The 142,541-nt window shown below is 36.0% G+C and overlaps 14 protein-coding genes and 2 long non-coding RNA genes across 24 annotated transcripts in view; 11 read left to right on the top strand and 5 right to left on the bottom strand.

Annotated features, from left to right (window-relative positions):
- LOC131001896 (U-box domain-containing protein 9-like) overlaps positions 1-177 on the top strand; it is a 2,638-nt gene extending 2,461 nt beyond the window's left edge. The window contains exon 2 of the mRNA XM_057928530.1: positions 1-177. This exon is cut by the window's left edge and continues 1,009 nt beyond it. Coding sequence (XP_057784513.1) covers positions 1-92 — 92 coding nt within the window. The 3' untranslated portion in view covers positions 93-177.
- Positions 178-369: 192 nt separating this feature from the next.
- On the top strand, positions 370-6,969 carry LOC130998201 (wall-associated receptor kinase-like 9). The gene is made up of 5 exons (XM_057923631.1): positions 370-394; positions 3,810-4,364; positions 5,664-5,693; positions 5,853-6,682; positions 6,754-6,969. The coding sequence occupies exons 1-5, from the start codon at positions 370-372 to the stop codon at positions 6,952-6,954; spliced, it is 1,641 nt and encodes a 546-aa protein (XP_057779614.1). The 3' UTR covers positions 6,955-6,969.
- A 5,521-nt stretch (positions 6,970-12,490) lies between these two features.
- On the top strand, positions 12,491-15,860 carry LOC131001895 (probable serine/threonine-protein kinase PBL25). The gene is made up of 5 exons (XM_057928529.1): positions 12,491-12,946; positions 13,446-13,639; positions 13,736-13,919; positions 14,024-14,412; positions 14,525-15,860. The coding sequence occupies exons 1-5, from the start codon at positions 12,838-12,840 to the stop codon at positions 15,332-15,334; spliced, it is 1,686 nt and encodes a 561-aa protein (XP_057784512.1). The 5' UTR covers positions 12,491-12,837; the 3' UTR covers positions 15,335-15,860.
- A 6,480-nt stretch (positions 15,861-22,340) lies between these two features.
- On the top strand, positions 22,341-23,957 carry LOC131001894 (uncharacterized). Its single transcript, XR_009094055.1, has 3 exons — positions 22,341-22,753; positions 23,571-23,642; positions 23,757-23,957. It is a non-coding gene; the product is annotated as an uncharacterized LOC131001894 (long non-coding RNA).
- A 4,483-nt stretch (positions 23,958-28,440) lies between these two features.
- Positions 28,441-29,089, bottom strand: LOC131001893 (uncharacterized). Its single transcript, XM_057928527.1, has one exon. It carries the CDS (start codon positions 29,000-29,002, stop codon positions 28,589-28,591), a length of 414 nt encoding a protein of 137 aa, XP_057784510.1. The 5' UTR covers positions 29,003-29,089; the 3' UTR covers positions 28,441-28,588.
- Positions 29,090-30,383: 1,294 nt separating this feature from the next.
- On the top strand, positions 30,384-33,568 carry LOC131001892 (uncharacterized). The gene is made up of 3 exons (XM_057928526.1): positions 30,384-30,719; positions 32,024-32,153; positions 32,227-33,568. The coding sequence occupies exons 1-3, from the start codon at positions 30,606-30,608 to the stop codon at positions 32,244-32,246; spliced, it is 264 nt and encodes an 87-aa protein (XP_057784509.1). The 5' UTR covers positions 30,384-30,605; the 3' UTR covers positions 32,247-33,568.
- LOC131001891 (probable UDP-arabinopyranose mutase 5) lies at positions 32,358-33,568 on the top strand. Its single transcript, XM_057928525.1, has one exon. It carries the CDS (start codon positions 32,358-32,360, stop codon positions 33,402-33,404), a length of 1,047 nt encoding a protein of 348 aa, XP_057784508.1. The 3' UTR covers positions 33,405-33,568.
- Positions 33,569-34,035: 467 nt separating this feature from the next.
- LOC131001889 (sterol 3-beta-glucosyltransferase UGT80A2-like) lies at positions 34,036-41,091 on the bottom strand. Of its 2 annotated transcripts, XM_057928523.1 has the most exons (15): positions 40,657-40,982; positions 39,291-39,463; positions 38,917-39,165; positions 38,163-38,274; positions 37,207-37,377; positions 36,752-36,815; positions 36,409-36,466; positions 36,159-36,336; positions 35,697-35,827; positions 35,271-35,373; positions 35,066-35,142; positions 34,927-34,947; positions 34,832-34,879; positions 34,604-34,753; positions 34,036-34,377 (listed from the first exon to the last, which is right to left on the bottom strand). In XM_057928523.1, the coding sequence occupies exons 1-15, from the start codon at positions 40,796-40,798 to the stop codon at positions 34,201-34,203; spliced, it is 1,854 nt and encodes a 617-aa protein (XP_057784506.1). In that variant the 5' UTR covers positions 40,799-40,982; the 3' UTR covers positions 34,036-34,200. The 2 variants fall into 2 exon arrangements, with proteins under 2 accessions (XP_057784506.1, XP_057784507.1); XM_057928524.1 differs by lacking the exon at positions 34,927-34,947 and having other exon boundaries at positions 40,657-41,091.
- Positions 41,092-43,628: 2,537 nt separating this feature from the next.
- On the top strand, positions 43,629-45,993 carry LOC130998200 (uncharacterized). Its single transcript, XM_057923630.1, has 4 exons — positions 43,629-43,658; positions 43,769-44,113; positions 44,222-45,558; positions 45,657-45,993. The coding sequence occupies exons 1-4, from the start codon at positions 43,629-43,631 to the stop codon at positions 45,991-45,993; spliced, it is 2,049 nt and encodes a 682-aa protein (XP_057779613.1).
- A 139-nt stretch (positions 45,994-46,132) lies between these two features.
- Positions 46,133-47,262, bottom strand: LOC130998199 (uncharacterized). Its single transcript, XM_057923629.1, has 4 exons — positions 47,129-47,262; positions 46,950-47,057; positions 46,671-46,874; positions 46,133-46,588 (listed from the first exon to the last, which is right to left on the bottom strand). Exons 1-4 carry the CDS (start codon positions 47,243-47,245, stop codon positions 46,133-46,135), a joined length of 885 nt encoding a protein of 294 aa, XP_057779612.1. The 5' UTR covers positions 47,246-47,262.
- A 9-nt stretch (positions 47,263-47,271) lies between these two features.
- LOC130998198 (uncharacterized) lies at positions 47,272-52,572 on the bottom strand. The gene is made up of 3 exons (XM_057923628.1): positions 52,255-52,572; positions 48,438-49,274; positions 47,272-48,356 (listed from the first exon to the last, which is right to left on the bottom strand). Exons 1-3 carry the CDS (start codon positions 52,570-52,572, stop codon positions 47,619-47,621), a joined length of 1,893 nt encoding a protein of 630 aa, XP_057779611.1. The 3' UTR covers positions 47,272-47,618.
- A 17,516-nt stretch (positions 52,573-70,088) lies between these two features.
- On the top strand, positions 70,089-70,948 carry LOC131001888 (uncharacterized). Its single transcript, XR_009094054.1, has 2 exons — positions 70,089-70,283; positions 70,410-70,948. It is a non-coding gene; the product is annotated as an uncharacterized LOC131001888 (long non-coding RNA).
- Positions 70,949-73,049: 2,101 nt separating this feature from the next.
- LOC131001887 (brefeldin A-inhibited guanine nucleotide-exchange protein 5-like) lies at positions 73,050-91,639 on the top strand. Of its 6 annotated transcripts, none has more exons than XR_009094052.1 (35): positions 73,050-73,195; positions 73,343-73,491; positions 74,810-74,885; positions 75,583-75,835; positions 76,147-76,268; positions 76,350-76,408; positions 77,208-77,265; positions 77,364-77,448; positions 77,566-77,757; positions 77,896-77,954; positions 78,129-78,198; positions 78,283-78,351; positions 79,389-79,511; positions 79,613-79,666; positions 79,792-79,874; positions 80,064-80,160; positions 80,238-80,336; positions 80,490-80,690; positions 80,815-80,925; positions 81,004-81,188; positions 81,960-82,583; positions 83,038-83,455; positions 84,064-84,303; positions 84,376-84,499; positions 84,602-84,750; positions 85,493-85,849; positions 87,325-87,491; positions 87,700-87,950; positions 88,049-88,224; positions 88,894-89,013; positions 89,399-89,535; positions 89,631-89,892; positions 90,235-90,330; positions 90,435-90,554; positions 91,351-91,639. XR_009094052.1 is itself a non-coding variant. In XM_057928522.1 (34 exons), the coding sequence occupies exons 2-34, from the start codon at positions 73,380-73,382 to the stop codon at positions 90,501-90,503; spliced, it is 5,298 nt and encodes a 1,765-aa protein (XP_057784505.1). In that variant the 5' UTR covers positions 73,050-73,195; positions 73,343-73,379; the 3' UTR covers positions 90,504-90,958. The 6 variants fall into 6 exon arrangements, 1 of the variants encoding a protein (XP_057784505.1); XR_009094053.1 differs by lacking the exon at positions 91,351-91,639 and adding an exon at positions 90,636-90,958 and having other exon boundaries at positions 89,405-89,535; XR_009094050.1 differs by lacking the exon at positions 91,351-91,639 and adding an exon at positions 90,819-90,958.
- A 5,685-nt stretch (positions 91,640-97,324) lies between these two features.
- On the top strand, positions 97,325-100,001 carry LOC130998197 (uncharacterized). The gene is made up of 3 exons (XM_057923627.1): positions 97,325-97,342; positions 98,418-99,254; positions 99,336-100,001. Exons 1-3 carry the CDS (start codon positions 97,325-97,327, stop codon positions 99,999-100,001), a joined length of 1,521 nt encoding a protein of 506 aa, XP_057779610.1.
- A 1,996-nt stretch (positions 100,002-101,997) lies between these two features.
- LOC131001886 (protein ASYMMETRIC LEAVES 2) lies at positions 101,998-105,165 on the top strand. 3 transcript variants are annotated; one of them, XM_057928521.1, is made up of 2 exons: positions 101,998-102,854; positions 104,306-105,165. In XM_057928521.1, the coding sequence occupies exon 2, from the start codon at positions 104,322-104,324 to the stop codon at positions 104,940-104,942; it is 621 nt and encodes a 206-aa protein (XP_057784504.1). In that variant the 5' UTR covers positions 101,998-102,854; positions 104,306-104,321; the 3' UTR covers positions 104,943-105,165. The 3 variants fall into 3 exon arrangements, with proteins under 3 accessions (XP_057784504.1, XP_057784502.1, XP_057784503.1); XM_057928519.1 differs by having other exon boundaries at positions 102,022-102,854; positions 104,303-105,165; XM_057928520.1 differs by lacking the exon at positions 101,998-102,854 and adding an exon at positions 102,909-103,544 and having other exon boundaries at positions 104,303-105,165.
- A 5,520-nt stretch (positions 105,166-110,685) lies between these two features.
- On the bottom strand, positions 110,686-111,686 carry LOC130998196 (uncharacterized). Its single transcript, XM_057923626.1, has 3 exons — positions 111,516-111,686; positions 111,343-111,450; positions 110,686-111,264 (listed from the first exon to the last, which is right to left on the bottom strand). The coding sequence occupies exons 1-3, from the start codon at positions 111,684-111,686 to the stop codon at positions 110,824-110,826; spliced, it is 720 nt and encodes a 239-aa protein (XP_057779609.1). The 3' UTR covers positions 110,686-110,823.
- Between the last annotated feature and the right edge of the window lie 30,855 nt (positions 111,687-142,541).

The raw sequence follows: 142,541 nt of genomic DNA, 5'->3' as shown, positions 1-142,541 counted from the left end.
CAAGAGCTAAGAGGAAGGCAACCGCCCTTTTGCAGAGGCTCAATAGGCTTACAAATTCCACACATGATTTCTGGGTTGGGCTTTCAAAATAAAGAGACATGGGCTTTGTATAGTAGGATTTGCTTAATTTGTGTGATGTTTCCATATACGAAGAAGATAAATTGTTGATTTTTGCAATTCAATTCCTTATATTATAACACGACATGAAAAATTATGATAAGATAATCAAATAAATTGTAAAATGATAACAATAACACATTATTTTCTGAACAATCTGATCATCCAATATGTTTAATTATATTCATAAATTAATTTTAATATTATCGAATTATTTTCTGAACAAACTAGTTATATCTTGATGACTAAAAAATGGGTCCTACAAATGGTGGCGATGGTTAGTGGAATTATTTAAAAATTTGAGAGTCCTCGTGACAATGTGTGTAAATATATGAGAATTGTGAATGTGACTTCTTTCATTTAATTATTTTGTGTGTTTAGGATAGCGCAGATTCATTAATTAGCTTAAGTTAACTGATAACTTTAGTTAAATAATAAATTATTCAATAATTTGAATTTCTCTAACATTATTATTGTACCTGTAGGTTGTAATTTATTTTAACCAATCGAATTTTGTAGTATAATAAACCTTATGAGCATCTCAAGGGATATCATCAACTCGATGCATCGAGACATGATTTTATATAATAGTATAACATCACTTCTCAATATTAAATTATCATTGCCCAAGATACCTTCACGGTCAGAATTATCAATAATCATCATCATGATAAATCAAAACAGTACATAATAAAATATTATGTGCATAATATTATTAATTATTACAAATTAAAAAATAATATTTTTTCGAGCATCAATCATTTAGAAATAAAATACAAGTGGATGGACTTTTAGACCCATAGAAGCGCTCGTAGAATCCAAATAGTGTTTTAAGCTTACGATTCACTAAATGAGTTCAAACATTTTTTTTATCGAATCCATACCACCATGTTAGTTGATATTTCTAGGTGAAACTTCTATCATTAATTAATCTTTCATTATTTATATATTTATTGTGTAATGTTTGAATTTTTGTTTAGATAAATAACCAATTAAAGTAACAAATTATATTTGATTATTAGATATTTTATAAATTTAAATGAGTTAGTGTAATTTACGGGTAATATTGTAAATTAGTTTGAAACATGAAGAGTAGTAAAATAATTTTTGGACAGATTCACATAGATAAGCATAATTAGCGAGTATTACTATATGAGCTTGCACTACAACAAAAATGCTAAAAAGACACCGGTTTTATGTGTCGTTTCAAAAATCGGCGTCGTAGCTAAAATTGGTGTCGTAGATTATAAAATAATGCTAAAAGACATCGGTTTTATGTTACCAGTATCTTTGTTGTGGTGTCATAGTGGTATTACGACACCGCTTCTAATTCAAGTCTATTAAACCAATTCAAGTCTATTAAACCAGTTTTTCAAGCCTATTATACCGGTTTAAAACCGGTGTTATAGATAAATTTTTTTTAAATGCTAATAGACACCGATATTTAAGAAATTAAATAATGAAATACATTATTTGAATGAACTAAATCCTAATTAATAATCATAAAATTAAATTAAAGTATATAAAAATATTATTGGAAAGAAAATACAAAAAATTCAAAATAAATCACAAAATGGAACACCGAACACCATAGACTGAATTTAAATTCCATTTTCCCTTAATAATACCGTCAACAAGCACAAGCGTTTTGTGTTAGTACGTACCCCAGTCCCACCGCCTTTCATTGATTTCTAGGTTATTACACCGGTTAAAAATCGGTGTCTATTAGCATTTTTCTTGTAGTATTGGGACAAGAGCGTATAATAAATTACTTTTTAATTGGATTTGAGACAAGTAAAAATATATTACTAATTCTTAATATGTGAAATTTTGTGATTTATTTTATATTTCTATCTATCTAAAATCTTCAGTCTTATTTCAAACTTTTAGTAGTTTTCACCGATTGGAGAACCTATTTAAAAGGATACGTATAATAGTCTCTCCGTCTCACTAAGTGTGTTTCCATACTTTTGGGTACGATTATTAAGAAGAAGAGTGATTAAATGATAAAAGTGATATAAAGTTGTGAGCCCACAACTTTTTTGTGATAGAAAGTGATTTTTTTTTAGAAATGAACCATTATTAATGAGGCACATGAAAAAGGAAAATATTTTTTAATATTATCTCAATTTCAATTTTTTTTTTTTCATCTTTGCCAATTTTAGAACTACTATAAAAGAAATTAGATACATGTATATTTTAATTTTTTATGTTGGTTAAGTAATTTTTATTGTATATTTTCTCAAACTATATAAATAGTTTTGGCCCATGCAATTAATATCCAAGTGAAATCTTGGTTGATTTTTCAATCTTATATACGGTGATCATATCTAGGGATGGCAATGGGCCGGATCTGGACCGGGTCTGGCCAATACCAGATCCAGATCCGTTTTCATATACTAGATCCAGATCCAGATCCGTGGATCTGAAAATTTTGGATCCAGATCCAATCCGTCAGATCCGCGGGTCCACGGGTCCAGATCCATGGATCTACTATTTTTAAATTAAATTAAAAAAAAAATCACAAAATCAACAACATCTAATTTCCATCATGAAAAATATAACATAAAATACTTTTATCTAATTACTTTTAGTTTTTATTCTTTTGAATATAATTTATTTATTATTTTTAATTTAGTTAACACAAAATATAAAATATATATATATATATATATAATAAAACGGATCCACGGGTCGGATCTGGGCCGGATCCGGATCTAAAATTTCAAGATCCAAATCCAGATCCGTTTTCAAAACTGAGATCCAGATCCGTCGGGTCCAAAAAATTGAGATCCAGATCCGTAAAAACGGATCTGGATCCACGGATCTGGACCGGGTCCAAGATCCACTGCCATCCCTAATCATATCAAAATTTAGAAGATTAATTTAAACTTTAATTTACATATATATTATTTAAAAATGACTGTATTGTATATAGTGAACAACCATGTTGCAAATTAAAAGTATTTTTAAGATGCATCTATAAATTTTATTAAGTAATTTATAATTTCTGTCGATGACCGGTTTTATCGATTCAAAATTTTAGTATCTTGACTCATTTACCGCGCTAAAAGTGACCCTTATGCATGATGATTATCTAAGCATGATTATCATGCACATAGCTCAAATCTTGAGCAAAATCCACAGTGTGTAATTTAATTTGTGTTTTTTTTTTTTTCCAATATATATTAATGGGATAATAACGAGTGTTTCTTGATTAATTCGAAACTTGTACAAAGCCCACATTTCAGTAAAGGGGTGGAGTTTTGAATGTCAAATGTTTCGATGATTTCAAGGAGAAGATTTCTTCAGGTGCGAATTACAAAGCAAGAAATTTAATAATCTCTATATATATATGCGCATGAATTTATAGTTTTCTTGAATTAGAAGGGAAAAGATTTAAACTAAAAATTAAAATACATAATCGTACGTGACACGATCAGAAAGATGAAAGAAAGATGCATAAAATTCAGTTTTCTTGGTTTTACTCTAATTTCTCTCTTTCAAGCTGCAGCTTCTTCTTTCCCATCACCAGGGGATTCAGGTTTTATACTCCATATCCATTCTTTCTTTTACATTTATTTTCAAATATAAATTTGCTTAATTTTTGAAGACCAAAGTGATATTATTTTGTAGAAATTTCCATCTTGTATTGTATGCAGTTTAATGGTGGTGATGATTTATTAAAGCAGATGCATTTGCAGCGTGCAGTTTAAACTTCACTTCATTCCCCTACAAACCTATGGGTGGATGCACCCACATTGACGAGGCGTTGGGCGACTGGAACGGCTACCCTAAGTCGAGTTGTTGTCAACACGCGCTGGCCTTTTTCGCTCACGCACTCGCCCTCCATGCAGCGGGTGGCGCCATCTTCATCCCCCGCTCGCAGTGGAACGACTGCAGCGGGCCTCTCCCGCTGCAGCCGGGCGTCTCAATCCGCACATGCGGGTTTGACGACTTCTACTACGGGAGCAGCAAATGCTCCACTCTACACGTGACACGTATCGATGGACACGTGGTGGAAAGGTGCTCCCTTTTTGGAAATTCCTCGTTTGACGATGCATGTGGGAGTTGTACCTCTGCGATTTCAGATGAAGTTGAGAATTTGTTGGCTGATCTGGAAGCTCAAGGGAGTCATGTTGAAGAAGCTGTGTGTCGTGTTGCTGTTGTTGTGGCACTCATGGCTCGGACGCCTGTGATTGGGAGTGCTGATCTCCACAACTGCTTGCCTGCTTTGACTGCTTCAGGTATACTAATCACTTCCATCTCCTATTTCATTTTTATAGGTTAATCGTAAGTTTTATCCATTTTTAAGGACAAAAACAAAAAAATACCCATACAAACTAATTAAAATATATAAATGACACACATTTTTTTTTGTTAAACATAACATTTGCATACTTAATGAAGTTATAATTTTAAAAAATTAGAAACTAAAAGAAAAGAAAAAAAAAAGGCCCTCACTCTCGATATTTGCCGCCTTCTCTTCTGCCTCGTCGCACTGCGCCTCCACCTCGCTGCCTCGCCTTCGCATCGCTTCAGAGATTTGAGTTAAGTTCAGTGCTCAATGTCCGATTGCTCGACACGTGATGTTTAATACGCGACATTCAAGTGTCGAATAATAATTCAAACTGAACTATTGTTCGATGCTCGATACACTTGACACGAGATGATCGAGTGTCGAGCATAGTTCAAATTTAACTATCGCTCGACATTGATGTTCGTCGTTCGACGCTTCAGTGTCAAGCAACCAAAGCGTCAAAACTGAACTTAACTCAAATCTAAAGAGATGCGGAGGCGAGGTGCAGCACTGGTCTTTGGCCGACAGTAGGGTGGAGGAATTTTTTTAGTATTTTTTTTATAAATTATAATTAAATTTAATGTTAAAGTGGTATAAGGGTAAAATTGTCTTAATCGGTAAAATTTATATATGTTAGAAAATGTGGGTATATTTTATGTTTTATCTTTTAAAAAGTGTATATATATCATTTTGCCCCTTATTTTATTTTATTAATATATGTTATTAATGTAAGAAAAAAAGATCGAATGTATAAATATAAATTGGAATAAATTAACTTAAAAATCTCTAAAATAATAATTTTCTTATGAGAAATAGAGAATTGCGAAATTATGCATTAATATGGCACATGGCCATGTGCCAAATGCTGCAGACCGAAGCAGCGTATTCACCATTTGTCCGAGAGTTATTAGACAACTCTAATCACAGAAGTGATATGAAACGCATATTCACACTAAACTAATATTTTATTAACACAAAAACATCTATGAAATCGGTTTCACAGGACCACCTGATTAATTAATAGGTTAGTTTTGAATAACCAATACATAAAGGAAATACAACTTCGCCGGAAAAAAATGGCGATGTTTGTGATTACAAAAATTAAAAAGACGTACGTACGTATTGAAATTTGAAATTGCGAAAATATTTACATAATCTAGATAAAAATTAGTATGTTATTAATTTGCGGTATTTAACTCTTTTAACGATCTAGCACTCATTTAATTTCCTTTTTCGTCTTGTGCAGAGCCAGCCGAGAACTATATAAAGCTAAATGGTAAGCAAAAAACCCTCATTCAAATCGAGATCAGTTTAAATCTCCTAAAACATTATTGTACACAATTCTTAATTTAGTGATAAATACACTATTCACCAGTGTGGAAAAGTGATTGGGTAATCTCATTCATACTAACTCATGATCAAATAAGTTGATCAGATGGCGTAGCGGGGGCCCTTTTCGCAGTGATTCTGGTGATTCTTGGCCTCGGCGTGGTGATCAAACACGTTGCCAAGAAATCAAACGAGGAGAAGAAGATGATGAAGAAGAAGAACAAAGTAGGGCTGAGCAAAGAACTGGCGACAAAATGCTCAGGCCTCTACCGATTCTCCATAGAAGAGATCGAGAAGGCGATGAGCGCAGAGGGGAAATTACTAGGCCGGGGCAGCGCCGGGCAGGTCTTCATGGGTCAGCTGCCCAGCGGGCAGCTCGTCGCTATCAAGAAGCTGTTTCAGAGCAACACATCAGACTCCTTCGCGACAGAGATCGACGGTTTGTCGAGGGTTCGGCATCCTAATCTCGTGTGTCTGTATGGCTGCTGCGTTGAGGATGGACAACACTACTTGGTCTATGAATACTGTCCCAATGGGAATCTTGCTGAGCATCTCTTGAGTAAAGAGTGCGTGCTAACGTGGGAATTGAGGGTGAGGATTTTGAGGGATTGTGCAGCGGCTCTCAAATATTTGCACTATCACTCGAGTGGATGCATCGTTCACAGAGATATCAAGTTGACCAACATTCTGATAAGCGATGAAATGGTGGCAAAGCTGTCTGATTTCGGGTTAGCGAAAATGCTGGGGATGGAAGAGAGCAAGGTGTTTACAGATGTTCGAGGAACCATAGGTTACATGGACCCAGAATACATAGTAAGTGCGAAGCTGACATGCTCGAGCGACATCTACAGCTTCGGCATCCTCACTCTGCAGCTCTTGTCTGGCCAGAGGGTCTTCCAACTTGACCTCAATGCCAGGGACCAGCTCACCACAAAGGTTCTTTTACTTAATTATATATACGCATTTCTGCATCTCTCATTAATTAACCCCATTTATATGCTTTGCAGGCAAAAGATGTGAGCGCCGGATTAAGGCCATTATGGGAGTTCCAAGATCCTCGAATGGAAGATGTCAACACTTTAGACATGGAATCCATCTTGCAAATTGCAGTCTTGTGTACGGCCACTTCCAGCAGGGGTCGTCCCACCATTGATTTGGTCTTCGATGAAATCGACAGAGCTTGGAGAAACACTCAATATTCAACTTAATTATACTATTATACTGCCCGGCCCTTTGATGGATAACATTTTTATCATGTATTTACTAAAGATAAAATATTGACAAATTAATATTTTCACATCACTACTTAAAGATAAGATTATCCAACATCGAAGAGAAATGAGTGAAAATGAGCAGTCCGAGAAAATATTTCACCTTGCCCGAAGAAAATTTTCTACAATAATAAACATACTAAAATGATGAAACATTGTGAAAATATATACATTCTCTCATTTTCCATCAATATAAACGGATCCTTAAACGTTTAGAGATTAATTCGGGAGCTCGTGCACTTTTATGTCTTTTTTTTCTTTTTCTTTTTTTGAAGAAAGGCACATTAGGGCATCCACTATATATGATATATATAGAAGTCTGAAAACAAACTGGCCATTCCTGATAACAACATAAAAACGGCTAGTGAATTATTTAAAAATAGGGTTAAGATGCAGATATGCCCCTGTAGTATATAGGCTCTTATAGCGTATTGCTCCCCATACTCAATGTGTGTGTAAATTAGCCCCTAAAGTCCGAAAAATCATACATTTAAACCCCTCTGACCAAACGCTGTCAGTCAACGTTAGTGATTTTTTTTAATTTGAATTGTGGGGCCCACCTGCAACTTTTTCTGCATTAGCGGTCGTCTTCCTTTGCAGATTTCAACCAAATTTTTCATGTTAAAGCTCCTCTCACCGACGACGACGACATCTGCAACTCCGTCGTCGTCACCTACAAGACCCACCCTGCTGACACCCTCGCCTCCATCTCCGTCGCTGTCTACGGCTACATCGTCTCCCCGAGATTAGTGATCCCAGTATTGAATCAAGTTTAGATGTAAGAAACATCGTCAATAGCAAAAATTTAAGTGTGGTATACCAGCAAAAAAATGTAGAACGCACCAGTGGGAATTAACATGTGTGTACTCAGACTTCTACAACAAAAGTATTTCGAGAACCTTGCCCAATTTCCGATTCACTTGGATAGTTGTTTTCAATCTGAGTTAAAGCCGCAACGACTGGAAGATCTCTCCCCTTTGATTGGGCAGTCGAGGGGAGCGAAGTCTCAACGGAGTGATTTTCTGATTGTTGATCCCCTAATCCTTTTCCAGCGGGATTTTCCACAGGTTGTCACCGATTTTACAATAATTTTTGTAATTAATTTTCCTTGGTGTATGATGTTAGGTGTTTACAAATGGAAATCCAAGTATGGGATGTATACGGTTGAAAGGTAGATTAGATTTTCGGCAAGAGTTTTTGAGAAAGAGAGAGTGAAGTCTAGAGAAGAAGAAGAAAGGAAGGTGGGCCCTACAATTTGAATTAAGAAAAAAATCACTAACGTTGACGGACGACGTTTGGTCAGAGGGTTTAAGTGTACGATTTTTTGAACTTTAGGGGCTAATTTGCACACACAGTGAGTATGTAGAGCAATACGCTATAGGGGCCAATACTACAGGGACCTATCTACACCTTAACGCTTAAAAATATATACATGATTGTAATTACAAAGTATCAAACAGTTGTGAACAAAAAAAATGCAAAAAGATAAAAGTACACCAAATTACAATCAAATTTTTCAAAAATAAATAAATTATAGCTTGAAAACCACGCAGTGGACATGCATAGCCGCACAACAAGCATCCATTGCACGCGCTCGTGCTGTGCGAGCTCAAACCATGTAGATCCACACGCGCGCGTTCATCAACTATTGTAGGGATCCATCATTGTTGGCTCTATTCAAGAAAACGAAATTGCTTTCTTTTGTTTGCTATCTCAACTTTACTTCCTGAAAATCAATTCCCCACTATAGAGGTAACCTTATTACTAACTTGGAACTTCCCATAATTGGAATTATATAAAACTACCCAAGTTTGTGAAGTTGTATCCCAAAAATATCCACTCTATCGGTTAACTACATAAATATCCATTTGTATTTTAAATGAGTTTTTCTTGGAAGCACACTTTGCTCTTGTACAAAAACTACAGTGATTATGTCAATTTTGATTGAAATCTAAAATAGGATAAAGATTCTTCATCAATAACTAAATGACTAATTGTTAAAGTGTTCCATATTGGTTGGAGATAGTGGCATGAGCCACTTTATATGGTGAGGCAATCCTCTCCCTTATAAGGCATTTTATGGGAGAGATGGACCCAATATCCATTTTTAATATGGTATCAGAGCCAACCCAATCCAATGATGGCCCTCCAAATATCGTTGTCAACAGATGACGTGTGGGATAGTCCACGCTGCGCGTGAGGGGGTGTGTTAAAGTGTCCCACATTGGTTGGAGATAGTGGCATGAGCCACTTTATATGGTGAGGCAACCCTCTCCCTTACAAGGCCTTTTAAGGGAGAAATGGGCCCAATATCCATTTCTAATAATGCATTGAATTTGTAACCCCAATTTCATCATCAGTTGTCAGCACATTAATTACTCTTCCTCTTTTTCCTTGTAATTTCTTCCTTGGGTGTAGAAAAGAATTATTCCTTGGGCGAATTATCCCTTCACCCGCAAAAAACCATTATTCCTTCTATTTTGTTGCTTCACCGCAGAAATTTCCTCCATCTTGGCTCACCTTCAGCGCATCAATGTATCTATCTCTTATCATTCTTACCTGGTAGCCTAACTGATTCCACCATCGGGGCAGCTATGTTGGACGCCGGAGCCAGTAGAGGAATGGGTGACAAAGAACAGCTGACATTTTTCCGATTAATTCTTTTATGCTCTCGTGCTATGGTTTATGTGCTCGGTATAATATTTTATGTGCTCGAAATTTATGGACACTATTGTTATAAGAGCATCTGCATTGGGGTTACATAATAGCCTACATGATAGCTTACTTGGTGAGAGGGGGACCACATTGAGTAAAGATGCCGCATTGGGGTTACATGATAACCTACATGATTTTTTTAGTTTTGATTTGTATGCTTTTCATTTAAATTTAATTGCTCAAATTTAAATGACACATTTTACTAATAATTAAATTTCCATTAAAATAAAAATCCTAAAAGTTACATAAAAAAATAAATAAAACTTAAAAACATAATTAAAATTACATAAAAACTCTAGATCAGTCCACGACGCTTGAGCATTTCTTGGACTATGTACTCGTGTCCCATCCTTTGTGCATCGCTCATATGCGTCATATCCAAGCTGAGGAGCTGCATATCGAGCTCGTTCTCCTTGAGCTCATTCTCCTTCTCCTTGAGCAGGAGATCTTTATCCTTGAGCTCGTTCTTCTTGGCGTACTCGGTGGTGATTTTTTTTCAAATTTTGGTCGGACCGCTCCAATGCCTCTTTGTATTTCGATGGTTGCTCGGAGCTTGCCGCCTTCCCCTTTCCCTTCGCCTTCGCCGCTCTCGCCGCCGCCTTATTTCCAATCGACCGGGAAGACGAGATCTCTTTGCCTGACGTCGAGGTGGTGAAGCCGCCCTCCTCTGTAGTCTTTGTCCTCTTGGAGGAATGCACGTCTCCCTCGAGGTACATCGACTTGAACTTGTGATTGACACGGAGAATTTTCCAGGTGTTCCAATAGTTGAAGGTGGCCTTATTTGGGCTCCAACTTTTGAAGAGGATTTGGGCCTTGTCCCAGAGCATATCGTCAGAATGGCCGGAAGGCCACCGGGTGCGCGTCTCCACCCAAATACTCTCCCAGAGCCGCACATCTCGGGCCACTCGGGCCTAGTGCCCTTGAATTTGGCGGTGCTTGAGGTTGGCGCCGATGAGGGGGTTGACACGATCGACAATCCGTGTCCAGTACACCTCCCCCTTTTGATCGGCCCCACGGATGGTGTCGTTGGTCTCCTCCGTCCAAATTTGGACGATGAAGTCCGTCTCCTCGAGGGTGTAGGTATGACGGATAGTCCTTTCTTCCTCCACCGACGCCGGCGCCTGCTTGTCATGCTTGATCTTGTAGGCGATTTCCTTCCTCCAGCTGCATTTCTTCGATTTGGCGGCACTATGGGCTGCCGGTGGCTCCTCCTCACCGGTTGGAGGATCATCCCCCAAGTTACATCCCTCCATATCGGGATGATAGTCACCGGAGAGATCGGGGCACCAATTTAGATCATAGTAGTTTGGGTTTTGTGGATCCATGGAAATTGTAGAGGGAGGAAAAAGATAGAAAGTTGAAGTTGAAGGAAGAAAGTGAGGAAGAAGAAGAAGGAAAATAATAGATAAAGATGAGAAAAAAGAAAAAAATATATATAAAACGGTCAAAAAAGGACCGAAAATCAAGGCAGTCAAAGCTGCCACATTTTTCGAATTTCGAATTTATTATTATTTTTTTAAATATGGCGCGTGTAAAACATGCGCCGAATTTTGAAGGCCATCAGGCATACACGATGGAACGTGTAGCCCTCTGGTGACTCAATGCTGCAACGCCCTAAACGATCTCACCCTTACTCGAGTAGGGTGGATTATGTAGGTGCGTTACCAATGCTCTAAATGGGGTTAATTGTATATAATATCACGAACTTTGCTCGAAATTCATTTTCCCCACGATCTTTAAAAATTCTATTTTTTATCAAATACTTTCAATTTTCCAACGATTTTTTTTCAGATGACCGGAGTCGACGAGGCGCTGATGTGGCTCGCCGGCACACACCATTTCGATAAATTAAATGATGCGTTTCAATTTAAACATTAAAACCCCCGTTTCAGCAATCAGCGCCACCAATGGGCGAAGCACCGGGGTTAACAATCGGTGCACTGATTTGAAAGATTGAAAACACGAAGCAATCGGCGCCAGCAATCAGTGGAACTAGTTTGGAAGACCTTGACACGAAGACTTCAACACTGGTCTGGAGAGGAACCCTTCGACAGAGGTGGTGGAAAGGAAAGCAATCGTTTTTTTCTAACGCCAAAAGCAATCTTTGATTTCCTTTTGCCCGATAAAAATGAGAAATTAAAAGAAATTAGGGCTTTTTATTATGATTTAATATTATATGTGTAATTTAAAATTCATATATATTCCACGACAGTGTTACGTGTAAAATTAAATCCACGTCACTGCTATGTCATTTTTTCGGTCATTGGAAAAAAAAATCGTGGGGAAATTGAACAAATTTCAAAATATTTGATGAAAAATGGAATTTTTAAAGATCGTGGGAAAATGAATTTCGGGCAAAGTTCGTGATATTATATACAAATAACCCTTATAAATGGAAGTTGAAATGATATTTTGAACGAATCAAAATAGCAAAAGTGAAAATGATATATTGGACGGATGAAATATACTTTTACTATAAAATAATTATAAATTATAATGTAAAATAGATTTTCCGTGACGGGCAACAGCTAGTATGTATATGGAGTATAAATTTTGTGAATTGCAATTGAAAGGGAGAGAGACGGAGAGAGTGTGTGTGTGTCAAAAAGGGAAAGTAGAGAGAGAAGAGAGTACGTTCCACAGAAACGTCCTCAAATTTCTCCGGTGCGAAATGAGCAAATTGTAAGGAAAAGTTTCCACCCAACGAAAATGTTGCTTCCCAATAAACTAGCAATTTCTCTTCTTCTCCAAATGATTTCCTTTCCTCCACCTTCCCACCTTTTCTTGCCATTGTCGCCTTTCTTCGGGGTCCTTCATTCTGCTCTGGTGTGGAGGACCCACACCCCACCCCCACCCTCGCCTCACCCCACCCCACACCGTACCTCTATCTCTCTATTGCTTCTCGTGTGAAAGAAAAATCAAATCTTTTACGCATTTCAACTGTAACCACCATTTGAGTTCAAGATAGAGGCAACAAGTTCGATTGGAGGAGGAAGATTTGGAGGGGAAATTTGACGGTTTCAAGACAGGATTTTGGTGCTCCTTTAATTGGTGCAAAGGAGCAACGATTTGTTTTGAGAGTCAAGTTGTGAGGATCTTGACGACATGAGTTGCTTCCCATGTTTTCAAAACAAGGAAGAAGACAGCGAGGAGGAGAACAATGATATTCTCGTAGCTCAGCCTAAAAATTTCACCCCACCAACTACCCCTCCTGGTATCAATTTCTCTGCATCTATATACATCATTTTTCAATCATTTAAAGGGCATTATGATAATGTTGTACGTTCAATGATAGCTTCGTATACAAGTACTGCTGGCATTCAAATTCTCGACGTTCATTCCACCAATTAGGCCATGCAAAAATGTGACATGCTTTGGTGCGAAAAATGCTTTGGTGCAAAAAATGTAATAGCGAAAAGGTTGAGCAGTTGTGCAATTTGACATGCTTTGGTGCGAAAAATGTAGTGTGTTTATGTGTACTGATTGGCAGATATATTCAATGTTGATGCTGTCACATTTTGGTGATGTTGTTCATGTTGTATGGTGTACCATTGGCGTTCCCTTTATGCAGTTGTGCAAATAATGCATTCGTTTGATTAGGATTCTACACATCATGGATTGCAAAAAACAAGTTTGAGCTATGTTTCCTTGTTTATGGAAGCTTAATACTTGAAGAATTTAGGCATGAAACCGTGTTTTTTCTTCATTTGCAGTAAATAATAGCCATCATCATTATCAAGATCCATTAGAAGATAGCAGAAATGCAGCAGAACTTGAAGATACCTCAGTTAAATCTTTCACCTTCCGCGAAATCGCCACTGCCACCAAGAACTTTCGTCAAGAATGTCTGTTGGGCGAAGGAGGGTTCGGAAAAGTATTCAGGGGGACGCTTCAATCGACCGGACAGGTAAGGCTGCATCTACAACCAGACGATCTTTTCTTTCTCCGCTTGTCGTTGCTCAGGATATGTTTGATGTATTGTTGTCTTTCCATGTGTCGATAGGTTGTTGCTGTTAGGCAACTGGAGAGGAATACCGGAGGCAAGGACTTTGTGTTTGAGATCTCAAATCTGAGTCTCCTTCGCCATCCAAATCTAGTCAAGATGGTCGGATATTGTGGCGAAGGAGAGCAGAGGCACTTGGTGTACGAGTACATGCCATCCGGTTCTTTGAAGAGCTTTCTATTTGGTAAAATTCACTTTGAATTGTTATATATATTCCTGCATTGTATGTTTATTTTGTGTGATAGATTAGATTGAAATGGTGCATTTTGTTGTGCTTGTGTTGTGCAGACCGTCATGATGGGCAAAAACCATTGGACTGGAGTGAGAGAATGAAGATTGCATATGGTATTGCATCGGGGCTTGAGTACCTACACGAGAAGGCAGACCCCACAGTCATATATCGCGATCTGAGATCCTCAAATGTGCTCCTTACCGAGACCAAAAATCCTAAGCTCTCGGATTATGGGCTTGCCAAGATCGTGCAGGGTGGCAACAAGATGCATATGTCTGTGATGACGGGTTTCAATGGATATTGCGCCCCTGAGTTTGAGAAGAACGGCGAGCTGACAGTGAAGTCGGATGTTTATAGCTTTGGCGTAGTGCTGCTAGAGCTCATCACAGGCCGTAAGGCCTTGGACACCTCTCTGCCACCGGACGAGCAAAGCTTAGTTAGCTGGGTAAGTCTGCTATTTCATTTTTCTTCTTCATCTAACTGCTATTCTGTCAAATTTGTTTCTACAACATGAAAATTTAATCACACTGGACCTAACCTTTGCATATGTTGAATAGGCACAACCGCTTTTCAAGGATCCGTCCAAGTTCCCGGATATGGCGGATCCTCTTCTCAGGAAAGGGTTCCCCGTGACGGGCTTGAACCAAGCAGTCGGAATCGCAGCCATGTGCCTGCAGGAGGAGCCGATAGCGCGCCCCTTCATCAGTGACATATCAGCTGCAATTAGCTTCCTGGCAATGGCACCTCCTCAGGCACCCGTTCCTGATCTTGCTCCTGTGTTGTCGAAGGCAGCATCCTCGCGCCAAGGTGGAGGTGGCAATGACGGTCATAAACATGACGATGATACTTCCTCAGATAGTGAAGAAGAAGAAGACGAAGAAGAAAAAGTAAAAAAACAAGACAAGCCTAACAAACAGGAGCAGTACTCTGATTATAGCTCCGAGGATGATGATCAGAGTTCTGATGGTACAGATGCTGAGGAGACGAGCAAGAACATGGAGAAGGCGCGGTGCAAATCAACAAAATCGGTGAAGATGCAAAGCCGCTCAGATTCAAGAAGCAATAACAAGAAATCCATGAAGACATCTGAGTCAAAAGGCAATAACAAGAAATCCATGAAGATGCAGAACCGCTCAGATAACAAGAAACCTTCCAAGGTCGAAACTCCCCCGGATTCAAGGAGTAACCGGAGCAGCTGCAGCTCATCAGACGACGAGCCTCTTCCTCCTCCCATTCAACAGCCTCATGATCACGAAGATGATTACGATCAATTTAGCTCGAGTAGTGATGATGAAAACTGGGATGGCAGAGAGCAACAACGTCCTAGTCGTGGCAGCAGCGTGAGTTCGGACGACGACGGGTACTGATCGAGGGCGACATGCACAAAAAAATGTGGAAAAGCTAAGCAACATTGAAATCTCGGAGGATGCATCTTAGCTTCTTCATAGATTATATTTTTTGAAGGCGAAGACGAATGGAGGAGATGAACATCAAGTAGGTGATGATTTCGAGTTCTCAATTTGATCAAAACACTTATATATTTCACCATCGGAAGATCAAGATCTCTTCAAGCTAAGGATATCCACACACACACACACACACACACTTATGTTATAGGGCATTGAGGTATACTGATGAACAGTCTACATTTTTACTCTTTTTTCCTTTTCTCCTTCACAGATTTTTTTTTGCTAGGTTTTTTCAAGTGAAACATGCAAGTAAATATTTTAAGTACTATTTTGATTCCATTATATAATGTGAATCATAATATGTGAATTACCTTAACAGTAGTATGTTCAGCAGCTTGAAAGCATGCTGAAACTTTTTTTTTTCTTTTTTTTTTCTCTTCATATATAATAGTTTGAAAACGACGTTGGATCGTTTCTTGCAAAATTTATGCTTCGTGTTTCATGTGCATATTTATGATCCACAAAACAAGCGAGGGTTGAAGTTTAATTCGTAATTTTTATTATTCCGTATGCAACAATTTGGCCAGCGTAGTGTAATAGAGGATCTCGATGTGTTCCGGATATAGGGAAACTTTGAATTATATTTTATTTTATTTATTATTTATTTATTTGAGGGTTCATATAAGATTATATATATGTAAGTAAAAATATTAATGTTTAATATTTGCACATTGGTTAGTTCATCTTGATGGTTGATCATGAACTAAATTATTTACCATTACTAAAAATTAATAAAGCATGCTTCCATATAAATCTAACTTCTTTAATTTGGACATTCCTTAATAATCAATCAAGCATTTGGTTCCAAATAAACTTTTGTTTTGACTAATATTCCCTCCATCCGCGATATCGTTTTCATATTGTGGACGGCGTGGGTTTTAAGAAAAATGGTGGATAGTAGTAGATAGTAGTGAATATTGTTATTGTTGTGAGTGAAAGTTTGTGGACCCTACTTCTATAAATGGAAGTGAAAACGATATCGCGGACGGACCGAAATGACAAATGTGGAAATGATATCACGGACGGAAGGAGTATTAATAATAATCGCCACTACTTACTTTTCAAGAGTTTTTATGGGAAATCCAAGAAATGTTACAATGAAAGCAATCGTACAAACCCACCGCATGCACACGTATATATGTATATATACACACACACACATAGGGAAAGACTACCGTGAGAGCACCTCTTAAAATAAGAAATAAGAACTAAAAAAATGTATGAATTTTATGTAGAATACGTATGAATTCGTTGCATAAATATATGAATTGCGAAAAATAAATTTTTGTTATCTTTGGGATTCGAACTCAAGACCATGAATTCATCCAACAAGATGATGAATCAACCGTAGATCTTGATGATCTAAGGGCTGGAAATAATTCTTATTTTATATCTTAAGAAGTGTACTTATTTTAGCCATCCCTATATATATCTTGAAAAAACTTAGTATCAATACTAGTAATTAATTTGAATCATACGTTAAATTAGGAACGAGCAAAATAAAATACAACAGCAATTTTGAATCTCCAAAACTTATATAAACATATTTAAGTTCATGAATGTTCAAACTCAAAAATCACTTCAAAAAGCAAATAAAATAGAATGTTCTACACAGAACTGTATATTTTCTTATATAAAAAAAGAAACTATCATATCCTAGATAGACTTCGATAATTTCATTCTTCATGTATCTGCACATGAAGAGAAACATTTTTCCTTAGAAAAATGCACTTCCTATGAGAATCCAGCATTGCCTGATAATCATAACAAAAAATGGGTCAAATATATATATATATATATATATGACTAGCATTTGCATCCCGTATCATGCACAATAAATTTTTTAATATTTTTTATTTATATAAAACTAATATCAATTCAATTAGTATATGATATATTAAAATAATTTATTTTAACTGATTATATTTTAGCTGAATATTAAAAAGAATAACAAAATAAAAAAGAATTCATGGTAATAAAAATTGATATTATGAAAAACCAAAAATAAAAATAAAAAAAATAAAAAAATAGATTTAATTAAAAAAATATGAGAGAGGAGAAAGATTTTTTTAAAATTTTATTATTTAAATAAATATAATTTTTACATTTTAAATCAAATATTACATCCAAATTAAAGCTCTTGTCGTGATCTTTAATTTGATATGCATATTAATTATTTTATGATTAGTTGAATTTTCCATTTTTAGAAAGAAATAAAATAAAATAAAACAATAAAAAGATAAAAGAAAAAATATAATTTACAAATAAATTAACCTTCAATTTGATTACAAAATTGTCACTCAATTTTGAAATCAATTTGAAATTGATTTCAAATTGAAATCTTGGTTTATATTACTACTAGTATTTTCACCTCGTGCAATGCACAAAAAATATTTTTATGTAATCTTATACTTATATAAATTTGATACCAGCTCAATTATCATATTTATAAATATAATAAATTAATTAATCAAGAAGAACTCACAATAATAAAAATTGATATTACGAAAAGGAAAAAAAGGTTAAAAATGAAAATCAAAATAAAAGTAAAATTTAAAAATTAGATTTTTATTAAAAAAAGATGAGAGAGGAGAGATTTTTTTTTAATTTTAATTTTTAGTTAAATATAACCTTTACATTATAAATCAAATATTTACATAAAATATACTTCATTCGTTCTACTATTATTGTCCCAAAATTTTTAGGCACGTAAATTAAGAAGAAGATGTAATTAGTTAAAAGTTGTTGGACTTAAACCTTTTTTGAAGAGTTACGTCTCAAAAAAAATGGACACACAAATTAAGGAAATGTAAATAAAATAAATGATGAGAGTGATAGTGAGTAGTGGAAAAATTAAATGAAGATAAAGTAAATAAAGAGAGAGATAGAGAATTGATAAAATAATTTGTTTTATTTTTGAGATTGAGATATTATAAATGGCAACCCAAAAAGGAAATTAAGATGTTATAAATAGGACTATGGGAACCTTTTATGGAAATGAGACAATCTAAAATGGTAATTATGACAATAATAGTGGAACGAAAGGAGTATCAAATTAAAGCTCTTACGTTATCTTTAATTCGATATGAATATTAAATATTTCATAATTAGTCAAATTTTACGATTTTAGAAATAAATAAAACAAGAAAATAAGAAGATGGAGAAAAATGAAATAAAAAGGAAAAATAAAATTTACAAATAAACTTTCAATTTTATTATCACTATAAAATTGTTCCTCAATTTTGAAATTGATTCAATTTGAAATCTTTACTTTTCAATATAGTATAATTTTACTGACTCGTAAAAACAATATTTTTGGAAAAATAAAATTACCTTTTCCATAGATTTCGTTAAACATACGCAAATGTGGATCAACAGGATGTCCAAGTGCTTGATACCTTTCATCGTACAATGAATACCTAAAATTTACAATTGTTTACATGAGTTCTTTTTTCTAATATCCGCAGCTGCAGCGGTTACATATATATGTAAATTTCAATATGATAATTATTTTAAATTTTACCTAACGCTTCCGTGATAGCTTGAATTATATTCTTGAGTAAAATTCCAAATATTAGGATTTGGAGTAATATCGTCTTCACAAACCGTTTTTCTCTGCACTTAAATTAATTAGTCAATAAATGAAATTAAATATTTATAGCATAATAATTCAAGCTATACGTGATATAGATGTGAGTACATGATATTATACAAAAGCGCACACACACATAAATACCTACCTTTAACGTTGACCCTTCGTAGATTTTGCCGCTAGACAAATAAGTTGAGTGTCGAATTTCTTGAATTGCCAACGATCTAAAAAATCACGTGAAAATTATATTAGTATTTATCAATTATGCTACCAAATAACATGACTACTTTTTACACTAAATTTATATATGTATACCAAATACATATAAAAACGCTACATATATTATTTATATTTTGCAAAATATCATTTACCTTTTTTTTTTTGATAAAATATCTTTTACCTTATTGGTGCAAGAGTTGTGTGCATCACATTAGGCGCCCAATAGGTTTGTTGTGCACAGGCACCGGGATCTTCGAACGGCTGCGTACTCATAGATAGATCCAATCATCATCATCATCATAATAATAATAATAATAATTGGCATCAGATTAAAAAATTACAAATATTTGAGCTCTTGGAAACGATGGGCCTATTTGTTGTGCTTTTGGGCTCTCTGCACCAGTCAATAATGCAAGATAGGATGTATGCTCTTCTGCTCCTACAATTCTACATAACATAAAAAATATATGAATATTATAATAAAATTGTTCAGGTAGAGTTTTTTTTTTTTGTTTAAAAAAAGAGAGAGAATTAATAATGATTTCTCATTTTACCTATGGTGACTCAACCCCCAATTTATTGGTTAGGGTGCGTTTACTTTGATGGATAAATTTATCATGAGAAAATGATAAATAACAAAAATTTATGCATTTAAATGCCTAATTTCATTTCCCACATTTTATATAAAAGAGGAGTTCACATCTTTCCTTCTTTATTTTTAGCTCAAGGATGGAAAAGAAATGAGATATTTAAAGACATAAATTTTTGTTATCCAGCATTTTCTTATGGTGCGTTTACTTTGATGGATAAATTTATCATTGGAAAATGAGGGATAACAAAAATTTATGTCTTTAAATGCCTCTTTTTTTTTCCAATATTTGACACAAAAGAGAAATTCACCACTTTTCCTTCATTATTTTCACTTCAAAGATGGATAATATTATTACACCAAAAATGGAGGGATAATATTATTCATCCTTGAAGTGAAAATAAGGAAGGAAAAGTAGTGAACTTCTCTTTTGTGTCCAATGTTGGAAAAGAAATGAGACATTTAAAGGCATAAATTTTTGTTATCCCTTATTTTCCAATGATAAATAAAAGACGTCTTACCAATTGAATTACGTTTGTGGTACATAATTTACGAGTAATTACACAAACAAGCGAGGTTTGTGAGCTATTTATGTGCAAAATATTATGCGATTATCGTAGAAATGCTATATTTACTTAGAAAGCAGATTGATTGATTTTGATTTTTGAATTTGTACCTTGGTCGTTTTTCCATTTGGCGCGGCGAGAGAAAATGAGGCATTATTGAACTAAGCTTGCTTTGTTCCAATGAAGATGATGTCGAATTTTGGGGTGATCCTCGCTCCATATATCTCTTCTCAGATTCAAAAATATCGCAAGAATAAATATATATAAATATCAATTATTTGAAGTTTTTTCTCATTTACCCCTAAAATTTAAATCTCAGTTCAAATTTTCTGTTAATTTTCACTTTACCAATATACATTATGTGCAGATTTGTGACGTCATTTAATACAAAGAAAACTGTTGTAATGAACAATATGAAATTACTTTATAATATTAAATGTGATGTGATGATACTTTTACCAAAACAATTTTTCTGTGTGATTTCAAACATCGTGTTCTTAGATTATTTTCTCCAGCTTAAATTAATATTTGTCATCAATTTTACCGTAAGAAAATTATTATCTGTACTATACGAAAATGAATGAAACTATTACAAGTAACAATAGCAGTAATAATTAGTGAAACTGAACATACCTTAATTTGTATCTTCTAATTGCTTCAAAAACTGTAAATGATAACCAAATATGTTTGATGTTATAATCACAAATCATCATAAACAATTTAAAACGAATGAGAAAAAAGTCAAGAATTTAATAGAAAAATGGATTGAAATCGATGTATTATATATATTTGTACCTTTGCAAAAGTGACTATATATGTAGGAGAAATATGAGTATTTGAGTGAAAACTTTTATGAAAGTGGAGTTCTCTTCTTCTATGATTTATATAAACACTGGCGATCGATCAAACATGGTAAATTAAAAATTAAATAATAGTAATTATTATTGTTATCTTTATTGGATTCTGAATTTATGTGATCCGTTCTGTATAATAGGTATTTGTGTTAAAGTATGTTAAATTAAATGTCAAGTTTCAAATTCAAATTACCAAATTACAAAATTGAAAGGTTAGTACTAATGCTGCTTGCCTTGTTTAATATGAAGGCAAACGGTCAACTAAAGATGCTTTATTAAACATGTCAAAAAAAAAATGATGATTGTTTTTTAAGTTATTTGACATATTGAGAAATTATAATTTATTATTATGAATTATTAATATAGGACAAAGCGAATTCAGAAACAAGTCGTTGAGTGGATACATATATTTATAATTGAGTGGACTTAAAAATGTCCAAACTAAAATAGCAAAAATAAAAATTATTCACTGAAATAAAAAGTTTAAAAATTAGCTACACTAATTATTTTATTCTTCACACACACACACACACACACATATATATATATAGGGTGTAGTTCTAGAGAGAACTACATTATTTGTGAGAACATGAGAACCATCAAATCTAATGCATTCACTGTAAAAATTAATGCATTCGCTGTTAAAATTAATGCACTCAAAAAAATAAAAAAAATTGCTCACTTCAGGATTCGAACCGAGAATCTGCATTCATCCAACAAGATGATACATCCACCGTAGATCTTGATAATCGAATGGCTGAAAATGGTTCTCCGTTCTTTTTTTATTTATGGTTCTTTCTTGAACCTCTCCCTATATATATATATATATATAGGGTGGGGTTAATATAGAAACCCCCCTTAAGATGAAAACTAGGAACCTAATCTAAACCATTCATTTAGAAAAAATAGATGGCTAAGATTAAATTACAGATGCACAATTTAATTAATAATTTAAATGTAATTAAAATTGAAAGGGTAAAAATGTAATACTAGAATTAACAATTACTCACCAATTTCTAATTACCAACAATTACTCACGAATTTCTAATTACCAATTCAGTTTCACTTTTTTCACTTTTCATCTAGGGTTTCAGACGCCGCTATGCACCTAGAATACACCAATCCAAACTGTTAGAAGACGGAGCTTTCGGCGGCGGCGAGTTTCTTCTCGTCGGTCTGTAGCACGCGGCGACTGAGAAGAGATTGTTGAAGGCGGCGGCGATCGAAACTATTGGTCGCCGAAACGGTGCAAGTCGAAGGAGTGCCGACCCATCTGTGCAAGGTGCGGCGGCTGAGGAGAGTCCGTTGAAGGCGCGGCGGCCGATCTGTGCAAGGTAACGAAGTTTTCCGGCGGCGGTGATATTCTCGTTGGTCTTTAGCAGGAGGCGGCAAAGACAAATCTGTTGAAGGCGGCGGCGGAGGCTAGCCGATTTGTACAAGGAGGCGACGGCACAGATTTTTGCTGAAGTCGATTTTTCTTCAGGCGATTCAAAATAGGTAATTGCTTAACCATTTCGAAGTTTAGTTTCATAGAGGTTGGATATTGTTCATAGATGTTCGATTTTTGTTCATTTTTGTTAAAATGCATAGAAGGTGGTAATGGAGTAATCATTGTGAATTTTAATTGCATAGATGATAGTTGGTGTTGCATAGATGTTGGATGGTGTTGCAAAGATATCGAATTGCATAGATTCTTGATATTTGTTAATTTTTTAGGATCAATTTTTGCGTGTTCTACTTCTGCATTTGATTGCATAGATTGTGGTAATGTATTGACAATTTCAGACTTCATCTGCATAGATGATTGGTGTTGTTGCATAGATGTGAAATTACATAGATGTTTAGGATTTTAAATATTTAGAGATTAAATATTGATTTGCTTATGCATTTGATTGCAAAGATTGTGGTAATGGAGCAACTATTTAGGATGTCATTTGCATAGACGATATTAATTGTTGTATAGATGTTGGATGGAGCTTAGATGTAAAATTGCATAGATGATATGAGTTGTTACATAGATGTTGGATGGAGTTGCATAGATGTGAAAATAACCAAGAAAGAACACACATTTTATTGTGGTGATATGCATAGATGCGCACATGGATGCAAATATTAATGGTTTATATGCACAGATTCATTAATGCACAATTGCACTTGTATGATTTATTAGTTTTTATTTGCAACTAATCATTGTTTTGTTTAATTGCATATATGATTTAGCGTGTGAAAGGTAAAATATTTATAATTTTAAATATTATCATTTAGATGTTATTTTTTAAAACTAAATATGCATTTAAATTTGGTTACATTACAGATGTGAGTAGCTCAAAACATAAAGAAAATGATGGCCCTAGTAATGAGCGATTTGAAACTGATGATGCCCAAGGTATAATACAAATATAAACTTATTTTTTTTATGTTTTTATTGTATTTGTGCATTTCATTTTTAATGGTTCATGTACAAATATGAACTTTTTTTTTTATTATTGTATTTGTGCAGTTAATGCGGCTACAATTATCGATGAGTGTGTGCAAGCTACTAGGATGAAAAATAAAGGAAAGGAACTCTACAAGACAAACGTTTTATCTTTTATTTCTTTGAACCTTGATCAACATCTTTCAATTTAACATCATCTTTCGAACTTTCATGGGTACACATCATATAACGTAAAATAACAGTACCACTACCATCTTTTGCTTCTTTTTTTTTTTGCATACTTTTACGTATAGTGAATCCGCATGCAGTTGCGTATGCATGGAAAAAATTGACACCATCCTCAAGAGTATCAAATGTTTGACCAATTTTAGGTTTCAATGAATCTACACATTCAAGCACGTAAAAATCTTAAACATCCGTAGTATCCAAATCAAGTTGCACAGATTCTATAAGCAATAACAAATATGATTAAACATAAATAATAATAAAATATGTGCAATAAGAAAATCATGTGCCAAAAAAACTATGATTGCATTAGTTTGCATCTGTGCAATATCGGCAGAAATCTATGCAAATGTGAAAAATAACTGTGCAATTATATGCATTACAATGCAACAAAATTTCAGATACAAATTTAAAACTAAATACAATGACTCATGCAATTTCATATTCAAATGTGCAACACACTAATTTAACTATGCAGCCAACAAATACACAAAAAAGCATTTTAAATCCAACTATGCAGTTAAAATATGCAATTATCCAACACACTAATTTAACTATGCACTTCATTTTAAATCCCAATTACGAAATTAAAATTAATACACATTTACAATTTCAATTCTAACCCTTTATTTCAACTATGCATTTAAAATATCCGTATGAACTAAAATCTTTCATAATGCAACAAATACATTGAACTATGCAGTTTACATATTCATCTGTGCAAAACACATTTTTTGTCATGCAATTAAGCAACTACATAATTTGATTATGCAATTCATATAAATTATGAACAACAATTGAAAGAATAATAATTAACACTGCAAATTAACAACTTCCTAAAAATCAAATCAACATTTAAATCATTTTTAAAAAAAATTTGAAAATAAATCAATGAAATTAATCAACTAAAACTGAGAATAAGACTAAATTAATAAATACCTTGAGTGCTCATCGTGAAAAATTACACTACAACTGTCTTCAATAATAATTGATATTAAGAGTATGAAAGAATAAAGAACACTTGGAGAAAGAATAAGAGAAAATTAATAACATAAAATAAAAGATTAAAAACGAAAAGTAGAAACATTTTAGGCAGATATTAAAAACACACGACTAACTATGCAATCTAGGTTTAATTAAATAATTACTAAAAGACAACTTTAACCTTAGCCTAATTAAAAAGTAAAAAAAGACGGAAATCTAATGCTAGTCAACCCATTTTAGGCGGATATTAATCCAACTTAATCCTAACCATTAGATCTTAAATTTTAAAGGCTAAAATGTGGTTCCTAGTTTTCATGTTAAAAGAGGTTTTTATTAGAACCTCTTCCTATATATATATATATTTAAAATTATCCATTAATTTTTTAGTTGTGAATTCTAATTTGTTAACTCGAATTCACAACCAAGATTATTTTTAGTTGTGAATTCTAATTTTAAAACTCGGATTCTGAATTATTGTTTTAAAACATGAATTCACAACCAAGATAACTAATTGCGAATTCTAGCTTTAAAACTTGAATTCACAACCAATCTACATTTGAATTGTGAATTTTAGTTTTATAACTCAAATTCACAACCAAGACAACTAGTTGTCAATTCGAGCTTTAAAACTCGAATTCGCAACCAACAATAGCGATTTAGTTTATCGAGCTGGTTATGAATTCAAGAACATTAACAAAACAAACTCACACAACAATTTGACAACATACAATAATTACATCTTCAAAAATTAAGGTCTCTCTTTTGTATTCTTTCACCAAAGGAAAAACTTTCATTTGCAATACCAAGAAGCCTGGAGTGATACTCAGTGATGTCTTCATTCTCATCCATTCTAAGCATCTCAAATTGAGTAGTGAGTTGTTGAATGTGCAAGTTCTTGACACGAGTGTTTCATTCGTACGTGTTTTGAGTAATATCTCAAGTCTCCTTAGCACTTCCACACATCCAGAGCAAATTGAAAACCTCCATGCAAATCGTCGTTTAAATGAAATTAAGAGATTTTTTATTAGCTCCTGAGGCGGTGAGTTCTCTAGCAATTCATTTACCTCTAGGTTTGATATTGCCCTCAGTATCTTTAGAAACTAAAGGACTCTAGCCAGAGGTGATAGAGGTCAACCCGTTCTCGTCCTAAGACCTTATGAAGGACATGATGCACATATTTCAATAAGCGAAGTTGTTTCCATCCAAAAGTGGAGGGCGAACAATAGAACCTCATTATTTCTGAGAGGCCATTGGGAGATAAATCTTTTTATAATCCCGGGATCAAACTTGAAAAATAGGCAACCTGCTCTGGTGCCAATTGAAAAAGATCAAACTTATACTGCAGTGTTATGTGAGAAACCAATGACTAAGAACTCGTAGTGATACCACACACACAATCGAATAATGTAGAAATCAACAAGTAAAATAATAAACCACACGCACAAGATTGATTACCCATTTCGGTGATAACACAACTACGTATGGGGGCCACGCCCAGAGGAAACTTTCCACTGCCTAAAGATGAGTTACAAAGGACTTACACAAGAACCGACTCATATGCCCAAGCAACTCTCCAAATCTATACCAACGGTGAAAGCTAGCAATGCTTGAAACAAGCACTTGCTTGGATGCGAGTATCGAAACTCAACAACACCCCAACAAAAAAATAGGGATAAACTCTAAGACGATTCCGGTAACAATACAGATTACAACTCAACTATTGTAAATAGAAGAGAGAACCAACCTATCTTCCACAAGCACAAAGAATGCAAGTGAGACAACTATGAAAATAAGACTCAGAAATCGCAGCGAAAACGTGAGTCTTCAATAACACATATATAGAGTGTACCGGTGGAACCCTAGATATGTTACCATGCATCGCTAGGTGAATATTTCCTTAAGAGAAATATTCTAAACGAACAGGTAATGAAAAAAGGCAAGAAGATCTTACTAAGCTGCTCCACACGCCAGATAATACATGAGGATCTTCACTATGTATCTTTACCAAAAACATCTGCTTCACATAAGGAAAGTTTCTAAATGTTGTAAAAGGAAATTACGAAGCCCTCACACTGTCACTCAAGGCAAAAATAATCTGCTTCGCATAAGAAAGTTTCCAAGCATTGCAAAAGAAAACTACAAAGCACTCGCGCTCTCACTCGGAGTAAACAGAGGCCTTCCCGAGATGTGTCTGACAAATTAGTAAAAATACATATACTTACACTACTAATTTTGATAAGTTTAAAGTTAAGGGCATAAGTGTCTCAATTTTTTTTTACTATTTAAATTAATTGTATATTATATTCAATGAGTTTTATTTTTTAATTAATCACCATGGAGCTAACCACAGTGTGGTTGAACAACAACACACAATTTGTAAACACGTGCAACACATGTCTTAAGGGGACATCTACTTTATATGATTGATAAGATGTATAATAAAATATTTTTATATCAAGATAAGAATTTTTTTAATCTCACACTTTCAATACTATAAAAATCTAACAAAATTGAGTTGGTCTTGGGTGAGGTTGACCTCATACCATGAGACGGGTCGGGGCGCGGGTCGGGTGGGTTTGGGCGCGGGTCTGGTGGGTAAGGGCGTGGAATGGGCGGGCCTGGGGTTGCATTTAGTATATAAAAAGTGTTTCCTTATAAATTCTAAAATCAAGTGTGGTGTAGTTGAGGAAAGTTCTAATTTTCTAACCCATCAAAGTTCAAAACTTACATATAGCATTTTTTATGTTTCATTTTTTTTTTTTTTTGCGTTTTTTTCCCTTTTGTTCTTTTTTTTTTTTTTTGCATATGCGTTTTTTGTGTTTCTTTTTGCATTTTTTTTCTGTTTGTGTTTTGTGTGTGTGTGTGTGTTTTTCCATTTTTTCTATTTTTCTTTTTGCATTAGCGTTTTTTGTGTTTCTTATTGCGTTTTTTTCCCTCTGCTTTTTTTTCCTGTTATTATGTTTATACTGTATTTTTTTTCCCATTTTTGTCATATCAATGATTACTTTTTATTACAATAATAATTACTTTAGTAAAGCATTTTATTTATTTTCTTTTATTTTTTTATTTAATTTTTTCTTTTCAACATTTTCTATATATTTTTTCTTTTTCCATTTATTTAATTTGTTTTAAAAGATTATCTTTATTCATATCAATGATTATTTTTTCTTACAACTATAATTACTTGACCAAGTCATTAAAATTACAAGTTTTCGTAAGTAAAAATAACATTTTTTGTGAAAAAGGTAATAATTTTGAAATATTACATTTCTTCATATGAATAATTACTTTTTCTTAAGACAATAGTTACTTTTAATGAGTATAAAATATACATTTGTTAGCACTTAGCACAAATGTATACTTATGTTAATGTAAATATTTATCTTCATTCAATATAAAGTATAATATTTTCTAAACCCTGAACAATAAATCCTAAACCCTAATAGAAATATTTACTTTTAATAAGTATAAAATATACATTTGTTAACACAAATGTATACTTATGTTTTTTTTTTTTAGTTAAACAGAGTAAGCAATATAATATTGAATAAACTACTTCCATAACTTTATCTCGACATAGTTATAGAAACAACTCGAAATGAGTATCACCAACAACATCCCCTAGCACGATAATTTTTCAATTATATTACACCCTCCACGATCAAACCCTAACAGGAACAGAAATTTTAAGTAGTCTTTTGAAAGAAAGCATCAATTGAACGAGTGGCGAAAGGAACGGGTTTCTTATCTGGCCGCGATTTAGCACGATCCCCCGGTGGATTCTTCTCGGTCGGCTGAGGAGGCATCGGGAGAGAATCGAGCAGAAAATCAGCAGTCGGACGGTGTCGTTTGGTAGCAACTCGAATGTGTTCGACTGTTACAGTTTTTCTCTTCTTCTCGACGGCGGCGTGCGCCGATTTCTCAGCGAGGAATTGAAGGAAGAACTGGGTGGAGGAGGCGACTAGGAACAGGGCTTCGGAGTTGACCTTGTTGATATCCTTGTCGAGTTTCATGATGTTCTTGACTCGGCGAGTCGGGATCTCGAGCTTGTGCAGCTCGTCGATGGAGGCAGGGTTTTCTCCTTCCTCTTGCTCTGCCATTGTAGGGATGCTTTGCCTGCTGTGACGATGATGGGAATTTGTGTTGATGGGGGCGGAATTTGGCGGGAAATAGCAGATTTGGTCGACGAAAAAAAAAAAAAAAAAAAAAAAAAAAATGTATACTTATGTTAATATAAGTATTTACCTTCATTTAATATACTATATTATATTTTTTACACCATAGACCCTGAAAACTAGACCTTAAACCCTAAACCTTGAATAGTTACTTTTTTATTATGGCAATAATTACTTGACCAAATAGTTAAGAATAAAAGTACTAACGAGTAAAAATAACATTATTTTTATTCATATCAATACTTAGTTTTACTTACAAAAATAATTACTTTAGCAAATAACTAAAATTAAAAGTACTTATCAATAAAAATAAACATTATTGTGAAGAAATGTAATATTTCAAAAGCATTACTTTCATTCATAATAATAATTATTTTTTATTACAACAATAAATACTTTGCATTACAACGACAATAACTACAACAAATGTAATAATTTTGAAACACTACATTTGTGCATATCAATAATTACTTTTTATTATGATAATATTTACTTGATAAAAGAAATAAAGTACAAATTCTCATTAATAAATGTAATAATTTAGAAACATTACATGTCATCATATCAATAGTTACTTTTCTTCAAGACAATGATTACTTGAATTATTATTTGATTATTTTTTTTATATATTCTATTTATTTTCTACGTCATTCAAAGTAATTATTATTATAATGAAAAGTAATTATTGACATGAAGAAATGTAATGTTTTTGAACATTACTTTTCATCACATCAATAGTTAATATAAGTATTTACATTTATTCAATATAAGCAAAAAATAAAAATTAAAAAAAAAGGGAAAAAACTCAAAAAAAAATGAAACACAAGAAATGCTACAAAGAAGTTTCGAACTCGGGTGGACTAAAAAGTAGAAAATTTCTCCAACCACTACACCACAACCTATTTTGTCATAATAGGGAAACAGTTTTATATATATTAACATTCGACTTCAGACCCGCCCATCCCACACCCTGACCCGCCAGACCCGCGTCCAGACCCACCCGACCCGTCTCATAGGGTGAGATCAACCTCACCCAAGAATTTGCGAACAAAATTATTTCAAATGATTGAAACAATCAATGACACTGGAAATATCTCAAATTTTTAATTTATTTATGTGCATAAAAAATTAATTTTATTATTTTCGTGTATTAAAACTAATCATGTAAAATAAGCGCATCCAAAGAGATAATTTTCGGATCATGAGATTCACAAATTTTAATAAAAATCAAATTGGATATATCAAATTTTAAATCTTGAAGCATCTCATATAAATTTCCGTGTTTATCGATTAGCATGGTCGGCCGTATTTTAATTTTCTTGAATTTCCTAATAGTTATGTGCCGGTCAAAATCAGCCACTTCCAATAAAATTGCAAAAGGGAAAGTTTGAAGATGACGGTGAGAACATGGCACCATTAATTCTCTCTCAAGCCATAATTTTTTCTATTAGTAAAACACAATTAAATTGGAAGGAGAGAGAGAAATAGAGCGCAAGAGTCGCGGAGAGCACGATCCATCCGTATATGAATGAGAAATCCGCCCACTCTTCTTTCACTCGCAATTGACTCAGCTGTCCTTAATTTCTCTCGAATTTCCGATCTTTCCTTCGTCCCCGAGCACATTCTTCTCGATCTCTTGGAGGTATGTCTGTATAATCTCTACGGATTTTGTACATCTGCGTTGCATTGGCGTGTGAAGAAATTTTTTGAATTGCTGAGAATTTTTATGTGTCCTTTTCGGGTTTTTGAGATGGGATTGTGCTGATCTTACGAATTAGTGTTTGTTTCCGATGTGAGTTTGTGGTGTTGAGTTCTGCTGACCATCTTTATTTTCTGTGTGTGTGAATTTGGGTCTAATTTTTGTGAGCATTGTTTTAAATATTTGTCATCTTTAGTGCAAATAAGATTGTTAGGGAGGAGTGGAAATGAGTCTGGTTTGGTTATGCTGATGAATTTAGCTTAAGTGAACTTTGAGGTAATTGTCATCATCATCATCATCATTGAAAATGTTAAGCATCGGATTGGTTAGCTGAGCTCCGTAGATTTTTTATGCTGCCTAAAAGCATTCCTGAAATTTTAGAAGCGATAATTGCCAAAATGGTTATTTATGATCTAAGGTTTTTTAAGTTGTGTTGAAACACTCACTGAAATAACATGTTGCGTGCGACTAGAAACGAGTGCATCTGCACTGCTGTCCTTTGCTTTGTTATTTATTGAAAATGTGATGAGCTCCTGCTAAGAAATCTGTATACTGTTGACAAACCAGAGTTTAGATTTACATTTCTCGTATCTTTTATTCAGTTTCCACTTAATTCTACTTGTTCTGATACATCCATCAGTCTAGTAGAAGTCAAAATTTAGTGGTGCATAACATGATACGAACTGACCTTAATACTCAAGCTCATCCACAACTGTGTTTGGAAAGTGACCACACAACAGTGCTTTTTCTTTTAATATATCTATTATGTTTTTTTTATCACTTGACTTCTCTAGTTTCTGATGGGTATAGTAAACTTTGATATGTTTGGATGCAGTTGTAATTGTAATACTCGGGAGTTTTTACTTTGAAAGGAGCAGCAGTGCTTTCCAATTTTCTCTACAGTTTCAAACACTTGGCAGAGTCCCTAAACAAAGCTACATGTTGCACCAAACAATTAAATTTTAAAAGAAATTATGTTATGTGACTGGATTCTTTATGATCGCTAACTTCTATGTGTTGAGAAACAACTCAGCGAACCTGAAGTTGGAACTTATGATGACTTCTTTTTTTTTGAGTCCATTATGATGATTTTATTCTTTGTTAAGTTTAGTGTATATAAGTTTTATTCATGAAAATACAGGAAATGTTGCTCTTGTCCTCCATGAGAGAGAGATTGTATTACATTTGATTTCTACCATCTTAGCTAAATTTGAACTTTCTTCCTAAAACTTATTTTTCATTCTTAGAGGATATTATTAGCTGGAAAACTGAATGAGAAGATTTTGAAGTTATTTATTGCAACGGGGAAAGAAGAAGTCCTTTCTTTCATTGAATCACTTAATATCCGACAACCTCTGATTCCTGTTCTTCCAACTAGTAAGTTATTATGTCAATAAACCATGTTACTTGATTTCAACTGGTGCATAAATTATCTCCCAATTCCTGGCAGGATGCTCTGAGAGATTTTGATGCTGTTTGACTTTGTGAGATTGTGAAGCTATAAATGAAAGCTGAAAACTAGCCTTTACCTGAGAAATTGCTCGTGATATTCGATTGTTGCTTTACTAGAATCCTGAAATAATGGCTGAGGTTACCATTAAAAATGATGAGGTGGACATTGTCATTGGTGCTATTCAGTCTGATCTTACATCATTCATGGAAGCATGGAGACCATTCTTTTCCCATTTTCACCTAATAATTGTCAAGGATCCCGACCTAAAAGAGGAACTTGTGATTCCTGGTGGATTCAACCTGCATGTCTATACAAAGTCTGACATAGATAAAGTTGTTGGCTCGTCAACGGGTGGCATTTCTTTTTCTGGCTATGCTTGCCGCTACTTTGGCTATCTTGTATCGCGTAAAAAATATATCATCTCAGTTGATGATGACTGTGTCCCTGCCAAAAACAGCAACGGGGAGTTGGTCGATCCTGTATCCCAGCATATCATCAATCTCTCGACCCCAGCTACTCCTTTTTTCTTCAACACTCTCTATGATCCTTACTGTGAGGGGGCTGATTTTGTCCGGGGCTATCCTTTCAGCTTACGTACTGGAGTAGAATGCGGTCTTTCGTGTGGGCTGTGGCTCAATCTTGCAGATTTTGATGCACCTACGCAGGCCCTGAAGCCATCGTTGAAGAATACTAGGTACGTTGATGCAGTTCTTACAGTACCAGCAAGGTCTATGCTGCCTGTGAGTGGGATCAACATCGCTTTCAACACTGAGTTGGTCGGACCTGCACTGACACCGGCGTTTAGGCTGGCGAAGGAAGGTAATCTGAGGTGGGAAACAGTCGAAGATATATGGACCGGGATGTGTGTGAAGGTTATCTGCGACCACCTGAGGCTTGGCGTGAAGAGTGGGCTCCCATATGTGTGGAGGCAGGAGCGAGGCAACGCCATAGAGAGCTTGAAGAAAGAGTGGGAAGGCGTAAAGCTTATGGAGGATGTTGTCCCATTCTTCCAATCATTGCGGCTATCTGAAACGTCTGTGACAGCAGAGGACTGTGTGGCTGAGATAGCTGCAGCCGTGAAGGAGCGCCTGGGGCCCGTAAATCCTAAATTTGGCAGCGCAGCTGCAACTATGGTGGAGTGGATGAAACTATGGAAGCGCGTACGAGCTCAGTAGATTCTATTTCGGTATCCTTAAAATCTGTGGTTCCACTGCTTAGAGTTCTGTTACTTGCTCTTTAACAAACTCAATATAGAGGTGTTGGGATAATGATGTTACCTTCTTCAACTGTTGTGCTCTTTGTGTGGTTCAAGTTTTTCAAATGGTAGTTTAATTGTTCACATCTCTCTCTCTCTCTCTCGTTGGTGATGACGAGGAATTTTCAGATCGCTACTTAATTGTTGACGATTCTAGTTTCTATAGTAGAATGTGGTGGATGTTGAAACAATTTACGTTCAGCAGCAACATTTTTATGCAGCCTATAAGTTCCTACTTTATTTTAATTTCCAAGAATTGATTTATAAATTTATACTAGTTTAATATGTATTTTCCGTCTTAATTCAATAGGCCACCGATCTTGTAATTTATAATAAACATAAAAGAAAAACAACATTTTGGGAGGGCATATTTGTTTGAGAACAAGAGAGAGAAATATAAATATTATTTTTTAAATAAAAAAAGATAATTATTTGTTAAAAATCAAAATAATCGTTGCATTTGATTGCTAAATTTCATAATTAAATTACAAGCTGCTCCAGATTTAGCATTTGGTTGAGAGCTTGATTATTTTTGTAGTTAATGAAAATAATTTTGAAGAAGCAATAGTTGATTCTCTAAATAACACTTAGAACTACACCATTCAGTAATCCGCATCTACAAAAACAAACACACTGAGTAGTACTATTTTAGAATCAGTAAAGCACTAGCTGATCCCTAGTTAACAAGGAGCAATAGAAGATCTGTTGTCTTGTATTCAGCCACCGGAACAACTGAAGCAACACCTAAAAGAGAGGGAGCGGGAACGACGGGGTTTCTCAGCTTTCGCCTCGAGACTCTCCCGTGGAAAATGCTTATAAAAAGCTTGCACTGCTCCCGTCACACCATCTTCGTGTTCCATCGCTCTTGCAAGTTCTTCAGCTTGTCCTTTTACCTGCAGCCAACCACAGTTTATACTTGTTACATAGGATGAGGGAAACTATCTCGACCTACAAGCTGTTCACTGATCCAAACCAATCATCTTTCAGTCTAAAGGCTGTCACTCTTTACCAACTAGGCTAATCATTTCCATCTTTTAGATAAAAGCAAATTCCTGTCGTCTTCAGACACAAAAGCCTACCATTTATCTAATCAATACGGTGCAAAATTAACAGATATACCTCAGGATCTAGCATGAACCGGATGGCGGAAACCAATTTGTCCAAGTTAAATTGGTCGACGGGGATTGGTTCCGGACCCACACCTCTGGCATGTACCTGCTCTCCCCAAAACGGTTGGTCTCCGAAGAATGGTATAATCGTCGTTGGGCACTATGAGGCAGTAAAGAAGCATATGAGAAAAAACTATTGCAAAAAATTCTTGAGTGATGTGAGAAAGAATGTGATTACTGCAGCTTTAAGACCAGCAGCCGTTGTTCCAGCGCCTCCATGATGAACCTTCAATATGCGCAACAAAAGCCAAATTAGATCGCCTGGTGTCGAGCCTTCAATATGTACCCAATGAGCTGAGCGAGCCACAACATGTACATTATCATTCAAAAAGTTGTTTGATATGGCACAAATCCAAATTTGTAAGATGAGAGTGCTGCAGAAACTTGGCTAAACAAACAAAAAGTTACTTACTACGGCTGCACATCGAGTAAACAACCAATCGTGGGGGCAATTATCCAGAGAGTAGACAAAGTCTTTAGTCTCTGCCACTGAGGGAAAAGAGAAATATTAAAGGAGATTTCTTAGTAAAAAAAAGAAGCAAATATAAATTGAAACATAGCGTATTAGTTTGTTTCTTTACACGGTGAATAGAAATTGGAACATAAAGAAAACATACAATTTCCCAAGCCGCCCCAGCCTTTATTAATGATGCCACGCTGTTCGGTAATTTCAAGAGCTCGAACAATTATCTGAGTCATTTTTTCAGGTTCTTCCACCGGCTGACAGACAGAACAACAGATGGAGTTTTCATATATTCTATAAAGATATTTTTTAAACATGACAATCACAGAACTAAGCAAAAAGATAGGACTTTTAACATTCTTGAAGAATTTTAGTTTCATTATTCTAAACGGCCTCGACCCTCAATTAGCTTAACCATGATCGAACTAAGACCATTACTTTTCTAGAAACCAAGCAATCGAACATTAGACTGATGAGAAAATGACAAAACTGACGTGCAATATTGGCAGTCAACTTTGCTTAGATTGCAAAAGACCAAAACAAAAAAATAAAATAGGAAGAACACCGGGTAGATACTTACAAGACTTCCAAATCCAATGTAGATAGGCTTTTTACCATCATTAAGCCAATTCACTAGTGAGTCTGGAGGTACATAATTTGAAGCGAGGTCCAGGAAACAAAAGCCCACCACATCGATCTTTGGCCCCCAATCTGCAGTCTCAGAAAGATAAGCACTACATAAACAGTATTCTTTATTGCCAAAAGCTAATAAAATATATAATTCAATAAACGATACATAAATAAATAAATAACCAACAGTTTTATAGCGTAGAGGAGAAATAAGGAATCCAAACACCATAAGTGAAGGGACAAAGCACCAAAGACTCGGGGCCAAAAGGAGAAGGAAAACTGTCGAGGGTAAAGCATGAGTTATCATCTTCCACAAGACAGAAAAAAATTCCTCACTAAAATATAAGTATCATAAAAAACAAGGTCGGCACTCTATATATATGCATAAGGAATAGGGAGAGATAGAACTTACCTTTTGGTTTAGGAACAAGGTGGGGACTCCAAATATATGCATAAGGTATGTCTGGAGGAGAACTATGTGAATTGCTTAGATATGTGACGGGCCTTAATTTCAGTTCTTTCTTCCTGAACTCATTTATCATATCACGTATTCCCAGCCAGATTAAACCATCGACAATTTGATACGATAGCTGCAAGAATAAAAGGCAATTAGTTTGTGGGAGTTTGTGTCGGATCAGCAGTAAGATATATGATCTACTCACTTTATACGCAACCGGTTGCTTTACACGAGAAAGAGGATGTGGAAATTCACTTGTGGGTCTGTGCACGAGCATGGGGGGAAATACAGTGGATCACATATCAATAAGATCAATTAAAACTAGAGCAATAAAAAAAGCATTAAGAGAACAAAGTATGATAAAAACACTTTCTACTGAACCAATATGCATCAAGAAACTAACTGAAATTTGTTCCCAGGGTCAATATGATAGAATTGATAGAATGAACGAGCATCGAGAAATTAATTGAGATCTCCTCCCACAGTCAATGCAACATAATTGCTAGAATGAAGGAGACTGAGGATATACAAATGCACAAAACACTTACGTCCATGGCATGGTGAAAATTATGTGCAGCGGTACATCCAATGCCTCGGAAACATGTGTATGTCCTGAGGAAGAAGTTCTGCACTTAATCAGATGAATATGCCTTGCAAAACGTTACATGAAAATCATTGTATCAAAAGCATCATTGACTGGGAAATTACAAAATAAAATAGACAGTAGCCAAGATGACTATAAATGTTGGAAAGGGATTATTAGACTTCTAATTAGTAATTCAAGTTAACAAGCATGACCAGCTTCTTTTGTATCCAAGAAAGAAGAAATAATGTGCGTGTGTTGGCCAAGCGATAAGGGGTTAATGCCTAAAGCCAAAGTTCTTGGGTTCGAGTCCCCTGTGGCCGGCCTTTAAATTTCTTTATTTAATACTATTAATTTATCAAAAAAAGAAAAGAAAGAAGAAATAAAACTAAACTGGATGGGATATGCGCTGTATCATACCATATGCAGGAGGGTTGGCAATTATTGCATCTGCCTCGAATGGAATTCCGGTATCAGGATCAGGAGCCTTACATGCTCGATGCAGGGAGAAAATAATATCTTTTATTTGGCTTCGCTGAATTTGTATTTCAGAAGGTCCCGATGGCAAGAAGCCTTTATTCTTGACCATGTCTGCAGAAAAGAATATAAGTGGACATTACTATTAGTATTAATAGTTGATACGAAAACCATCCACCATAAACAACTTGGAGATGAAAAATCAAGCGCAGAAGCAGGTCTCTTATATCTAACAACAAGAATATCTCTGATTTCATTAACAGAAGCTATTTCTAAATCTTGATTGCCTGATGCAAAGATGACGAGTTCTTGGATAAGTATGTGGTAAAACTAATCTTGTTTGCCTGCATACAATTCTGCAACAATAAATCGGATTTGTCCATTTCTTGTTTGTACATAAAAAATCAAGCTCTTTCCTTCTTTAACTCTTAAGTCATACCAAGTGAATTACTCCCTCCGTCCCATTACAAATGTCCCACTTTCCATAATGGGATGTCCCATTACAAATGTCCCATTCCTTTTTTGACAATATATTCTCTCTCTATACCTATTATTTAAATAATTTCCACCAACCTACTTTATCTACTTTTTATACATTTCTTAATCTCTGTGCCCAAAAGTAATGGGACATTTGTAATGGGACGGAGGGAGTATAAAATACGCAAAGCAGCACCTCATCTGAATTATGAGCTGAATCCAACGGAATTTGGACAGTAAAAATATCTTGAGATCCTGTAATTTTCAAACAAAAGTTCCACCTACATTTAGTATACCATTCTAGAGAAGTCAACTTTGATCAGAAGAAAAGCAGTCCTAACCAACAGCGCCGACAAGTAAAAAAGTGAGACAGAGTGGAAGAAATGAGAGGCAAATGAATATATTTTTAATCAAGAACTCACAAGCAGCAAGGACTTTTGGGTCTCCACCAAGAGGGTAAAATTCCAATCCAGATGTCAACACAAAATCCTTGAAATTTGAGTGAGTTGCAAGTCTAACCCTATGACCATCTGCCTGCCAATAAAATCCAGCATCAATTGTTCAAAGGCAACTTCTACAAGGAAAAAAAATACTGAGTAAAAAATAGATGAAATTAATAAAACACGGGGAACATAGGGGCTGTAGAAGCCCAAACAAGCTCAAATAAGCTGGATATGGTTCATCTCAAATGCAGAAACATCAATACATAATAGAAACAGCAACATATGATAATAATCAAAAAAATCAGCAGAGCAGGAGAGTCAATTTGTGGAGGACGTCACCTATGCTCAGAGAATAATTGGCCAAGAAAATTGTCAGAGATTATATGGATAATACTGTCGGGCTGAAAGAAAAAAAAGAATATAGGCGGACAAAGTTCTTAGGAAAATTCCAAATACCACAAGTAAAGAAAAGGCAAGCGAAAGATAAGCGTTTCAAAGATAGTGACAGAATCAAGAATTCAAACAAGAAAAATAAAATTGTCTACATGGAAAGGAGACTCAAAGTAGTAAAGTTACAGAAAATAATTATTCAAAAGTAAAGGGAAGAATGAATATGTTGTTCCTGATTCTGGAAGAAAGAGTAATTGCATTCGAAAATAAACTAGAAGCTTGAAGAATGGTCAAAGTAAGAGCTTGCATGAAGGCATCCATATTAAGAGAATTTTTCCAGCACCTGTAAACGTTTTCCAATGGCAACAAATGGTTGCACATCACCCCTTGTTCCAACAATTAGCATTACAATTTGAAGCGGAGGCAGCGATATCGCATCTTCAGTGTCTCCAGGTTCTTTATCTCCATCTCCACGATGTGTTTCTCCAGTACCCAATTCAAGAGGTTGATTGCTAACACTTATATCTCCAGGAATGTCGAGTTTTACAGTTCCATCATTTTGAACGGTGGCTAATCGATTCAACATTTTGAGCTGTCAAAAGTCCAGGACCAATATGTGATAGTTATCTTACTTTTGTGCAATAAAATATTTCTAAATTTGCTCACAGAAATAAAAGAAGGTATAGACATCACAAAAAATCTCATATTGCAATCAACCTTCTTTTTCGAGGGCACGTTTATATCGAAAAACTGTTTCGCCAGGACTATAGAGTGGTTCTGTTTATTTTCCCCAATCCCATTAAGATGACTGGATGTAGGATCCGAATGCTGTTTTGCTGACTTCTCCATGCATCCAGATTTCTGTCTGCAAAGATTCCTGTCAACCGATCCTAAGCAATGCAGATCAGACATAACAGGAAATGGATGCACAAATACTCTTTCAAACACAATGCACGAAAAAACGACTAGGAAAACAAAAAAGGATATTTTGCAGTGATTTATAACTCAAAAAATAGAGGGATGCAATAAAAATTCAGAATATACAGAGTAATATTATAATTTATACGCCGTAATATAAAGTGTCAGCTCCAATCCTTAAGTCTGTCCATCGTTGAGAACAGCCATTACCTCAATATCTTGAGACAGCGTGGTCCTTTAATTATACTCTCATCACACTTATCGTTCAAGGCCTAAAACCGGCCTACGGTGATGGCAACGCAGTTACCTACCTTCATATTTCTGGTATTGCAATTACTAATAATAGGATAGACGAAGTACAATAGCCTGCACGGGCCATATGGATTCTTTAAAAAGAGAAAACCTTTTTAGAAGTTTTTCATGATGTTAGTCCCCATCTAATTTAATGACATTTATAACTTGCAGATGAGACCTATATCACTAGCAGCCAATAGGTTTACAAAATCACCAAATGTACAAATTCATGAAACTTTTCTGAGTCATAGAAAAAGGTCAATAATTCGACATAGTCCAAGTTTTACAAGTCACCAGAAAGCTAAGTGACAACGAGCATAGGGCACTAATACCTTCTTCTTTTAGCCTACCCGCAGTTGCTACTCATGAGTGTGTAAGTTGAGTTATTGAACCTGAAAGTACTGAACATCTAGCCCACGCATTCGGTTTGGTCCAGGTTTTTGTTAGTAAGTGTGTTTTAGTCAGTTTCAGCAGAGCTATTTCCCATTATAAAATGCCGCCTTATTCCCTGTAATTGTATACGAAAATACTGTAATAGTGAAAAGTCTTTGGCTTGGCAGCGCATCCAGACGATGTCAGGTTTCACCTATAACCAACTAAACGATTCGGTTTCAACTTTCAACGTCTTAATTAGTGAGGCTATACCTCTAAACGCTTTATCACCCCAAAAACTCAAAGCCTAGTCTCAATTCCTAAACAACAACTACTTAATATCAAACGATTAATTGAATTTTGTTTTATCATCCAAAAATTCAAGAAATCTCAACAGGCATTGTACCCTAAGCTTCGGCAACTTGTACATCCCAAAACACAAACAATCCCTAAACAAAATTTCAACTAAAATATTCTTCCCTGAAACAATGAGTATTACCTGAATAACTCAACCTGCGATGATCCCGCGAAACCCCATTGCTGCCCTCACTCTTCTTCAATCCATCAGCACCATTGCTGTCCCTCTCATCTCCATTTTCTCTCTCTATCTCCACCTCAAAATCGACAGGAACCTCCGCCATTACGACGGTCGGTGCCCAAAAACTCAATTTTTTGTGAAAAAGCAACACGGACGTCACTTCTTCTTTTCTCCCTTCATTCACTCGAAAAAGATGACGCCCTGGTTTTTTTCATGCATGCAATGCAAATGTGAGTAAAGTGGAAAAGGTGGGGTGGGGTGGGGCGGGTGCAGAAACTTGCTAATTCCTTGGCCCCTTGAAAACTTGTTCGATAATGCAAAAAAAAAAATGGTGTTGAAGAAAGCTTGATTCTGATTCGTGTGTTGTTTCAGGAAGGTGGTTTGATTCTGGTTGTTTGGATATGGAGAAAAGCGTCGTGGGTATATTTGTCGAGACACGTTACCGAGAAAGTCGGTGCCTTTGGATTTAGGCCACCTGCTGCTGCTATGCCGCCCTTACTGTTCCCACTATCATCAAACTAGTACATTGGGATTAATGTCTAAAACCGAAGGTCTTGGGTTCGAGCCCTTGTGGCGCGGCCTTTAAATTTCTTTATTTAATCATGTTAATTTATCAAAAATAAATAAATTAAATGATATATCAAATAAATAAAAAATAAATATTAAATATAGTTAGAATATAAGTAAATGTAAATTATTTTTTCTTAAAAATAAAATAATCTACATCAATTACTCAGTAAAGATCATTAATTTTATTTTATAATTTTGAAAAGTATCATTTTTAATTTCCCATCTATTTGATGGAAAATTTTATTTTCTTCCTTAAAATTATAGAATAAACACATCATTCAAATTAAAAGAAACGAATAAACAATAAAAAAAGAGTTTTCACATCACAATATATAGTTTTAAAACATAAGCTAATCATGCATAAAATTAATTTTTTCTAAGTTAGCTCATTACCTATGTCATCTTATTAGAAAAGCTTCAATTGATAAGTAGGAAAATAAATTATATTATTAGAATTTATTAGAATACTAATAAAAGAGCTGAATAATTATTTGATACCAAATCAAAGATCTTGCATTCATCTTTAATTTAAGATATATAGAATATTTTTTATAAATAAAATTTGATTTTTTAAAAAAATCATCAAAATATGAAAAAAGAGAGAGAAAGAGAATAGAAAATTGAAGAATGCGTATGATAAAATAGAGGAGAGAGGAGAGAGGAGAGAGAAAATATATGGGATATGAGATTTGTTGAGTTTTATTTTGAGGCGAAATTTAAAGTGCCCTTTCTCTTATGAATAATTTGAAAAATGTCCACCCTTATCATGCAAAGCACTACATGCCCTAAATAAGTGAAGAACCGAAAATGCCCTTTGAATGTGATGGATGTGCATTGTTTTCCGCAAAAGTTCTTACACATCTATGACAAAAGTTGTTAAAGTGTAAGAAAAACATCAATTCATCAATTTAAACATTGAAATCGGTCAAATATGTGTTGGAACATGTGAAATACTGACAGAGAAAATAATATTTATTTATTTTTGAATTAAAATCGAAGGTTTTACAAGTAAATCGTAGGCTAATTAATCAATGGAAAATAAATACTAAAAATTAACACAATCGATATTAGCACTCAAAACACACATTGGAAAAAAAAAAAAAACAAGCGTCCGACCGGGAAAAACAAGTGTCCGACCGGACACAAGGTTTCACCGGGCGGACACATATATGTTCCGGTCGGATAGATGTTTTTTTGGTTCCTATGTGTGTTTTGAGTGCTAATATGGATTGTGTTAATTTTTTGTATTTATATTCCATCGATTAATTAGCCTTCAATTAAGGGACATAATTTTTTTTTTTTAAATTGATGATAAACGACAAATATGATGTGAAATAGCTTTGTCAGTAAAGTATTCATGTCAAACACTCTAATTTCATTGAAATTCACGTGAAATGAAGGAATCTTTGTTTATATATGAGTGAATTCTCTCATTCTCTCATCCTCTCATCCGAACACTCAAAGTGAAAAAACACTCAAACTCATTAGAAATTCTAATATTTTCCAAGTGGTGAAGCTATTATTTGTGAATTCTCTCATCCGAACGTTTAAAGGTATGTCATTTTACGTTTGAAATGTAATTTAAGTTGGTTATTGTTTATTTTCAATGTTTTGTTTGATCCTATATGCTTATGTGAATTATTAGCATATTATAGCATACTATGATTTAAAGCCACGTTTGAAGGAAATACATGTGAATTAGAGCAAATTCTATCATGTTTTAAAGTATTAATTAGTAATTATTAGTTGCATTTTAGTTCTATACATATATATTGCTACATAACTCATGTTATTATGCTCGAAAATTATGTATCCGCCCGGACAAGTGTCCTTGAAAATGTGTCCGGCCGTGTGTAATTATATATCATGTAATACACGGCCGGACACATTTCCTCGGCTACTTCCCCGGGCGGATAGATGTTTTTCGAGTGTATTAACATGTTATATGTTGTATTTTAACATTGTATTCCATTTACATCATATATTTATTTATTTATTATTTTTTCTGTAGATGAATGAATATGGGAGATACTTTGTGGTTAATTATGGAGGTGCCTTCAATGGTTATGAGTACATCGGCGGCTCTTCTAAGAATTTGCATATTTTCGGAGACACAATGGCCAGTACGGTGTACATGATAAATTACCTGATGATGGAGAATTCATTGAGCACTAATTACAGCTTGTATTATTTGACGAAGAGATTAAATGGCAGGGTATACAGTAAAAATATTCTTGCCGATGACAATGATTTGCTTCAGTTGCTGGCGTCCCAGCCACATTTTCCTGAGATTTATGTTGTCGAAGACGATTACAGTGGAGGAGTGTATGTTCCTTCGTTCGATCTCCCTCAATCTTCCGGGTATGGAGGTGAATCCAGTGCACAATTCGAAGGTGGGGACGGATTGGAAGCAATCCAAAGATATGCTTATTTAGACCTATCAGCCGGAGATTCACCGGCGCAACAAAGTGTTGAACCGTCGGTCACTTGGGGTAATGATCAGTCAACGGGTTGGACTTCATGGGATGAGCCAAATCCGTACCAGTACGATCGCCCAACAACTGATCGTTGTTGGGGTCCAGCTGATGATCAATATACGTATGAGCCTCAGTTTGTGGAGGATGCTGGTAATGTAGATGAAGATTATGTTCCATCGTCTGAAGCCGAGACTGATACAAGCGCCTCTGAAGACTTGTCGGAGCCAGAGAACGTGAGAAGGGCGGGGATTGAATATGCAGATTGGCAGAATTTGCAGATCGACGAGGATGATGACGAACAGGTTCCTGGAGCAGATGAACTAACTAATTGGTTAGTTCCGGTTATCCCGTTGGACGCCGCAGCGGCACTTGTGGATATTGAAGATTATCAGCTATTGCCTCGGGAGTTGTCAAAGAATATGTATTTCAATAGCAAAGATGATCTGATCGTTGCAATCGGTCTGTGGAACATGAAGCAGGGCAAGGAGTTTTCTGTCAGCAAATCAGACAGCAGACGAGTCTACTTCAAATGCAAGCATTCAGATATGTGCCCCTTCAAGCTCCATGCATCGTCACAAGATGGAGTCATTTGGGGAGTGTATAAGTTCACCAATGAGCACTCATGCGACGGTGAGCTAGGGCGCGTAGCGCGAATAAAGGCCCCCGCAAAAGTCGTCGCAGCATATTTAGCACAGAAGATACACGACGATTGCGAGATCTTGAAGCCGAAGGCCATCCAGCTGGAGCTGCGACGTGAGTTTGGCGTACAGATCAAGTACGATGTTGCATTGCGAGCCCGTAATCGAGCCACTGAGATGGTTTATGGTCGACATGATCAGTCATTCGAGATGCTGCCCAAGTACTTATACATGTTGAGACAATCCAATCCCGGTTCGAGGGTGGAGTGGGAAGTTGACGATGATGGCCGATTCAAACACTTATTTGTTGCTCTTGCAGCTTCGGCTACCCCTTTCATGTTCAGCTTACGGCCAGTGATTGTCGTCGATGGCACACACTTGAAGGGCAAGAATAGGGGTATTTTGTTTGTTGCAGTGACGAAGGACGGCAACGAGAGTTTGTTCCCACTCGCGTATGGTGTTGGCCCGAAAGAAAACGATGAATCGTGGAGTTATTTCATGTCACGCATTCGACGTGTTTATGGCCAAGCCGATCCACTTTTGATTGTCTCTGATCAGCATATCTCCATTGCCAATGCTATCAGGAATGAGTTACCAAATGCAACCCACGACCTATGCTACTACCATTTGCAAAATAACCTGAAGCATTACGGTAAGGCAGTGGTCGAGGTGTATCGACAAGCTGCATTTGCGTACGAGAAGTCCGACTTCAATAGGGCTATGAACGCCCTGAAGGTTATGAAGAGAGCCGCGTACGATAAACTAATGGGGATTGGGCCGGAGAAGTGGGCTCGTTCGATGTGTCCTATGCCTGTGCGACGCTACAGTTTTATGACATCAAATGCTGCTGAAGCTTTTAATTCCAGATTGTTGTGGGCAAGAAGACTTCATATATGCTCGATGTTAGAGGCAATCAGAATTGTTATTGAGAAATGGTTCAGCGAGCGACTAAGGGCTGCACAACAAATCGAGCAAGGCTTGACTGTTGAGGCTGGTAAAAGGGTAGCTATTGAAGTCCAAAAAAGTCGTCGATACACTGCACAAAGGTTGAGTGGCATGAAGTATAAGGTGCAAACTGCTGACAGAAGCTTCAAGGTGGATCTAGAGAAGAAAAAATGCGAATGTCGAGTATTTCAGCTAGACCAACTGCCCTGTTCTCATTCAATCGCTGCAATAAGGTACGATCATGAAATGATTACTGTCGGGTTCATTGAAATGTAAATATGTTCTAATGTTCGTTATATTGATTACTATCGGAGTTTGTTTGTTTTTATAGTGAAGCCGGTGATACGATCGCAGAGTATGTAGACTCGTACTACACGAATGACTTTCTTATCGATACTTACTCTCGCGAAGTTAATAATCTCCCGCCGAGACGCCAGTGGTTGGTTCCCGAGCACATCGCTGAGCAGGTTGTATTACCTCTGATTGTAAAAGGTCAAGCGGGGCGCCCAAAAGAAGGTAGACATCGAGGTGGTGGTGAAGGCACCAGCACACAAGCCGATGAGTCTTCTAGTATCAGGCGTCGTAAACCAAAGAAGTGCAACATCTGCCATGAAGAAGGACACAGCAAGAGAACGTGCGCTGGCAGGGCGACTGAGCCCAGGGAGTAGTGGGATGTATTTGTGTGCTGTAACAGTTAATGATATTGATTGAATTATCTTATTATTCGATAAGGTGGAATGATTTACAGGAAATAATGCTCGTTGAATAACCAAATAGAAGCACACATTAATGTAACAATATACAAAACTATGCAAAACCAAGTCTAGTGATACGGGCTTTCCTAGTTTCACACAGCGAAAATATAGATCTAGCAATCTTGGCCCTGTATGCCGCCACGTTGTGGTTACCCCACTCAATGGATGGAGAGCCAGATATCAGTCGTTCTGCATACATGCAGACGAAAGGCCCGCAGCTGACAGACTCCTGCTGGTGAAACTGAACCTCCGCTGGAGCAAACACCGCCGTCATAAGTGGGTACTTCTCCTTTGCCACTGTCGAATCAATGGATGTGTCGTCTAGCCACCTCGCCAACTGAAGGACAATTGGCAACAATCTCAGTAAAGGCAGTAGTTCACCAACTCGACCATCCTGCTGTCGAGGTGATAGCTTGTGGAATACTGGGTCATAGACCTCGCAAACCAATTCTCCTAACCGGATCCGACATAGGACAAAATGGTGGCCAATTATGACTGGCATGAGAACCTATGACAAACCACAATAAATTGATAAGAAACAACATATAAAGCACAAATGACTAATGACAAATAATTGTTTAACTGATTACCTGTGTGGCATCCATCCATCCTATATGACCAGGAGGAAGTTCATGGCCCTTAACGGCTTTTCCACGTATTTGGCAGAGCCAGTCTATCCGGGGCTGCCAACCATCAGCTACTGCTCCATGCGTCAATATATGATACTCCTCTGGAGTAAACTCACTTCTTGCCCACTTCTCCAATAGAGCGTCCCACTCGCCCTGGAGGTATATCTACAGATCAATAGAAGTAATTAATAATTTATATTCACACCAATGAAAACATACAAATAATGAAAGTTTACTTACAAACCAATCCGTGTCTAATATGATTGTGTTATTCATATCTACGTCATCCAGTAAATCTGCTGAAGCTCGAAGTCTATTTCTCAAGCTTAAGAAATACAAGTCAATATCCTGCAACAAAGTTAAAATCAATAAGTTAGTAGAAAGTAATTTAACAATGTTAAAATCAATAGATTATTTACCCCAGTTGTGAATTCCTGGCTGACATTATCCACCCGCGCGAAGTCGTCGTACTCCCGCAAACCACCACTTGCCTTGACATAAATCTCACGACCCCTACCCTCTCGACACCTAGCCATCCACTTCTCATAATGGTCACTGCTGATAGTTAGACGGACGCCTCACCCTCTGACTGCGACGCGGGGGCTCTGCTGGCGGCTGCTCTGCTGGCGGCTGCTCTGCCGGCGGCTGCTCTAGGTGCTGCAGCAGCAGTACCTGTGGCTGCTCTGCCTGTGGCTCAGGCTCCTCCGTCTGAGCCTGTCCTGCCGAACTGGACTGTCCCCACTCATGTGGTGCAATAGAAGTGAGCGGTTCAGCAAAGAATATCGGGGTCTCTGTTCTATACTGCGGCTTCAGGAATGGGGAAGACCAATGAGGGTAGACCTGGGTCGACCAGTCAAAAGTCTGCTCCGCCGGTGTGTAGTCGCCCTGAACAGACTGATTCATGGCCCGTCACTGCTCGTTGTAATCCTGGGTCTCTGGATGGCGTGGTTCCTCACCGCGGGGGTCGTCGTCGCAGGAACGTGAAACGCTTGGCCCTGAAGCGTCGGGCCCTGAAGCACTGGGTGGAGGAGACCGTCGCTGTGGAGGAGACCGTGGCTGGTAATCATCAGGGGACCGTCGCTGGTCATCATCATCAGGGGAGTCGGGCACTCGGAAATGTTTGCTCTTCTTGCACCTATCCTTTTTACCCTTGCTCTTCAGTTTCTCCACGAATTTGCCGAAGGCCTTCTTAATCTCCTGACGGATCGTCTTCTTCACCCACTTACGATCCAGCTCACCCTCGCTGGGACTGGATACAGTCCGAGATCCGCTCGACGATGAAGAAGTTTGCGGCGCTGGGCGCTTGCCCGGATCTACTGAATGACGAGCCGGCTCGTGGGGTCGAGCATCCCTCACAGGGCGCTTGCCCGGATCTACTGAATGACGAGCCGGCTCGTGCTGTCGAGCATCCCTCACAGGGCCCCGGACACTGTGACTGCGAGTCGTACGAGGCTGTCTAGGTACATCCTCCTCGTCCCCGCGCTCCTCCACAACACGGGCTCCGGTGCCCTGTGGAAATTGGACACCCCGAGCTAATGGGTTGTCGGGGGGCCTGAAGCTCACCGAGAGTTCGCCCGGTGTCAGCGCTGATATGAAGTAGTGACTCGACAGATCGTCAGCATCGGGCTCCAGGGGCATGACACCACCCTAGAAAGCAACAAAGATAATATATTAGAACATAAGTAAAACCAGTAACGGTGTGGAGGATAATCTTAAATAACTGATTACCTGTCCCTCGAATAGATCGCGCAGACCGTGAAGCTTCGGCTTACCCCTGAAAGTCCATCTCAAACACCGAGGGTGCGCTGTCGGATCACCGCTAGATGCTGCGACCATGTGTCCGAAGCCCGGGACGCGCTCCAATGCCCAGACATATAAAGCCCACGAAGGACCGTAGAAGTGATATTTCTCGCCAGTTCCTACATCTGTCGTATAATGGCATAACATCTTATACGAATACGCGCCCCAGGGGAATCTATCAAACGCAGCCAGATCATCCACCAAAACCCAAAGCCACGGCTGTACCCGCGCATCCAACCCAAGAACAAGGGTGTGAGCCACACACACGAGGACAGCACGAAGGTACAGGCTCCCATCCTCATCATCCACTCGACGATCCAAATCGCACACGCGTTTGATGAGCGACTGTATGGTCATGCTTCGCGTACCGCAGAATCGTCGGTATGCCTCCACGCGACTGCAGTCGTGCTGTAATGTCGCATCGAACCTCGATCCCCCGAAATTGAGCCCAGTCACTAATGCGTAGTCCGCAGGGGAAAATCTGACTCGTGCTCCGCACAGAAAGAAGCACATCTCATTTTCTTCTGACACAATCTGCCTCGATACAATCTGGTGTAATGCTTTATTGCTCTTCGCGCCGGGCCTCCAATCAGTGAAATGCCCAAAACATGATGCTCTAAATCTTCCCAATAAATCTGAATTGCACTGTTCGCCGACCACATTTAAAGTTTCAACCAGCTCCGGAAAATGTGAATCCCTATAGTAGGTGCTGATAGCAACCTCCGTCTGGTCTATAGTGTCGCGACGAAGATATGGGACATTAAACTGCAATTTAATACTAAATTCAGTAAAATTCAGTAATATTAAACTGCAATTAAATTCCGCAAAATATTAAAATTCAATAATTCAGTAAAATACTAAAATTCGAGAAAAATAGTCAAATTCAGTAAAATATTAAAATAGTAATTCAGTAAATTCAGTAATATTAAACTGCAATTAAATTCAGTAAAATTCAGCAATTTAATATTAAATTCAGTAAAATTCGAGTAATTCAGCAATTTAATATTAAATTCAGTAAAAATTCAGTAAAATATTAAACTGCAATTAATACCAAGCAATTTAATTAAATTCAGTAAAATATTAAAAAACTGCAATTTAATTAATACCAAGAAATAACAGTTTCATTAATTAATAATTCAACAATTATAATTAAATTAAATTCAGTAAAATAGTAATAATTAACGTAAACATACAGATAGACTGAAAAAAGTATTTTATACCTAAATAACAACTATCCGGCCGGCGAAGTGTCCGGTAAAATGAATCCGGCCGGGTACATTTCAGATTGAAACTGTCCCGGCCGGACTCATTATTCCGGGCATAGTGCCGGCCGGGTAGTTGTTCTATCGGCATAAAATACTTTAATTTATTAAATCGCACAAAGCCCACATACACAATGCAATTATAATTACTTAAACAAATATTTCAGATTGAAACAAATTCAGTAATACCCAGCAAAACTCGCAATAATAATTACTTAACCAAATATAATTAAATTAAATTCAGTAAATTACTAACTGATTAATATAAACATACAAATAATTAAAATGGAATATTTTATGCTAAAAAACGATCGGTCCGGCCGGTGAAGTTCCCGGAAAAATCAATCCGGCCGTATATTTCATTTAAATAATGAATTCGGTCGGACCGATTTATCCGGCCACTTCACCGGCCGGACCGATCGGTTTTTAGCATAAATTATTCTATTCTATTCAATTTCATGAAAATTAAAAATAAAAACCTGTGAAGAAGATGCCATTGATGAGTACGACGTGCTTCAATATTTTGAACTCTCTCGGTGGGTAAAAAAAAGTGAAGAAGCCGATATGTGTGGTGAGTAAAAAACCCTAGTGAAGGAAGGTAAATATAGTGGTGTTAAAAGCTTCGAAAAAAATGTGATTGAAGCCGATTGTATCGGCTTTATGTCTATCAAAAGAGAATCAAATTTTTTAGAAAGATATTTTTGACCTTTATGTATCGGTTGTTGCAAAATTCACTTGGTAACATGCATGATTTTTTTGGGTAACACGCATGCATTTAATTGGGACGGATTTTGAGTATATATATATATATATATATATATATATATATATATATATATATATATATATATATAGGGAGAGGTTCAAATAAGAACCACTAAATAAAATTAGAACGGAGAACCATTTTAAGCCATTCGATCATCAAGATCTACGGTGGATGCATCATCTTGGTGGATGAATGCAGATCCTGGGTTCGAATCCTGAAGGGAGCAAAATTTTTATTATTTTCGGATGCATTAAATTTAATAGCGAATGCATTAATTTATATAGCAGATGCATTGATTTTAATGGTTCTTATGTTCTCACGATAAGTGTGGTTCTCATTATAACCACACCCTATATATATATATATTTTAAATTTAAAGATATGGATTAATTAACACGATATATATAGTGTTATATACTATATATCAACATTCAAGAATAACACAATATATACAAATAATTTCAAAGAATATATGTATTGAAATTAAGATATTAAAGGGAAAAAAAATAAAAAATTTAAGATAGATACGCATGGATATATATTATTAGCTTCTTGATTTTTATTTTTTTTATGAAATTGAATAAAATATAATATTTTATGCCTAAATAATATCTATCCGGCCGGTAATTTTCAAGGAAAAATGTATCCGGCCGGGTCATTGTTTTTCTGAAATGTACCCGGTCGGATACATTTCTCTGGCCATTTCACCGGCCGGATCGATGGTATATCAACATAAAAGTGTTTTTTCTATCTATTGCTATCTTTATATTAATTTTTACTATTTTGCTGAATTTAATTTAATATATTGTTTAAGTGTTAATTAGTGTCCGGTCGATAATATTTACACTTTAAATTATCCGGTCGATAATATATATACAGTTTAAAAAAATCATATCGGACACTCAGTGTGTAATCATTTCGGTCAACATCACAAATTATTGTACAAAAAAGCATTGGAACTTAAAAATGTGTAAGATTGTGTAAGAAGACCGAAATGATTACTTAAGATGTTGACCCACTCAAGGGTTAATTAGTAATTTAGGGCATGGATAGCTTTGTATGATAAGGGTGGGCATTTTTCAAAATATGAATAAGGAATGGGGCACTTTTGCCTATTAACACTTTTATAAATACCCTTTTTTCTTTAATTACAATTTTGCCACAAATTGTGTTTTCATATAATAAATAGATTATTATCCATTTGTATTTCTAATTACTACTACATCATTTTGAGTTTTTTGACATTGAGGGGTTGGGGAGGAGGAGTAGCGGGGTTTGAATTCGGGACCTCACTGTTCACATACAGGAGGTCACACCATTTGATGTTTCTTTAGAGTTGTAATTTATAGTTAGAAGCTATAAAACCAATTTGATACTTATATAGTGTTTAGTTATTTAGAATCATTTTGAGTTGTAATTTATATAGTTAGAAGCTATAAAATCAATTTTATACTTATATAGAGTTTAGTTATTTAGAATCATTTTGAGTGATAATTTATAGTTAGAAGCTATAAAACCAATTTCATACTTATATAGAGTTTAGCTTTTTTTTTTTTTTTTGTTTAGGTAAAGAGAGATATCTTTATTAAACACAAGAGCATGGTAAATGGAAATGACCCTCCATAGCCAATGAAGGTTCACTCCAAACATGATGTGTATGAAAATCTCTCGCAACCTTAGCTAGAAAATGAGCTATAGTATTGCGTTCTCTTCTAACATGATTGACGTGAATATCCGGCAGCAACGACAATTCCTCTCGGCAAAAGGTAGCCAATACGCCCATCTCAGAAATATTCCTCTCACCCGAACATATCGCCTCACAAGCACGCTTGCAATCGGACTCCACCCAACCACGAGAAAAACCAAGTTCCTTTAGCCAGGAAAGCACCTCCTTGATACCCATGAGCTCGCCTTCATCCACCCTACGAAGCCCCGAAACTCGCATAGATTTACCAGCAACAAAGTGACCCTCATGGTCACGAACGACGATCCCAATCCTCATAGAATTGATATCCGAGAAGAAGGCATGCGACATCTACTCCACACTTGACAGAACCCGGGGGCAGGGGGTGCCACCCAACACAGGTGACAGCAGGCGTCGAGGTGGAGCTCTGGGTAGATCGTTTTTTTCGAGCCAAAATCCATTCAGTCCGGCATTCAGATGCCAACATAGTCGAATGAGCCGGGAACAAAAATACACCCTTCCAAATAACACCATTCTTGTCTTTCCAAATTTGCCACAGCACCATATAATCGTTGCGGTTCGTGATGTTGATTATATGCTGATGTAAATCGCTGCAACTCTAGCATTCCTCCACGAAAGGGTAATAAAAGAACGAATGCCAAAGGTTCTCAAAGCTACCCTTGCAAGTCTCACATTCTCCCCCAACCAAGATACCTCGAGACAACAACTGTTCTTTGGAGGACAGATTATTGCGGGTAGCTCGCCAAAGGAAGTTACGCACTTTTGGAGGGACATGTTAGTCTTCCAAAGACTACCCCAAAGGCTATTCACGCTATACATAGTGTCGAGAGTGAGGGAGCTCGCCAATATATACGCCGACTTCACCATATATCTCCCTTTTCCCTCAAAATGCCAAACCAACTTATCCGGTCTTGAATTGGGGAGGAGAGGGATGCCAAGAATAGTTTGAACATCGGTTCCCCCAAGAGGAAGTGCAGCAAATCCACATTCCAACTACAAGAGCCTGGATTCATAAGATCACAAACCCGAAGCCTAGTAAATTCTGGGGGACAAGAAGAAGTGACCCAGCATAATTCATCATTTCGAAGCCACAGATCATCGAAAACCCTGACTTTCTTTCTATCGCCAATCCTCCACGAACTCTCCTCCTAACTAGCTCTTGCGCGGAGCATATACTTCACCAGGTGAAGCTCGGGCTATGTCCAACCGAAGCAGTAAGAAAATCACCGTTGGGGAAGTATTTCGCCTTAAGCACCCTACAGATAAGGGCACGTGGGTCCTCAAGCAAGCGTCACCCCATTTTTCCCAACAAAGCCAAGTGTAGAAGCTGCAAGCTCCTAAATCCCAGACCACCCAGCTTCTTATCCACACATAAACGATCCCATTTCATCCAATTTATCCCAGGACTCAAGCCCCTCTTATTGTTCCACCAAAAGCTATTAATGAGATGTTCCATCTCATTCGTCAAGCTTGTAGGTAAGGAGAAGATGCCCATACAATAAGAGGGTATAGCTTGAGCAACACCCTTAATCAAAATCTCATTCCCGACCTTTGAAAGCTTCTTTCCTTGCCACCCTTGGATCTTATTCTACATACAATCACAAAGATACTGAAAAATATCTTTCTTTTTTCGATCCACAAGAGAAGGAAGACCAAGGTAGCGTCCAGTATTCAAGAGAGTAAAAACACCCAACGCGGATAAGGTCTCGGCACGAGTCGCCTCATTTATGTTGGAGCTAAAAAATGTTCCTAATTTCTGGTAGTTGATTGCTTGATCCGAGGCAAGCTCATAAGCACTTAATACACGCTTGAGATTTTCGCACTCACTCGGAGTGGCGCGGCAAAAAAATACACAATCATGCGAGATCATTAAATGGGAGATAGCAGGACCGCCACGTCCTATTTGGATACCGTGCAGATTTCCGCTTTCCGTCTCATATCTAATCATGGCTGAGAGGCCCTCGACACATAAGATGAAGAGGTAAGGGGAAAGTGGATCCCCTTGTCGTAATCCTCTCCCTGGAATAATAGGTCCAACAGCTGTTTCATTGACAAGAACAACGTAAGTAACCGAGCGAACACACAAACGCATCCACGATCTCCACTTATCACAGAAGCCAAGACGACTAAGAATACAGCAAGGTAGTTCCAGTCGACTCTATCGTAAGCTTTGCTTATATCAATCTTGAGAGCAAGACTACCATATTTTTCCCTGGTTTTGCGTTTCATGGAATGATTGGCCTCAAAGGCAATGAGAATGTTATCCTGAATGAGTCGCCCCTCTACAAAGGCAGACTGAGCTCTGTCAATAAGGCCTGGAAGGACCGACTTCAACCTGTTGCAAAGCACCATGATTTTATACAAGACATTGCAAAGAGCAATAGGGCGTAGTTCCTTCATGTTAGATGGCGAATCAACTTTTGGGATGAGCGAGATCAAAGTATGATTGAGATTGGAAGGGAAATACTCGTTGTCAAGCCATGAAGTACAACACTTAACAACATCTTCACCAAGCACGGCCCAAAACTTCTAATAAAATTTGGGATTAAAGCCGTCCGGACCCAGAGCCTTGTCTGGATGCATCTGCGAAACGTCGATCTTAAACTCGACAGCCTGGAAAGGCCTAGCGAGAGTCTCGTTCATCGTCTTGTTAATACAAGGTTGGAGCCGGTCCAGAACCTGATGGAAGTTAATGTCGGCAGTGGAAGCATCAAAAAGACTCTTGAAATAAGTAGCAGCGGTAATTCTCACATCCGCTTCCCCCGAAGTCCAGCTTCCGTCTTCCTGTTGAAGCTTAGTAATTTTATTGGTTTTTCGACGAGCTGAGGCCATCGCGTGGAAGAACTTGGTGTTGGAGTCGCCATCCTTGCGCCAGTGTTGTTTGGCTCGTTGTTTTCAATTTTCTTCCTCTCGGAGCAGCAGTAAGGCAGGATCAGCCCTAGCTTTCTGCATATTGGATATGGAGGAGGAGTCACTCCTACCTTGCAAAGAAGAGATGCGTCGCTGCTATCTGACCTTAGAGATCCTCTCATGTTTCCTAAGATGCTTAGACCAAATAGCAAGGGACTCCGACACTGCATAAGACGATCGGTGATGCTAATACTACGTAAATTGGTCCAGCAATCTCTGACAACATTGGGCAAATCAGGCTCCAAACACCATTTGTTCTCAAAGCGAAACCTGCATAGAATAGTAGGCGAAACCAAACCTTTACACTTTTAAAGAATGGGAACATGATCAGACATAAGTGCCGTTAAGGGAGTAAGAGTGGCCTCCGAGAAAAGACTTTTCCAGCCACTATTAGCCATTGCCCTATCAAGACGCTCTTCCACAAAGTTTACGGTGCCCAAACCTCTCGACCACGTATACTGATAACCTATTAGTGGAATATCAGAGAGACCATTATCCAAGATAGCCGATCAAAACCCAGAGAATAACCAATTTGTATGCTCCACACGACCCCTCTTCTCTTCGGGGTCAATAAGATCATTAAAATCACTCATGATAATCCACGGAAGAGGGTTGATATCTTCCAAACGACGAATGAGATTCCATGAATCCCGTCTACGATGTCTCTCCGTGAAGCTATAGAAACCGGTGAGACGCCAATCACCGGTAGCGTCCATCACATGCATATCAATATGGTTCCAGGAATAGCCGAGCAACTTACAAGTAGAAAAAGATTTCTAAAGCAAACATAAGCCTCCACTACGCCCCACACAATCCACTGTGAGGCAACCTTCAAAGTTAAGTCGAAAGTTGATCACTAATTTCTTAGCAACAAGAATTACTGCAACTAACACAGGTAATTGTAGCAAGCAACAAGTAATCGAGTATCGTATCCACAGGGACTGAAAAACCGAAACAACTCTAGTTATCTCCTAAACAAACTAAAATAGTAGACAGGCAAACGAAAATAAGGAGGATTTAATTATAACTAGACTTAAAGAGCAGCAAATAAAATCACGTAGAAAAAAAATCAAATAAATAAAACAATTGATCCTAGGGTAGTAAATTCATTAACTAAATCCACATAATAAATCTATTAATCATATGTACCAGTTTAATCCAGTTATGATGAGAGATCACTTAATTAATCAATTACTCTCGCTAGAGCAGCAACGATCGTAGATTAGTAAATTCTCTATCTCCGTTAGGTCTCAAGAAAATCTACTAACTCTCAATAGCTCCCTATGATCCACCTATCTTCGCTAGGTCTCAAGGTTAGAATCATATCATACATTCCTGAATCCGTTAAACAGTTATCTCCGCTAGGTCTCAAACCGAATAGCTAAACATGCAAACTATTGATCAGATAATTCACAAGAATTCAAGCACCAGGAATTATGAATCATAAACTGGAAGGCACAAAGGTATTAACAAATAAATCACATAAATTCAATCAACTATTTACAAACCCTAGAATCAGCTAAAGAAAACTAGCCAGACATACTGAAATAAAACAGAAACATAATTAAAAAGAACGCAATTGAAAAAACTGAATTATATAAAAACTGAATAAAAAAGATTGTAGCAGCTTGAATCTTCAATCTTGATCCAAGCCTTGAAAACTGGGAAATAAATGTAAAAACTAAAGCTATAAAACTGAAAAATTAAGTCTAGGAACTGAAAAACTAAAGCTGGGACTGAAAAATAAAAATTGGGAACTAAAGAAGTAAAGTTGGGAACTGAAAAAGGAACCCAAAATAGGTCAAAAGAGGACCTATATATAGGCACATGGGATAAATACAGTACAGAGCTCGAAAATACTGATAAAATCCGAAAATCCCGCAAAATCCCGAAAATTCGGAAATTCCCGTCGGGTACTATTCACTGCTGCGCGCGACTTTCTTGTTTCGGCCATATCTTCCTCGTCTGAACTCGGATTTACAAACCGTTCGCGCCTACGAACTCGTATCGAGACGAACTACAACTTTCATTAAGACCAACAGTCCAAATTCGAACTCCATATTTCTGAAAAATCATCAAAGTAAAAGCAAGTAACATATTTCACAAGATAAAGCAATTTAAGCACAAAACAATCATCAAACACTCAATTTCCTATAAAATTAACATCATAAGAACATTAAAAACTATAGAAACATGAGTGTTATAACTCCATACACTGCCGATGCGAGATAGTTTCACACAAAAATAAAAAGTCAGGCCGGTGAACTCTAACGAGTTCGAGAAGCGTGGAAATCGTAAGCGGTTGGCCTAACTCCTTGCAATTCCAACTTAACAGATTCATTGGACCCGACTGACTCTGAAGCCGGAGTCCGTCGATATAAGTTGCTGATCATCGGAGCTATCCTCGGGGTACCCTGCAAGAAGATTCTCAGATGAGCTAGGTATGTCATAGTCCATATAGGTGATGCCACGTCGGCGCTTCCTCTCATCATTGTGGGCCAGAGATGACTCATCAATCACCATAGAGTCATTTGGGTGATATTCATGACTAATAACTTGTAACCCAAATCGAATTTGATTTTGATGGATCTCGTTCATAGAAATCAGGGCCTCATTAAAAGGCAATGATATTCCCCGATTTTCTTGGTCCTTCCTTTTCGGGGCAGTTTCTAACGTATCATTTAAAACCCTAGCAGCCGCCAACTCCTTGCTAGGGTTTGCGCTATCAACCTCAGTTCTCAACCACTTGTCGCCGGCAAGAGAAACAACTCGGCGGTCCGCCGCTTTCAGCCAAATACCTCACTCCCTCTTTACTTCATTAGTTGCGGGATTGAACTTGAGCTCGCAGAAGTTCTCAGAATGCCCAAGCCAACCACAGAGAAAACAAAAGGCATTTAGCCTTTCATACTTGAAGTTAACCACGAAAGATGACCCATCCTTCTGCTTAATTCTTTTGAAGAGTTTAAGAGGATCCATGACACGAACTCCGACCCTTACACGCATATACTGGCGCCAGACTCCGAAAAAAATGGAGCTGTCGTATTCCATAAAGTTTCCAATGAAATTTTCGAGAAGACGTCCTACTCGCTCAGTAAGATAACCTTCCGGGAGATCATGTATTTGAATCCAAAAGGGAAGGCAATCCAAAGGAACGCTAATCAGAAATTCTCTACGTTTGAGGCGATGAAGAAGTAAGGGAAAGTTCCCAAAAGCCCAAGGACCTCCAATATTATTTCTAGTTGTGAATTTAAGCTATAAAACTCAAATTCACGATTAGAAATATTATTGGTTGTGAATTGTAGCTCAAAAACTCGAATTCACAATTAAAAAACAATTGATAATTTTTAAAAAAATTATGTAAAGGGTAAAATGGTAACTGTGACTAACTTTTAATTTTTTTTATTTTAGTTGATAATTTATTATTATTATTATTATTCTAAAATGGTCATTTTTTAAGTTCATGCGTACATTTTAGATGAATTTAAATAGTTGAGCTAATTGAATTCACGACTAGCAATATTTTTAGTTGTGAATTCAAGCTTTAAAACTTGTATTCACAATCAACATTAGCTATTTAGTTGTGAATTCGAGTTTTAAATTTTGATTTCACAACTAGAAAATAGTGATGGTTCTGAATTCAAGCTTCAAAATTCGAATTCACAACTTAATAGCTAATGTTGATTGTGTCAAGGTCTAAAATTCGAATTCATAATTAGAAATAGTCGTGATTGTGAATGAAAGCACTCAATTTATTTTTGGGTTAAGTACCAAATACCCCCCCAACGTTGGGGCCCCTATCGCGTATAGGACCCTATAGTCAGGGTTCGCGCTGTTTACTACCTCAACGTGGCTAAACCTAAGCAAATCCCCCCCTAACGTTGGGCCCCTATCGCATATAGGACCTTATAGTCAGGTATTAAGTACCAAATACCCCCCCAACGATGACTTAATGCAGGGGGTATTTGGTATTTGAGGGGGAGATTTGCTTAGATTTAGCCACGTTGAGGTAGTAAACAGCGCGGACCCTGACTATAGGGTGCTATACGCGATAGGGGCCCCAACGTTGGGGGGGTATTTGGTACTTAACCCTTTATTTTTATATTTCACTACAAAAAAACATGTTTTCACCGAGAGATTTCCGAGGGATTTACAGAACTCGGTATTTACCAAGTATTTAGCGAGAGTTTTTCGAAGGTTAATGTTTTGTCAAGTATACCAACATTTTACCGAGAGATTACCGAGTACAAAATTTACCGAGAGAATATATCCCTCGGTACTTACTAGTTATAATTTATTTAGATTAAATTTAATTATTAATTGATAGTTTTAATGTTACCGAGGGATATATGGCCTCGGTAAGTCATTTTCAATTATACCGAGTACTCTATCTCTTGGTAAAATTAAAACTACTCCACAAATTAAAAGCCCTAGTCAAGTTTGTCGGTCTTCCTTTCGCCGCTGCCGTGCACCACCCCCACCTCCAGTAAGCACTCTCTCTCTCTCTCCGTCGTGCCCCCGCTGCTCCGGCTTCTCTGATCATTTTAATTGATCTTCACGTCCCATCCAGAACTGAGTTCCCATTTGTAGGGCTTGGGAAGACGCCGGCCGAAGCCTTTCTTCTTTCTCTCTTGTTAGTTCCTCTTTCCATTTCTTTTATTTATATATTTTTGATAAATTTCTCCCTTTCTACTTATGTCACCTCTCAAATTGTACAATATCATGCATGCTCTGCTTGCAATCAGTGCTCGTGATTTTGCACACTTTTTCTTTAATCGCATCAACAACAATGCTGGAAAGTAGATATGATTTTTATTTAATTTTGATTTTCTTATGTTTGACTCTGTGTTAGAGACGACTCACACGAGGATCACTGGCTGAGTGATTTTGCTGTTGGATATAGAAATTTGTTGAAGATATATAGTTGTGGTAATTATATTTGCAGTCTTCTATTTTGATCTAAATCTTTGTTTACTTTGGTTGGCCCTGTACTAGTTTATATTATTCTCTGAATTTGATGATTAGACATGACTCATCTTATCTTATTAGTTGGATATATGTTTTTGCCATATTTCAACTAATTGTTGACTCCAGGTTTCAACTATTGACCTTAAGTTCATCTCTTATTTTTAATCTAATTTTCATCTTCTCCCTCTTTGGTTTGATATTCATATTGCTTCCATCCCGGTTTCTCACAAACATCTTGAGATTTATTGCCATTATGATAAAAAGATGAAAAATAGTTAACTGCTGGTTGCCTAATTAATTGTTGATACATGAAACTTTTTTGTTTTTTTGCCTTTTTGATGAACTATTGATCACCATATGTTCAATTATGCAAAGTACTCTCAGAAGATCGTATAACTTCTATCATGGCGCGACATGGTTTGTAATAAGTGACTATATGGCTTGTATAAGTGACTATGGTTAGGATATTGTTCTTTCTTAAACCACAATGTATCCATAAATGCCAAGCATTTTTTTTATCATGTAACCATAGTTTGGAACTTAAGTAGTTAACAAAGATTCTACTTAACCACAGTAGACGAATATAGACATAGAACTTTCGATATTAAGTGCTACGCCGCCTCACGTCTCCCACGCCGCAGGGGTTCCAGCATACTAAAGCAGATCACATTGGACACAAGCTTGGGTTACTGTCATTCACAAAGATCATATTCCCCTACTCAAGCATTCTGGAATACTCAGCTGAAGCTATGTGAGGTAATTTTGCTATTAATAATTTGTAATTATTAATGAAATAAGTTATATGCATTGTCGACCATTTCTGATTGGTCATGTTTGATAGTTGCAAGAATTGACCGACTTCGTCTTTGGATAGACTTGAGTGAAATTGAGAGTTGAATATCTGGCATATGAGTTTGTGATTTCTAGTACAAACAAAATATTTATCATGATGAGTCTGGAGGAATAAGGGAAATAATAGCTAATGATTCTAGCTTCTGCAAGTCTCATTACTATGTGGTCAATTCGTTGAAATCTCGACCTAGAGAGTTTGATTGCATTTAACATTTGTTTGAACAGGAAAAGGTCATAAACTTGCCTAAGTTCTGCCTGTTGTACCATTGAAGTTCACTTCCACTTTCTCTCTTAATGTGCATGTGTTTTGTTTCTTACCCGACAAATAGAATAAGAAACTTTTTGTTGATTGTTATTTGATTACACAAGCTGATTTCCAATTTCTATTGGTAGGCAAATAGATGGGTACACTAGCAAAATTGGAGGTATCAAAGTTCAAATCAAAGTAGTAAGTAACATGCCAAAAGGAATGGAAAGATTGTGATTGTGGATATGATACCGCAAGTTATGTTGGTATGATAGCCCGTTACGATCTAGCTTGTTGTTTGCTTGAATATATAGGCACAGTTGCATACTGCAACCAAATGTGCTTACTTCTAGGGAGAAAATTACTCTACAGTGATGGTGTTGTGCTATACTGATGGACTTTAATCTTTTCGCCTTATAATGTGTATATGATAATCTATGAATAGATATGAGTAATAGATCCCATCGTGGCCGTCGTGGAGGTTCTAGTAGTGCAACATCATCCCGTGCATCATCGACTTTGCAAGCATCAGCTTCAGATGTAGAGTTAGAGCAAACAACATCTGATGCACTCTCAAACAATGACGGAAGGATACCTCTTTCGAGGACGCCTGAAGGGTTTGTCACTATTTATAATTTTTTCAATGTTAATATATATCTAAAGTTGAAAATAATTTGTTGTTTTATTTGTAATCTATATCTATATTCTATTAAAGAGCAATTCAACGGCTCTTTTCTCCCGCCACTATTCCCACCAAATTTTTAAAATCTTAAATTTTGTGATTGAACCAATTTCTAGAAACTTCTTGCGAAAGCTGGCATTCAAAAACAATTCTATCGTGCTTCATTTTACTAGGGTTTGAATTAACACATATTTTCTTTCGGCACCTACGATTTCCACTAAAGCATATTATATATTTTTTAAATTATGCAATAAACATATTAACTTCCACCACAATTCTAATTAAATTCCACAATCTAATAAAAAAATATTTAGTAAATTAAATATCAACTGCCATCCATAACCATGATCCATATCTCCATGATTGCATCAGTTACGAACACCATATATCTGCACGTATCTATAAATCTATAAATATAACATAAATCTCACTACACGAATTTCAGATCAGAAAATTTTCGTTCTTCTTTAAGATGACCCCTCTATTCGGTGTAATCAAAGAGCTGCAACCTGGGAAGAGCAAAATAGCACTGCAATTAAGATTGATAAGAAGCTATGATATTTTGAAGTTCAACAACAAAGATGAAGCATTTTCGCATGAGTGTATCTTTCATGACAAAGAGGTATTTAATATACTATTTTTATAGTTTTATAATTTTCGAAATTTTCACTTATTCTAATAACATGCCTTTTTTCTTTTATCTTTATAGGGCAGCCGAATTCATGCCACCGTCAATTGTTCATCAATGCAAATGATAAAGCCAATGCTCACAGAAGGAAATGTTTATGCAATCAAAGATTTTGTTGTCACTAACAACACATTGAAGTTCAATACTACAGAGTCCACATACAAGATCCTATTGTTCAAACAAACAAGAATAATAGAACTCGATGATGATACCTTTCCAGATCATACATTCAATCTCAAGAGTTTTGATGAAATTGCTACCATCAATGATGTCCAGAATGTTGTCATGTTTGGTAAAACGACACACCAAATTTTTTTTGGTGTAAAACGACACACCAAAATTTGAGACTTGGAACAACATGGTATGGATACATAATTGGGTATAAACTCATTTTGGGCAACATGGAGTCGAATTACAAACTGGATTGATAAGGTATGTTATTGCATTTCTTGTAAGGACACTTAATTTTATCTTCATCCATAAATCTTGGCTGACTGGTGCAAAATCAATAAAAGATTCTAATCCAGCCAAAAAATTTAAACTTAAGCTACAACCAACACGATATCGCTTATACATATATTCCCAGTTAAGACTCATCCTAAATATTGTTCAACGCGGACGCGGCCGTGAGAGTGGTTGTGGTCGTGGTGGTGAGAAAGATGGTTTCGAAGGAGATGATGATTCCGAAGGGGGTGGGGGTGGGACAAATGGTTTAGGTCACAGGCGAGGGGTAATGGGAAAAATTCTTTCAAAAGGGTTGAGGGTGGTGGGGAAGATCCTTTCGGTCATGGGCGTGGGCGTAAATTAAAATCAAACAATTGCACAATAAGTAATTGAACCTAAAAGAGAAGAAATCGCATCCATCTTCCACTTCCGCACAAAACAAAACAAAAAAATGGATGGAACATGTGGACGCGAACGCGAACGCGACCATGGGGTGATAAGGAAGATTCTTTCGAAGGTGGTGGGGTGGTGGGGAAGATCCCTTCGAAGGGGGTGGAGGTGGGGGTTGGGGGTGGTAGGGAAGATCCTTACAAAGGAGTTCAAGGGGCTAATATGATCAGGGCGATTGTTAAGAACATTTCTGCTATGTGTTGACATTGGATGCCACAGTCACACTTCTCAAGAAGCTACCAACCGTAGGTAGATATGTCAAAATTGGCTGAAAATGGCCCGACTCGAGGCCAGTCTGGGCTATGAATTCTAAGGCCCAAAACAATCAGGCTTATCTGGCCTGACCCATGCGGGCCACGGGCCAAATTGGCCCGTTAATTACCATGTATGAGTCTGATTGAATTCCCAATATTCCAAGATTAATTAGGATTTAATTCATTCAATTAATATTTCATTTTCAATTATTTTTTGCCTAATCAATAATCAATTCATTTCCAATTAATTCTATCTATCTATTTAATTAAAGCTTCAATGAGTAAAAGAAACAAAATCCTACCTCTCATTCCCAATAGCCAGCCGTCGCGACCACCTCTCTTCACCCCCGGCTAGAGGGCCACAACGTTTGTCTTATTATTTTTGTTATTTTAGGCGTATTTATATGTTATTAGTAGGTTTAATAAAGCTAAATATTTGTGATAAATTCTGTCCATGTTTGGCTCGACCTACCCGGTGGCCCGTGTAGGGCTGGGTTGGGCTTCAATTTCCGCGGCCCGTTGGTTTAGGCCCGACCCGTAGAATTTGACAGCCCTAACCGTAGGTGATAGACTAGAATCAAATGAATTAGCTCAAATTATTATTAAAATCTCTCGATGATAGATTGAGATTGAATGAGCCTAATTTTGATTTTGAAGTCGCTGTTGAAAATTCTTTTAAAAGAGTTCAATAACTGTTTGATGTAATTGGCAATTCCGGTTGCCACATTGGCATTTTCGGCTTCCGTATCAAATTTATTTGGGCTAATTTACAATTTGTGAACAATTGCGAACGAATTATAAATTGATATATGAAGACCAAGTGTATTTTCTGACTATTACCTACTTAAGTATTATATATATATATATATATATATATATATATATATTATTTTTTGTTACCAATTAATCTAACTCGTAAATATTGATAGTTTTATATTTGTACATAATTTAAACTAGTTCGCTCTCCCCGTGCGATGCACGGTAAACATTGAGATTGAACGATATTTTAAATAAATAAATATAAATATTAAATAAAATCTAAATATAAATAAATGCGAATTGTTTTCAAAAAATCAACACTAATTACTCAATCAAGATCCTAAATCTAAAATTCATTCAGCCTTCAGGACATCTAATGGATGAACCATATAATAATAAATCAAAATCCTAAAATATTACATAATATATAATATATATGTTAAAATTATGAGTTTGAATCTACAAACAAACCAATGTAATTAAGGTCAAATTAATGACTATTTAAACCAACTTAAATTTTATGAAAATTGTTGGGTCCCGGAAGGTCTAGAATAGGTGTATGGGGGAATACACCTAAAGGCAGTTTTTCAAAATCAAATACAATACAACCTTTAACAGTTAACTTATACTGAAAAGTATGACTGATGAACCAGTTAACGAAAGGATGAAGACTGATACTGAAAACACTTCAGTAAAGATATCAGTTAAAGTCAAGACTTTAACTGATACACTCGTAGAGCTTCAGTCTTAGATTGAACAGAGAAGTGTTATGAATCTTACTGACTATCCGAAGAATTATCAGTTGGACTAATAGCACACGCAGCGGAAAACATTGTCTTTTGAAAAAGTCTTTTAGAAACACGTTGTCAGGTTAATGTTTCACTTTGCGATTAGTCAGTTTCAGTTAAGAACATTTGTGCACGGATAAGAAAGTAAAACTGAAAGCGATAAACGACAAATGGATTTTTACGTGGTTCGGAATCCAATTCCTACATCCACAGTCAGTAGATCACACTGACAAACACTCTGGACTTGTGCTTGCGGGTGCACAACAAACCTGGAACTGAAAACACATGTTTCAGTACCAACACACTGGGTTGGATTTCTCAAACACACTTAGCGTGCACTGGGCACTAAGATTTCTCTAGAGTCAGAACACTGATCTGAACTCCACACAACTCAAACACTCTTTTCGCTCAGTTAAAAGGAGGTTCGGAAAACTACCAACTAGATCACAGAGAATAGGCTATCTATAATCAGTAACTTAGGCTTTGGATAAACAATATTTGCCTAAGGTTCTAAGAGAATATATGTAATCAGCAATGGACTAATTTTGGCTTTGTGATTCTTTTCTTCGATTCAAACTCTGGAAGGCTTTGATTGGCTGAGTTGCAATTTCGGCAGCGTTTCAGCTTGTGTATTTGAATCGGTGAAGATTGAAGTGATCATCGAGCTCTATTTATAGGAGATGTCTTGAATAGATCCGTTGGCGGAGATGGTCTTCAAGAATTCATCCGTTGGAGAGTAATTCGAATTTTGCTGAGGCTTCAATCTTCGAGGTTCCTTGTTTGGTGAGAAACGGCTACTCAGGTACAAGAGGTAAGGCGCCTCTGAAAAGGTAATCACCAAAAAGGAATGCTCTGTAGAGAAAGGATGATCATTTGTATCTTTGCATTTAATGCGGTTGTACTTTAATTGTGTGGCTTCCTTTTAACTTTGGAGTTTCAGTCCGAGGAAGAATGTTAACTGATACTTGACTTTAGTATCAGTCTGCTGATTCCACGTAGCCAACATTAGATGAATCAGTCATAACTGATTCTTCAGTTGAGAAACTCGTTCTAGTCAAATATAAGTATTTGACTCTGCCTTTAATTGCGAACATCAGTCGAGTTCTTCAGTCTTCAGTCTTCAGTCATTCGTTCTTCATTCTTCATTCCTTCGGTCTTCAGTTTTCAGTCTTCAGAACACTAGCTAAACTAGAAAAAGAACTCCAACACATGAGTTCAAAAAGTTCTAGTCTATTACAAAGAAAACTTAAGGATTTTGGTATCATCAAAACTAGGGTTAGGATATTTCATTAAGTTCCCAACAAAAACTATAATTTTATCATATATATATATATATATATATATTATAATAATCTTTTGTAAGTAATTAAATTCGACCATTTTTTATGCAGAAAAATATTATATAAGAAATTTAGTTACACTTATTATTTCTATGTAACTTCGCAAACAAGATACGATTTATTTATTTTTTAAATAAAAAATGCTCAATTTATTAAATTTAATTTTATAACATTGATTCGAAAAAAATTATAACACTGATTAATAATGTTATACTTATTTTAGTTGGATTTCGATTTTATTAGAAAGCTGATAATAATTGTGCTATCCGTGAATCGTGAGTGAATACATGCCAAATAACTTGAATAAACATGATAACAACTATTTTCGTATGTGTTTAAATTTTAATTTATACTATTTTACCGATAATTATTTTGTCAATGAAATCCTTTCTCCACTATTTTTAAACTTGTGTCCTCTCATCCACACCACACTTAACATGGACCGATGGAGTATTATATATCGAATTAAAGTTTTTTATCATAATTTTTAATTAGAGAAACATATTGATTATCTTATCATAAGTGAAACTACACAACTTTTTAATGAAAGGATAAAGAAGAAAAAGAAAAACAAAAAGTAAATAAATTAAAGGTTAAAAACCCGAATTTTTAAATTTTAGTGGTAAAATATTTCAATTAAAAATTGTGTGATATATAGATTTTTACACCAAATTAAGATACATATTGAATTTTTTTTTCATGAATAAATTTAACATTTTTTAGACAAAATAAAATAGAATAAAAATGAGGAAGACTGATAGAAATTTGTTGGAGAAAATATAATCTTGCAAGTTGCAACTCTACTTTTATATATTGTGTAAATATATATCTATATTGTATATATTATGTTATTACCGAAAATATATCCAATATACATCTCAAATTAAAAATCATGATATAATCTTTAAATTAATGGAGCATAAAAATATATTTAAAATAAATAAAATATAGTAATTCTTTAATTTTTCAAAAAATCATCATTTTTCTCTTTCCTCTCTCATCTTTTCTCTCTAATTTTTTTTTCTGTGAGGTGTCTTCTCTCTCTTCTCTCATATTTCTTCTTTTGCCGTAACTTCTCTCATATTTATTCTTTTCTCTCTCTCTCTCCTCTCTCTTTTAATTTTAAAAATATTATCTTCAATTAATATTATAATTGCAAAAATACCATCAAATTGATGGGAAAAAAACTGGTGTTTTATATTATATATAGATATAGATTTTTTAAAATAATAAAATCTATTATGATCCGTACATCGCACAACATAATATGTTAGTTATTATGCAACATTAAAAAAGATTATGAGTATATTAGTTTGGGATTATATTGGATTTTTTTGAACTTTAAAAAGTTCATGGATTTAGTAAATTCATAGATTCTATGCAGAGTTTGACTGACTTTTTCTTTTTCTTTTTTTCATGGATTTTCATCGACTTGATAGGATTAGGAAGGCAGCAACCCAGTGCCGTCTGGAACCCAACTACCACTAGAACCAGAGCAATCCAGCGCCGGCTAGTGCCCAGCTTAATTAATTAGTTCACCAACATTAAAACTCTAACAAAAATATTCTCAAGAGAAAAATCTAGTAAAAAAAGTCAAAAAAACCCCGTCAAAAATCCAAAAACAGGTACAAAAATTGGATTTTAACGACCATACCCATAGGTCGCCGAAATTACGTAGCAACCCTTAAGGATTTCGGCGATCCCTTAAGGATTTTGGCGATCACCAAAGTGATCGCCAATCGTGTGCGCGCATCCAACATTTTCAGCGATCGCCAATTTTTTTCACAACTTCTTCTCAAATAGTTAATTACGCTGCAACCCTTAACAATGAACAATTCATATAGTTAATTTTCCATTTGGTATTTTTTGAGTAATTCAAATCATTTATGTTTGTATTAAATTAACAAATCATGTACAATAAATTGGTAAACTAAGGCGTGACAAATTGAAATTCACGAACATTAAATTCATTACGTATTATTACACTACATTAATAAAATTTGAAGTTCATATTTAAAAAAGTCCTATTTGTAGTTAGGAGAGTAATCATAAAAGCCTGTAGGATTGTCACTTTGACATTATTTGACGAAAATTTGAACTTCCACTAATTTCAGTCACGCTTTACTACAAGAACAAGACATCAATATCAGAATATATCAATATATAGCAAGACTATTTTATGGCTGAATTTATCTTAATCGTATCATAGTACTTGTATTTTCTAGTGTGGAGTCTATGGAATTTTAGAAAATGTATAAATTCATTAATTAGTAAAATGAAATAAATTATTGTATGAGATACTCTTGTGATGAGAGATGAAATGAAATAAATTATCGTATCACAACTCGAGCGAGCATTGGAGAGAAGAGAGGTGTTCTCTGATTATTCATCAAAGTCACGTTTTTCATTCTAAAGGAGGAAACACGTTGCTGCGGGAGGATCTAAGTGCAAAGTCAGAAACACGGAGGGACTTTTCTGCAATACTTAATAGTTGCTGAAGTTTTGATCTCGTCCGTTGGATCTGAGGAACGGTTGTGATTAGATCTGACTGAAGTTAGTTAAAACTATCTTCATCGTCTTCGTCGAACATAGAGAAAGGAGTTGCAGTAGCTTTGATTTGCAGCAAAGAGTTTTTCTTTTCTTTGGGGTGTGTGATTTCTGTACGGGGTTGTAGTCTAGATCTCTGGGTTCTCTCTTCAAAGTTTGTGAGAGTTTGAGTGTTGATTACACTGCTGTATTGAAATTGTCTCAATTTTGATAGTGAATAAAATCGAGCTCGAGTTCTTGACCCGTGGATGTAGGGATTTATCCTGAACCACGTAAATTGCTGTGTTCTTGTTTTAATTCGTTTGAATTCTTAGTTGATTTCACAACAAGAGGTGTAATAATCTACAGAAATCTCGTGTGATGACTAATGAGGTGAAATTTCTCTCTTTGTATTTTTGAAGGAAAATCCATAGAGTTTTAAAATCTACAGATTTTTGGATACCTAAGATTTTTTTTTTTTTTTTTTTAAATCCGTATTGAATACTTCTAGATTTTTAAAGACTTTTAAGAGTCTAAATTGAATACCCTCAAACTTTCAAAGTCCAAAAATATCCTATAGACTCTACAATACCCCCTAAAACTTTTTTCTTTTGCACCATGAAAACAAGTAAACAATTTATTCTCCATAAATTATTTTTTTCTCGAACAAAAAAAAAACTCAAAAATTTTGAACAAACATTCACAAGTTATTTATTTATTTTTATTTTCTTTATTTAAATTGAGGGACGAGGGATTGAAAGTTCATACCACGGTCACTCACTTTTATAATAGGAGAAACACAATCTATATATTATATAAAAAACCAGTTTAACAGCATCTAACTTACCGTTAATTTTTTAACGGAATATTCCTCTATTTTAACGTCTGTTTATTCAGCCTTCACCCACTAACATTCACCCATTCGGACTTCACCCACTAAATCTATGGCAAATTAGCAATTATATTTATGAATTGAGAGCAATTTCACAAGGTAATCACGAACAGTAGAAGTTAACCCTATAACCCATGTTTGTCGTCTAATCTAGAAACTCCCACGTACTGTTTCTTGAACATTTCATTAGTAATTTTTTTCTTATTTAGATCCCCAACTAGCAAATTCCGACTGTTTTTGACTGGTTTGTAAAATTCTTCATCTCTCTCTCTCTCTCTCTCGCATTCTAATTATCCTCAGATCTGTTTCATACTGTAAAATTCTAATGTTTATGAATTGTTGTGTTTTTTTTTCAAAAATTATTTTCTAGGTCATGATTTTATTTCACAAGATTTGTTATCATGTTTGATGCTCACCTGTGTCTACCTTGGTAAGAAATCGAAGGGAAAATTAGAATCCATGGAATAATTGTTACGTTTGGATTGATTCCTTTTTTTTTTCTTTTTTTTTTTTTAAGTTTCATGGCAGATCCTTTGGGGATAAGTATCAGGATTGGTTTCTAATCTCCATTTGTTTTATAGTAAGTCCAACTCTTCGTATGTTTCCCTTGGTCATATTACTGATATATTTCACTTTTTTATGTGACATTTCCTGAATAATTTAATCAACGAGAATGGGAGGTGGATTCAGAGTGCTCCATCTGGTTCGACCTTTCCTTTCGTTTCTTCCAGAGGTTGAAAGTGCAGACAAGAAGGTTATATACGCTGTTAGATCTCTGTTCATTTTCCTTGTCTGCATCCAACTTTCTATTGTATGGCATACACTCTACAACTGGCGCAGATCCATTCTATTGAATGCGTGTGATTCTCGCCTCAAACAGAGGCACAATGATGGAGCTTGGAAATGCAGACCAAAGTCGAGGAAGAAATGGGAGCCGAGAGTTCCTTGAACCCGAAGCTGTTGAGCAGGCTCTTCTTCTAAATGAATCTGAACTTCATTATCACCAGTTGAAGGTATCAGCCAAGCATGAAGTAGTTATGCCCTCAACCTTCCAATCCCCAAATGGGCTATCGATCTAGGACGCCATTCGTGGCTGCTCCATATATATTTATTCTCCATACGGATATGGAAAAGTCTTGAGGTTTAGAGTGCCCATGAGATTTTTGTGTTATTAATGTTAACATTTTATATTATTGATATATATTTAATATTAATTCATATTTTTTTTCGTTCAAAGCCTTCAAAAGCGAAGTACCAGCATTTAAGTTAGTCGAAGACTTTCTACACGGCGATGATGAACCTCAAACCGAATCTTCTTCGGTCTCCACTATTGCTATTGCATGAAGGTTGTCACTTAGTCTAGTTATGTTTTGATTTGTTAAGCTCACTTGAATTATGTTGTAGTTATGTTAGGGATTGACGACTCTTGGTTGATGCATTGTTATTTTCATTTGAGCTTATTATATTTTGTTAAGCTTATTGGTTTAATGCTTTATATTGATTGGATTTTTAGTTTGGCATATGTTGAATTGTTGATTTATTGAATATGTTGATTGTTGAGCATATGTGATGAATTTTATATTTTTTTAATATTATTATTCATGTGAATGAATCAAATCAAATTTGTGTTGTTATCAGGTCGTAATCAGATCGTGTCGCTATCGTGTTGTGTCAACCCGATTCAAATCGGGTTGTTATCAGGTCGTAATCAGATCGTGTCGCTATCGGGTTGTTATCGGGTTCGTGTCGGGTTCGGGTTTAGGTGTATCAGGTTGGGTTCGGGTTGGGTTCTAGCATTCCCTTATCAGGTCGGGTTCGGGTTTGGCCTTATCAGGTCGGGTTGATATCAGGTCGACCCGATAGCGATCCGACCCGCACGATTTGCCAGCCCTACATACAGCCCTTATACTTCTGATCCTCAGGGTCTCAAGCCTTATGTTCGTGGAGTAATCAATAGTCTTTAAGTGCTTTTTTTTTTCTTTCTTTCTATCTAAGTGATGTTATTGGTGGAGGTGATATGTAAGAAAAGTGAAGCTTTTAGTGAAATCACTTTGCTCTTATGTTTTTGGGTATGAATTATAACGATTGATTCGTTTTTCCTTTTGTTTCTAAAACGTATGGGGGCACTAATTTTATAATGTACTATCATAAATTTTTGCTTTTTAATGTAGAAGAAGAATAAGAAGAAAGAAGGGACGTGGTGCCGTACAAAGATGAAGTTGATAATTGTGGTGATTTGAGAAAAATCATTGCATGATTGAAGGCTGTGTAGCGAATATATATTATTTTTCATCAAATAAATTTATACGATTTCAATTATTTAACATGTTAATTTTCTTGACTTTTATTTTTTTAGATACAAGATCGTTTTATGTAATTGGTGTGGACTTTTTTAAAAATTAATTCATATTTTTTTATATTTTGATTATGTTTAATATTTATATTTATATTTATCTAAAATATCGTTTAATTTTGATACTCGCCGTGCATCGCACGGGCGAGCGTACTAGTTGAATTATAATGCTAAAGTAAATTTTTTTTTCTTTGACTTGGGGGAGTTGGGGAGGGGGAGCAGTGAGGTTTGAACCCGGGACCTCACTGTTTACACACAGGAGGTCGCAACGCTTGATGTCCCATTGGGGATGAATATTTTTATTTATTTTTAAAAATAACGAATTATCCCAAGTCAAACATTATCAAAATTTATTTATATTTCAACAATTAATTGAAATCTGCCTTAGTATAATTTTTCGATGCCTAATTTAGAAACAAATCCGCTCCATGCTACACAATTTATAACTTCTACAAAACCTAACATTATTTACAATGACAATAGTAAATACTTAGTTTATTCAAGGGAAAAAAAATATATTAATTAGCCAAATAATTATAATCAATAGCTAATACAAAATTACAAATACTATATCTCAACATTTTGAAAACTAACGACTAGAAAAGCCAAAAACGCTTCCAGAAAAAGTTGAAACAACACGACTTTATATCGCAGCCGAATCTAAAACGAAAGGCGCATTATCGGTTAACAGAGATCTCCACTCTCTCTCTCTCTCTCTCTCTCTCTTAATTGTTCCATGGCAGATCTCTGATTTGCTGATACTAAAGATATTTACGCAATCTCCGGTTCGTGAGCAAAACGAGGTAAAATCGGTGCGCTGCCCGATGATTTCGTTTAATTTTCTACTTTCGAGCTTGCAATCTCAAATTGACTGGCGTGATTTAGTGTTGCCAATTCTCCGCTACTGATCCGGATCGATCCGGCGACAAATGATTGTGTTTTTCTGGCAGGGGATTGAGTTAAACTGAGTTGAACTGAGTTGAAGAAATGGCGGGGGCCGCGGCGGGTGGATTCGTGACGCGAGCATTTGAGTCGATGCTCAAGGAGTGTACTCTCAGGAAGTACACTGCTCTGCAGGCCGCCATTCAGGCTTATATAGGTGCGTTCACGTGAATAGCTTAGATCTTTCTGTAGTATTTTGGATTTTGATGTTGTTTTTTATCGAGTGTTCATTGTTTAGTTTGTTAATGTGTGGAGGGGGGACGGCTTCTAATAGTCGGTTGACTGAATGTAGTTCTGTTTGTTGCTTGAGTTCTCTTAATTATCGCATTATAGAATTTGTTAGGAGCTGGATTAAATGTGAAGTTTCGAGATGAATTACGTATGTAAGTGACTTCACTCGTGTGAAGCTCTTCAATATCTGTAACATCACGATTTTACTGATTTAATTACTTAAAAAGAAGAACCTATATAGGAGAATTCGATTGTAGTGTGATTTCTCATGGTTCTGCAGGAAGCTTATAGTAATTTATGAGCTGGGTTACTATGCTTATAAATTTAGTTGGCAGTATCTGTCAAATATAGGCAACACTGAGCAATAAATTAATATGATTGGAAGAGGCTAGATGGATGAGTTATCTGTGGGTTTTCAGGCCTAAATAACTGATGGCTGTTTATAGATGCTTACAATCATGTGAAATATAGTCCACAAGGATCAGACATATTATATGGCGATGATACTTTAGAGCTGGTTTAATATACGCTTATATGAAAGAAGATTAGTACTATTCAACAGGGTTTCCATGTTGTTCTGTTGGGCCTTCTAGTGCAAACCAAAACCTTTGAAGTAATGCCAGCAGGGTCTTGCGGCTATCAGAGAAAACCTAAAAGACGAATACATAGTATTTGATTAGTTGTAAAAAAGGATTTTGGGTCCTTTGGGGGTACGATAACGAAAATGTATGTGAGAGACGAATCTATGTCTTTGATAACGTAGGATACAAAGTTTTATCGGAGAATGATGGGATGGATTGGGCAATTTGAGATTTGGATGTTTTATCAAGTGTGGCAGTGTGGAAGGAGGAAAAAGTTAGTTGCAGGATGAACAATGAAGAACAAATGACCCTTCCCTTTCGGTGGGTTTCCTTTTTTGAGTTGGTGGGTGCATTACAATTTTACCTTTCCATTTCTTTTCTGCTATCCAATTTTTTGCATTGTCTTTGGAGCTTTGGTGTGCAAGTACTTTTTATTTTACTTTTTTGGTGGGAAATTAATGATGATATGCTAGTACAGAATAGATAAAATTATTAGCTTTCATTGCTGCTTTAATCAATATATATTTGTCTTCAATTGACAGTTACGTTTAAAGCAACTAGCTGCACGAGATAATGGTTTTCATGTCTTTACTCTTTTTAATGTATTACTGTCTTTAGAGACAAAAAGTTGTAGTTATTGTGTCATGTGCTTTAACTTTTCAGACAACGGGAAGGAGTCTGGTCAGCAATCGAACACTGGTGAGAGTAATGAAGCTCAACCAGCAACTTCTAAGAAAAGGTGTTTTAACTACTGTGGGAATAATCTGTATGCTCTTTATTATGTGAAATTTCAACCTTCTCTAAATTATACAGATCATAAATATCAGCATAGAGTAACCAAGTAATCAATTGCAATGTGGGAGTTCAAAGCAGAGTTAGAGATATGAAAAGAATATGCATTGCTGCATTAGAATGACCCAAACATGCATTTAATAAAGAGCGAAATAACAGATTACTGAAACCAATGGGGATGCTGTCATGACATATATACATGCTCGATGTTATTACTTTTTTTTTTCGTGTTTCTCTGATGTGAGAAACCATTGAATGCCATAAATCTCTCTGTGTACTGAGTAGTGTATACATTGTCCATGTTATGAATTTATCAAGTTAATATATTAGGAGATTCTTTGATTGGTTGAGATCTCATTTATTCAATGCCATCCATCATATATTTATCCTGACACCATGGGAATTTTGTGTAGGTCAAATGTGTTTCAGTGGAGTGAGCATGGTTTCTTACTTTTATTTAGAGTCTAGACTAGATGCAGTACTTTTATGGTCATAGATCTTAATGTTGCAAGTATTAACTTCGTTTTACTTCATTGAAAGTAAATTAATATGCCTGATGAATAAATTTCCTTTTTCCCTGTACTGTTTCTTAATCAATTCTTATACATGGTTTAATATTTTTTTGCAACAAACTCGTTGGGTAGTTCTTCTGAGCCTGATAGCGGGGCTGAAGAAGCTGAGATGGGAACTGATAATTCAAATAGAAATCCATCTTCTGTTGAGGAGATAGAACCTGTTGAAAGAACTACAAGCAGCAGTGTATCGATCAGGATGGTCTTGGCAAATGCAGGGCATACTTTATCTGGAGCTGAAGCTGAGCTTGTTCTGAATCCACTTAGGCTTGCTTTTGAAACCAAAAACACTAAAGTTGTGGAGCTTGCATTGGATTGCCTTCATGTATGTTCTCATCTTCTGCATAGTTGTCAACTTAACTTAAGTCCCGTTTAGAGTACAAAAATGATATTTTTGCCACTGATTTGTGTTTCTTTTCTACATATACTATGAGCTTTTCTATATTCCAGCTGTAGGCATGTTATTTGACATTTTACTTCCTATAGGTGGAAAAGAAGAAACTATGATCCCATTTTTCGATCCCATCTCTTTAATCATGAATGTCATACTCTATGTATGACAAGCAGCTAGAAATCCTGCCTCAGTGAATCATGTGCACTAACTTAGTCTTTCCTTTTCCTCTCATCTCATTATAGAAACTCATTGAATACAACCACCTAGAAGGTGATCCTGGTCTTGATGGTGGAAAAGATGCACAGTTATTTACAGACATTTTCAACATGGTCTGCAGGACTGTAGATAATTCATCACCTGACAGGTATGCTTGTTGGCTGATTCAAATTGATATTCTGCACCTTTGGCATTTCCTGAGTATAACCAATGAGGAAATAAAATGCAGTACTACTCTTCAAGTATTGAAAGTGCTTCTAACTGCCGTAGCATCAACAAAGTTGCGAGGTATATCGATTTTATCATCTTTCTTATTGTTGTAGTTGCAGTATACCACAACTCTTATCACCATCTTTGTCATCTTTCCTTCCTACAATACTGAACTCTCTCAATCTGCTTGTTTGGTGCTACACCCGGAACTTCTGGACCTAAAACATCACCAATCGTCCCTCTAAATTGTACAACTAGACCAATCCTTGCTCTTTTCTGAATTGTCCTGCACCACTGAAATGCACTGTGTTACTTATGTTTATGTTCACACTTTTTTTCTTCATCTTCATTGTGATATTCTTGATTTTCTCAAAAGGGGCCAAAATCTATCTTTATGAAAATTTGAAAATCTACTTTGTCAATGGGTTTTGTATCTTGAATTTCTTCTTTATCATAACTGGTTTTAGCATAGTGGATATTTGCCCGCACTTATATAGATCATATGGCACATATTATGTGAATTTGTCATGTAAAAATTTCTATTTGTTGTTGTCTTGTTGAACAATGTTCTCATTCAAAAGGCTAAAAGTTTCCAATCACAGTTGCAAAATCAAGGGCTGGGTATCTAGCGTCTTTCAAAGATGTGTACGGTGTTAATATGTTAAGCCATGAGAACATGGGAGATAAAGATGGGCCTTTCATTTAGGGATGGGTCCATCCCTAAATGAAAGGCCCATCTTTATCTCCCATGTTCGATTTCGATCTCTAATACAATGATTCTTTTATATATAGGTGTACCTTATTTAATCTAATATATTGTTAATTAGGAAGCTGTTTTTTATCTTTCATTGTATTTAGTTGGATCTCTCTTTTGCAGTCCATGGCGAACTGTTGTTGGCAGTCATCAAAATTTGCTATAATATTGCTCTTCATAGGTATGTATTCTTTGAGATGGTGCCATTATCAATTCCATTTGATGCTTTATACTGTGATCATAACATTTTTTTTTTTTTTTTATGTATAAAATCTTTAGCAAGAGTCCTATAAACCAAGCAACATCAAAAGCCATGCTAACCCAGATGCTCAGTATAATTTTTCGACGGATGGAAGCAGATGTGGTATGCACTATGCAGCAAAAGTTTCTCTGAATCTTTATCTTTTTGTTTTGTTTTTCTTCTCCGCATGAGGGATGGGGATGAGTGTTTAATGTAGATAATTACTCTTTGGTGATGCAGGTGTCTTCCAATGAGATTGCAGTAGCTAACTCTGAGGATGGGTTAAAAACTGTGGTTGAAGAAGTGTCATCCAGTGATCATAATGAGCCAACTATTACTTTGGGTGAAACACTATCAATGAAACAGATAAATAGTACACCTGTTGCTTCTGTTCAAGAAATGCAGAATCTTGCAGATGACACTGATATAAAGGTAGGTTAGAACTCATATTGCTCTTTACCTGCCAATACAAACCCTCATGTCCTGTCACTGAAGTTTTTGCATGTTTCCTGTTTCCTGTTTCCGAGCTTCTATCAGATTTATATGCCTGATGATGTTTTTCTGGTGTAGGGTTTAGAGGCTGTTCTCGAGAAAGCTGTGAACCTTGAAGATGGTGGTAAGGCTACAAGGTAGGGTGACATACCAAAGTTGATATTGTTTGTATTGTATAATTGTTCGATTTGTTCACTCTATGCATGCTCAAACAGGGGTTTGCTGTGAGCAACCTTGATATTTGTCTGCATCTTCTGAACTTTACTTAGTACATTTTAATTCTGCAACTTAAAATGTGCTATTTTTGTTAGAGGGATGGTCCAAGAGAACATGAGTGTTGGACAGCGTGATGCTTTACTTCTTTTCCGTACACTTTGTAAGGTTTGTGTTTCTATCATCTTATTATTTTGTAGTTCAGAGTTGTCTGTACCACCAGATTGATCAAATTATAAAAGGTGTTTGCAGATGGGTATGAGGGAGGATAATGATGAAGTTACTAGCAAAACACGCATTCTATCTTTGGAGCTTCTGCAGGTCAGTTCTGCTGATCTCTCTGTACATTGATTATTGCATGCTTGTTCTGGTGGTTTGGAGAAAGGGAAAGGTCTTCTTCTTTTCACTCCATCTCAATGGTTGAGGATTTTCAATGATGCTAACTCTTTGAAACAATATTCTAGAGTACACACTAACTATTTGCCCTTGTTGACTATCCTCCACATAAAGCAATGACTAATTACTTCACTATCTATAAAAGAAAAGTATAGTGCACTTAAGTGGTCAGAAGAGCCAAAACATGTTTTTATTTACTTGTAGAGGGGTTGGTTCTTTTTTTGGGCTTTGTGTTTTTGCAGAGCAGGTTTCTGGTGGCTTTTCCACCTACAGGTGTTGTCTTAGATGACAGCTCTTGCTCAATTGATTTTTGTGTCCACTTTCAAAGCTTGCTTTAAAGAATGTTTGCACTTGCGGAAATTAATTTCAAGCCTCCATCTGTATACCTATGGGTATAGGGTAGCAGTTTGCTGCAGTAACTAGACATCCTTTGCCTTCTAAGTTCTAATTGATGTTACATGTTTTAAGGAGTAATTCTGCTCCATTTTCATCTCTTTCTTGTCCTTCATGTACCCCATTTCTATTTCTTTTTCTCCACCAATCTAATAAAATACTTATTCAAAATAATAGATAATTTGGTATGTTCCACAATTGCTCCGATATAGTTTGTTATTTTGGAGATTATATTCCTAATTGTAGTGGAAGTAGTTGATTGAAGACAGTTTTCTTTCTTGGTAAATAACTACATTTCATGTAATTTGAGCATTAGAATAGTTACCTTGAATTCAAGGTGCCGATTGAGTTGGATACTTTGGTCGGAGTAGGAGTATGATCCTCAGAGATTACTCAAATATTTGTGTTTTTCTTGTATGTATACCTGTTGATGCATAATGCACAATGAATTTATATTGGTTGGATCTTTTAAATTAAAGCAACAGTGGTTCTCTCTACTGCGATAATTTCTGCAATAAAAAGCAGAATATGCTGGCGTCGTGCTAATTTATGATACACAATGAATCCAGGGGTTACTGGAAGGCGTTAGTTACTCATTCTCAAGAAATTTTCAATTTATTGACTCGATCAGAGCTCACCTTTCATATGCATTGTTGCGGGCATCAGTTTCACAATCACCTGTAATATTTCAGGTATCGTGGTTGTTTAGTTCTGGAATTATTCTCTTTTGCTATGTTGGGATGTGTTTTGCAGTACTAATAGGTTTGTGACATTCGTCCCTGTCCCACTTCAGTATGCAACAGGAATTTTTGCTGTTCTTTTGTTGCAGTTTAGAGAAAGTCTCAAGGTATGACTGAATTTCTTTGATTCTTCTATTTGTAAGAAATGATACAATTGTTTGTCAATCAAAATTTATACAAAAAGGATTTCTTTTCACTTGAACTTATCGAGCTGATTGGTTAATCATTACAGGCTGAAATTGGAGTTTTCTTTCCTGTGATTATTCTGCGATCCTTGGATGGTTCAGATCTTAACCAGAAATTTACTGTTCTTAGGTATGCTTTGCCCTTTGAAACCATGTTAATTTGCAGTCATGAACATAATCAGGGAGCTTGGCATTTAGTTTTAGTTGGCATCCTTACCTAGATGATGATCAGTTTGATCTATACTAACTCATTTTGATTTTTGAAATTCTAATTAGTAATTATAAATACTAACATTTTTCCATCCATTCTAATTGCTAGGATGTTGGAGAAAGTATGCAAGGATTCTCAGATGCTTGTCGACCTTTACGTGAATTATGATTGTGATCTTGAAGCACCAAATTTATTTGAAAGAACAGTATGTATATTCTTGAAAAATAAAATACTTTTGTATTTTATGCCATGAACCTCATTCTATGATCTCTTCTTGTTTAGATTGCTACCTTATCCAAAATTGCTCAAGGTACTCAAAATGTCGATCCAAAGGCTCCCACCACTTCCCAGATAGGATCAATAAAAACATCTTCTCTACAGGTATGTTTCGGGCCTTGCAGATCATTTTGACACCTTGTGATATTGTGTGTGTGTGTGTGTTTGTTTGATTTTTTTTTCCTGAATTAATAATGGGAATTTTTTCTTTAACAACACATTTTCATGTTTGCTGATTGGTATTGTTGATATTTTTAGGGTCTTGTGAATGTTCTTAAATCATTGGTGATCTGGGAAAAGTCTCACAGAGAGTCACACAAGCAGAATAAGGGCAAGGAGTTATTTGAGGAAGAAGTTTCATCTAGAGGAAATGATGAATCAAAAACTAGGGAAGATCCATCAAGCAACTTTGAGAAGCTGAAGGCTCATAAATCCACCATTGAAGCTGTGGTCTCTGAGGTGTGTTGATATGCAATTCTTTTGTTTCTGTAAGATGAGGTTAATTGTATAAACATTGATGTCTCCGACATATACCTTTGAGCTCTTTTACTAGGTGCTAACTGCTTGTGTTAAACTTCCACAGTTCAATCGCCATCCAGGTAAGGGAATACAACATTTAATATCCAGTGGACTGGTGGAAAAAACTCCAGTTGCAGTTGCCCAGTTTCTGCGAAATACTCCTAATTTGGACAAGGTGGATATCGTGTTATTCTTTTGTAATCTGTGGTTCTATAGAGTTTGCAGAGAGACGTCTAACTGTTTCATATTCCAGGCCATGCTTGGGGATTACTTAGGTCAGCACGAGGAGTTTCCACTTGCTGTTATGCATGCATATGTGGATTTCATGAACTTCGCTGGTATGAAGTTTGATGTTGCAATTCGTGAGTTCCTTAAAGGATTTCGACTTCCAGGGGAAGCTCAGAAAATCGACCGCATAATGGAAAAATTTGCTGAGCGGTAAGTACTTTCTGTTGCTCCACTTTCCTGTATTGGAAGCATAAACCATGCATGGGGTCCTCCTGCCATATAAGAAGTTTTCCAAACACGAAAAAGAAGTCAAATGATAATGCTATCTCAAAAGAACTTGGATTTTCCTTGGTTCCCAGATATACTGATACCCTTATTTGGTGCTTGACATGCTTACATTTTCATTGATTGTATTAGATCAATAAGCATTGCTTGTTTTGTTCCAAGAATCCTGTTATTTCCAATTTGTTCCTAAACATAACTTTTTATGCCTCCCCATTTTTCGCAAAACAGTAGAAATATCTCTTTCATAAGAAAGCTTTGAAATTCTACATGCCTAATGATGAATCTAGAGAGGATTGTAAAAAATATATGCGACATCAAGTCATTGTGTTGTTTCACTTATGTTGAAAGCACATCTTTTACTAATTTCACAGTTCTGATTCACTGCCATTAGGTTGCTTTTTAGATGCTTCATTTACCGCTTTAGGTCCTTTTCTTTATGGCATATTGTTTTGATTATGTGCTGCTAACATCCTAATTGTATCCTGATTGAGATCACCAGAACTGCTCTTGAGATTGGATATTAGTATTTTTTTTAATTACAGAAAAATATGACTACAATCCCTGTACTAGTATCATAGATGCTAAGATAGTAACCAAACCACAAATGTGCTGCATCTGCCAGTGTTGAGTCATACAAATGCGAGTTGGTAGGAGCTAGTATTTCCATATAATTGACATTGCATTTTTCTTTGGCAGCTACTGTGCAGGCAATCCTGATTTATTCAAGAATGCAGACACAGCTTATGTCCTTGCTTATGCCGTTATAATGCTGAATACCGATGCTCATAACCCGATGGTGTGGCCAAAAATGTCCAAAACTGATTTTGTACGCATGAACGCCATGAATAATGCTGAGGAATCTGCTTCTCCAGAACTCTTGGAAGAGTTATATGATTCCATTGTTAAGGAAGAAATAAAAATGAAAGATGATTCTGCTGGAGTTTTGAAAAATAGTAAGCAAAAGCTGGAAGTTGAAGACAGAGGTCTCATCAATATTCTCAATCTGGCCATACCCAAAATAAGCTCTTCAACCGGCTCCAAACCTGAGAATGATGCAGTTTTAAAGCAGATTCAGGTTATAATAAAGGATCATGGAGGAAAAAGGGGTGTCTTTTACACTTCACAAAGAATTGAACTTGTGCGACTCATGGTTGAGGCTGTGGGATGGCCATTACTTGCTACTTTTGCTGTTACCATGGGTGAGATAGATAACAAACCTAGGGTTAGCCTTTGTATGGAAGGATTTAAGGAAGGTATACATATTACACATGTTCTTGGAATGGACACCATGCGCTATGCCTTTTTGACATCTTTGATTAGGTAATTCTCATTTTACAATTTATTTCTTGTCTTGTAGATTGTGACTTGTATTGTCTCAGATTCTTTTGATGTCTGCAGGAATCTTTTTTTCTTATGAATTTGTCCTCATGCTTACTTTGTTTATATTGGAAATGGTATCATTTCTATAAGTCACCATGGTGTTTACATTTGTGCAACTTGCAAACCGCACCCTCATGCAGTGGGAACAGATTTTGATAGCAAATGAGTTTACTATCTTATAATATGAGGCATTACATGTCTGTTAAGAAAAGCTGCTGGAGTCTGTTGTTTGCTAAGAAATCAGATATTGTAGCTATAAGATAAAGCTTTGATGAAGAAGTTGGCTTGACCACAAAGTTTCTTAACTTTGTAACCATCTGTGCATTTCTACAATGCAATTTGACAAAAAAAAGTTTGTTAAGCATGGACTAATGTTTCTGAAAACAAATTGTAGGTATAATTTCTTGCATGCACCAAGAGATATGCGTGGTAAAAATGTAGAAGCCCTCCGCACTCTACTTGCTTTATGTGATACCGAGATCTATGCCTTCCAAGACTCTTGGTTTGCCATTCTAGAATGCATTTCCCGGCTTGAGTATGCAGTATCATGGCCTGCTATGACTGCAACTATTATGCAAGGATCAAACCAGATCTCCAGGGATGCTATTATTCAATCTCTGAGAGAGCTATCTGGAAAACCAACTGAGCAAGTGTTCGTTAATAGCGTCAAATTGCCCAGTGAGACAGTAGTGGAGTTTTTTACTGCCTTGTGTAGTGTATCTGCAGAAGAATTGAAACAGATTCCAGCTCGCGTTTTTAGCTTGCAAAAGGTTGTTGAAATAAGCTATTACAATATGGCTCGTATACGCATGGTAATTTCTCCACCTACTGAAGTTCACTTACTTTTATCTTGTAGTTGCTACTTTGTTGGGTGACAGCTCAACTTTTTTGGGGACTTCTTATCCATAGTAGTTAGTTTACCTATCTATGATGCTTCCACTTGTTCAGTCATATCTTCAGTATCTGGATGCTTTGCATCTGCATGCTATTACTCTCTCTACACAACATAATTCTGACCTTAATGGAACTGGCTCAGGTGATAACTTGAAAATACCTGTAACCTGTTATTGAAAGCAAAATACTGCAGAAGTGCAATTTGTTATGTCCTATGTAAACAATCACCGTCCATGTTTTGTTAGCTTGACTAAGCTATCTACATTCTCATGCAAAGCAGACTAAAAGTCCAAACATTCTGAGTTTCCATCCGTACTACTTTCATCATTATCAGTACATGGTTCATCTTGTTGCTCACCATCTCATCACTGTACCTAAATTTTAATGTTATGATCATCAGCTCAAGACTGTACCCATATCTTATTGTATCTCGTAAAGTTCCACAGTTACCGTCCAATTACAGTTTCTCACATTACTCTTTTTAATTCGTTTCTTACCATTTATAATTTTTAATTGATTTATTCAGGTTTGGGCTAGAATATGGTCTGTCTTGTCCCATCATTTTATATTTGCTGGGAGCCATCCTGATGAAAAAGTTGCCATGTACGCCATTGATTCTCTTCGGCAACTTGCCATGAAATATTTGGAGCGAGCAGAACTTGCAAACTTCACTTTCCAGAATGATATTTTAAAGCCATTTGTTGTTCTCATTCGAAGCAGCAGGAGTGATTCTATACGAAGGCTTATAGTTGATTGCATTGTTCAAGTATGTCTGCTTACTTTCTTTCTGTCTTTTTTAGCTTTACTGCTGGTCTCAACATTTTGTGTGGGGTAACAGATGATAAAATCTAAAGTGGGAAGCATAAAATCCGGCTGGCGGAGTGTTTTCATGATTTTCACTGCCGCTGCGGATGATGACTTGGAACCCATAGTTGAAAGTGCATTCGAGAATGTGGAGCAAGGTGGGAACCTGTCTTTTCCATGTTTATATTTCTTTTGGAATTACTGTAGCAGTTCTAAAAACTTTTTTTAAAAAGTCATCTGACACTTGAGTAATTGTGCAGTTGTACTGGAACATTTCGATCAGGTTGTTGGGGATTGCTTTATGGATTGTGTCAACTGCCTGATTGGATTTGCCAATAATAAGACTTCCCATCGTATAAGTTTGAAGGCCATTGCTCTGCTCCGCATTTGTGAGGATCGCCTTGCAGAGGTACGCCTTATAATATATTCTTCTTTTGGTCTATTAAGAATCCTTTTTTCTCCCAGGTAATTCGATCATCTCTATTATTTGTTTCTCTAGTTTCATGAGACATGGCAACGTTTGGTGTTTTGAAATATTACATAAGTAGACTGATATGGTATGGCTGCATAGCATATTACCATTTACAAAGTTATTTTGTGTTGGATGAGATTATAAGCATATTCTGGATGTGATTTTGTCACTATCTTCAGATGCTATTTTGATTTGTTGACTATCTTAGAGGTCCCTTTTTCTACTCTCCTTATGCCTGAAATAACTGACGTACGCTCAAAATCCTTCTGTCTAATGGAGATTATTGTAGATCTTGTTAAATAAGTCAAGAATAGAGATATTCACATTTTCTTTTCAATTCTTTAATTTATTTTTGTGTAGAAAATGTTCAAGAAAAGATGTAATCATGACCGGCACATATCCTTGCAGTCTCCTAGTGTGCTTCCTGGTAGAGAATTTTCAAATTTTCAGAAAAAAGAAAAAAACTTAAAACTGGTTATGAATATGTATATCCTATTGCTACTTGTTTTATTTACAAAACATGTTACATAGTACTTTTACAGGCCTTAATATCTGAGTCTGAGATCCTGTTCGTCGTGTCTGCATGACAAGAAAATCTGTGTAGCCAAGTTGTGGTACTCATGTGAGCTCACAATTTTTTACAGAGAATATTTATGGCTTTTATGTTTTCTTGTATCAGGGCCTTATACCAGGTGGTGCTCTGAAACCTATTGACGTAACTGCAGATGAAACTTGTGATGTTACTGAGCATTACTGGTTCCCTATGCTGGCTGGTCTCTCTGATCTGACTTCGGATCCAAGAGCAGAGGTCAGAAATTGTGCGCTAGAGGTTTTATTTGATTTGCTCAATGAAAGAGGCAGCAAATTTTCATCTTCGTTTTGGGAGAATATATTCCATCGGGTATTGTTTCCCATCTTTGATAATGTGAGACATACTGGAAAAGAGAGCACTATGTCATCTGGGGATGAATGGATTCGTGAGAGCAGCGTTCATTCACTACAGTTGTTATGCAACCTTTTCAACACCTTCTACAAGGTAGCCCGTGTACAATAAACAGTTGAAAATATTGTTTCTATTATATATTGTTGTGTCTATCTTGTTCTTCCGCATAGACCTAAATTTATGCTCATTTTTCTAATAAATCAATCTTGGTGTTTGGTTTGAGTGATAACGCATGATTGATAAAATAATCCAACTTAATCAAATTTTGGTTTGCATGATTCGGCCCGTGATGGATAACTCGGCCTTCACTCTACTAATTCAATTGAATTATTATTTATCACCCCAAAGTTGGGTTGATTATTTAATCATCCTCCAATCCATAATGCAAAATTTCAGAAACAACCTCACTAAAATTATTATTGGTTTTGTTTGTCCTCAGTTTTTTGCATTTTTGTCGGATTATGAAAAGGTAAACCTAATTTGTTCTATTGTAGCTTTCTCTCTCTACATTTTAGTCATAATCCTTCAATTTATCCTACACCACAATCAATCAATCCAAACACAACTAAATAATCCTTATGATCCAATCCTACTCTATCCTATCAATTTTATCTATCTTTTCCACCAAACCAAACACCCCTTCTATGTATTAATATTATATCTATGCTAGTGAATAACAAGTTACTATGCGATGCTGAATTTAATCTTGTGATAGCTTAAATCCAGGCCTCTTAATCTGAAATGTCCATGCAATGAAGATTATGTTGTTAGAAAATCTTTTATTTTTTTATTTATAATAAATTACACAAGTAAATAAAGAATTTTAAAGAATGCACGGCAGTGGACTTGAACCCAGGACCTCAGTCCTTGGGCATTAACCACCTACCGTTAAGCCAACACATGCACGCGATATTTTTAGAAAGTCTTTTGTGTGTTACTATGGTTGCATGCCGAAGTGGTCTCATCACGAAACATATCCTGCAAAAGTGAGATAGCTGTATGTAACTGCTTTGTTAGCTCTCCTCATAGTTATAGCAAGGACTTGCTGTTTTCTACTATCTAATTGTGGATCATATGAATTTCTCTGCTTCTAACGTATTCTGCTGATCAATTTAGTTTGAAAGTAAGAGAATCTTTGAAAATGTTTGATGCCGAATTGGTCCCATCATGAAATATGCCCTGCAAAAGTGAAAAAGCTGTATGTTACTGCTTTGTTAGCTCTCCTCAAGTTATAGCAAGGACTTGCTGTTTTCTACTATCTTATTGTGACCGTGTGAATGTCTCTGCTTCTAACACATTCTGCTGGTCAATTTAGACAGAAAGTAAGAGAATCTTTGAAATTTAGGATGTGGGAGGATTTAAGATTAAAGTAGCATCCCGGATCTCCAACAATAGTGAATTTTAGGGGTTTTTTCTGAATGACAGAAAATTGAGTTTTCTTTTGTTTTGCGATTGGTTGGCCACCTTGTCCCCTATTCGTCCTACTTTGGTCTGTTTATGTTATTAATAATAAAGTTTTTTCATATCTAAGACAGTTTTGTGACAATTGGAATCTTGTATGTATGTAGGATGTCTGTTTTATGCTGCCTCCACTGCTGAGCTTACTGTTGGATTGTGCCAAGAAAACAGACCAATCAGTAGTCTCAATATCTCTGGGTGCATTAGTGCATCTTATTGAAGTTGGAGGTCATCAGTTCAGTGATCATGACTGGGATACTTTGTTAAAAAGTATAAGGTGCACATGCATTCTATTTCTCTCTCTCTCTCTCTCTCTCTCACACACACACACACACACACACACAGACACATACACATACACATAAATGGTCATAGACAGATTGTAGTCATGCTGTATATTTTATTTATCTTGTTTTGATATATTGCCAGCCTCATTCCTTCCATTGATGATGTTATTTTTGCCTCTGTTTGTTGATTTTGATCAGGGATGCTTCATACACTACTCAACCCCTTGAGCTTCTCAATAATTTGGGTTTTGAGAATACCAAGCATCATAACGTATTGATAAGAGACTTGGACAGCCCTTCACGAGTACCCGGTGGTAGTTATTTATCTAACCATCATGAAGCTGTCTATGAAAATGGGAGTATAATGGGAAGAGATGCCAGTGTTAATGGAATTCCAGTGGAACCCAATCAAGAAATAGTGCGACCGATGGATATGGAAGGATCTGAAGGTTTGCATCTTGAAATGTATATTATTTTTTCTTAGGTAACTATATGCAGATGGCAACTACCTGTATCAGAAGCTCAATGTTTGACATGCTTTCGGTAGGCACACCATCACCATCTGGCCGGACTAGACCTACTGATGGTGGAGGCCTTCAAAGGAATCAAACACTAGGGCAGAAGATCATGGGAAATATGATGGATAACCTGTTTATGAGAAGTTTTACCTCAAAAATGAAGAACCATACACCTGATGTATCACAACCATCTTCTCCATCCAAGGTTGGTATAGCATGTATAGTTTTAAATATGTATGCATTTGGCGCTATATACTTGCGTACCATTTGATAACTGTATACTCTTGGCAATATTTCTTATAGGGGATTGTAAGCATGTCTTGGTTCTCTACTTTAATGATTAGAGACGGGGTTACAGCTTATTAATATAAGAAAATGGAGCATATAACATATTTGTTATGTTATGTATCCATAAGTCATGGGATAGATCTGTATGATTAATGCCACTTGATTACAAACTCTATGGATGTAATGAAATATTACTGGTCTGGTCATGATTATAGATAACTCATCTACCAAGAGTTTCATTACAAGCCTGTTTCTTACTTTGAAGATAAGCTATTTAAGTGTTCAAATTACCAGTAGCCAGGTATATCATGAGTATTGTTGGCTTTCCTTACCCATTTCCTGCAAAATTACCATGTACCAAATCTATTGCTATTTGGTGTATTTTGTCATGAAATAATAGGTTCATTTTAAAGCACTGGTGATCCACAAAGATATTTTGTTGCATTTATAGTCTTATTGCATTTCTCGGTCGTACCTGCTTTCTAAATAAATCAAAATTGCATCATCTCAGTGAAGTGTCCCTTTTACACGTGTGCACTAATGATAGAAATCTGGCTTTGACTTTTCTTTTTTGTTTGGTCTGTAGCTTCCTGATTCTATTATGGAGTCTGATTCCAGAGATGACGAAGAAAGTCCTATCTTGGGAAAAATTAGGAGTAAATGCGTCACGCAGTTGTTACTGTTGGGTGCAATTGATAGTATTCAGGTATTAAAATCAGTTTCTTGGGCATTTTGTTTTGGAATTAAGTGCCTTTTTGTTATACTTTTGAGTCTTTGACTGAGCTGATTTTTATTTCTGATTTTGGTCCCTATTCTCCATTGCTATTGATTCTTGAAAAGTCTACTGTGCTTACTTCTGTATCGATTTCTTAAAGCTATATCATCCAGCAGACTTGCAAAATTGTTAAACACATCATCAACTCTTTATTCGTATGATTTTTTTTTTTCAGATTGTGTGGAGTTCATAAACTCTAACTTCTTCCGTACCTTAATGTTACTTTTATCGGCATGCTGAGGAAGATGACATTAACTTGCTAAGATGCTCTGAGAATACTGTTTATTTTACTTTCTCTGACATGTTAACCTTGCAGAAAAAGTTCTGGAACAAGTTGAATATGCAGCATAAGATCGCCATTATGGAGATTTTGTTCTCTATCCTCGATTTTGCTGCCTCGTACAATTCTTTTAGTAATCTCAGATTGCGAATGCACCAAATTCCTGCAGAAAGGTTGGTTGATAGTGCCTCAACTTAAACTATATATTGCATGCCTCAACTTAAATATATATTGCATGCCTTGGTTGATTGTGATTTTTCCTGAATAGACTGCCACTGAATCTTCTCCGTCAAGAGTTGGCTGGAACATGTATCTATTTGGATATCCTACAAAAGACCACGTCTACAGTTGATATGCAGAAAGAGGAAGCTACAAAAGAAGATAAAATTGAAGGAATTGCTGAAGGAAAGCTTGTATCTTTTTGTGAGCAGGTGCTGAGAGAGGCATCTGAATTTCAGTCTAGCATGGAGGAGACATCTAACATGGATGTTCATAGAGTTCTAGAACTTCGTTCTCCAATTATTATCAAGGTACGAGTTATGTCATGTATAAGATGTGCGGAAATGTGCATGTCATCGTCATGGTTTCTTGCATTTAGTTCTTGGGGAAGCTGGTCAAGAATATTGGCGCCTATATCTTGAAATTGAGTTCTTGTTATTTATCATGTATTCAATATATTTTTACTATATATCCCATCTTAAATAGAGGATAGCTATCGAAATCTGGTTTGAAAACGTTTTCCATGCCTCAAAGATTTTGTTATGAACATGCAAGGAAAGCTGCAGCTTTTCATTTGAGGACTTTTTATCTATCACCCTGCAAGGTGAGATTTTTGAACTGAAACATACTAAGCTTGACTAATCATATTCCAGGTGCTAAAAGGCATGTGTGAAATGAATGCCCGGGTTTTCAGAAGTCACCTGAGGGACTTCTATCCTTTGATTACGAAACTCGTCTGCTGTGACCAGGTAAACTCTGAGCCTTACATGAGTTTTACTAGTTCTGTGTGTGTGTGTGTGATTGAGAGAGAGATGTGATATTCACTCGATAAGAAAAAAATTCCCTTTTTCAGATGGAAGTTCGTGGTGCCATCACCGATCTTTTCAAGATGCAACTGAGGACGCTGCTACCAACCAGCTGAAAGAGTGATATCCTGTTTCTAGCATTCATGCAACGAGCCCCTTCATCATATGTAAGTTCGTGGTGCCTTCCAATCCTTTCCTAGGTATGCTGTTGAGTCGCTGTTAACATAGGATTTCTTGTTGTAGATAAGATCGGAGAGTTGTCTCCTCTCTGATGGATTTTACTTTGCGGCTATTTTGCTTCCATATTTCGGCTTTTTATTGGCTCTGCACTATATATAGGTTAGGAAGAAATTGGAGTTAGATGCACATTATCGTGTCATTTTTTTGAATGTTTTAGCTATTTTGACTATCTTTTTTGTAAAATTTTGTAGAATGATGAATATAGCACTCGACTCTACACATTTGGAGGCTGATTTCTTTTACAAACATTCATCTTGATGTTGTCCACTGTAATGCTTTAATGATTAAGCTACAAACGTTTTATAGGAGATACAGACAGATTGGCTAGTGATTTCTCTCTCTCTCACACACACACACACAGATTGGCTTGTGATGTGAATTCTTTTCTGTCTCGGGGATTTGACATGCCATTTATAACCTTTTTTTTGTGCAGTTTTTCCAACCACATACTATTTTAACATTAGCAATGTGTTGTTTAACCGTCGGGCTTGATTTCCACTAATGTCTCTCAGGTCGACTTACCAAGTGAGCGACTATTGCGTCATAAGCCTAATTTCTGTTGCAAATTGTGTTAATTTTCCAACTTCGGTGTTATGATGGAAAGATGGAAAATTAAATCATATTGATTCAATATACATACCAAGGAATAAGTTGACCTTGGAAAAAAGAAAACGAATTGACAGTCACTGATCGAATTGTGATATGTTTCCTAAACTGTGTTAGGGTATGGGCCTATGCGCTTGGACCTCCACTTCAAAAATGGGTCCATTGAGGAAGACTAGCCCAGGCCCACACATATTTATAACTGATAATTATTTGGTAAATGTTGAGCATTTGAAGATTTGAATAATTCTAATGATTTCAGCACTGGATTAAATAGAATTAGTCTCATGATATTGTGTTCGGTTGAGTGACTATGATTCAATATTCAGTCTAGAGATAGTGCCATGTAAGACTAGTCTTGCTTTATAAGTTTTGGCTTTTTCCCTATGATAAAATTAATTTCAGATTATCTTTGATCTTAAATAACCGAATGTCCCTTTAATAAGTACTCCGTATGTTGGAGCATGGCAAATATTAGTGATTATTTTTTCTTTATAATATTATTTTCCTTATAAAATATGACCAACATTAAAACTAAAACGTCTTTTAAAATATAAAACTGTATGACTAAGGAGGATTGACCAAGGCATGGAGTCAGATCTCTATCAAAGCTCTTTGGCGAGCTCACTGTTTAAGTTTCAGATTCAAACCTATTCAATGAAGCTAACATATTTAACGACTTAAGTCCTAAAAAACAGAAATACATTTATTAGAAGAAGTGCATTTGGTTTTAAAAAGAACGTAGAAGAAAAATGAATTATCTAATAAGTATAATTCTGACGGCAGAGTATTTGATTGGCCCAATACAAACATATTTGACTAGTCAGGCTGCTACAGAAATTGAATTTTGACCTAATATCTAGGAAATTTTAACTACCCTATTTAAGGTGTTTCTGCCTTGGTTTTTTTTTTTTTTTTTTCACTTGTATTTAAAGTGGACTTAGCTAGGCTTTAAATAAACTGGACACCAAAATTTTGTTTTGAGCTTTTCTTTTTATTTTATTTTTCAATTTTGAATGATACTGAGCCCGCATCCCACGTTATAGTTGAACTTTGTATCGCTATTTTATCAAAGTGTTAATTCCTACAAAATCACAATCTTTGTGTCAATAAATTTAACTCCTTTTCTATTAAGATCTGATTATTTTTATATTCGCTTCATCTTTCTAATATTGTTTTAATAAATTATAGATACTTTATTTGTTCCAATTCAATAGGTCATATATATTTTCTTATTTGAACGTTCCATTTTAATAGGCTATTTCTTAAAATGAAAAATTAACAAAATAAATATCTCTACTTAACCCATTATTTACATGAAATGTCATTGTATATCACACATAATTATCTCTTTTTTATTTTTCTTTTCCACTTTTTGGACAAATATATTCTCAAAAAAAGTTATTTTCTCTTTCCTATTTTATTATAAATTATTTATTTCTTAATATTTGTGTTCAATTTCTGTGGTTTATTGAATTGGGACGGAAGGATTAAATAAAGAGTAATGCTAAACAGCCACATTGTGGCTGCCCACAATTTACTTAAGTAGAAAATAATTTAATTTATTTAACTTATTTTTTAAAATAAAAATAAGATTTAGTTATTTTATCACATTCTCTACATTATAGTAATTTTTTGCAATTTTTTTGATAACTTTTTTATTTTTATTAAAAAATAAATAAAAAATGCAAAAAATATTTAGAAAAATAAGTACAATGTAGAGAATATAATAAAATAACTAAATCTTATTTTTATTTAAAAAAATAAATTAAATAACTCAAGATTATCCTTATTATATTAGTGTGTGGGTGCCCACAATGTGGCTGCATAGATTTATTGTTAAATAAAAAAGGAATAATATGGTTTTCAAGTCTTAAGTGGGCCACACAATTATTATCCGATAATTGAATCATACAAATCAAATTCTGTCGTTCTCTGGTAATATGATTACAAAATATAAAGAGCTTACTATTTTCACTCATGTTGTTCACAGAATTTCATAATATTGTCATGCACGTGGGCCGTCTAAAACCATATAGAAAAATCGAATCCATATTATTAATAGTAACTTTTTTTTTGAAAGGGAATATATACACACTGGTTTGATTTCACATTTTAATAAGAAAATATTATTACCCCTAAAAAAATAAGAAAATATTATCACAATCGTCTCACTGTTATCCTAGGTTATTAAATAAGATTAGAATAGCCCTTCATGCAATACACAATAATATAGTTTGATGGTCTCAAAACATGCAAGTATCTATTTTTAGGTGTATGGGGGCAGTATGGCTAAAACCTTTTCAGTTAATTAAGACTCTTATTGATTCGGTTCCTAGGCCTCTGGTAATAAGCTTCTGATTCTTCAAAAGATATTATCGCATATCACTGAAGCTTCATTACCAGAGTAATAGCCAGGATGAAACACTCTTCCTACTCATAGTTAGAAAAAAAAGACTATTACATGATTCTAGTGCAATGGAATTTGGTGGTTATTGAAAGCTCGTTGATTAAAACAAAGGTTTATCTTGAAATTGTAAAGGCTTTGTGTATTAGTCAGTGTGTTGGAAATATGGTTTTGAATAAACATTTGGTGATAGTAATCATTTTTATTAAATATATATGATTTGACTCAAATAATTATTGAATGTTAATCTACGTCGTGAGTTGGTATACTTGAAGTCTCAAAACCGATTTCTAGTGAATGAGATATTGTATGCCGAAGGTTGGATGTTGGAGTAGGAGAGTAACATTTCAAGTTGAAAATGCCACTTGTCTCTCATTGTAAAAAGAGAGAAGTTTTGCATTTAAGTTGTTAAGTGCGTGTGCTTAATAACTTGTGGGCTTGGAGAGAGGGCTTGCCCTCGCGCCCGCCGCCGCCGCCGACGATTGTTCGATCGGTCGGACGGACGGACGCCTCCGTCGTTGGATGGGCGGGTCGGGTTTGGGCCATGACCAAGGACTTGGATCTCGACAATTGGTGTTTGGGTCCACTATAAAAGTAGTATTAATAATAGTAATAATTAATTATATTGTGGGTGGAGAGATGGTTCCACCATGTGATAGAATAAGTAAATAAGTTAATTTATAGAGGATAATCTATTGTGGGTAGTGTCCATAAATAGAATATGATAATTTTTTGTTAACACCAAAAAAAAAAATTTAGGATTATTTTTAGAGGACAAGTGAAATAAATTTTAATAAATAATTTTTTTGTCGCCTATAAGATTCGAACCCTGAACTAAGAATTTACTACCGTAGATCTTCACAATCTAAATTTAAATAATTTTTATTTAATCCGTCCCATTACAAATGTCCCATTACTTTTGGACACATAAATTAAGTAATGTGTATAAAATAAATAAAGTAGGTTGATGAAAATTATTTAAATATTAAATATAGAGAGAAAATATATTACCAAAAAAGAAATGAGACATTTGTAATGAGATATCTCATTATGAAAAGTGAGACATTATAATGGAACGGAGGGAGTATAATAAATAACCTAAAACCATTAAACCAAACCAATCAAAAAGCCCTAAATCAAATGTCATTGTTCTTTTTGCTATTTCTGTCGTGCGAGACCTTCAATTCGTTGACTCAACCAGAAGCTGACTTCTTCAAGGTATCTCTATTTTTTTTTTTACCTTTCTATTTCATCAACCCAATCTTTCTACTCCATCAATCCATGAAGAAGTGGGGCTTAAAAATAATACTTCAAATATTGATAAGGTGCATGCGTTTGGAACGAAATACAAACAGTGATGGATCTAGAATTTTTTTTATTGTGGGAGTACAAAATATAAATATATTATAAATATAAAATACGTTAAAAAAATATTACATAATAATTCAAATCTATTAGAATTAAAATTTACTAATTTTCATTGACTGAATACAATCAAATTATTAATTATTCATTTATCTCTCATCCGACCGTGTAGACGATTTTTTATGATATTCATGACAGAAAACACTCTTTCAAATTAAGTATATATTTATTGAAGATTAAAAATTTAAAGATTTACTTATTTATTATATATTTTAATTATATATATATATATATATATATATATATATATATGGTGTGGTTCTAGAGAGAATTACATTATTTGTGAGAACCGGAGAACCATCAAATCTAATGCATTCACTGTAAAAATTAATGCATTCGCTGTTAAAATTAATGCACTCAAAAAAATAAAAAAATTTGCTCCCTTCAGGATTCGAACCCAGGATCTGCATTCATCCAACAAGATGATGCATCCACCGTAGATCTTGATGATCGAATGGTTGAAAATGGTTCTCCGTTCTTTTTTTATTTATGGTTCTTTCTTGAACCTCTCCCTATATATATATATATATATATATATATATATATATATATATATAATTAGTAAAAATATAAAAATTTGAGGTAGATCCATTTCTAAATACAAATATGCATTTTTACTGTTCAAAACCTTATCTAAAACACGCTATATGTGTAATGTAGGTTTTGCAAATGGTTTATTGTCCAACATTTTCTCATCTTTTTATCTATAGTAAATATATGATATAAAAATAAGAAGAAGATATTCTCTTTGTTTCATTGTTAATGACATGTATACAATTTTGGGGTGTCTCAAGTTAAATGACTCATTTTTATTTTTTGTAATAATTTTACATTACAAATCACATGGGCCCACATACTTTTACACATTTTTACACTATAAATTACATGAGCCCATATACTTCATACACTTTTACATTACAATCTTATTTTCTTTAATTTTTATATCGAAAAGGTATGTACCATAAATAATAGGAAGATGAGAGTAATATTTTCTCATATTTTATTATCCATTATTTTTTAATAAAAATTTTACAATCAAAAGAACGCTAATATAAAAGTATGCTATAATTGCAAGATTGCCCATAATTTGTGAGAATAGCTGACTTGTAGTGCAAGTTGAATATTTTTCTTATACCTTTTTCTTTTCTTTTTCTTATATTTGAAGTTCCCGTTTCTCTTGAGATGATATATAATGTGTTAATAGGCAAAAGTGCCCCATTCCTTATTCATATTTTGAAAAATGCCCACCCTTATCATGCAAAGCTACCCATGCCCTAAATTACTAATTAACCCTTAAGTGGGTCAACATCAAATGTAATGATTTCGGTTCTCTTACACAATCTTACACATTTTTGAGTTTCAATGCATTTCTTTACAATAATGACCGAAATGATTTCAATCTGTGCATGCAATGATTTTGTAAGTCACTGTATATATATATATATAGTGTTCATATCTTTAAATTGTAAATATATCGACCGGACACTAATTAACACTTAAACAATATATTAAATTAAATTCAGCAAAATAGTAAAAATTAATATAAAGATATAAATAGATAGAATACAAACTTTTATGTCGATATATCATCGATCCGGCCGGTAAAATGGCCAGAGAAATGTATCCGACCGGGTACATTTCAATTTACAAATGACCCGGCCGGATACATTTTTCCTTGACAATTACCGGCCGGATCGATGATATTTAGGCATAAAATATTCTATTTTATTCAATTTCATAAAAAAAAAAAAAAATCAAGACGCTAATAATATATATCCATGCGTATCTATCTTAAATTTTTTATTTTTTTCCCTTTAATATCTTAATTTCAATACATATATTCTTTGAAATTATTTGTATATATATATATATATTTATATATATATATTGTGTTATTCTTGAATGTTGATATATAGTACTATATAACACTATATATATCGTGTAAATCAATTGATATCTTTAAATTTAAAATATACTCAATATCCGTCCCAAATAAATGCATGCTTGTTACCCAAAAAAATCATGCATGTTACCGATACATAAAGGTAAAAATATCTTTCTTCAAAATTTGATTCCCTTTTGATAGACATAAAGCCGATACAATCGGCTTCTTCACTTTTACCTACTTACTTTAAAATACTAGGGTTTTTTTACTCCACCACACACCTCTATCGGCTTCTTCACTTTTACCCACCGAGAGAGAGAGTTCAAAAGATTGAAGCACAGAGAGTTCAAAAGATTGAAGCACACTCGGACTCATCCATGGCATCTTCTTCACAGGTATTTATTTTTAATTTTCATGAAATTGAATAGAATAATGTATGCTAAAACACGATCGGTCCGGCCGGTGAAGTGGCCGGATAAATCGATCCGGCCGAGAACATTATTTAAATGAAACATACGGCCGGATCGATTTATCCGGCCACTTCACCAGCCGGACCGATCGTGTTTTAGCATAAATTATTCCATTTTAATTAGTTGTATGTTTATATTAATCAGTTAGTAATTTACTGAATTTAATTTAATTATATTTGGTTAAGTAATTAGTATTGCGAGTTTTGCTGGGTATTACTGAATTTGTTTCAATCTGAAATATTTGTTTAAGTAATTATAATTGCATTGTGTATGTGGGCTTTGTGCGATTTGATAAATTAAAGTATTTTATGCCGATAGAACAACTACCCGGCCGGCACTATGCCCGGAATAATGAGTCCGGCCGGGACAGTTTCAATCTGAAATGTACCCGGCCGGATTCATTTTCCCGGACACTTCGCCGGCCGGATAGTTGTTATTTAGGTATAAAATACTTTTTTCCATGTATCTGTATGTTTACGTTAATTATTACTATTTTACTGAATTTAATTTAATTATAATTGTTGAATTATTAATTAATGAAACTGTTATTTTTTGGTATTAATTAAATTGCCGTTTTTTAATATTTTACTGAATTTAATTAAATTGCTTGGTATTAATTGCAGTTTAATATTTTACTGAATTTTTACTGAATTTAATATTAAATTGCTGAATTACTAATTTTACTGAATTTAATATTAAATTGCTGAATTTTACTGAATTTAATTGCAGTTTAATATTACTGAATTACTATTTTAATATTTTACTGAATTTGACTATTTTTCTCGAATTTTAGTATTTTACTGAATTATTGAATTTTAATATTTTGCGGAATTTAATTGCAGTTTAATATTACTGAATTTTACTGAATTTAGTATTAAATTGCAGTTTAATTAAATTGGTTGGTATTGATTAAATTGTAGTTATTTAATTATGCCTATTTGTATTATTTTTTAATTTTTTTTACTGAATTTAATATGGTATTCATTTTGTAAATGAATAGGCGAATGTCCCATATCTTCGTCGCGACACTATAGACCAGACGGAGGTTGCTATCAGCACCTACTATAGGGATTCACATTTTCCGGATCTGGTTGAAACTTTAAATGTGGTCGGCGAACAGTGCAATTCAGATTTATTGGGAAGATTTAGAGCATCATGTTTTGGGCATTTCACTGATTGGAGGCCCGGCGCGAAGAGCAATAAAGCATTACACCAGATTGTATCGAGGCAGATTGTGTCAGAAGAAAATGAGATGTGTTTCTTTCTGTGCGGAGCACGAGTCAGATTTTCCCCTGCGGACTACGCATTAGTGACTGGGCTCAATTTCGGGGGATCGAGGTTCGATGCGACATTACAGCACGACTGCAGTCGCGTGGAGGCATACCGACGATTCTGCGGTGCGCGAAGCATGACCATACAGTCGCTCATCAAACGCGTGTGCGATTTGGATCGTCGAGTGGATGATGAGGATGGGAGCCTGTACCTTCGTGCTGTCCTCGTGTGTGTGGCTCACACCCTTGTTCTTGGGTTGGATGCGCGGGTACAGCCGTGGCTTTGGGTGTTGGTGGATGATCTGGCTGCATTTGATAGATTCCCCTGGGGCGCGTATTCGTATAAGATGTTATGCCATTATACGAGAGAGACAGGAAAGGGCGAGAAGTATCACTTCTACGGTCCTTCGTGGGCTTTATATGTCTGGGCATTGGAGCGCGTCCCGGGCTTCGGACACATGGTCGCAGCATCTAGCGGTGATCCGACAGCGCACCCTCGGTGTTTGAGATGGACTTTCAGGGGTAAGCCGAAGCTTCACGGTCTGCGCGATCTATTCGAGGGACAGGTAATCAGTTATTTAAGATTATCCTCCACACCGTTACTGGTTTTACTTAGGTTCTAATATATTATCTTTGTTGCTTTCTAGGGTGGTGTCATGCCCCTGGACCCCGATGATGACGATCTGTCGAGTCACTACTTCATATCAGCGCTGACACCGGGCGAACTCTCGGTGAGCTTCAGGCCCCCCGACAACCCATTAGCTCGGGGTGTCCAATTTCCACAGGGCACCGGAGCCCGTGTTGTGGAGGAGCGCGGGGACGAGGAGGATGTACCTAGACAGCCTCGTACGATTCGCAGTCACAGTGTCCGGGGCCCTGTGAGGGATGCTCGACAGCACGAGCCGGCTCGTCATTCAGTAGATCCGGGCTCGCGCCCTGTGAGGGATGCTCGACCCCACGAGCCGGCTCGTCATTCAGTAGATCCGGGCAAGCGCCCAGCGCCGCATACTTCTTCATCGTCGAGCGGATCTCGGACTGTATCCAGTCCCAGCGAGGGTGAGGTGGATCGTAAGTGGGTGAAGAAGACGATCCGTCAGGAGATTAAGAAGGCCTTCGGCAAATTCGTGGAGAAACTGAAGAGCAAGGGTAAAAAGGATAGGTGCAAGAAGAGCAAACATTTCCGAGTGCCCGACTCCCCTGATGATGATGACCAGCGACGGTCCCCTGATCCTCCACAGCCACGGTCTCCTCCACAGCCACGGTCTCCTCCTTCGAATGTTGCACTGGATTCACCTCCATACCCGGAAGATTGAGGGAGATCGAACGAAGGAACATACACTCCTCCACTGTAATCGTCTTCAACAACATAAATCTCAGGAAAATGTGGCTGCGACGCCAGCAACTGAAGCAAATCATTGTCATCGGCAAGAATATTTTTACTGTATACCCTGCCATTTAATCTCTTCGTCAAATAATACAAGCTGTAATTAGTGCTCAATGAATTCTCCATCATCAGGTAATTTATCATGTACACCGTACTGGCCATTGTGTCTCCGAAAATATGCAAATTCTTAGAAGAGCCGCCGATGTACTCATAACCATTGAAGGCACCTCCATAATTAACCACAAAGTATCTCCCATATTCATTCATCTACAGAAAAAATAATAAATAAATAAATATATGATGTAAATGGAATACAATGTTAAAATACAACATATAACATGTTAATACACTCGAAAAACATCTATCCGCCCGGGGAAGTAGCCGAGGAAATGTGTCCGGCCGTGTATTACATGATATACAATTACACACGGCCGGACACATTTTCAAGGACACTTGTCCGGGCGGATACATAATTTTCGAGCATAATAACATGAGTTATGTAGCAATATATATGTATAGAACTAAAATGCAACTAATAATTACTAATTAATACTTTAAAACATGATAGAATTTGCTCTAATTCACATGTATTTCCTTCAAACGTGGCTTTAAATCATAGTATGCTATAATATGCTAATAATTCACATAAGCATATAGGATCAAACAAAACATTGAAAATAAACAATAACCAACTTAAATTACATTTCAAACGTAAAATGACATACCTTTAAACGTTCGGATGAGAGAATTCACAAATAATAGCTTCACCACTTGGAAAATATTAGAATTTCTAATGAGTTTGAGTGTTTTTTCACTTTGAGTGTTCGGATGAGAGGATGAGAGAATGAGAGAATTCACTCATATATAAACAAAGATTCCTTCATTTCAGGTGAATTTCAATGAAATTAGAGTGTTTAACATGAATACTTTACTGACAAAGCTATTTCACATCATATTTGTCGTTTATCATCAATTTAAAAAAAAAAAAATTATGTCCCTTAATTGAAGGCTAATTAATCGATGGAATATAAATACAAAAAATTAACACAATCCATATTAGCACTCAAAACACACATAGGAACCAAAAAAACATCTATCCGACCGGAACATATATGTGTCCGCCCGGTGAAAACTTGTGTCCGGTCGGACACTTGTTTTTCCCGGTCGGACGCTTGTTTTTTTTTTCCAATGTGTGTTTTGAGTGCTAATATCGATTGTGTTAATTTTTAGTATTTATTTTCCATTGATTAATTAGCCTACGATTTACTTGTAAAACCTTCGATTTTAATTCAAAAATAAATAAATATTAACTTCTCTGTCAGTATTTCACATGTTCCAACACATATTTGACCGATTTCAATGTTTAAATTGTTGAATTGATGTTTTTCTTACACTTTAACAACTTTTGTCATAGATGTGTAAGTACTTTTGCTGAAAACAATGCACATCCATCACATTCAAAGGGCATTTTCGGTTCTTCACTTATTTAGGGCATGTAGTGCTTTGCATGATAAGGGTGGGCATTTTTCAAATTATTCATAAGAGAAAGGGCACTTTAAATTTTGCCTCTATAATTATCTTCTCACAGATTTATAAGAAAAAAAAGTTAGAAAGAATAAAATGCTAAATTTGATCACAATATATACTGGTAAATATATAATACTCCATATTTATTGTCTAAAGAGCACAAGCTAGAAACCCTATAATTTGATAGCTAAGCATCAAACTTGACTACCATAAATAGGCAATTAGGGATAGGGCAGATGAGCCAAAAGCCAGTGCAGATACACAAAAGAAAGGGAAATATCCCACAAATATTAACTCCCACCCACCCACCCACCCACCCACCCACCCCCCAAGATTATTACAAACATGAAAAATCCAAATTAAAAAATAAAATAAAAAGAATTAAAAGGAAAGGTCATGTCACGACACTAGACAACTCGCTCTCAAATCTCTGCACTCTGAAATCTGTAAGATAGTCATAGTGATTATACTTATACCTTCTTCCCACCCCACCCCCCACCCCCCTTCTGCATTACAATAATTCAATTTTCACTACCTTCCTTCTTCCGTTTTCAGGGTGATACATACACCTATACATACACACACGACCCACACTACACTGTGAGTGAGTGAGATTTTATTTTGCTATAAGTTCCACTCTCTTAGCAAAATTTTATTTCACTTTTCTGCTTTTCTCCCCCATTCCCATAGCCTCTGGCGTTGGGGGAATTTCCTCCGCCTTCACCTCTCTCTCTCTCTCTCTCACCTCTTCTCTCTCTCTATATATATAGCAATGTATATATTTGTTAAATCTGTCTGTCTCTCTCTCTCCTCTCTCTCCTCATGAGATACGGGTTCTTCCTTCTCTTCCGCAGCACCATCTTTATATGCACTTCATTTCAAGATTGCACCTCAAAGAAAGGCCTTTTTTGCATGATTCTCGAAACCCATTAAAAAGATTATCATCATTATCATCATCATCATCATCATCATTTCATTACCCAGCCGCCCACACATAAAGTTGAACTACTACTATTAATCCAGCAAACTCTCAGAGTCTCTTTCTCTCTCTCTCTCTAGAATTTGAGGGATAAAATCAAGATCTGAAGCTGATTTTGATCTGTTTTGTCAAAGTGCACAGCAGCCAAAGAGGGGAAAAAACGAAAAGAAAAGAAAAGTGATATTTGACCGCAGAAACCGAGGCACGTTAGATTTGTCTAAGGGAAAGAAGAAGAAGAAGAAAAAGAGAGTTTTTAACAACTTTTATTCTGCCTAGGTATATCCCATTTTTCTCATCATATAAATTCCCTCCTTTTCTCTTGCTGCGTTTTCACACACCACACGCACTACACACACATATATATATATATATATTATTGTGTGTGTGACACAAATATAATACTATCCCAGTAGACGAAACAACTGGCTTTCTCAAAAGTCTCATTTTCATACAGGTAATTGAAGTCACCTCTCTCTCTCTCTCTTGGTTTGTATGTGCGTGTGTGAATATTTTGGCTATTAGTCACTCACTCACATGTGAGAATTGGATGAATTCTAAGCAAGATCTGGTTAAAAAAGACTAACATTGATATCAGTGGCATAACATAATAATAATATATAAGAAAACCAAGAAAGAAAAAAAAAAAAACCTCACTTTCACGAGATCCAATTCCAAAATCTTCCTTTCTTCTTCCACCTTTTTCCATATTTATAAAAAGAACCCTAAAGTACTAGCTTTCTATCTCTTTCTCTCTCAAGAAATAGCATGAAAATCTTGAGTAGGGTTCTGGGGTGGATTTAGAGGAAAACCCATCATACAAAATGAAATCTTTTACACTATCATATATGTATGAGATTTCAACAAGATACAATTCCAAAAAGTTTGGTGTGTTTATTATCATCATTTATATTTTTGTAACAAATCACCAGCCCTGAACGGAGGAAATATACTACTAGAACGCAGTAGGTATAAACATAATTACTTTCCTCTTTCCTCTTTCCTCTCCCTCTCTCTCTCTCTCTCTATATATATATATATATTGTGTGTGTATTGATTGATTAGATAGAATTATGGGGATAAAAAGAATTGACAGATCCTACGAGGCGTAGAAAATATAGGGCAGGTATATCGAAATCCAATTTCCAGATATAGTTTTTTTTCCCCAAAAATTTCTGTGTTGTTTCCATGTTTGATTTCAATCAACTTTATTGATTTTATCTCTATTAAAAGCTGTCAATGATTTGGTGGTCAAGCTAATTTTATGTCTTAAATTTAAAGCTGTCTGTTTCAATCATGGTCTGGAACACCCCAGTGGTAAAAACTGGATTTACATTTCATTCTTTTCTTTTCGTTTCCAAAATATGATGGAATTTTATCATTAGGTTTTTCAAGAATTCATATTGGGACTTCATCTTTTGTCACCCAATTTTTCCCCTCCATTATCATAGATCTTCATTCCGTACATCATGTTGGGACTTCATCTTTTATTAAACTGAAACACCCAATAATTTTTCCCCATTTACTATCATAGATCTTAATTTCTTATCTCAAACTTCTCTTCCACACATGAATTTCTAGAACTCTCTTGTTATTTCTCCAAGAAATCATGTTGGAACTCTGTGTTTTGTTACAGTAATATTAAATAGAACTCCCAATCCCCTTAATTTCTTGAATCCAAGAATTGATATTATCATCTCATCCTGGAAAAATTGGTTATTGAGCAGCAGCAGCAGCAGGTTTGCAATGGCCTCGTCGTCGACGACCTCGCCGTGCGCGGCATGCAAGTTCCTCCGGCGAAAGTGCCTGCCGGAGTGCGTGTTCGCCCCGTACTTCCCGCCGGACCAGCCGCAGAAATTCGCGAACGTGCACAAGGTGTTCGGCGCGAGCAACGTGACGAAACTCCTGAACGAGCTGCAGCCACACCAGCGCGAGGACGCCGTCAATTCCCTGGCCTACGAGGCGGACATGCGGCTGCGTGACCCCGTCTACGGCTGCGTGGGCGTCATCTCCCTCCTCCAGCACCAGCTCCGCCAGCTCCAAATGGACCTCAGCTGTGCTAAATCCGAGCTCTCTAAGTACCAGAACCTAGGCATCTCCGGCCACGGCCTCCTCCATCACCAGGGGATCAACCTCCTAGGCGCCGGCGCCGCCTCCGCCCGCGACCACCACCACTTCCACCACCAGCTCTTCCCCGTCACCAACCAGCAGATGATCAGGGCCTTTGACGGCGCCAGCGGCTACGACGCCAGCAGCCTCCTCGCCATGAATATGTCCGCCAGCATAGGCCAGCTCAGTGGCTTCCCGCAGTCCAGAGCCGCGGGAACGGCGCCGGACGGCCGCCGCACGCCGGTCGAACCGTCTTAATTAGGGTTTCGATACTGTTTTTTCTTTTTCCCCCCTTTTTTTAAGTGCGATTTCATGAGAGGGATATTATTAATATAGAGGTAAAGAAAACCACATGACCTTGTTTTAATTAATTGTTGGTGCGTTTTTGTGTATTTTCTGAACTTTATTGTAATTCTATATTTGTTTTGTGATATCTGTGTCTTGGTTTATATATTATTTATAGTCGTTATAAATATTAGGAAATGTGTATGTTACATTACATTTATTTTTCTTACTTTAATACAATATTGGATTTTCTAATGAATAGTTAAAAATAAATATAAAAGAAATTAAATGAAAATGTACATATGAACGAAATTTGCAAAATATAATATTGAAATTTACTTTTCTTTTAAGATCCGAGATTGACTTGTTGAATGCGTAGTAAATATATAACTTGAATATATGGTTCACAATTTATTGTATACTTGAGTAAAAAATGATTGGGACAATTCGAGGCAATAAAATATATATTAAATAAAAAAAACTAATTGAGTGTATTAATTAATTGAATATATATTATAACCTGTGTAATATATATATTTTTATATATGTGTGTCTGTGTCATTGTGTGTGCACGCGTGGTAAGAACTAACATGAGAACCATTAAAATTGACGTATTTTCTATAAAAATTAATATATTCATTGCTAAATTTTTTGTACAAAAAAAATTACACCATTGAAGATTTGAATCAAAGTGCCGCATTCATCCACTAAAATGATTTATCTACTGTAAATCTTAATGATCAAATGACTGAAAATAAATTAAATCTTCGTTTTTTATTTTATTTAGAGATTATTATTTAAAAATCACCACATACATGTGTGTGTATGTGTATATAAATATGCCTTTCACCATAATATAATAATTTATCATGCACGCAATAACTGATTAATGATATTTATCGAAAAATGTTATAAATATGCGTGCAAAATATATTAGATATGCAATATTCATATGTACAAGTATAGAGCATTATTAAGAGACGAGAAATATTATACTACATATTTTATGTAAGTATAGCTTATATTTCACTTAATTTTTATTTTATATATTTATTTTAATTCTAATACTTCATAAATTATATTATAATTAATAAAATTTTAAATTATACTATGAAATTAAAGCTCGATTTGTTCTTTTTATTAATTACCTGAAATTAAAGGATAAATGAACAAATCAAGTTTTGGTTTTTTATGTAATTTATAAAAGCAACAATAATAATTTATGAAGTATTAAAATAAAATTAAAATATATAAAATAATGAAAAAAACACTGACATGAATGAATTGTAAGCATGATCACATATTGTATATACTCCCTCTGTCTCCAAAATAAGTTCCTCTTTGGGGCTCTTCGGGGACGGGGGTTTTAAGGAAAAATGGTAAAGTGAATTGATAATGGAGAAAAATTTATTATAATTAGTATTGAGAGTGGTGAAAATGTGAAAAAATGTTATAATTAGTATTGAGAGTGGTGAAAAAGTGAAAAGTAAGAATAAATAAATTATTATTAGTGGTGGGATAGTTGTCCAAAATGAAAAGAAAGAAAGAAAAACTTATTTGGGAACGTCCCAAAAAAAAAAGAGGAACTTATTTCAGGGACGGACGGAGTATATTGTACGTAGCATAACCTCTATTAAGAGATGGGGTAGGTCAAATATCTATTTATCCAAAACATGAAATTGTCATCCAATAATATTACTGCAACTTATAATAATTGTAATACTGTTAATATTTCCTTTTCAAATTATAACAAAATAATATTCGTTTCAAGTCTTATCAGAAGTGTCGAGTAGTCTAATTTTGGTACTTTAAATTTATATAATAATAATTAATAATGAATAAGGATAATTAATTATTGTTCAAAACTCGGAATTTTTGTCTTCAAACTGCTAGGAAATAAATGGCATCCTTGAGAAACCCAATCTCTCATTATGAGACCCTAACAACTAGACATGACTACAAAATTTAATGCTCTACAACGATTAAAAAATTTACTCGACTTCCCGGCCTTTTTCTTATATATTTGTTCAAATTTACACAAAAGTGAATTATATAGATATAGATATATATATAAGGGTTCAAGATTTTAAATACCACCATTTAAAAATGATATCTTTCTTAGCCCCTCTTTAAAAACAACTCTTTTGTATACCAAAATAAATTAAAAGACTAAAATACCCTTTACGGTCCCCACCACTTTAATTTTCGCGCAATATGACACGTGCCCACGATCGTGTTTACTATCGTGGGCACGATGGGCATGATCGTGTCCACCATCGTGCCCATCGTGGACACGATGGTGGACACGATCGTGGGCCCCATCGTGATCATGATCGTGGGCACGTGTAATGTTGCGTGAAAATTAAAGTGGTGGGGACCGTAAATGGTATTTTAGTCTTTTAATTTATTTTAATATATAAAAGAGTTGTTTTTAAAGAGGGGCTAAAAAATATATCACTTTTAAAAGGTGGTATTTTTTTATAAGTTTACTCATATATATATATATATATATAAGGGCATATATATATATAGGGGCGCGCTCCAGTGAGACCTCATATTTTTCATGAAACACTAGGACAATGAATAAGACATATAATACTAATGAACAAAACGTATATCTAATGAACAAGATGTATATACTGATGAAAAATAAAATTTAAAAAATTCGTAATGAATAAGACATATATACTGATGAACATGGCAGTATATACTGATGAACAATGCAGTATATACTGATGAATAACAAAATTTAAAATATTCTGCTCCCTCCAAGATTCGAACCCTACGAAAAAAAAATCACCCTCCAGATACAATATCAGCCATAGGATTGATAAAATAAACGCATCGGATCGTGCCCTAGATCTAACTAAAATTAGAGGGTCTCATTGGAACGGCCCCCTATATATATATCCACGGATTTTATTATTTTGTACATAATTAGCCTATGATATACATGAGATATATCAATCATTCTGAGTCAAAATGTTCACTTAATTCTAGCATCAAAACAAATAATTAATCCTTTAATTTTGTATATCTCGACAAGGTAAATTGATTCATAATTTATCTATTTATTCGAAATGCATTTTGGCGCCGAAATCATAAATAAATTGAAAAAAAAAATAGATTCTAAATTAGGCATTCCTTCCACCATTTAATTGGATAAATGATTATATCTGCATGTACTATAGCTCATCATCCATCTCCAACTATGATTTTGGAAACCAATTCTTTTTTCTTCCCTCGCAAATTTTTTTTTTTGAAAATAATTAATAATAAGACTATGGTACATATGTACTAGTAGGTAATTAATTTGAAATGTAGTTGAAAAGAAAAGAAAATACTAAAACGAAATTTAATTTGAAAAAAAAAAGAAGAAGAAAAATGCATGGACAATGATGACGTAGCCGTGCAATGATAGCCTCAACTTTAAATGCGTTTGACAGTGGGACTCTCCTATGCATGTACATCAGGTACTGCTCAGGCTTCATCTTTGTATTTGTATCTTTCCACCTCTCTCTGCCCTCCTACTGTGTGTTGTATATATATATACACCTTATATATCTATACAAATTAATCATGTTGCATTAATTTATTTCAACCCATTATGTTCAAGACATTCTTTAGATAACATTGAGGTAGGTGGCCTAAAAAAAGGTTGTAAATGGGTCGAACTACAGCATAATTTTCGGATATGTGTTCGATAAAAATTCGTTTAGTGTTAGGATAGGGGAATCGACTTTGAGCTTCATTTATTGATATATATATAGAAATAAAATTTTTGAGGATCTAAAATTGAAATATGTAATTATAAATTTTAATAAAAGTCAGATAGGTTGCTTAAGCTCCATCCAGCTCTAGCACTAGTAATTTGGGTGGGTTAAATGGAAAAGTACATATATAGATAACAATTCATGAATAATGAAATAATTTAGCAAATACGTGTTATTTTTCCAGACTTAAATACACTTTGTATAAGAACGAATGTTTAGATTTAAAAATATATTTAGAATACATTCGACAAGTTAAATTTCATGAACTTGCTGTTACTCTATTGGACTCTATTAGCATAATTATAAAATTAGATCACGAATTTTAAAAAAAATTATGTTGTTTATTTATTGAGTGGAGAAAGGGGCCACAAATAAAGTAAAATAGGAAAAGTTAATTAAATTAGTGAATTGACAATGTGGCCCACATGTTAATAAGTGGAGAAAGAGACTCACAAATTATTACTAAAAATAGATTATGACAATTTTTTGTAAACGTACCAAAATGAAAAATTAGGACAACATTTCGTGGATGGGGAGAGTATTTTAAAATAATTTATTGAAAACATAAATTCTCCTGTCAGACACATGTGCAGGTGAGATGGGTCGGGTCGAGGTTGGGGAGCGGGTCTAAGCACGAGTCGGGGCAGATTTAGTCGCGGGTCGTGGGTATGCGCTGAATAATTAAAGTAATTATTGTTGTAATAAAAAGTAATACATATATTTTTGAAACATTACTTTTCTTTATAATAATAATTAGTGTTTGTTACAATAATAATTACTTGACCAAAAGTAATTCATGAAATTTTTCTCCTGTCCGACACATGTGCCCTTCGCTGCTTTACTAGTAATGAATTATTCGAATTAATTATTATTATGATGAAAAGTAATAATTGACATGAAGAAAAGTAATGTTTTTAAAACATTAGATTTCTTTATATCAATATTTTTTTTTATAACAATAACCACTACAAAAAAATCGTTGATTACCGACGGCGAAATGCCGTCGGTAACAAAAGACGGCCGCCGGTAAATAGTGTTACCGGCGGCGATAACGGCGGCAATCTCCCGCCGCTAAACGGTTCGTCGGCAACGAAAATAACGGCGGCGAACATCCGCCGTCGGCAGTTAACGGCGGCGATGCCGCCGGAATTGTCGCCGTTAAACGGCGGAGCCTAGCCGGAGAATTAGCGGCGGCAGCCATCGCCGCTAGTTACCGAGGGCGATTTTGCCGTCGGTAGAGAGCCACCGGAGTCCGGCAGTCCCTGCCGGAAAACTAGCGACGGCGATTACCGCCGCTAACTAGCGGCGGCAAAACGCCGTCGATAACAGGCTACCGTCGTCCGGTGGTTCTTTGCCGGAGGATGGCCGGGTATTTACCGAGGGCAAAAGCCGTCGGTAACTACCGACGGCGTTTTGCCGACGGTAATATTTTTAATTTTATTTTTTTATTTTATTTTATTTTATTTATTTATTTGATTGTATATTGTATATCCACAATTTATTTCCGTATTTATACGGTATTGCATACTTTAGACGAACTTCCCAGTCGGCGACCCGACTTCCCAGTGGGTCACCCATCTTGCTTGTGCTCTGTGTCAAGCACGCTTAACTTTGAAATTCTTTTCGAGTGATCACCAGTACAGAACACTCGTATTATTGATATATCTACATCTATTAATTCATTTAAATGCTATATACTCACTCATATAATTATAATCTTTGAATATGTGGAGATAATACCTGAAATATGTTGTTAATTAGTGATCGAGTTCGTTTCGGTCCTTATTTTTATCATCGGTAAAATATTTAATTAATATTTAATAATTAATTAATTAATTAATTATTTTTATTTTTTTTAACATTAATACACCAAAAGTGTTTTAATTTGGTTATTATAATGTGATTTGAATTTATTTGTTTATGTTAAATGCAATCATCATCATCATTGCCATAAATATATAAAACATATATAGTTTTAATAATTAAAGCACTTGAAATATATAGTTCAATAAAACATAAATTTGAAAAGAAAGTGCAAATGTAATTTTGTTTGAAAACATAAATATATAGTTTTAATAATTCTAAGCATCATCATCATCATCATCATCATCATCATCATCATCGGCATCAGGCCCTGGAGGTGGCTGAGCATTATACATCCTCATAAACGCCTCCAATTGAGCCATGCGGTCCTGCATCTGTTGGCGTGCTGCTTGCTCTGCCGCCATGCGCTCCTCCATCTGTTGGCGTTGTGCTTGCTCTGCCGCCATGCGGTCCTCCATCTGTTGGCGTTGTGCTTGCTCTGCCGCCAATCGCTCCTCCAGCGTGGAGATCCGTGTCTCATAAAGCTGCTGAGACACCGCAGAACTGCCCGTGCTGCGGATAGACCCCCTACTAGCCTGACTCTGCCCGGCACTCCCGACGTCGTAGATCCGTGACCTATCCAGATGCACCACCTCCAAATACACCTCGTCTAGCCGGTCCTGTCGTCCTGTGGCAGCGGCCAGTTGATGAACCTCCGCCTAATTCATACATAACAATGCATAATTGTTAGAAAATAAATACATTCACTAGATATTTGAATAAACTTAAACACTTACGTCAATTCTTGCATCTCTCAGAGACGTAAAACTTCCGTCGGGGTACATGTGGAGGCGGAGGAAGGTGGCATAGTTCGGTGAATCCTGGGAAAAATCAGGCTCCAAGCCCTGTAGATGCATTTATATAAGATAAATAATTTATATTAGTGAAGATATTAATATAATTTACATACCATATACTGCTGCAGGATACGAGTCGACTGGGACCCGCCCACGTGCCTACTGATCCCTGTACCCTCCCCATCGGGCTCGGACATCCGGTTGGCACGTGCTCGATTTGAAACAGCCTCAACCTCGGGCTGATGCCAGTAATCCCGGAGTTCAGTCCAAAAATCGGGAGTCATCTAGACGGGTCTAGACATCTCTCTCCCTTGGCGGGTACACTGCTTGAGCTCTTTCTTATATTCGCTCATCATGTCGGAGTACCTTTTGCGGGCGTTTGTCTCCCACATTTTCCTCACGTCACGCTCATCGGCGGGCTGCCACATAAAATCTTTCTGTTGAAAGAAAGAGAATTAATTTAATATCAAACATTTTAACAATTTAATATGATATATTTATATGTATTATAAATTTAATTGTACCTGTAATTCATCAAAAAAATTATCCTTCATCGCCGGGGGCGTCAACTTCCATGTGTACCCGCCTGGGTTATTAAACATCTTAAATGTGCGCGTGCAAGCTTTGGACAGGCCACTGGGCTCCAACAAAACACTGTGTACAAATTATTTTATCACTTAATCATGGTGTACGGGAAACAATAATTTAAACTAAAATACTTACCCAGTCGTAGGATGCCTCTGAAATACCGTCCTCCCATCAGGTGCCTTAACCTCTCTCTCTCTAATAGCGGCAGCTGTAGGGCCCCTAGGCCTTCTAGCCCGTGAACTACTAGAAGCCTGGGGAGTCTCGGGAGTCCCAGAAATATGCGTCCCAGACCCATCAGATGTATCTGCTGTAGCTTCTGGCGCATTAACGCCAGATCGCCTCCCAAATCCCAAGAAACCTCGTGAGGTAGACATGATGCCTGTTGCATACAATTAAATTAACAAATATATAGTGAAACATAACATTAACAGTAACTAACAAACATAACAAATTTGCAATCAAATTCAACCAAAATGTGCATTTACATTTATTCATAAGCATCACTACTATCATCATCACTATCGTTAGATGTCAACGGGGGATCATCGTCTTCTGCTTTATCGTCATCTTCAATCTCAACGACTCCACCGAGGGGATGAAGGAGAAGTGGTTGTTCAATGCCTACACTTGTGTGAGTAGGCATAATAGTAACAACTTCTTCTTGAAATGGTTGATCTAATGTTGATGTAGATGCTGCAGTAGACACTTCAACCTTTGATCTTGCGTTGACTTTGCATGCTGACCACCAATTTTTCTTTGATTGGTTCGTACTGGGATAGGGACAGTAAAACACTTGAACTACTTGACTCGCCAAAACAAAGGGATCATATTTCTTATATCTTCGTGTGTGGTTCAGTGAAACTAACTTGAAGTCTGTATCAATAGAAGTTCCCTGAGCCGACAAGTCAAACCATTCACAGTTGAACAAGACTGTCTGCTTAATTGGATACCCCGGATACTCCAGCACGCAAACCTCTTGCAGACGCCCATAAAAGTCTAGCACATCTCTATCACTACCATAGACCGAGCCTTTTATGCAAACGCCACTGTTCACAGTCGCACTCTCTCTATCATGATCAGTTGTGTGAAACCTGTAGCCATTCACGAAATAGCCGGAGTATGTTTCAATCTCCCTTAATGGTCCAGCTGCAAGCGACCTAATATAAGGGTTCAACTCGTCGTTACAAGGACGACAAACCTGTTTCACACAAATATCATTTAAGTTTGCTAGCCAATTTTAGAGTAAGTAAATGTATATTTAACATAAATTTATCGTCTCTTACGTAATGGCTAAACCACACAATAAACTCGTTGTGAAACGCGACTTCAAACTCTGCATCAGTCATGTAAGGATTTGCATATCGTTTTTCCTCCTCGAAGATCCTTGGATACAAAGAATCAAATAAATATGTTAACACTTATATATGATGAACACTTCTTATACGTAAATTGAACGAGAATACTCACTTGCTATATGTCTCTGCAACCTCTGCACAATTGCTCAATATATACATGTGTGCAGCAAGCCATTCGCGCTCATCCATGTATCTCTTCGTCCCTCGGCCAAGTGAACGCCCAATAGGTTTGAATATGGCGAGACAAAGAGGATCATCATTTTCAGCAACGGGCATCTCAATATTGCGAGGCAAAGTTGTCCACTTTGTAGATATTTGATCTTCAAAGTAAAACGAAGAGAAGGTTGACATTTCTGCAAGTAAGTATGCATTGGCGATGGACCCCTCAACCTTGGCTTTGTTTTTTATATGATTTTTTAATGTCCTCAAATATCTTTCAAAAGGATACATCCACCGATATTGCACTGGACCAGCCAATCGTGCCTCATCTGCCAAATGAACTGGTAGGTGCTCCATTGAATCAAATAAACTAGGAGGGAAGATACACTCAAGTTTGCAAAGAGTAACAGCTATCTTCTCACTCAGTATTCTCATGTCATATATGGCCACGTTGCGGGATGTTAATTCTCTGAAGAAGAAACTTAACTCTGTAATTGCCTCCCAAACATTCTTAGGAAGAAGTTCTTTAAATGCAACAGGCAGAAGGATTTGCATGAACACGTGACAGTCGTGACTTTTCATGTTGTGCATCTTCAGGGCGTTCATGTCAACGCATCTACTAATATTTGACACGTACCCATCGGGAAACTTAAGACTCTTGATCCATTGAAGTAAGATCTTCTTCTCTTCCCTGTCAAGCGTATAACATGCTTTCGGATACCCTCGAGTTCCATCCACTTTCTTCAACTCTTTCCGCTTGCAGAAGGTGTTCAATTCTTCTCTAGATTTTTCTGTATCTTTTGTCTTCCCCTTCACATTCAGGACAGTATTAAACACGTTATCAAACACATTTTTCTCAATGTGCATGACATCCAGATTATGTCGAATCAAAAGATGTCTCCAATAGGGTAGATCCCAAAATATGCTTTTCTTTTTCCACCCTACATCTTGATATTTGGCGAGTTGAGCGTTCCTGCCATCGAAGTCTTCGGTAACCTTCACGAAGCCTAACCCCTCGATTTGATTCAAGATTTGTATTCCTGATCTTTGTTCTGGTGGACCAACATTGCATGTCTTATTCCTCAAGAATGAAGTTTTGTTTCTCCTAAACACATGGTTAGGAGGTAAGAACTTCCGATGATTATCAAACCACGATTGTTTTCCACTCATCGGCAAAGTGAATGCTTCTGTATTCTCCATGCAATGTGGACATGCCAATTTCCCAGCTGTACCCCACCCAGACAACATAGCGTACGCTGGAAAATTACTGATAGTCCATATCAGAGCTGCTCGCATCTGAAAATTTTGCTTCAACGATATGTCGTAAGTGTTCACACCAACCTCCCACAGAGATTTTAACTCGTGTATCAATGGCTGTAAGAATACGTCCAACTTCATCTTTGGGTTTGATGGGCCAGGCACGAGGATTGTGAGGAACATGAATTGTTCTTTCATGCACAACCACGGAGGCAGGTTATACGGCGTGACAATAACTGGCCAAGAAGAATATTGACGCCCTGATTGTGCAAATGGGGCAAAACCATCTGTAGAGAGGCCCAATCTCACATTTCTGATCTTCTCGGCGAATCCAGGTTAGACTGAATTCAAATGTTTCCATGCCGGAGAGTCGGCCGGGTGGCGCATTATCCCATCGTCTGTGGAGGTCGCATGCCACCGCATATGTTCAGCAGTTGCAGGAGATGCAAACAATCTCTGCAATCGGGGCGTCAAGGGAAAATAGTGCATCTGTTTGGCGGGCACTTGTTTCTTTCTACGACTCCCAGATGCACGCAAGCTGTCCTTATATCGTGATTGGTCACAGAACATACAACTATGTAGCTCACTAGTTTCCCCCCAATACAACATGCAGTTATTAACACAGCAATCGATCTTCTCTACTGGCAAACCCAAACCACGTAGATTTCTTTTCGTACTATAGAAGTCTTCTGGACAGTTGTTACCCTCTGGTAAAGCAGCTTTCATCATCGAAGACATCTGATTGTAAGTTCTCTCTGACATGTGGCTTTCAGTCTTTATGCTCATGAATTGAGTCATCCAACTTAATTGTGTGTACGTGTCACATCCTGCGTACAATGGAGTATCCGCTGCATCCAACATGTTATAAATCTGTTGAGCGTCATTATTGGGCGGCTGCTCCAGATTTGGAGGATCTTGATAATTACTAGGTCCAGCATGGTCATGCACCATCCTTTCGTAGTTATTGTATAATCCATCATCCTCATTCATTATAGCATGTTCTCTCGGCATATATAGCGGTGCTTCCCCGTGACAAACCCAAACTTTGTAATTCAGGACAAATCCACGCCTACTAACATGTTTTCTGACCGTAGGTACATCTAAATACGCTTGATTCTTGCACTTCTTACACGGGCACCTAATGTTACCTTGTCCATCTGTGTACGCCGTTTGATTGAACGCCACTCAAGGAAAAACTCAAGCCCCGTATCAAATGCAGTACGATCATTGTATCTCGCGTACATCCACGTACGATTATCACTCATTCTTGCAAATTCTAATTGAAAAAAACAAATAAAATATAATAAATTACTTGAAATCTAACAAAATTTCGACAGCATAACCCCACTATCCTAACTACCAAGTGCTCGACTCTACCAGCAACTATAGTGACCATAGTGGTCCTAATTTACTAAGCCTATACTAGGTCTACCCGGCCCCCCAATGTCGAAGCAATAATACAATACAAATAAAAGCAATAAAAATCATGGTAATTAAATTAAAAACAATCATTTGATGGGAGAAGATCCTTAAGAAATAATCAATTTCTATCCCAAATGGAGAAGATCCTTAAGAAATTGATTAAATCTATCCCACAATATTATCCAACATATATAAATTATTCTAACAAACAACTTAAACTAAATTGATTAAAATTAATATAATTTAAAATTAATCATGCTTCATAATTTAAAACTAAACTAACAACATATACTAATTGATTAATATAATTTAAAATTAGAGCATCCGCATTGGGGGTTCCTTGATAGCCTATTTGATAGTCTACTTGATAGTGGTTGTGTTATTGAGTAGGTAGTGCTGCATTGGGGTTCCTTGATAGCCTACTTGATTTTTTTAGTTTTTAAAGAGGAGAGAGAAATTTTTAAAGAGGAGAAGAGAATTAAAAAAAAAGAAAGAAAAAAAAAGAAAATCACTCGAGCATACTCGAAAACTCGAGTAGCACTCGAGTAGCTCCTCCCTGCATCGCCTACTCGAGTGCAATACTCAAGTTCGAGTAAGGCATCGAGGATGCCGATGCCAATGCTCTTAATCATGCTTCAATTGATATAATTTAAAATTAAATTCATGCTTCATATAATTTATTTATAAACAAAGCCAATTATAAATTAATTATTAACTATATATAACAAATAAATCTATTTAATTAACATATAAATACATAAATAATTAAATAAATAATTAAACAAGAGAGCGTACGGTGGTGGTTTCCGGCGGGTGTCGTGAAGAAAGCGGCGAAACGAAATCGTCGAACTAAAATAAATTAATAATATAAGTCAAAATTTAAAAATTATATATATATATATATATATATATATATATATATATAGAGAGAGAGAGAGAGAGAGAGAGAAAGAGAGTTACCTGGGCGGCTGGGCACGGCGGCGGGGTTCGGCGGCGGTGGTCGGCGGGTGGAAGCAGCAGGCAGCAGCAGCAGGGGCGAAGCGGCGGGGGGGTGGGGGGATCTGTTCTGCGCAAAAGTGAAAAAATAAATCTATTTAATTAACATATAAATACATAAATAATTAAATAAATAATTAAACAAGAGAGCGTACGGTGGTGGTTTCCGGCGGGTGTCGTGAAGAAAGCGGCGAAACGAAATTGTCGAACTAAAATAAATTAATAATATAAGTCAAAATTTAAAAATTATATATATATATATATATATATATATATATAGAGAGAGAGAGAGAGAGAGAGAAAGAGAGTTACCTGGGCGGCTGGGCACGGCGGCGGGGTTCGGCGGCGGCTGTCGGCGGCGGTGGTCGGCTGGTGGAAGCAGCAGGCAGCAGCAGCAGGGGCGAAGCGGCGGGGGGGTGGGGGGATCTGTTCTGCGCAAAAGTGAAAAAAGGAGGTTACGCGTGCCCTAATATTGGCCATTACCGACGGCAATTGCCGCCGCTAGCTAGCGACGACATAAACGCCGTCGGTAATTGTGTAAATTTAATGTTTTATTATATATTCGAAACTTATCGGCGGCGTCGCCGTCGCTAGTTAACGGCGGCGAGTTTGCCGTCGGTAACTGGCCGGTAATTTCGAAAGCTCGGGTCGCCTGGAATGCCGCCGCCGTGCCGCCGTTAATTACCGACGGCAAAATCGCCGCCGGTAATTTTCGCCGGTAATTACGCGTTTTTTTGTAGTGAACTACTTTAGTTCACAAAAATAATCCACAATTCGTCTCAGCTCCGATCCGATTCGTTTTTTATGCACTTAATCTCATAAGATTATGAGACCAACTCTATTGAAAATCATCAGTATCACAAAATTCATAATAATTAATTAAGGTTGGAAGCAAAATGCAAATATAGTCATGGAGGATATGTAGGGGGCCATCTTGATTTTGGTCCTTTTTAAGCATTTTTGTTCCAATAGTTCTTTTCTCAATGATTTTGGGTCCCATATATACTTTATATGTGTTACTGTACATTATATATCATTCATTCTTTTCTTGGTTCTAATTTATTTCTAATTAATATATATTGTCAAAGTTATTTAGAGAAAGAAATTGCACTGCGGATGGGTTTTACAATTCCTTGAAGATTTTGTTTAATAAATATTTCGTCGGTCCCAAATTCAATCGATTAAAAAACTTGAACACAGATGTTAAAAAATAAATAATTTATAATAAAATAGGATAGAGAAAATAATTTTTTTGAGGATATATATTTGTCCAAAAAATAGGAGAGAAACAAATAAGGGATGATTATATGTGAAGTACAATAACATTTTGTGTAAATAATGAATTATGTGAAGATATTTAATATATATTGACTTTTCATTTTAGGAAGTGATTTATTGAAATAGAACATCAAAATAAGGAAACATGGTTTATTAAATTAGGACGGAGTGAGCAATATTTTCTCCATCTCAAAAATATGTCAATTTTTCTTTTTCACCCGTTCCACAAGAATATACACAACCTATTTTTAAGCATGATTCTACCATGGACCCCTTATTTTTCATACTTTATCAATCTCTCCACTCCACTTACAAAACACTCCATTAATATTTATAAAATTCGTATAGACCAAACCAAATATACTTTACACCCAACTCACACATACTTAATATTTCTTTCGTCTCATAAAAATATGAATAATTCGTCATTTTGAGACATCTTATAAAAACATGAACATTTTTATTTTTGTACACTATTCTCTTATTTTTTATCCCTCTTTTTCATACTTATTCACAAAAAAATTATCATGGCCCATCACTAATTTTAATTTCTTCAATTAATTCATTACTCTAACAATACATTATAAACTATAAAGTGTGACCCATTTTCATTTACAATAACTTTCAATTAATATTTTTTAATACTCGTGTTAGTCTCAATTATTCATATTTTTGTGAAAAAATGTACATATGTGTGTGTATACGTGTACGTAGCATATATATTATTGGTGCACGAGTTTCATTGATCTGATCTATGATCAGAAAGAATTAAAAAAGAACAAACATGAAGAGTCCATTTTGTATTAGGGGGTAGGGGGTAGGGGTAGGTGGTTGGTGTTATTATGTTAGGTCAGCGAATGTTACTGGGAGAGAGAAGATTGGCTCTTCCCCTCTGCTAAGAAATCCTCTAATTGTTCCTTCTTTTTCTTTTCTCTCTTTTTCTTCTTTTACTGAAAGTTTGGAAATTTCTTCAACTCTCGTTTTGTGCAAATAATAAAGAAGAGTTGCAAATTATGACTCACTCGTTGTGACGTGCTCAACTCAGCTATAAATTACCAATTTTTCATAAATGTTTAGTATCACATGAAATTCAAACTCACAATAATTGTTAAAAAATATAAATAATTAGTGCGTCTAAGAAAATCAACAGTCATAGGATACTATATACGATAACTTTATGCAGCCATAAATGACTGTCCATAAACTAATTAAATAAACAATAAATCTATGCAGCCACATTGTGAGCACCCACACACTAATATAAAAAGGATAATCTTAATTTATTTAATTTATTTTTTTAAATAAAAATAAGATTTAATTATTTTATTATATTCTCTACATTGTACTTATTTTTTTAAATTTTTTTTTGCATTTTTTATTTTTATTTATTTTTTAATAAAAATAAAAAAGTTATCAAAAAATAGCAAAAAAATTACTATAATGTAGAGAATATGATAAAATAACTAAATCTTATTTTTATTTTAAAAAATAAGTTAAATAAATTAAATTATTTTCTACTTAAGTAAATTGTGGGTAGCCACAATGTGGCTGTTTAGCATTACTCTTAAATAAATATACTCCCTCCGTCCCGGCTTTTGGTATCCAGTTGAGAACGGCACGTGTTTTAATAAAGTGATTGATGTGTTGTGAGTGGAATAAGGGTCTCATATTTTATGTGAGAGTTAAAATAATTAAAGTGAAGTTAGAGTCCCACCTACTTTTACCAAAAATAGAAATTGATACTAAAATGTGGGACGGCCAAAAAAGGAAAGTTGGATATAAAATACATAGGCTTCTGTTGGTTTGCTTCTTCTCTTTTCATGACCAAGCTGATGGACTTCTGGCTGATTGCAATATACAAGAAGATATCATCTCTAGGTATAGGCTTGGAAAGTACAAAAATCAGGGATATGTATGTTTAAGTTTCTCAAAGGTCGTCTGACATTCCTCTGACTATTCGAATTGACTTTCCTTCTAAGTACTTTAAAAATGGTAGACTAATGTCTACACATCTGGATATGAATCTCCCCAAGGTTGTTATTCTACCATTGAGCTGTTGAATTTCCTTAATACTCCTAGGTGGCTCCATATCCATTATCACCGTAACCTTGTCCTTGTTTACTTCTTTCCCCGTGGAGTAACCTGGTATACCAAGAATTTTTCCATTTTCACGCGAAAGGCACATTTTTTTCATGTTAAGCATGAGTTTGTTTCCCAGATGACTCTAAAGACCTCCAAATCTGCTGAATGCATGGTTACCCTGATACTCTTCACCAACATGTCATCAACATAGAATGTCATATTTATTCTGATATGTTGAAGATTACATCCATCATTCATTGATAATTAAGTGGCTCATGCATTCTTTAGACCAAAAAGCATGCTAATGAATCTGAATACTCCACAACACACATCAAATACTATTTTGGCCACATCATCTAGGTGCATTTGAATCTGGTGGGTATCCTTGATATGCGTCCATCATGAAAATAATTCACAACCAGAGGCAGAACCAATCAGTTGATCTATTCTTAGCAAATGATAGTGGTCCTTAAAGCAAGTCGCGTTTAGATCTCTAAAGTCTACGCACATGCTCCGTTCTTTCTCTTTTTTCTTTACCATCACAACATTAGACAACCATATCGAATACTTAATTTCCACAATATGCATGCTTTCAGGAGCTCTTTGATCTGTTTGGGTATGGCCTCTTCTTTTTCTGCTCCAAATTGTCTTAACTTCTGCTTGATGGGTTTTATTTTTGAGTAATTTAATGTGGTTCAAAGAAATTTTTCCTACATCCATGACCCGTATAAACAGAGAATTCAGTTCACCTTAGGATTCCTTGCATGTTCTATAGCTACAATTCAGCTTGACCAGGCATATCACCTTAGATTGATCACATCGGTTGCGTGGCCATGACCATTCTTAGCAATTTACGCGGCTGCAGTCTCGTGTGCTATGTTGGGGTAGCATCTATTAATCCGCCAACTTTAAAACTTATCACTTGAAGCTTACTCGTCGACTTCTTCTTACTTCTCTACTTATCTTTTACAATGAGTAAGAGGTAAAAAAAAGGGGTTATCCATATAAGTGAACACACTGTTACAATTAAGAACAATTGAAAGGATTAGTGTGTTTAGTTCTAGGCTTAGGATGTATACAATGAAGAACGCCTAGTATGGGAACTCCTAATGTATTTTCAAGTATTCAACTTAGAATATTACAATGAAGATCTGATTCCGGAATGGGGCAATTTGTAGTTTTTGAAAATTTAAACCACAAAAGGGTTTTCAAAAAGAAAGCACAACAATATCGGAGTTCCACCTCTTCGTGTATCTTGAGCTTCCGTTGAATATATAGATAGGAATTAAAATGGAGTCGTTGGAGGTGAAGCTTTCTTCAAAATTTTGATATGTTGGCCGTTGAAATCATCCTGTTGTATCAAGGAATGACTATCTTAGCTGGATATGCACATCCGTAAGTTGATGTTGAAATGCAACATACATTCATATACCTTTTTCTGAAAAAGTGGGATTCACATTTAATGTGAACTCTGTAGCATTAAATATATGGAGTAGTCTTGATACGCTTTTAAGGTTGGCTTTGCTTTAAACTTGTTGACTTCAAGGCTGGATATGGTATAAGTTATGAGCACATGCCACCTTCGTATCCTTTAGTTAGTCAGCTTGAGTAGACTAATGTTTCCGTTAGTTTGAGTTTCAATGCAGCAAAGTCTTCATGTTGGTGGCTTGGCACGAATTCGATCAGCTTGCCTATTAATTGATCCTTCAGATTGCGATCGTTTCATCAGTCTGGTTCTCATTCAACTTGATCGTCTACTATTTTTTTTATAGTTTGATCTTCGGCTGGGATTCTAGCAACTTTGAACTTTTCATAGAATTGATATATTAAATATTCTTATAGAAATTATTGAGTATAGTTATTCAATAAAAGATAAATCTACAACATGATATTTTAATACTCCCTTCGTTTCACTATAAGTGACTCAAAACTTTTTGACACGGAAATTAAAGTGATGGTTTATTGGCTGTGACAAAAGCCATGCATGCATGCAGCAGGGGCATCCGAGAAAATAAGGAAAGCTTAAGGTTTTATGAGCAAATAATGAATCTGTTTTAGCAGGTTCATTCAGCTGTTTCTTTCCAACCGTTGGATCGGATCTAGCTTTATCCAATGGTCAAGATTAAGTGCAACTATTAGATTAGTTTATATTGCTATTCATTGGTTTTTCTTATCTTGTTCATTATTCTACTGTCGAAAAGAGAGTGAGAGAAGAAGAGATTTGTATGAGAGATAGAGAGAGCTTCTTTGTATTGAGAGCTTGTTTTGCAGCTGATCTTGCTGTATTTTCTTGTACTTGTAATTCTCATTTCGTCACTCAATAAAGGTATCAAGAGTTCACCCTCCCGTAGATGTAGGATTTCGATCTGGACCATGTAAATAGCTTGAGTCTTTTACTGTTTTGTTTCAAAATAGCTTGAGTCTTTTACTGTTTTATTTCAAATCTTGTTGCTGCTTTTGTTCGCAGATTTGTGATTTGTGAATTCTATCACAAATTGGCGCCATTTGTGGGAAATTGAAGATTCGATGTGCAGAAATTCACGAGGAAGAACGACTTCGGTCTATGACGCATTAAGATGCAAGCGATGTTGATTCAACAAGGATTAGATGGTGCAATCAATCCTGAACCGGTCAAGAAAGAAGATGATTCAAAGATTGAAATGCAGATGAAGGAGATGATGAGGAAAACTCACAGTGCCATTATCCTTTGCCTCTCTGATAAGGTGTTAAGAGAAGTTTCAAGTTTGGGCTAAGTTGGAGAATCTGTACATGGCGAAATCTTTGTCCAACAGATTGTTCATCAAGCAAAAACTCTAGTCATATAAGATTCTTGACGATAAAGAAATCAGTGAAAAATTGGAAGAATTCAACAAATCAATCGATGATTTGGAAAATATTGATGAGGAATTGAAAGATGAGGATACGGCAATAATGCTTGTAAATGCCTTACCCAAATCTTTTGATCAACTCAAGGATGTCATGCTCTATGGTAGGGAAATTTCCATTTCACTGGAAGAAGTCCAGTCAACTCTGAGATCAAAGGAGCTGCAAAGACTAAATAATGGAGTCCAAGATACTTCAGCACGTAGCCTTAATGTGAAGAAATTCAAAGATAAAAAGAGAAAGAAGGGATCATCTGAGGGTGCTAAATAGAATCAGCAGAAATGAAAAGATGGAGAAAGAAAGGAAACAAGATCCAGTCATTTGTGTAAGAAACCAGGACATCTAAAAAAGAATTGTTTTGCTTTGGAAAGAAAGCAGGCAGAAAAGGGGCAGAAGCCCAATACAGCTAATGTTGCAGAAGCCATAGGGACAACTGAAGTTTTGAATGTGGTGGAGAAAGCAGTGGAAGAAGAGTGGATAATGGACTCAAGCTGTAGCTTCCACATGTGCCCACACAAAGGCTGGTTTCAACAACCAAAACAGGAAGAATTAGGCTCAGTTTTGCTAGGCAACAATGAAGTTTGCAAAGTGAAAGGAATAGGTACCATTAAACTCAAGATGCATGATAACTCTATGAAAATATTATATGATGTTAGATATATACCAGGGCTGAAGAGAAATTTAATTTCACTTGGCATGCTTGAGTCAAAAGGCTATTCTTTTAAATCTGAAAAAGGGCTAATGCATGTCATTAAGAACTCCAGTACTGTCATGATAGGGATAAGAAGGAGTAGCCTTTATTACTTGAAAGGAGAAACTATCATAGGTAGCTCACACACTATTAAAACTGAATCAAATGAGTTATGGCATAAAAGGCTAGGACATGCTAGTGAAAGTGGCATGCAACATCTTTCCAAGAGAGCTTTTATTGGTTTTAATTGCAATACGAATCTTGATAACTGTGACATTTGTGCTCTTAGCAAAATTAAAAAGGTTGTATACCCTACTGGTAAGCATACTTCAACATCCCCTCCAGATTATTCTCACAGTGACTCGTGGGGACCTTCACAAGTGGAAACAATAGGAGGAGGCAGATATTTCATGAGTATCATTGATGACTACTCAAGAAAGTTGTGGGTTTATGTACTGAAAGATAAAACATAGGATTTTGACAAGTTCAAAGAGTGGTGCATAGAAGTTGAATTAGAAAATGGTATTACATTGAAATGTTTAAGATGTGATAATGGTTTAGAGTTTATATAAGAGAAATTCCAAGAGTATTGCAGAATTAAAAGTATAAAGATGCATAGAACTGTGTCTGCAAACCACAACAAAATGGGATTGTTGAGAAGATGAATAGAACTATCCTAGAGAGAGTCAGGTGCATGCTGCTGAGTTCTGGTCTTCCCAAGAAATTTTGGGGGTAAAGCTGTGTCTACTGTAGCTAATTTGATAAACAAATGCTCATGTTTTGCTATAAAGCATGACACTCTTGATTTCAGATGGTATGGGAGCATTGGTGATTACTCAAGGTTATGAGTTTTTGGTTGTAAGGCCTATGCTCATATCAAGCAAGACAAACTGGAGGCAAGAGCTCTCATGTGTGTAATGTTGGGGTATTAGAAAGGTGTCAAAGGCTACAGACTTTGGTGCATTGAGAAAGGAAAATAAAAGAAAGTCATAAACAGAGATGTGAGGTTTGATGAAACTAATATGCCATATTTGAAACAATAAAGGCTCAAATCATCATATCAGTCAAAAGAAGTACAGACTACAGAAGTTGGGGTAGAGCTAGGCTCAGAAAATCAAACTCACACTGAAAATGAGATTACATCAGATGAGGTTTTTTATGATAATCAGATATCTGATGAAGAAGACCTCACTAATTACCGATTAGCCAGCGATAGGACAAGAAGGACTATCAAGCCTCCCGCTAGATTTGCAGAAGCTGATATGATCTACGGCCTTGAATGTTGCAGAGGATATTGAGTATGTAGAGCCCATCAATTATAAAGAAGCTACAAAAGGAAAAGAAAATGATAAGTGGATGAGAGCTATGCAAGAAGAAATAGACTTATTGGTTAAGAATGGAACTTGGATTCTAGTAGAAAAGCCTAAATTCCAAAAGGTTGTAAGCTGTAAGTGGATTTTTAAGAAGAAAGTAGAATCAGCTGCAGTAAATAGGATAAGATATAAGGCGGCCAAACTTGTGGTAAGAGGTTTCATTCAAAAAGAGGGGGTAGATTTCATTGAAGTATTCTCCCCAGTGGTAAAACATAGCTCTATTAGGATTCTACTGGCAATTGTAGCTAAGAACAACTGGGAACTACAACAACTTGATGTGAAAACAACTTTCTTGCATGTGATTTAGAAGAAACTATATACATGATACAGCCTGAAGGTTTTGTGAAACCACGAGATGAGAATAAGGTGTGTCTACTCAAGAAAAGTTTGTATGGCTTGAAACAAAGTAGTAGACAATGGTATAAGAAATTTGATGATCATATTATGAGAATTGGATTCAGAAGATTTGATTATGATAGTTGTGTATACATAAAAATGAGGGATGGTAAAGTTGTGGCTTATCTTTTATTATATGTTGATGACATGTTACTGGCAGGAGAAAACAAGTTGGAGATTGAGGAAATTAAGAAAGATCTACAGAGCAGTATTGATATGAAGGATCTAGGAAATGCTAAAAGGATTCTTGGCATGGATATATACAGAAATAGAGAAAGGAATGAGTTATGGTTAATGCAGCATGATTACATTCAGAAACTTTTGAAGAAATTCAGAATGGATAAATCAAAGAGAAGTATTAGTTCCTCTAGGACAACAATTCAAATTATCCTCAGAACAGAAGCCAAGTGATGAGACAGACACGAGAGAAATGAGATTAATCCCTTATGCCAACATTATAGGAAGCATAATGTACTTAATGGTTTGCACTAGGCCAGATGTAGCTCATGCCATTAGTGTAACTAGCAGGTACATGTCAGATTATGGGAAAGAACATTGGCATGCTTTGAAGTGGATATTCATATATTTAAAGAAAACTGTCAGACATGGTATTCTATTCAAGAGTTATGGGGATAATGAAGAAAATGCTATCATTGGTTTCTGTGACTCTGATTATGCTGCCAATGTTGATTCAAGGAAATCTCAATCCGGGTATATGTTTAACTTGTTTGGATCATCAGTTAGTTGGAAATCAACTCTGCAATCTGTTGTAGCACTATCAACAACAGAAGCAGAATACATTGCACTTACTGAAGCAGTGAAAAAGAGCATATGGTTAAGGGGTATTATCAGAGATTTTAGCATTAATCAAAGTCATGTTGTGATTCACTGTGATAGTCAAAGTGCACTACATTTGGCAAACCATCAAGTGTTCCATGAAAGGTGCAAACATATTGATGTTAGGATGTACTGCATTAGAGATGAAGTTGATAAAGGAGTTGTGAAATTGGTCAAAATTCCTACAGAGCATAATCCTGCAGATATGCTCACCAAATCACTACCAACTGCTAAGTTTACTCATTGCTTAGAGCTGATCAGTGTTCTTCCTCATTAAGTGTTTTGAAGGATACCCTGTAATGGGGCATAGGTGGAGGGGAAACTCAGTTTGGTGTCTGGTGTTGTTATTTGTTGTGGTTGTCACATCCAAGGTGGAGATTTGTTGGTTTATTGGCTGTGACAAAAGCCATGCATGCATGCAGCAGGGGCATCCGAGCAAATAAGGAAAACTGAAGGTTTTATGAGTAAATAATGAATCTGTTGTAACAGGTTCATTCAGCTATTTCTTTTCAATCGTTGGATCAGATCTAGCTTCATCCAATGGTCAAGATTAAGTGCAACTATTAGATTAGTTTATATTGTTATTCATTAGTTTTTCTTATCTTGTTCATTATTCTACAGTCGAAAAGAGAGTGAGAGAAGAAGAGATTTGTATGAGAGATAGAGAGAGCTTCTTTGTGATTGAGAGCTTGTTTTGTAGCTGATCTTGCTATGTTTTCTTGTACTTGTAATTCTCATTTCATCATTGTGGATGTAGGATTTCGATTCGAACCACGTAAATAGCTTGAGTCTTTTACTGTTTTGTTTCAAATCTTGTCGTCGCTGCTTCTGTTCGCGGATTTGTGATTTGTGAATTCTATCACATTAAGAGAAAATGTAAATTTATTAATGGTGGTCGAATTCACATTTTTTGTAAGAGTTAAATTCTTTTATATATGAAAATATATCACTTATAATACAACGATCCAAAATGAATTATATATAATAATTTACTTGTTGGGTGTGATATATAGAGCTCTTTATTAGTATAAGTTTGAAATCATGAGACCGAATTTTTATAGTAAAAGAGAATTTGTACGATCAAGTTGACCTAATAATACTTAAAACCCGTAATCTTCCGTATGAAAATCACCGTTTTCAATATTACTCGTTGGATCATGAAATGCCAGTATATATACTATATTTAGAGAGAGAGAGAGAGAGAGAGAGGACGTGTGTGTGTGTGTGTGTGTGTGCATGAAGTGAAAGGGACGGTTTTAAAGGTAGGGGGATATCCCGACAGAAGCACGCCTTACGAAGCCAAATGCCAAAAGGAAAAGTAGCATTTATTTCGGGTTGTCCCTCTGACCCTTCTGCTCTCTCTCTCTCTCTATACATACACAAAGAGACATAACATTACATACCATGCAAACTATTTACTTACATCCGTTTTGCCCCATTCAGTCTGCATTTATTGGACAGTGCCAACACCATGCACCTTCCTCTGCCCAGCCCCCCCACCCCCACCCCCACCCCCACAAACAAACAACCCCCACCTATACGTATATCAAAATACATCAACAAATTAATTAATTCATTTCTAAACTGTAAACAATTATGTAAATCCATTTTCTGGACACACTTTTAATTATATGTTCAATTATACATTTTAAATAATTCCTAAATTACACAAAATTATGTATACCCAGTTTTTTTGGACAAATTTTGCGATACCTAAAAATTGAAAGTAGAATTGTCACGAATTTCACTTGAACTGTGTAAAATTAACTTTTTTTTGAGTGTTAATGCTACATATTAACATTAGCTCAAATATTCAATTTTATCTAAATTCTTTTGCGTGGTGGTGCTGTTTTCAACTTTATGTAATGGTAAAGAAAGATATCTTTTACATGTGTATTTCTACGTTGTATTTGTAAGGATCCTTTTGAATTTTCATGTATTGAAAGTTCGTTCAGAAAAAGATATACTTAGTTCCTCATAATTTGAATATCAATTAGTTAAAGTTGACAATTTACAATTATGATTGAAAAATAGAAAAAAAATGAGTAGTTAATTTAGTTATACCATAATCAATCTCCAACAAAAGGATTCGAATGAGAAATTTTAATTATTGTGGGGACCAGAATCATTCTCAATATTTTGATTATGAAAACTACAATAAATTATTCATTTTGTTGAACGAATTCATCAATTGGGTTCAAATCATGAGGGACAATTTTATTTTGAATACATTAAATTTAACAGTAAACGTGTTAATTTTATAAAAAATAACATTAATACTCTAAGTTTTCACAAAAAATATAATTCTCACAATAACTAACACCTCAATCTCAAAATCCATATATATAGCTTTTGTAGAAGTATTATTTAAATATATATGGGTAGGTTCCAGTGAGTGCTATTTTCCGTGAGATCGTGAGACTTAGGAATAAGGTAATAAGGCAGTATATAGTGTTGAATAATGATATTCAAAATATTAGTAAAATTCTTACTCCCTCCAAGATATGAACCCAGGTAATTAAAAATTTTCTCCCTCTAGATAAATATCAACCATATGATACATTAAATCAACACATACAAATTAATCTAAGATCTCACCACATATAGAGGATCTCATTGGAACACTCTCCATATATATATATATATATATATATATATATATATATATATATATATATATATATATATGGTTAGGGCCAGTAGAGAATTCTAGCTCTATTGATCGTTCCGAATAAGTCAATAACTTTTTCGAATAAATCAAAAGACTGCATGAACAAACATATACGCATAAAACACGCCACATCCAGGATTTGAACCGAGGCAGAAATGTATGTTAAATAAAATTGTTGGCATATTCAGTAAAATTATTAGCGTATTCGGAACGGTCAACGATTCATTTTTCATTCTCTCTACATTTAGCATTCTTTATTGATCTCTTTTCTCTCTAATGAGAATCATTGTATAAAATGAAAATTCTTCATTATTGTGAGAAGGAATAATATTTTTAGTCATTCGATCACGCCAATAAACTATGCAACACACCTAGTTGGCTTCGAATCCTAATTTTTGAATGTAGTTAATTTTATTACGAATGCAATGATATTATACATTCAACATAATATTTTAAAAAAATATATAATTTTCACCATAACTGTATTAGAGCACTCCCAGCAGATCACCTAAATGCATAACTAACTCTAAATTTAGGCTAAAACAATTGAAAATGAGATAAAAAAATGCATTCGGCAGATCCCCTAAATTAGATGGGGCCCACAAAATTTTTTACACCTACCTAAATTCAATCTTAAATTTACACTCACCCTAAATTTATTTTAAGCTTATAATTAGTATGGCCCACACATAATTATTATTTTTATGTAGAAAATAGGAGATCTGGTGTATGCATTTATAAAATCGAGATCCTAAAATTAAATAGGGAAGATTTAGGGAGGAATATAGGAGCATAATTTTGGAATTTCTGCTGGGAGTGTTCATATATATTTGTAAAAAATATGAATTCTTTGAACGCACCACATGGCAATTTAATACATGATGTGCATGGTTCCCACTACGGGTCTGCACGGTTCGAAATAAATCAATCGTTAAAAAATCTCCGAAAATGAGCAACAAATTTTGAAAATTTGATTAAATTCCATTTTCCGGAAATGCATGTAATGAAAATTGGTTTTGGGATTAAAAAAAATTCGAGGCGGTATGGTGCGGATGGGTCCCATATAAAATTAATATGTTCCATGTGCCATACTTTTAAAATTTTTAAATTTCCAGAAATGCATGTAATGAAAAATTGGTATTGGGATTAAAAAAAAAAAATCGAGGGGGTATGGTGCGGTTGGGTCCCATATGGAATTAGACATACACTCCGCTCCAGTGCGCACAGTGTCGGGTCGATCTAGACTCGACAAAAATCCTAATTCATAATTCGGACCTAATTCGGATCCAAATTCTACTTAATTTGATTACTCAAACCCTAATTTATGGCCCCATGCGGGTCAGATTGCTTCAAATATTCCATCCACATCCGACCTAGATTCGAATCAAATTCTAACCCAAAATCGTGCTTGAATTAGATCGGACTCATGTCTGGATTAGATTCAGCCAGCGTACATTTTGCATCATATCGAACAGTATGGGAGAATTCAAAATAAATGGTTGGGGATTTGAATTTGTTGACGTATATCATCTAAAAGTATTTGCATTTGCATGGGGTTCCGGGGCGAGAGTCCTCGAGCCAAAAAAAAATAACATTTCGTATAATTCATTTTTATGTCCAACTAGAATCTTAATGGGGTTAGGATTATAACTCAGTCACTTACTATAATAAATAGTTGTCTACATTCCATCAACTCAACAACAAGTACATTGAAAGCATATAAAGACCTATCTCTATGTATTTTTTTAAAAATTATTTCTGTAAAGATAATCAAAGCTAAGGATTTGAGAGAGAATTGAAAATAATTTCATTGATGAAAAACTGAATTACATTGTGAATGGAAACTAAGCTTTATACAGAGAGATGAACTGTAGATGAGCTAACTCTAACTAACTAATTAACAAACTAACTCCCTTAACTAACTTGTTTGACTCTGACTGCTGAGGTGGCAGTTTAACTAATTTTGCTAAATATAAATACAGTAATAGTCCCCCGTGAAACCTAGCCAGGTGCAGCTGCTGCAAGATTGAGGCTTGCACGAAGTAAATTGAACTGTTAATCAACAAGGGCCTTTTTGTAAAAACATCTGCCAACTGATCAGCTGAAGGATACATAGCCCACATCAATGATTTCAGCTTGTATCTTTTCTCTGATATAGTGTATATCTACCTCAATATGCTTCGTTCTCACATGGAAAACTAGGTTGCTAGCTAGTGCAATTGCACTAGCATTGTGACACCATAACTTATGAGGAGTTGTGATGGAAATGCTAAGCTCAGCACACAGTGAAGCTAGCCAGATTAAGTCAGGGGTAGCATTAGGCATGCTTCTGTATTTGGACTCAGCACTGCTTCTAGGCACTACTTCTTGCTTTTTGGCAGACCAAGAAATCAAATTTGAACCAATAAAAATGCAATGGCCACCTGTAGACCTCCTGTCATCAAGACAACTAGCCCAATCGGCATCTAAATAAGCTATTAGTTGGGAGGAGCTTGAGGGAGTGAATCGGAGTGTAAACTAAGTTGTGCCCTTGAGGTAACGCAGTGATATTTTACAAGAAGCCTAGTGTATATATTTGAAGGAGCAGCTAAAAACTGACTCAACTTGTTTACTGTGAAAGCTATATCAAGTCTTGTGAGAGTGAGATACTGAAGAGCTCCTACAGTGCTTCTTTAGAGTGTAGAATCTTCAAAAGAAATACCTGATTCTCTGGATAATTTCGTGGCTGGAGTCATAGGAGTAGAGCAAGGTTTACATCCTTGCATCTTTGTTTTAGTGAGTAGTTCAAGGATATATTGATGTAAGGTATCAATAACCTTAGTCACCATAGTTGAATCATCCCCAGTAACTAATATACCACATAGACTAAGACAAGACTGAGGGATGAACCTGACTTTTGATAGAATAAAGAGAAGTCAGAATTTGATCTTTGGAAACCCAGAGAGCATATCGCATCACTCAGTGTATTGTACCAAGACCTTGGGATTTGTTTAAGGCTATAGAGAGCCTTTTGCAGCTTGCAACCATATTCTGGGTGATCTGAATCCTCAAATCCAACCGGTTGAGCCATGTAGATTATATCAGTAAAGTCACCACTGAGAAAAACATTGTTGACATCTATTTGCTGAAAAGCCTAGCCCTTTGTTGTTGCTAATGAAAACATGAGCCTAATTGTAGATGGTTTTACTTGTTCAAATCCCCGAGCCACTATAACCTTGCCTTCAATTTATCCAAAGAGTAATCTGGGCTGAGTTTCACCCGAAAAATCCATTTGTTGCCTATTACTCCCTCCGTCCCAGGCCAATAGGCCAAGTTCCTTTCGGCACGGAGATTAAGAAAGTCATTTTTTGATAGGTAAATGGTGTGGTCACTACTACAAAAGTTTACATACATAACAGTGCATAGATAACGGTTTTTTTCAAAAACCGTTATGTATGAGCGCACTTTTAGGAATAGATAACGGTTTTCGAAAAATCCGTTATCTATGTAGTGTTGTCTATATGCATAGATAACGGTTTGAACAAATGCGTTATGTTTTTGCGTTATCTATTAGTTGCATACATAACGGTATTACAAAACCGTTGTGTCACCGTTATCTATGACCATCTTTTATAACGGTTTATTTATAACGTTAAAGAACCGTTATGTATAAGAGTCATTTACAACGGTTTTTGAACCGTTATGTATGAGCGTCTCTAAAAACTGTTATGTATAAGTTTTTTTATTAATTTTTTTAAAATAATATTATATTATCTTATATTATATTAAAAAATAACAAATAAATTATTTATCCTAAAATTTGAATTTATTCCTAAATATGGACTTTGAAAAATAAAAAATTCATAACATTTTTTTATTTTATTAACACTTATATAAAATCTAAATTAGAAATTTAAATACCAAAAATTGAATATTAAAAGTGAAAAAAAAAAGAATTTTTTTTTTTAGAAAATTTAGAAATTAACCCCCAAAACTAGAAGCCCTAGTTTTGTTCATCCTCCCTATCTCTCTCGACTCTCTCTCTCCCCTCTCGACTCTGCCGCCGGCGCCGCTGCCCTGGACCAGCCCGTCGCCGCCCACCCTTGTCGCGCTGCGTCGCGCCGCTGCCGCCCACCCTCGCTGCGTCTCATCTCCTCCCCAAATCTCTCTCTCTCTCTCTTCGCGATCTCGCTGCCATTTCACCCTCATCGCCTCTCTCTATGGCCTCTGATGAAATCCGGCGAGCCGCCGCTTTCAACGGCTCTGTGCTCTCTCTCCCTTCTTTGTCTTCCACAGAACCCCAAATCTAGAACCCTAGGACTTCGACCTCTCCGTGCCGCCCTTTTTCGCCGACCTCTCCTCACGCAGCCTGTACACGCCCAAACCCCTTTCAATTCCTCAATCCCTCTTGCCCAATCACACGATTCGACTCTCAATTGTGTGGAAATGCCAAAGCTAGGGTTCAAATGAAGCTGGAGGGCTAAAATCTTCTTCTGCTTCCAATTGATTTGTCGCTGAGAAAGAGGATGTCCGTCGTTGAACTGAAGGAGCGGCAGCAGCCATGGCCGCCGGCACACCAGACCCTAATCACCTCTCTTTCTCCTCCAACTCCCGGCGAGCAGTGGCGGAAACGATGCCACCGGTCCACCTTTCTCTTTCCACCGGATGGACAGCAGCGCCGTGCAACCGCCGTCATCTCCAGTGGAAAGTTTCGAGGAAATGGGATGCCAGAATGATCTCTTCTTCACCTACATGGACATAGAGAATCTGAGCGTCGGACCTGGATCTGGACCTGCCGACTCCGCCTTCGACAATGCTGCAGCCACTGACGACGACGCAGAGAAAAGCGGTGCTCTTGGTGATGTTCAATAAAGGTGCTCTTTCTTCATACAACTTCCCTTGTGCTATTGTGATTACCCTTTGCGAGGTGATACAGAGAGTTCGTTTATGGTAATTTCTTATTTTGTTCAAAGATTGATTGGATTACAGACTGTTTTCTTTGGTGTACATATGTGTTGCAGATAACATCTTCATGTTATTTTTTCTATGCACTAAGGCGCTTAAAGCTTATATCGTTTATGTGTTTCTGGTTATTTGCTGAGGGATGAATTGGGGGTTTTCGAGCTGTGAATTGTGCAGATGGAGCTCATTTTCTATTGTAGTTAAAATCTCAATTTAATGCAATACCTACTTCAAATCGTCTCTTGTTTTGCTTGGAGAGGTTAGATGATGGCGGTGTTTGAATTAGTCTGGTGATTTGTGGTTGTTTTAGCTTGGGCATTGCTTTTAACACATTCCAGTTGATTACTAACCATGGAAAAACAGACTTGCCCTACAATATTTCTGATCAAATTTGCAGATATTTCCTCATGGAGGAATGTGTTATTCTGCACTACTATTAGATAGCATCAGTTAAGATCTACATGATTTTACATTAGCTGATAGTTCTTATTTTCTGTGAAGGACCGGTGGAAGCTATTGTGTAGCATCTGTCATGTTTCTCATGGAGCGTGCATCCAGGTAGATATTGTTTCTTGTGCTTAGCTGATGTTGCCTTGTTACATAACTTATTCACTATTTTTTTTCCCCTTGCAGTGTGTTTTTGGGATCACTAATCCTGGTTTTTGTGTGTGTGTTCTATTAGCTAATTTGTAAGGCTAATTCTTTTATTCTTCGTGATCCTTAACAAATGAAATTGTTTTTCTTTCCCCCTTCTCCCTAAATGCTACAGAGTATTTTATTTTCTATTTTTTATGGAACTAATCTGTTAACATTACTGATGAGATATAGTGTTGATTGGTTTGCTCAGTTGACATTTTATGTTAGTTCATATTCTCCTGACAATGCTTCTTTACAAACTTTGCCATGCTCATCTTTATTTTTCTTCTTCTGAAAATATAAAATTACGCGTCTATTTCATTATATTTATATATATTGTGCCTCTGCAGTGCTCCAACCATAATTGTCGTGTGGCATACCATCCCCTCTGTGCACGTGCCGCTGGCTTTTGCCTTGAGGTATGATGTTTGTGTATTTAAATCATGTGCTTAGGCATACTTGATTAGTTATAGAAACTCTTTTTCTTACTTGGTTCTTGTATCATGTATGTAGCCTGAGGACATGGATAGAGTACATGCTGCTCCTCTCGATGAGGATGAGGAGTATCAGTCCGTTCAGTTTATTTCTTTCTGTACGAGACACAGGCCCAAGTCTAATGAACAACCTTCTGACAAACAAATTGTTCGAAAAGCCAGTGAAGATGAACATGCTGAATATGTTCCACCTATAAACCCTAGCGGTTGCGCTCGTACTGGTATAATCATTTGATTTTGTTTTCATCTGATACAAACTATTGTCTTCTCCGATTGTGTGGTATAGCTATTAATTTTAATTCTGGAATTCACTAAGTTGAAGGATTTTACTAAATCACACTCCTTGGGCCTATGTTCTGCTGTAAGCTAGTCTATGCCTTGCTAGTCTAAGGTTGTAAGTAAGATTGCCCGACGTTTAAGAGGATTTCTCTTTGGAAATACAGTAGCATTGTCTTCATGGATATATGAATTCTCTTTTTTCCCTGTTTGTTAGAAATTTATGATTATATGAAGAAGCGGGCAAACAATGGACAAGATGGTCCTTCATCAAAACGCTTGTATGTGGAGAATGTGCCACATATACCAGGTGGGTTCAGCCGTCATATGTCCTTGTGGAACAAAATGTGCTCCAATGAACCTGGTACTTCCAAGCACTCTGTAGACCTTCTGAAGTTAAGAAGCTTGCAACTTCAGCCGTCTGGCGAGATTCTTTCGGTTGCTGACAAGTACAACTACATGAGGCAGACCTATAGGAGGAGACTAGCATATGGTACTCTTACTTATACTAGTACTTTAGTTTTGATTCCTAATTGTTGTTAAGGTTTCTCTTTTGTGGGCATGAGTTCCATATCTTGCAATAAATTAGTGGGAAGTACTCTGTTTAATCATCCACCTTTGAAATAATTTGGCCACAGGGAAGTCTCGTATACATGGATTTGGTGTCTTCACTAAACTTCCATATAGAGCTGGAGACATGGTAAATTGCTATGACAACCATCTCTTTCTAATTTTTGAGGTTCAACATATTAAGTTGCCATTTTGTTGCATTTAAGGTGATTGAGTATACTGGGGAACTTATTCGGGCTTCAGTAGCCGACAGAAGAGAACATTTGTCGTACAATAAATTAGTGGTAAACGCCTACTTTTAATCCATTTTTCCTATTAGAATTGCATCTTCTCCTGTAGTTTCCTGTGGTGTAAATTTCTGCTGAGTGCTGCATTATATGCTTCATATTATCGATCTTATTGAAATACCAATTGTTTTTGTCATGATTCTTTATACCCCGTATGTTTGTTGAATGGTTGTTTTAGCTTGGGCATTGCTTTTAATTTCTTGTTTAATATCATGTCATTCCTACAACTCATTTGTTTCTTGATCATTGGTATGCTGAAATTTGGTGTCCTTGGCTTTGCAGAGAAGAGGAGTAGTAGAAGAAATTGATTATGGATCAACGGGTGCAGTAACGAAGCCCTCAAGGAAGAGATGGAAGAGAAAAGAAGGGCTCAGGTGCACTTTAAGCTACCTCATACGATTGCCTATCTTGGTGCCTATTTTTTTAGTTTGTCACTTTAATAATTTTGAAGGTAGCGGTCATTCTTCATTTTTCACTAAATCTCTATTGCAGATTACTTTCATGAGGAAGAATGATTTCAGGAAAGATCAACTAGTTCTTGAGGACTTAGTGCTAGAATACATAGTATGATAGATTTTTGTTTTAGCTATAAGGTAGTTGGTATTTTCAATTTTGAATTGGAATATGCAATGATGATGTATACTTGATATTTGGTTCATTTGTATAATAATGTATGAATTTTTTGGATGATATATAATATTATTATCGTTGATTTTATCATTTTGTCGTTTTATAAAAATTGCAAAATTTAAAAATATACTACAATTATATAAAGTGCAAAAAACTGTTATAAAAGGTGCAAAAAATCGTTATGTATTCTAATTAAAGATAACGGTTAAAATCGTTATAAAAACTGCAAAAATCGTTATAAAAAGTGCAAAAAATCGTTATAAAAAGTGCAAAAAACCGTTATGTATTCTATCAAAGATAACGGTTAAAACCGTTATAAAAAGTGCAAAAAACTGTTAACTATGATAAAAAAAAAATTAATACATAACGGAAAAATCTTAATACATAACGGTGAAAAACCGTTATGTATTCTATCAAAGATAACGGTTAAAACCGTTATAAAAAGTGCAAAAAACTGTTAACTATGATAAAAAAAAAAAAATTAATACATAACGGAAAAATCTTAATACATAACGGTGAAAAACCGTTATGTATAACCTTTATAGATAACGGATGCGTACTGTTATGTATGATGCATCGTACCGTTATCTATGCTACTATACATAACGGTTTTGAAACCGTTGTGTATGACGTATAGAATAGATAACACCACTATACACAACGGTTTTTTTGCTCATAGATAACGGATTTTATCCGTTATCTATGAGCGTTTTTCTAGTAGTGGGTCCACCAACAATTAATGTTTTAAGTGTTCTCTTATTTTTCTTAATCACATTTGTTTACTTAATCGAATTCAGGAACAATCAAATGAGAAATTAACACAAATTGAACACATTAAGAAGCAAAGCAAGATAGATAACAGATCCAAAACCAATGGAAAAACTTTGAGAACTGAGAATGAAGAACTCTAAATCAAGATCTGAGAATGAAGAACCCTAAATCAAGATCTGCAAATGAAGAACCCTAAATCAAGAACTGAGAAATCAAGAACTTAGAGGCGGCGGCGGAGACGAAGAACGGCGGTGGTGGGGGCTCCGAACCATCCACCGACAAAGAAGAGGAGGCGGCTGCACAGTCTTGAGGCGGCAACGGATCTGTGTGGCCGAAGCTCTGAAGAGTCAGCGGCACCTCTCGTCGTTGAGAGAGAGAGAAGGGGGAGGGGGCGGCGGTGACGGAAATGGCGAAGGGGAAGGGAAATTGACGGAAAGGAGAAGGGGAAGGCGAAGGGGACGGAGGACGCGGTGGAGGGTGGAGACGGTGGCGGCTTGGCAGAGGTTCAGGGATCTGGAGGGGGAGAAGACCACCATGACTGGAAGAGGAGAGAAGGAGAGCGGCGAATGCAGTGGAGACAGTGGCGGCCTGGCAGAGGTTCCGGGATCTGGAAGGGGAGAAGACCGCCATGGCCGGGAGAGAGGAAAAGGAGAGCGGTGGAGGGTGGAGATGGTGGCGGCCTGGCAGAGGTTTCAGGATCTGGAGGGGAAGACCGCCATGGCCGGGAGAGGGGAGAAGGAGAGCAGCGGAGGCGGTGAGGGTGGTCGTGGTGGTGGTCGACGGTCGAAGATGGAATGTGGGTGAGAGAGAGGGTGAAGACGAGAAGAGAGATGCAAGATAGAAAGAGAAAAAATGAGAATGAATGATTTAGGATTTTAATTAGAGGGTGTATAGCTAATTATTTTAATTACAACTCTAATTATTTCCATTTTAAGACTGTGTCTATTGGGCTGGGACGTCCCGAAAAGGAAAACGAGCCTATTGGGCTGGGACGGAGGGAGTACTTTCTAACTTGAATTAGAAGGTATGAGAAGCCATGTGCCAAGAATGGCATCAAACTCTCGAGCCATTGCTTTATACCAACCTTCATGATTTAAGGCTTCCTCTAATGACAATGGTAAGGTAGGAATAGTAGAAGATGTGGGTGGACCAGCGAGTACACCAGAGTATATTGGGTTTGTGAATACCACATTTTGATCTAGTTTGCATGGTATGAGTGTTGGTAACATGATGATAGAGTGGAGATTGTGGAGCTGAAGGTGTAGACACTAGTGAGGATGCAGCAGAATATGAATGTGGGGAAGATTGAGATGAAGATGAGGCGGATGCATGTGAATTAGGATGTACTGGAGAGGGCAGTAGAGTGGGTAATTAGGTAGGTATTTCTAGTATGTATTTCTAGAGTAGGTGTGGCTTCTAGCAGAGTATTAAGTGAATGAAGAGTGATAAGTGGTGAAGTGTTATTTGGAGAGGGAAATAAGAGAGGATAAGAAAATTCCGATTCATTAAAGTGAATAGCGTCAACAATATAAATTCTTCCTATAGCATCAAGACACTTATAACCCTTGTGATTAGTGCTGTCACCAAAGAATACACACTTTTTACATCTAAATTGAAGCTTGTGAGAATTGTAAAGTCTAATATAGGGAAAACATGAACAACCAAAAATATGTAGGTAATAGTAGATAGGGATGTGGTGAAACAGATATTGGTAGGAAGATTTCATACTGATAGATGATGTGGGAAGTCTATTTATAAGGTAAGTGGTAGCTTCAAACGCATGCCACCAAAAAGATAGAGGAATAGAAGTCTGACTAAGGAGAGTTAAACCTACATTTACTATATGTTGATGTTTACGTCCTACATCTACCTACATCCTTTATTTATATGCATCTTAAAATTTTTATTTTATGCATTTTTAATTATTTTGAATTTCATATTGAATTTATTTATATGTATCTTATTAAAAAAATAATTTTATGCATTTAATTTATTTTGAATTTTTAGTGGTAATTATTGAAGAACATATATAAAAAGATATTCTGGATCTTGTGCTTTAGATCTCAACCAAAAATTTATTTTTAATGGGTGGAGGGTTTCATTTGAACTGCACCACCCAAGTTGTTCGGTTGGATGAAAAACTAATTTAAGTTAATTTGATCAATTGAATTTGTAATTGGCTGAATAAATTATTTCTTCAATTTAATTTAATAATAAAATAAGATGTTTTTCACATTTTTAAAAGGAGTTATTGCTGAAAAATACCCAAAGTTTGCTAATTTTCTGATTTATATCATGACCTTTATTTTTTGTCAAAAAATACATGAATTTAATATTGATTCTAAATCATTCCATGACAAATAATTTCGCCCAAATCCATTTTGAATAAATCCACTTATTAGAGAGTTTAAACAAAGCTACAAACCAAAAATAGAGTGGAATTGAATAATTTTGCCCAAACTCAATCTGAATAATCCCACGATTTGCTATTTCTCACTACGACATCAGATTGAATTTGGACGAAATTGTCCGCCATGAGACGATTCAAAATAAATCTTAAATTCATGTATTTTTTGACAAAAAAGAAAATATCAAGATATTAATCAAAAAATTGACAAACTTTAAGTATTTTCTGGCAATAACCAGCTTTTAAAAACAAAATTTGAGTTCATATTATTTTTTAGGGCAAATAGCATTAAAATCCATGCAGTTTTGCCCGTTTCGCATTTTTCCCATGACCTAAAAATTTCTTGTTAAAATCCTTGACCGTTGATCCAATTCTTAATTTTTCCTTAATGATGTTTTCCGGCCACTAATTATATGACGTGTCACCTATATGGCAGAGCTTTTGCTGAGTCATTATATGAAGTCCAAAGCGGCGCCGTTTTGGCCTTGAATTAAATAACCCTATTATACTTAGAATTTAGAACAAAAACTTTCAAAGGTAAAAAAACTCAACAATCGCCTCATGCACCCTCTCCATCATCGTCGTCTGAGGAAGAAGAAGCATGTCTTGTCGTCGTTGGAAGTTGTGTTGCAAGTGTCTTCGTCATCACCGACGATGTCTAAGCCGTAAGTGTTCACTGAAATAGGTTTTGTTTGGTTTGATTTTTTGCTTTAGTTGATGGTTAGTATAGTATTGCATGTTGGTGTATTGTGAATCATCTTATGTAATGCATCTTTTAGATGTTTAGTTGCTGGTTTTATTTTTTTGTTTTTTACAATGAAGAATTTGCTTTGTTTGTGCATCATGAGGGTAGATTTGAAGCAGTTAATGGGGTAGATAATTATGTGGGTAGTTTTGTTGATTAGAGGTCTTGTCTTGATCCTGACTTATTTGACTATTTTGATTTAACTGAAATCATCGAACAACTAAGCTATACAAAATGGGCAGATATTTGGTATAGACTAGAGGGAACTAATACATATAAGACTATAAATTCAGATAGGCAGGTAATGGAACTTTTGGGTACTTTAGAACCTAAACAAAGGGTGCTAACTGTCTATGTTGAAGGTGGGGAGATAGCAGATGATGGGGATGATATTGATTTAGGTAATGATGGAGACTTAGAGGTGGAAGTCCAAGGTAAAGAGGGAAGACATGAACAGTGAGATGAAGGGGGAATAGATGAATATGGAGATGAAGAGGGAAGAGATGGGCAGGGAAGTAGATAGGGAAGAGATGAGCAGAGAGATGAAGAGGGTAGAGATGGGTAGGGAAGTAGAGGTGTGAGTGAGTTGTGAGTGAAGAGGATAGTGATTATATACCCTCTGTAGAGGTGTCTGATGATTATGAGGTATTTGATGGTTTAACAGATGATGAGCTAGTGTCGGATGATGAAGAATATGTCCAATCTAGAAGGAGGTTAGCAAATAAGCCCAACATATTTGAGTTGATTGATGCTGAGGTAAGAACTGAACAAGACTTAGTAAAGTAGAGGTAGATTCTGAGTATGGGGCTAGTGAAGGGGATGTTGATTCTTCTGAGAGTCATGAGGAGGAGGTTGTGATTAGGGCTAAAAAGAAAAAGACAATATATGATCCTAAATGCAATCATAAGGAGTTAGATCTCCATCTAGGCCTAAAATTTTGGGATGGTTGGCAATGCAGAGATGCAATCCAATCTTGGGCAATAGAGAACCACAAATGTGTTCATTTTAAGAGGGTATGGGATGATTTCTGTGAGGCATACTGTAAGTCTAGTTGTCCTTGGAGAATTTATGCTAGTAGGGTAAGTGGGATGACTCATTCAAAATCAAAATTATTGGGGGTAGACATAGATGTGCAAAGGCAATGAACAATAAGTTAATGAGTAGTAACTGGATAGATAAGAGATGCATCAATGTGTTTAGAGTTAGACCCCATTTGTCTATGCCTGAGTTGAGGGAAGATATTTGGCAGAGATATGCCACTAAAGTGCATAAGGACGAGTTGTATAGAGCTAGGCAGAAGGCTCTTGAACTCATCCGAGGGACTATGGATGAGCATTATGCTTTCATTAGGAGGTACTTAGCTAAAAATAGGAGAGTGGATCCAGATGGTAGGT

Source organism: Salvia miltiorrhiza, chromosome 8 (assembly GCF_028751815.1).
Source record: "Salvia miltiorrhiza cultivar Shanhuang (shh) chromosome 8, IMPLAD_Smil_shh, whole genome shotgun sequence".
Taxonomy (NCBI): domain Eukaryota; kingdom Viridiplantae; phylum Streptophyta; class Magnoliopsida; order Lamiales; family Lamiaceae; genus Salvia; species Salvia miltiorrhiza.
The sequence above is the reverse complement of the archived record's forward strand: the minus strand, read 5'-3'. Positions and strand labels throughout refer to the sequence as shown.

What these genes read in the sequence shown, in the direction of transcription:
- LOC130998201 (XM_057923631.1), top strand. Translation starts at nt 370, where the DNA reads ATGGGTCCTACAAATGGTGGCGATG. An exon ending in GCCTGCTTTGACTGCTTCAG is followed by an intron (nt 4,365 to 5,663) that starts GTATACTAATCA and finishes CGTCTTGTGCAG; the next exon opens with AGCCAGCCGAGAACTATATA. An exon ending in GGGACCAGCTCACCACAAAG is followed by an intron (nt 6,683 to 6,753) that starts GTTCTTTTACTT and finishes TATGCTTTGCAG; the next exon opens with GCAAAAGATGTGAGCGCCGG.
- LOC131001895 (XM_057928529.1), top strand. Translation starts at nt 12,838, where the DNA reads ATGAGTTGCTTCCCATGTTTTCAAAACAAGGAAGAAGACAGCGAGGAG. An exon ending in CCCACCAACTACCCCTCCTG is followed by an intron (nt 12,947 to 13,445) that starts GTATCAATTTCT and finishes CTTCATTTGCAG; the next exon opens with TAAATAATAGCCATCATCAT. An exon ending in CGCTTCAATCGACCGGACAG is followed by an intron (nt 13,640 to 13,735) that starts GTAAGGCTGCAT and finishes ATGTGTCGATAG; the next exon opens with GTTGTTGCTGTTAGGCAACT.
- LOC131001893 (XM_057928527.1), bottom strand. Translation starts at nt 29,002, where the DNA reads ATGGCAGAGCAAGAGGAAGGAGAAAACCCTGCCTCCATCGACGAGCTG.
- LOC131001892 (XM_057928526.1), top strand. Translation starts at nt 30,606, where the DNA reads ATGAGAAATCCGCCCACTCTTCTTTCACTCGCAATTGACTCAGCTGTC. An exon ending in TTCTTCTCGATCTCTTGGAG is followed by an intron (nt 30,720 to 32,023) that starts GTATGTCTGTAT and finishes TTTCATTCTTAG; the next exon opens with AGGATATTATTAGCTGGAAA. An exon ending in GATTCCTGTTCTTCCAACTA is followed by an intron (nt 32,154 to 32,226) that starts GTAAGTTATTAT and finishes AATTCCTGGCAG; the next exon opens with GATGCTCTGAGAGATTTTGA.
- LOC131001891 (XM_057928525.1), top strand. Translation starts at nt 32,358, where the DNA reads ATGGCTGAGGTTACCATTAAAAATGATGAGGTGGACATTGTCATTGGT.
- LOC131001889 (XM_057928523.1), bottom strand. Translation starts at nt 40,798, where the DNA reads ATGGCGGAGGTTCCTGTCGATTTTGAGGTGGAGATAGAGAGAGAAAAT. An exon ending in TGCCAACCCTCCTGCATATG is followed by an intron (nt 36,816 to 37,206) that starts GTATGATACAGC and finishes CTTCTTCCTCAG; the next exon opens with GACATACACATGTTTCCGAG. An exon ending in CTGGGGCGGCTTGGGAAATT is followed by an intron (nt 35,143 to 35,270) that starts GTATGTTTTCTT and finishes CTTTTCCCTCAG; the next exon opens with TGGCAGAGACTAAAGACTTT.
- LOC130998200 (XM_057923630.1), top strand. Translation starts at nt 43,629, where the DNA reads ATGGAGGTGAATCCAGTGCACAATTCGAAG. An exon ending in TGGACGCCGCAGCGGCACTT is followed by an intron (nt 44,114 to 44,221) that starts GTGGATATTGAA and finishes AACATGAAGCAG; the next exon opens with GGCAAGGAGTTTTCTGTCAG. An exon ending in CATTCAATCGCTGCAATAAG is followed by an intron (nt 45,559 to 45,656) that starts GTACGATCATGA and finishes TTGTTTTTATAG; the next exon opens with TGAAGCCGGTGATACGATCG.
- LOC130998199 (XM_057923629.1), bottom strand. Translation starts at nt 47,245, where the DNA reads ATGGCTAGGTGTCGAGAGGGTAGGGGTCGTGAGATTTATGTCAAGGCA. An exon ending in GCCAGGAATTCACAACTGGG is followed by an intron (nt 47,058 to 47,128) that starts GTAAATAATCTA and finishes ACTTTGTTGCAG; the next exon opens with GATATTGACTTGTATTTCTT. An exon ending in TATTAGACACGGATTGGTTT is followed by an intron (nt 46,875 to 46,949) that starts GTAAGTAAACTT and finishes ATTGATCTGTAG; the next exon opens with ATATACCTCCAGGGCGAGTG.
- LOC130998198 (XM_057923628.1), bottom strand. Translation starts at nt 52,572, where the DNA reads ATGTCGCATGCCTTCTTCTCGGATATCAATTCTATGAGGATTGGGATC. An exon ending in CGGATATTCACGTCAATCAT is followed by an intron (nt 49,275 to 52,254) that starts GTTAGAAGAGAA and finishes ATTAAATTGCAG; the next exon opens with TTTAATGTCCCATATCTTCG. An exon ending in GCGATCTATTCGAGGGACAG is followed by an intron (nt 48,357 to 48,437) that starts GTAATCAGTTAT and finishes GTTGCTTTCTAG; the next exon opens with GGTGGTGTCATGCCCCTGGA.
- LOC131001887 (XM_057928522.1), top strand. Translation starts at nt 73,380, where the DNA reads ATGGCGGGGGCCGCGGCGGGTGGATTCGTGACGCGAGCATTTGAGTCG. An exon ending in CAAATTTATTTGAAAGAACA is followed by an intron (nt 80,161 to 80,237) that starts GTATGTATATTC and finishes CTTCTTGTTTAG; the next exon opens with ATTGCTACCTTATCCAAAAT. An exon ending in GTGAGGATCGCCTTGCAGAG is followed by an intron (nt 84,751 to 85,492) that starts GTACGCCTTATA and finishes TTCTTGTATCAG; the next exon opens with GGCCTTATACCAGGTGGTGC.
- LOC130998197 (XM_057923627.1), top strand. An exon ending in GCGATCTATTCGAGGGACAG is followed by an intron (nt 99,255 to 99,335) that starts GTAATCAGTTAT and finishes GTTGCTTTCTAG; the next exon opens with GGTGGTGTCATGCCCCTGGA.
- LOC131001886 (XM_057928521.1), top strand. Translation starts at nt 104,322, where the DNA reads ATGGCCTCGTCGTCGACGACCTCGCCGTGCGCGGCATGCAAGTTCCTC.
- LOC130998196 (XM_057923626.1), bottom strand. Translation starts at nt 111,686, where the DNA reads ATGACTCCCGATTTTTGGACTGAACTCCGGGATTACTGGCATCAGCCC. An exon ending in GTATCCTGCAGCAGTATATG is followed by an intron (nt 111,451 to 111,515) that starts GTATGTAAATTA and finishes ATGCATCTACAG; the next exon opens with GGCTTGGAGCCTGATTTTTC. An exon ending in TGAGAGATGCAAGAATTGAC is followed by an intron (nt 111,265 to 111,342) that starts GTAAGTGTTTAA and finishes TGTATGAATTAG; the next exon opens with GCGGAGGTTCATCAACTGGC.